Below are 139862 nucleotides of genomic sequence, written 5' to 3' on the forward strand. Positions count from 1 at the left end.
GAAAAAATCTTCTGGCAAAGAATGATCTGGAACCATCACTGGGATGAACACAAGTGATTCACACACCCACCAAGGAGCTGGGGATCTCCACATCAAACCCTCCATGGACACCCACTCCTGGCAGTGCCACAGCTCCCCAGGCCACTGCCTGGTGGGTGAGAGGAGAAGAAGCAGGAGAAGAAGAAGAGAGGAAGAAGAGGAGGAGAAGAAGCAGGAGGAGAAGAACAGGCGCTCCCTGTCCTCGCCACACAAAGGGAAAGGAGCAGGATGTGCCTTCCTCAGCCCCAGCTGTGCCCAGGACACAGCTCTGCCCTGGCAGGAGCTGAGCTGGTGGGGATGGGAGGGCAGCCAGGGGGTGAACCATGGAATCACAAATTCAGGATCATCGAGTCCAACCATGACCATCACTAACCCAGGTGCCACATCCATCTGGTTTTTGAGCACTTCCAGGGGTGGTGACTCCATCAGTGACTCTGTGGTGACTCCACCTCCAGGGGTGGTCACTGGAACGTTGGGTTCCAGGCTGTTCCATGCTTTACAACCCTTCCCATGAATAATTTTTGTGAATCTCCAACCCAATCCCACCCTGGTGCACCCCCAGAGGACGAGGCTGCCCCTCATGCCAGGGAGAAGGTGGGAGCAGGGAGGGGCCTGGCACAACAGGGAGTGACAGAGCAGGAGCTGGCCCTGGACAAAAGGCCCAATTAAAGCGTTCTCCTGCAAACAAACATCCCCTCAGCCCAACTTTTTCAAAGATGGCTCAGGAAAGAAAAGGGCCACGGGATCGGCGGGATCAGCCTAAGTCATGTACATCTATTTAACAAGAAAACTCATTGATAAGCAAACCACCTGATGCTTGCACAGCAGAAAAGAAAACACCTGGTTCTGCCTGTGGGTTGATAAGCCAATATCTTTAATCTTTTTTTTTTCTCTTGATGACTGAAGTACACACTCTGTGCGGCCCTATGCTCCAGCCACATTGGTAATAGTAACAAAGCTTTGATGTCCCCCTCATTCAACAGAATGTTGTTTAGTTCAAAGCAAAGAACAGAGGCAATTCTTTGCTTTTAAATTATTAGCTCCCTAAGTCTTCTGTAATGATATAGTTTGACTGAAGTGTGCAGTTTATTAACTACATAAAGACGATATTATTAGAGCGGAGAAAGGCAGCCGAAAGTTTTGCCTTTCAGCTCAGCAGCAGGGGTTTTTGATACTTTGATCTCAATCAATGCTAAATGTCTTTGTGAGATAGAGGGAGCAGCAGAAATTACCTTTGGCACCATGACTACATCAATTATTTAGTTCTTTTTCTTATAAATTAAAGTGTTCTTCAACTTTTACCCCAATTTTTTCTTCCTCTTCCTCCTCTTCTTTTTTTTTTTTTTTTCTTTTCCCTTCAGTTACTGGGGGGGGGGGCAAAAAAGCTGACTGGGAGAAGTCTGGCTGTGAGTATTAATAAAAATTCCAGTGACCTTTCCCAGTCCTGGTCTGGGAGGGTCTTCTCTGTGTGAGGAGCTGGATTAATGGGAACAACAACAGCAGAAGGGGGGCTCAGGGTGATGTCCTGTTTAATCAAATGACTGTGTAGGCTCTTATTCCAAATTTGTCTGTATTTAGCCTAATTGCCTTTTTTTCTGTTTTGTTTTTCCCTTGGTCTTTCCAGTATTGCCATGGAAAAATGGGATGCCTGACAAGGAAGGTGGAGGGAGATTATTTATAAGAGCAAGTGGTAACAGGACAAAGGGGAATGGTTTCCCACTGCCAGAGGGCAGGGTTAGATGGGATACTGGGAAAATGTCCTTCCCTGGGAGGGCGGGGAGGCCCTGGCACAGGTTTTCCAGGGAAGCTGTGGCTGCCCCATCCCTGGAAGTGCCCAAGGCCAGGTTGGAGCACCCTGGGTCAGTGGGAGGTGTCACTGCGGGACTGATTGGGCTTTAAGGTCCTTTCCAACCCAAAGCATTCCATGGTTCCATGACTCCTGAGGCTGAAAGCAGGGCTTGCAGAGAGCCAGAGCTCAGCCCTGGGGCTGCAGCACTGCCTGCACCTGATGCTGGATGCAGGAACTCTCATTAAAGCCCCTGGTGTCAGGTGATCCCACCCAGAGCTGTCACCAAACCCTACCCACACACAGAACTCTTGTCCAGCCTGGAGCCCATCCCCTACAGCCAGAAATAAACCATTCCCACAGCTGATTCATCCCATCCCAAAGGAGGTGACAGACTCCTTCCCTGGGACAGAGGGAACCCAGCATGATGGGACTGGAGGGGAGCGAGGATAACAGAGCTCAGTGCTTCCCCTGGATAACAACAACTGAGTGGGTGTTTCAGTGGGATTTGTGCTCTTTTGGTACTTCAGGGAGAGGCTGGAGCAGAGCCAAGGGAGAAGGGTATCCCTGCAATCTTGGGGACAGCAGCTGGTGGCTGGGCTCAGTGCTGTGGTGCACCAGACTGTGTTAGAAACCACTGGAACCAGAACCTTGGCTGGGAACACGAGCAGCAGGACCACAGAGGTGCTGAGGAGATGCCTTTAAACCAAGATTTAAAACACTGACCTCTGGCCAGAGAAATTCTTTGTGAGCAAGAAATAAAAGATGTCTTTGCAGAGGTGTTGAGGCATGAACTATGGGAACTTCAACATATTTATGTATAGAATGTGTTGGGGAACAACATAGTTCTGTTTTCATGGTGATCAAAGTTTTGCAAGAAGGAGGACTTGAGACAGTGTGCTGAGCTGCTATGGCAACATGAATTTTAAAAAATAAACTGACTTGCAAGAGCTTATCTTTTCCTCTTTAGTGTGGTGCAGAACAGATCTGGGAGCCCTCTGCCTGAAAGGGATCCTGTGAGGTGCTCACCTCTGCTTCTGGGCCAGGTGTATTGCAAAATGCATAAAACATATCCCTCGTGGCAAGGGGAAAATTATTCCATGACTGGCTTTGCACCCCAAAGAGCCAAGTCACGGTGCTTCTGTCACTGTGTGTTTATCACAGCTCAGATTCTCAGATGTTGGGGTGGATGCAGCACGAAGCACTTGGGCTGTGCTGGCATCCTATTCTGGGAGCAGGGTGGGCTGCCAGGCGCTGCTCAGGGGTGAATTCCACCCACGGCAGGCGTTTCCAAGAGCACCATGACGTGGGCTCGGCTTACAGCTCGGCTTTCAAGCCACCCGCACAAAATGTAGAGGCAGCGGTGTCAGGAACCCTCCCTGACAGCTCCTTTCAGGAGGGGATGCTGTGAGGAGCTGTCACGCTCTGAGTCAGCTGTTCTTCCAGGCCTGGCATTCCAGGCAGGAAGAGCCTGCTTGAAGAACCATCCCAACCACGCCGCCTGCCAAAACCACACTGGGAATCCCATGGGAACCAGCCCTCTCCCGGGCCAGCTGGTACTTCCTGCTCCCGAGGCCTGATCCTGCTGGATGCTGAGCATTCTTTGTTCCATTTTTAAATTAATGAGGCTCCAGCAATGCACGGTCCCAGAGCCCGGGGAAGAAACAGCCCCTCGGTGTTTTCAGCACTTTGGCCCAGCTGGAGAGGAGAGGGAAATGTCAGGCTTGAAGAGATGCCTGGAGAACAGATCCATAACCTGGAGATTTTAGCCAGGTTCTCCGAGCTGGCCATGCCCCCACACACAGCTCTCCTCCCCACAGGCTGTGACTCCCAAAGCTGGCAGCCCCATCTCTGCAGAGAAGGACGAGGATCACAGCGTGGGACTCGCTCCCATCCTGTCCCAACAGTGTCCCCTTGAGGCTGGTGCTGAGGCAGCCTGGGAAGAGCTCTCGTGGAGGTGCAGGGGAACCCCAGAAGCTGCTCCAAACAACAAATCCATCCCAGCAGCTGCGGATCAGCCTGAGTGAAGGATGCTGGAGGAGCCCACCCCACAGCAGGTGTGGGACCTCCACACTTGGGAGAACCACTCAGGTAAGAATCTCCTTCCAGCTTCATTCTGGGCATATCCAAAGCTGGACCACTGTAGCTCATCCAGCAGCACCGGGGGTGTGGGAGCTCCTCCAGCACCGAGACAGAGTGGGAGGGTCTGTGCAGCCATGGGAGGCTGGAGAGAGGAGCCTCTGCAGGGGACACGAGGCTCCCTCACTGCTGCTGCTGCTGCTGCTGGAATCTCCTTTCTTCTGGCAGCCAAGCAGCGGGGAGTTTTCTGAGAAACTGCCCACAGGGAGCGATCACTTTTTCCAGTCATTAACCTTCCACATCCCTCACATTACAGGAATACCTTGGATGTCTAAGTTGCTGCAGAGAGCTAATTCCTCCAGGTGACTCCAGGCAGCGATAAGTGGGCTCCTGCACAGCGAGGGGTTTGAAGTGCCAGAGCTGAAAGCGCTCCCAGCTCCGGCACGCCAGGCCTCCAGCAGGGGACACAGCCTCAGATGTCACAGCACGGGGGCAGCAGGGGCCTCTGGAGCTGTCATTTCCAACCTGCATTTCCAACTGGAGGGCCAGGCACGGGCTTGAGATGCCCTGTGCCCCCAGGGAAAAGGTTGAAGGATATTGGGGGAAAAGATATTTAGAAGATATTGGGGAATAAAAATCAGTGCCCTGAAGGGATAAATGTTGGGAAGTGCCAGTGCTGGCCTCTGGGATAGGTGTGTACCTGGCTGCACTGGGTGTCCCAGCCCTGGCAGAGCAGCAGATTTGCATCTGAACTCTTTCCTCTGGTGTGGAAGATGAGCATGAGGAGTATTCAAAGGCAAGGAGGTGCCCAAGAGAATCCCAAAACCAATGAGAGAAGTATTTACAGAAGAATGGCTCTTATCATATGTACATAATATTAAATATAATATTATTTTGTCTGACAAATCACGTCTTCCTGTTGTGTTTCCTGGATTACACATCACCAGCATCCTGCCAGGAGTGGCTGAGTAACAATACTCACCAAAAATTGCAGAAGACACCAGATTTGTCTCTCATCAATAAGAGATGTCCCTGTCAGTAGCAGCAGAGCAGGACCAGGTCCCTCTGACAGAGCAAAGCCATCGAGAGTCAATGTGTGTTTGTACAAGAGGGGCACCATGGCAGTGAGGGCCAGCAGCCTGGGAAAGACTCTTTGGAGACAGAAGCAGCCTTCTGATTTTCCCAAATTGCCCTGTGATGGGAAGTGTCAGCCCAGACCTGGGGGAAACAGGGAGCACTGAGTGTGTGTGAGGACAGATTTAAATCCCACAGCAGGACTGAGCATGTGGAACCACATCAGCCACACAGGAAAAACTCCATTTATAATCAGAAAGTACAAAACAGCAACATCAGAAGTCACAGGTCATGGCCAAGGTACAGAACAGGGACCCACAGCACACACACACTGAGGAAACTCATCCAGGGAATAAAACAACCACCTTCAAACACTGACACAAGGAAGGCAACAATCCAACACTCAATATCAGCACTGCCTGTGGCAGCACATCAATCCCAGCTTGGAGGGGCCCAAAACACCAGCAGGGATTTGGCTTGGATCTCCCCAGGGGCTCCCAGGTCCAGCCATGGTTTCAAACCCATGCACTGGGGAGCTGGAGCTGATGCAGGAGGGCTCTGCACTCCTTGGTGCCTCTGGGATAGTGTTTGGTTTGGATGAAGGAATGATGCTTTGCCACTCAGCATCTCATGAGGGGCACTCCATTTTCCCCAGCCTCTTAATCAGCACGCTTTCAAAATGAAAAAATTGTAATTAATAGGAGGTGGGCCCAGGCTGGGGACACAAACACGCCCCTGTTTTGGCACTGAAGCCTGAGTCCTGCCCTGCCAGCCCCCTCCAGCCCTGCTCCAGCTGTGCTGTGTTCAGTGTGCTGACACCTCATGGCCAAGGCAGAAACTCTGATAAGAGCCCGATTCCCAGGACATCACCCACACGTCCTCCATCTGCTCCAAGGCATGAAACCAGGCTCCTTTATCGACCAGTTTGTCATGAGCAGAACTGAACACACCAAAGACAGGAGAGAAAACCAGTCCAGAGAGGCTTGGAGCTCTTGGATCACAAACAGCTGGGCACACCAGGGGCTGTTATTCGGAGCTGTGGTGGTCTGGGTGTCCCTGCTGCTGGAGGATGGCTCCAACACACTTCTCCAACTTGCGCTGAGCCATGCAAGGCCATCACTGCAGTCTCAGGCCTGGCAGGAGCATCCATGTCAGGGTTACCCTGCTCTCCCCTGTCCTGTGGGGGTCTCCCAGGGGCAGATCAGCTCCTTTGCAGAGCCCTTCCGAGCCCAGGGCTGCCTCTCCTCTCCCTGCCCGGAGCCCCCGGGGCAGGCTGGGCTCTCCGGAGGCGCGGCCGTTCTGACTTGGAAGAAGCTGCATTGGAAAAACACAAACTCATCACACACACACACACACACGGCACTTTTTGATGTGCTCTGAGGCAGCAAGCAAGCTTGGCTTTGAGATTTTCACCATTCCAGCCCCAAATTCCCACAGCAAAACCCAGGCATGAGCCCACGGAGAGGGAGGATGAGGGGAATGCGCGCTGGCGCAGCTTTGAAGCTGCAAGGCCGCCCTGTGACAGAGCTCCGGAGCCAGGTAGAGCAGCAGCCCTCAGGTTTGTGCTTTGGAATTTATAATGTGGACTCATCCACTCAGCCAGCAGCAGATGTGGGTTAAAGGGATCAGGGACATGCTGCTCCTGGTGAGGGACATGGCCAGGGTTGGGTTCCTGTAGGGGCAGCCTTGCCAGGCAAAAATTCCCCATCTCTGCCCTGGAACGACAAACACTGAGCGACTCTCGCTCAAGATTTCCCCTCCCTTGTCACTTCTGGTTCTCCTCTGACTTGAAATCACTAAACCAAACCTGAGTCAGTGCACAAGAACACTGAGGTTCTCCAAATTCAGGGATTAAATGTAAAACCTGGGGTTTTGCACCCTGAACAGGAGCTGTGACAACAGCAGAGGCACTGCCAGCACGGGCTTCTGGCCCACTCCCATCGGAAAACTGCAGGAATGGAGACAGGGAAGGGCCTGGGTTTGGGGCAAGTGTGGCAAAGATGATTCTCTGGGACCTCTCCCTCTGGCTAATCCCAAACCGAGCCGGCCCTGGAGCCGAGCCCTGTCCGGGTCTGTGTCCGTGTGTCCGTGTGTCCGTGTGTCCGTGCGCTGCTCACCTGCTGACCGTCCTGCTGTCGGGCCGCAGCCGCCGCTCCCGCCCGCCCAGCGGCTGCACCTTGCCGTGGGGCACGGCCGGGCCCCGGGCCGGCAGCGAGCCCGGGATGCCCGAGCTCCGGCAGCCCCTCCGCAGGAACCGGGCCCAGGCCCGGGCTGCCAGGCGGGATCTCCGGCCGCCCGACGGGAAGGGGCCGGGGTTGGGGCCGGCTGCCCGCGGGTCCGGCTGGGTGCCCGCGGCGCTGCCCAGGGCCCGGCCCATGCGGGAGGGACAGGCGGAACCCCGGGGCAGGGGGGACACGGGAGGCACGGCCTGGGGCGATGCCGGGGTGCCGGGGCCGGCGTGGGCAGCCGGGCCGGGGGAGCAGGAGGCGAGGTGGGCTGGCTGTGGGGAGGAAAAGGAGAGAGGCTCAGTCAGGTCTGGGGGTGACACCCGGGGCTCCCCAGGCTTCTTCATGAGGAAAATCCCGCTCCTCCTTTGGTGCTGCCAGGAGAGAAGGGCTCAGCTGGGAGACAGCTCCAGCCACTCCAGCCATGTCTGTGCCTGTGACCCCCTGTCCTGCAGCTCTGTCCCCCCCAGCCATGCCTGTGCCCGTGTCCCTCTGTCCTGCAGCTCTGTCCCCTTCCCTGCCCTCCCCCTGCCAAAGCACTGGGCTGTCACACCTTGCCTGCTGTCACACCTTGCCTGCGGGGTCACTGCTGCCACCACAGCCCCAGCAGGTGCTGGCAGATCAGCCCCACACCCGCCGGGATGCTGGAGGGGACACCAGCCTGTGTCACTCCTCACCACCATTAGCTGCAGGCACGGAGGAGGCTGTCATGCCAGAAATGTGATCTTGGTTATGGACAGCACAACCATGTCACACCCACAGCACCACCAGGGCCCCAACCCTCATAGTGCCAATGCCATCGCCTGCTGGAACCCCAGTGTCCCTGGCTGGGGCTGGGCAGGCTCCAGCCCAGCTCAGCCAGCCCTCAGGACAAGCCCAAGCACAGACTGGACAGGACAAGGACAGCACATGCTGCATGCCACGTCCCCTCCCATTTCTCAAGGACTTGGTCCCAGCAAAATGAAATGCAGCTCAAGTGTCCAGGGAGAGGAGCTGGGAGCAGAGGCACACACAGGACATGCACACACACATGCAGAGATGGCACACAGAAGGATGAACACACTGAGACACCACAGAGAAGGATGAACTCGGCTCTTTTTCTGTTTTCTACATTTATTTTTATTAGACAGATGAACACATGGAAGCCATGGCCAAAAAAATTAAACAACACATGGAAACAAACACTTTCTCTGGGGCTGGCACAAAGTGGAGTTCAGCTTGTACCAGGCAACTTTCCTCTTCAGGGACTGAGCAGCAGAGGATGAGGAGCAGAAGGCTGGGCTGTGACAGCTCCATCAGCCTGTGGCAGGGCAAAGACAGCTCCTGCCTGGGTGTGAAGGATGGCTGCTTGTTCCACATGCAAAAACTGGTGTTCCACATGCAGCAACTGGTGTTCCACACAGTAACTGGTGTTCTACACAATAACTGGTGTTCTACAAGCAGTAACTGGTGTTCCACACAGTAACTGGTGTTCACAAGCACTGACTGGTGTTCCACACAGTTCCTGGTGTAACTGGAGTTCCACAAGCACAGTGACTCCCGAGCATGCAGCACAACCCATGGCAGGGGAGCAGCGATGCCAAGCAGAGATGATAAAAAATCAGAGAAAGGAATGGATCCAGAGAACATAACAAGCAAAGCAGCAGACAAAATAGAAGTAGAATCAGAGGGACTGACGGGAACACACAGATTTGTTATTTATTATTTATACCCTGACTTGATCTTCCACATGTTCCTACATACTGGCAATCCCAACATGCTCAGTGCTCCATGTTACACAAACTCTGCAGACTCCAGAGCTCAGCACAGCCCAGTGCCTTTGGGACAACCCTGCCAGGTTCTGGACAGTTTTCCAGTGCTCTGATGTCCAAACAGGCTGAGGGTGCTCAGCACCTGATGTAACAAAGCCTTGGGGTTTAAATTTGCAAAAAGGCAGCCTGAGCCTGCTCCCCTGCCCAGCAGTGCAGAATGTGCCTGTGCTTCCAGCAGGAGTGAGAACAACATCAGAGGGAAGGTCTGTGGTGACTCAGTTTGAATTCCTCTGGGGTTTATCAGTGATGGGGTAAGGAAGGGCAGGACAACCTCCCTGGCTCAGCCACAAGTGGAGGAGTGACACCAGATCAGAGTGTCCAGCCCTGACCCTGCCATGGGGAGGGCCAGAGTCACTGCTGGGGACACAGTGACATCATGACTGTCCCCTGTTCACAGGGAGTTGCCCTGCAAGGACCCCAGGGCCTGCATGCACCCCACTATCCAAGGGCTCCCATTCCCTGCCAGCTCTCTCCTGAAGCTGCCCCATCCCTGGCCAGGCTGGATGTGGCTCTGAGCACCCTGGGACAGTGGAAGGTGTCCCTGCCCATGGCAGGGGGTGGAATGAGATGAGCTTTAACATCCCTTCCAATCCAAACCACTCTGGGATTCTATGATCTCCCATTTTCTGTAAAATCCTACCAGTATTAAAAAGGGATGAACAATGTGAACTGGAAAGAGGCAGCTTCCCAGACCTCAATGCTTCCACCCACTTCCTTTCCTTCCCCAAAATTTTAACAAACAAGGAAAATTTCTGCCCCTTTAATTCCCTTTACTGGGAATCTTCACACCTCTGGTAACCATTGGCCTGGTCCAGGCAATGCTGGGCTTTTCCAGCAAGGCCTGCAATCTTTATCCCTGAGCTCTTTAGCACTAATGTGGTATTTCAGCTTGTCTTATTCTACAGAGCAAAAGAAAAAGAAAATACTACCTAAAGTTGAAATCTGCTCTCAACACCTCTACCTGTTCTCCCTTGCCTCTGGGCTACAAGCCAGTGACAACTGCAGCTACCTCCTGTTGGATTTTTAACAACAGAAAATAGAAGAGCAGGAAAAAGACAAGACAAGAGGTGGGAAGGACTGGATAAAATCTCTCTTGGCTCTGGCAAGGGGCAGCTCTCTGCACCTGCACACCCAGCTCACAGCACAGGAGTCACGGGGAGAGCAGAGCAGAGCAGAGCTGATCATCTCCAGCGTGCCAGGGGATGCGGGAGTGTCACTCAAATTCAGAAGGGCAGCTAAACCTTCAGAAATGCTCCTGCTGCTGCTCCCACAAGCAGCTCCTGTGCCTGTGGTGCAGGACTCTTGGAGTGGGGGTGTGCTCCTCTCAGGGGGTGCCCTGGGAGGGTGCAGAGCCCCCCATGGGATGGAGGCCAGCAGGGACACTGTGGGCTGGCTCACCTCGCCCTGCTCCCTGCAGGTTCATCCCCTTAGGGCCAAGGCAGGCTGGTCTGAACCCAGTGGGGCACAGCTCTGCCCTGCCCTGGAGCAGCAGGGACGGGCAGCCGGGCTCTGCAGCCTCCCGGGGCTGTGGGGGCATCTCCCCTCCTGGGTGTGCAGGGCGCTGCCCCCGAGCCTGGCACAGCAGCCTGGCACTGCCCGGGAAGGGACATCTGCTCTCCAGCAGCCATGGCAACGTGCGGGAGCTGGCAGAGCCCGAGCCGGCCTGGGAAAGCTAAAGCAGCACTGACACCTTCAGGAAGGGGAGACGAAGCTCAGCCCAGCCTCGCCTTGTCTTTTCCCTGCGGGGCTCAGAGCCTACTTGGGAGGAGCTTCCTTCTGCAGCTGGTTCCTGCGGTCCAGCTTGCTCATGACCTGCGTGATGTCCACGGTGTTGGCGGCTTCCCTGGCCTTGGCCTCCTCCTCCTGCTGCCTCAGGATGATGGGGCTGGGGCTGGAGCGCAGGTGGCGGCGTCCGAACAGACCCGTGCTGGGCAGAGACAGGGCAAGGACAGGGTTACTGAGGAGAAGGGCACCTAAACCTCCCCCTGGCAGCAAAGGGACCCGGCAGGACCAGCTGGGACACAGAGATGGCCAAAGGAGTGACCCAGCAAAGTGACCCAGCACAACAAGCTGGGACACAGAGATGGCCAGAGGAGTGACCCAGCAAAGTGACCCAGCACAACAAGCTGGGACACAGAGATGGCCAGAGGAGTGACCCAGCAAAGTGACCCAGCACAACAAGCTGGGACACAGAGATGGCCAAAGGAGTGACCCAGCAAAGTGACCCAGCAGGCCCACTGAGACACAGAGATGGCCAGAGGAGTGACCCAACAAAGTGACCCAGCACAACAAGCTGGGACACAGAGATGGCCAGAGGAGTGACCCAGCAAAGTGCTTTACACAGCACGGGGTGAGTCAGTGTCACACACAAGCTACAGGACTGCTAAAAGTGTCCAAGTCCTGCTGCTGAGGGCACACAGACACTCATCACTCAGAGCAGAGCCCATCACTCAGACCAGACCCACAGTGTCACACACATCTTCTATGAAAAATCCTTTCCTTAAGATTTTTCCTCCTAGGAAGCTGAGAGGCCTCAGGAACAAAGTGTAAACAATGGTTATCTGCTGCTGTGGAATGCAACAGGTGCATTTTTGATTGATCTATGTGAGTTGTTTTTACTTGATAACTAATGACAGCTACTTGTGTCAAAGCTGTAAGCAGTCACAAGATTTTATTATCATTCTATTCCTTTTTTTGCTAGCTTTCTGATGTTTCTTTTCTATTTCTTTAGTATAGTTTTAATATATAATTTTCTTTTATTATAATATATATAATAAAATAATAAATCAGTTTTCTGAAACATAAAGTCAAGATTCTCATCTCTTCCCTCATCCTGAAACCTCTACAAACAGAGATCCCATGGATTATCCCAGACCTTGGGTCTGTCTCTGCTCTGGCAGCCAAGGTTTGGTGGGCAGAAGTTTTCCCATGCTCAGGCCACCAGTGCTGTCTCCTTCCAGGAAAGGAGCCCTGAATTAATTCAACAATCCCAGCCCTTCTCAGCAGACCCAGCAGAGAAGGCAGCTGAGCAATCAGCAGCTCCACTCCTGTTCACAAGCCTTTTCCAAAGGGCTCATGAATAAACAGCACCATCAGTCTCAAAGCAAAGCATCTTCTCAGTGCAAAATTTTATTTAATTAAGAGAACATCTAAATCATAGTAATTTTGCTGCAACTTGGGCTTTTTCTACCCTTGCTACAACAAGAAAAACAAACCCCGCAATTACAGCCAGTTTCACTTGCCTTTTTTTGACACCCTCTTGTGGCACAACAGCCTTGGCCAGCATTTCCTTGTATATTGGAGACTTTAAATAGCGGCCATAGGAGTCCTACTAGGAGAAAAAAGAGACACTGGTAGTTATGGGCTGCAAACACCCTTATTAAAATCACCACCAAATGCAGCTGCTCAGGAGCCAGGGAGGCTGGGAACTGGATAATCTCCCCCAGCAGCTCAAGGGACTTTGCATCTTTCAGGCAAATGTAGCTATTTAAACCAATATCCTTTCATCTGGCTGGAAAATTCCCAGGATTTTCCATCTCACAATAAAGCTTCACAGGTAAGACCCAGATCAAAAGATCTGAATGAGGCTTAGCCTGGGCCAGCAGGGTCTCAGAGTCACTGCAAGGTGAGGAGCTTGTGTTCCAGGAGCCAAACTTTTCATCAGTGGGTGAAAATCAGTCCAGTTCTGCTGCTTCCATGGAAGCTGGAATTGAAAGCAGGACCTGCAGCAGCCCCCTGACCCCACCACCCTGGGGACAGGCTGAGAGGGAAGGAGCAGCAGCAAAATACCAATGCCTGAAGCAGCACTTGCTTCACTCAGCAAATCTGAGGGATTTTCACACAAAGGCCCCTTGAAAGGGACAGCTGATAGCACACAAAGGCTCTGGAAGGGCTGGAATCCCCCTCAGGCTCTGGCAGCAAATAACAAACCTTTTTCATCAGCATGTAGATGTGGGTCTGAGCAGCATCCAGAACATATCGATGAGGGTGCTCCAGGCCCTTGACTGTGATGCCCATTGTTTTGCCATCGATGTTAATCCAGCGCCTCGCTCCCGGAGCCAGGAACAGCCTGCCAGGAGGAGCAATCGACAGTGCCATTAGCAGCTGCAGAACCCACAGACTCCTGTCTGTGCACCAAAGGAAAAGTCCCTTCAGCTCCCTGCCGCTATTTGCTGTCCTGATTTGGGCAATCCATGTTCTCTTCATCAGAGACTCAGTGCACTCACTTCCTCTTGCACAGAACTTCAGCTCACTGGAAGCAAAAAGCCTCTCCTCACTTTGCTTGTGGCAGCCTCAAGAACTTTGCTGTTCCATACCAATATTTAAATTACATCCTAAGACTGAAATATAACAGAGAATAGAGAGGAAAAGTAAATATATACTAAAAAAACACTTCTACTTTCATCTTCAAAAGCTCCTTTCCTGTGTGGGGACAAAAGACAGCCACATCTGATAACAGCCTGCAGGTAAAAACCTTAGGAATAAATCATTTGGAGAATGAGAACCTGTGGAAGGTGATGGGACTCATGCACAAAGAGTTAAAGAGTGGAAAGTTTTCCCACTCACTTGTAGATTTCTTCTGCTTTTTCTTTGACCTTGGATTGGTCTCCATACTTGAGATCCTCACAGGCTTCCCAGAAACCCAGATTCTCTCCTGCATGACAAGGGCACAATCAGCAGAGAGTGAGATTGAGGAAAACACAATCCCATTTATTAACTCCTGGATTTGTTTGGCACAATTTGCTGGCCCCAAAGCAGCCTCTCCAATTGACTGAAAGAGGAGAACAGCTTTCCCCTGTTCTCTGCCCACTGACACCTCTAAGAACTTGTGAGCTCAGCCAGTTCCCTTCTCTGGGAGCAGTCAGAGAATCAGGGAATGCTCTGGGGTGGAAGGGACCTGAAGTTCCATCTCAGTCCCATGGGCAGGGACACCTTCCAAATATCCCAGGCTGCTCCAAGCCCTGTCTGACCTGGCCCTGGACACATCCAGGGACAGCCAGAGTGTCTCTATAGGACATGAAACAACGGGAGCACACACACTGCTGCTCTCAAGGTGAAGAAAAGGGAAGTTTATTTTCTGACCCCAACATTTATAGTTTTCCAAAAGTGACAGTGGATTGGAGGGCGACAGTGCCACCTCTCCAATGACACTGGACAAGCTAACAGTCTATCAAATTTCTCTTCTTCCATAGAAGAATGTAAAACAATGAGGTATTTACAGAAAGCGTGTGAGAAAGTTTGCTACAAGAATGGAAACATCAGAAGGCTTGGAAAAGCTTAAAAAATCTTAAAAAATCTTTAAAAAATCTTTAAAAAATCTTTAAAATTCTTTAAAAACCCTGTGCCAGGGCCAGCCCACCCTCACAGGGCAGAATTCCTTCCTAAAATGCAATGTAAACCCTCTGAGGCTGGGCTGTACCGTGTGTCCTGTGCCACTAGATGGAACCGCCTGCCCTGGCTGCAGAGCCTGCAGCAGCCGTGTCACCTCAGCCTGGGGACACGGGGACACTGCCACCCACCGCTGAACTCCTTCTTCAGGAAGAGCTGGAAGTTCTGGCGGCCCTTGGGGTCCCGGATCAGCTCGCTGAAGTTGAAGGCCCATCGCTCCACGCGCATCCTGGTGGGCACCTCCACCCTGCACGGGGAGAACACACACAGCACCGCTGCTTCCTCTAATTAGCAGATTAATTAAAACCAAAATGCCCTTTGCTGCAGTGCCAAGGGACTTCTCAGTATTCTCTTGTTTTCCAGAGTGGTGTAATGAGCTCCTGAAGTCAAGCCACTAAGTAAGTTGTAATTAAACAACTCAGGACGCAGCGGGATGAGGATTTAACTGGGATTTCTGCAGCTCTCAGGGACAGCCCAGCCTTGCCCTGAGGTTTGACTCAGTCCCACCCTGGAGGAGGCACTGGTGCTTTGCTTCTCATGAAGGCACTCAGTGCAGGCATCCCTGGGGATGTCTGATGGGATTCAGTGAGTCCAGGATTGCTGCTCTCAGGACCACTGAGATGTTGGATGCTCCAAGCCACTGTGTAATTAGCAAACCCTATCCAAAGGGAAAACCAAGGGGGGCCTCAGAGAAGGGATGGACACCAGTGTGTGCCTCCAACCCAAAGCCTGAGGGGTGAGCAAAGAGCCAATTACTGGATGTCCAGGGGAGCAGCTGAACCCTGAGCTGCTCCTATTCCACTCCAGCGCTGGTCAAGGTGGAACAGGATCCATCCTCCACTCATCCAGGGAGGATCAGACCCACCAGCAGGGCTGAGTGCACACTCCCATCATCAGCTCAGGAATTTCTGGGATGTTAAGGAAGGCTCCACTTGAAGGAGGCAGTGCTGAAAGTTCAGCATGGAGTACTCCCAATTTCAAAATAAATTTGAAAGGGAACACTTCTCTGTGATCAGATACCACAACAAAAATCAGTGCTTCCCTTTCTTGATTTCTATCAGTGTAAAGGTCACTGTAAACCACAGGTTGGCAAAACAACAGAAATACATACAGCTTTGCATTGAGATCCCAAAAATCAGGGTCATCTGATATCCAAGGGTTGCTGGGGAGACATCCAGACAGGATGGGATCATTGGAGAGGAACTGCTCAGAGTACTTCACAACCCTGCAACAAATCCAAAATCAAAACGTGAATTTGGAAGGCAGAATTACAGCCAGCCCCATTATAGCCAAATAACAGATTACAGATCTCCTCAGAGGTGCAGGACTCTCAGCACAGGGATCTGGAAGGTGGCCTTTGCCTTCCCACAAAAATCAATTCATTAGCTCAGGTAATCTTTTCCATTTCCCAGCAGAATCTCCTTTTGAAGCAGTGAATTTGTCAAATACAAGGAGCTACAAGACTCTTCCATCACCTCCTTCTGCCTTTTCATTTTAAGGAAGAGAGATTTAGGACTCCAAGGAGAGTTTCTGTCTCCTGTTCTCAGCTGGCCAGGGCCTGATCCTGCCCTGCTCTGGGGGGAAAGTGTCAGGGAAAGGAACCCAGGGTTTGTGCTCACCCAGGCGGGTTCTCTGCCTTCCCATGGGCCATGGGAGAGCTCAGGGAGCTCTGGGAAAGTCAGGGAATGCTGAGGGCTCATCCCAGCTTCTCCTTTCCTCCATCACCCACCACAGGGCTCATTCCTCTGCGAGTGGCTCTGAGGGCTTGGCACAAAGCAGAGCTGCCTCTCTCCCATCAGGAACCAGACAAACACTTCTCCTACCTTCTAACTTGGCCAGACTTCTAATTACAACTGATTTCACTAATGTCCTGGAATTTTAGCTCCAGCCTCCCTTTTTCATTCTTGAAAAAAAAATAAAAATCCTCTGGTTTCTGCATTTAAAATTCCTTGCAGGCCAAAGTGCTTTGATGTGCTCAGAGCTGGGAGTGCAGTGTCCATTGCTAACAGGCACCTTGGCACTCATCCTGCAGTGCTACAGAGCAAACCACAGGGCTGGCACAGAGCTGCCCCATCCTCCCTTCCCTCTGGGAATGCCCAGGCATCCAGCACCTGCACTGGCCACTCCTGCCCATGATCAAGCAAATCTAAACCTGTCAGCTCAGGTAACACTGCTGTGTGGTCCTGAAGTGCTTTGCAGCTTCTCCCAAATCACTGCAATGCTCTGAAGCATGCACACTGCCCAGTTGCTGCTCAAATCCTCATTAACAATAATTTGATTTGGACCCAACCTTGCAGCTGACACTCAGGAGTTCCAAAATTCCTGAGATTTTTGATGTAGGTGATAAGCATCATCCCACCAAACTAATGAGAAAAAACCTCCATTGCCAAACAGCGAAACACCACAAAATTGCTGGAAAGCAGCCAGGGGTCCCCAGCTCCAGCTCACAGCTTGGAGAATTGAGGCAGCAGAGTTTTAAGTGACCTGGGAGTCAGTGACAAAATGAACATTCCCTGAGCTGTGCAGGGAATTGGCCACTGAGCATGGGGCAGAGCCAGCCCAGCCTCCCTCCAGAGCTCTGGGCAGGAAGATCTGCCTCTGGGTAAGAAATATCTGCCTCTCCAACCCCAGTGCCCTGCAAGCTGTGGCTCTCTGAAGACTCTCTCTTCCACCCATCCCATTCACCCAAGATTATTCCCCAGGGAAATGGCCTGAGCACCTTGTTTCTGTCAGGTGTGACAGGAATCCCTGGTGGCAATGGCAGTGCACCAGGAGGTTGCACCCCAAGGAGCCTGGTCAGCACAGGAGGAATTCCTCTGGCACACACAGCAGTGCCTAAAGCCAGGGCTGGAGGCTTCATCAAGGATGTGAGCAGGAAACTCTCCCACTGGGAAGGGGAATTGCTGATTAATTGCTTGGGTGCTGATGGGGAGGCTGCTTCCCTCTGCAGGGTTACACAGCCAGAGGTGAGCACCACCATGGGGCAGGGACAGCCCAGGGTGGGGAGCAGGGGCAGGAGGGTCAGTCTGTCCTGCCGGCTGCTCCTCCTGAAGGACAGACACACTGCTGGATCCTCCCAGGCATCACAGCTGACCAGGGCAGTGTCAGCATCTCCTGATCCCAGTGGGATTCTCAGCCAGAGGTTGGTGCTGCTCTGCAGCAAAGCTCCCAGGGAGGCTCTTCATCCTGCTGGGACTCTGATCCCTCCTCCTCCTCCTCCTCCCAGACAGCCCAGACAGCACTGGGCCACCACATGGATGCCCTGGCTGAGTCACCAGCTGCCAGAGCAGACAGCTTCATCAGCTCATCGGGAGATAAGCACTGCAGACTAATTAATGTGTGGACAGAAGGAAATCAGGACTTACCCTCCAAGAGAGACAGAGGATTTCACTCTGGTCTTCAGGATGGCCTGCTGATAGTACATGATCTGAGGGATCAGACATGGCCACGGTTAGGAGCACAGAGGTTTGAAGATAAGGCCTATCTAAACCTCAGACTGCTTCTCTCCCAGGTAGTGGGGCCAATTACAGCAGGGACTGCTTCTTCCCTAATTACTGCATGTCCAAGGAACCCGAGGATCCCTGAATTGTCTCAGTAAAATGTCTGTTTTCACTGAGCTCACTGCAAACATCACAAACTCACTTTGCAATGTGCAAGTAATTAAAAAGCACTCCCCATGTTATATAGAAATTGAATAATAGCTCCCATCCTCAGCACCTACAAATGCTCTGGATGATTTAGCATGTAATTAGCACTGATTCTTGGCTGTCTCTGTGCTGGCGCCACCGTGATTTCCCCACCACTAATTTGGATCTATTGGATTTCAGCCCTGGTGTCTGTCCTTGCCTGAGCCTTCCCGTCACTGGGAGAGCTGCAGTGGGAGGGAATGGCCTGAAATTAATTTGATAAAAGCTCCATGAGGCCGGGATTCTGCTTTGCAAAGAGCCCATGCCCTGCACGGAGGGCTTTGAGCCACACAGGGTGAACACTGAGAAGTGAGGGAAGCACCACTCACCTCTCTCCTGTAGAATTCCATAGTATTTTTCTGTAAAATATATTAAAAAATAATCATTACATTGGGATGGGTGCTTACATTTGTTTTTTGGGTTTTCTGAGCCATGGAAACACCGTTGCAGCGCTGCCGTTGTGCAGCGCTCTCCAATTAATTCTGATTACAATTAAAATCAAACACAGCAGCTGAGCTAATCAGGGTATCATCAAAGCTAAGAGCATCCCCACACGGTAAATTGTCCCATTAGCTGTATTTACTGTTTAGCATTGCTTCTCCCATCACAGGCTGCCTGTATGCCTTCAATTAAGGGGTTATTCTAATGGAGCTAAAATAGATTCATTTACGAGACACAGATTAGATCATTCAATATTAGCTAAAGGAGACAGGAACCAACACATTGCAAAATATAAACACCACAATTAAAAGCCTCAGAAGCAGTATCTGCTGTGCAAAGGGTGTTTAGGTTGTGATTTGAATAACTCAGCCTATGTTACATGTCATCCACAAATGAGCAAGCAATCGAAGGCAAGGAATTAACTGCAGGGTGTTTATTCACACAGTTTCCTTTGAAGCGCAGTTATTTGTGTGGAATAAACTGCAGAAGGGAGAAGGAAAGACAGGCTAAGTCAGGGATGCTCCCAGCAAGCCTTTAAAGGCTCAGGAAGGGTTTCAGTTGCTCAGCTCCTGTTTCAGTCAAGGCCTGCACCCCAAAATTCTTCTATCAAATGAGTCCTGTGGCAGGTGGGGTCTGCAGAGTGCTTTGGAGAAGTGCAGTTTGTGAGGGATGAGGGATGAAGATTCTGGTCCTGAATGGCACAGGCAGCTCTGCTCTCCCCTCACCTGCACCCCAAACTGCTTTGGGAAGGGCAAGATGCTCCCCCAGGCTGCTTTGTGGGGACACTGATCTGCTTGTGCACTTTAACCACCATCCTGCTCAGGAGGGAGAAATTCTTCTCCACAAGGCAGAAAAACACCCCCAGCTTTGGTTCTGAGACCCCCACTCACCATTTCAGCAGCAGGAGCCAGAATCCCTACAGCCCCACCACAAATCCAGCCCTGACCCTGGCCCTGGCCACCAAAAAAGGTCCTGGCAGTGGAGTTGTGAGGGGAGGAAGCTTTTCCTGCTGGGAATGCCATGAGCAGCCCTGAAGGACAGCACAGGAAGCTTTTCCTGCTGGGAATGCCATGAGCAGCCCTGAAGGACAGCACAGCCCATCTCAGCAGGGACAAACAGGGCAGCACACCCAGCAGTGATGCTGGGACACATCAGGGGACACAAAAAGCTCCAGGACAGCAGGATCCTTGCTCACAGGGCTGTACAGCCTCCCCTGCTGATTCACAAGCTCCTGGCACACCCTGGTAAATGATGGAGGAGCTGAGGAACAGCCAGGAATCAGCTGCATCCCTGATTCCAGGCCACCTTCCATTCCTTCCCCTCATTTCTACAGTGTCATTGTTTCAGACAGACTGCAGAAATGGAAGGGAAAATCACCTGTTTGCACAGTGAAATTTATTCTATTTCCTGCCCTAAAGTGTCCTGTTTGGAGCCCTGTGTTTGTGCCCTCCTGCACAACAGGAGTTCTCTGTCTCCCTGGGGAATGTGAGACACAAACCAGGCCTCATCACATTTACAAGTGCCAGCTGAAGGGCTCCATTTGATGGAACTTGTGGCCAGAGCAGTGATTTCAACACATTAAAATAATTTAAAAATCCCTATTTTCTTCCACTTTTTTTGCCAACTGGGGCCTCAGACAGGCCTGGTGCAGTGGGGAAGGAGAAGTGGGTGCTGGCACAGTGGCTTGAAGGCAGCTCACGTGGCAGGAAAGTGCTGTTATCTTCTAGAGGGGCCTGGCAGCACAGCACACACACGAGACAAACAGCTGTGGGAAAGAGAAAGAGAACACAGTGAGTGAAATGTTCTACAGAGACACAAAGGGGTCAATTAAAATGCCATCACAACAGGAAAATTATATGTGGGTGAAGAAAAATCAGCAAACAAAGGAAGATTTTTTTTTTTATTTTTTTAAGTGCCCCGCACAGCAAGGATCCCCTCCTGGAAGTCAGTGTGGTGGGCAACTGCTCCTGGGAAAACAAGGGGGCTTTGCCAAGGCTCCAGGTGGGGAGGGGATTTGCCCCAGAAAGGGGCTGAGCACCTCTGAGCAGTGGCACAAACTGACTGCAGCAAATCCAAGGGGAGCCCAATGCTGAGCACCTGAGAGGCTGCAGGTGCTGGCTGTGCTCAGCCCCTTCCAGCTCTCAAATCAGCAGCAACTGGGAGGCATCTCAGCTATTCCACCCCAGAGCTGCTCATAATTTCATTTCCCTTTCTCCCAGTGCCCCAGTTCCCATTCAGAGCTGCTGCAAGTGGCCCTGGGCACTGTCCCTGTCCCACTGAGCACTGCCAGCTGTGCCCACCCTCCCTGACCCCAGCACTGACTGCAGCAGTGCCAAAGTGCCCTGCACCACCCACCCACTCTGCCTCATTTGGAAGGAAATCATCTTTAGAACAAAAGAGTGGCTTCTCATAATGAGATTTAATTTTGCAATGCCCTTATAATGAGTGACTTATCCCAATTACTGCAGCCTCCAAACCAACGTGGCAATTACTGCAAGGCCTCAGTCTGTCCCAAGTGAGTGCCACGAGCTGTGCCACATCCTGTGGCACCCCTGAGTGCCCTGGTCACACTCTGTGCCACCAGCTCTGAGCTCCCTGGGCACTGCAGGGCCAGGAGCTGCTCAGAGCCCTGCCTGTTTATCTCCCTGTGCTCTCCAAACTTGTGATGATGCAGCAGAACTTTATCAGGCAAACTGACAGGATTTATGAAATTAAAGGCCAGCAGTGACTCATTGATCTGTGGCTGATTTGCTGCACACAACAAACCAGGGCACTTCATTCAGCAGCCTCTGAGGGCAGCACAGGGATTTCTGGGGGAGTTAAAGCTCTTTTAGAAGGACTCTGGCTCCAGAGGCTGTGCAGGTTCCTGCAGGCACTCAGGGCTCATTCTCAAGCTCTGAGGCTTGGTGTGAGCCTGAGAGACAGCAAAAAAAGGCTAAAACATCCCTTAACCAGCTGTTCAATAGGTGGCTACTTCTGCCTGAACCCCTAACACACTGTAACCACGAGCTTTGCCCATGGATCAGTAATAAAAATGTTTCAAATGATTCTGAGCTCCAGAGGACTCTGTCTGTGAGGGGGGAGCAGCCCACCAAAGGGTCTGAGCAAGAGAAGGAGAGATGTTTGTGCTAATGTCAGCCTCAAAGAAATCAGGAATTCATTCTTTACTTTCCTTCTCAACGGCCAAGATAAAAAACTCCATAATTTGGTCAACAAAGGGAGGGTAGATTGAGCAGGAGCAGGGACACAAACCAGAGCTTGGCCCATTTATTCTTCCAAAGGCTGCTGAGACACAGGTGCTGGTGAGAGCAGAGGACAAAAATAAAGCTGCTGGTCCAAAAAGGGCTCCATGAGGGCTCTTGGCTGTCTCTTGGAGTCTCAATCACTCTTTCAAAAGCAAAGGAGGAGCAAGGAGAACCTTCCCTCCTCAGCTCAACTCCAGAGGGGAGAATGGCAGGGAAGTCACCCCAAAGCTGTGTCCTTTCATTTCTGCCCTCCTTGGAGCCTCCCCTGTCCCTCATGGCCAGGGGAAAGTGGGCAGAGACCCCTCAGCTCCCTCCCCTGTGCCACCAGGCACTGGCAGCTCCTCAGGCCGTTTGCAAACCTAAAATCCCTTCCATGTCAGCTGTAAAACTGTGCGTGAGAAGTTGGCCCACTCCTCTTTCTATCCCTCTCCCTTTCCACTACTTCTTTACTCTTAAAAAAAGAAAACAAAAAAAAAGAAAAAGAAAAAGAAAAAGGCTTTTCAGCAGCTGCTACTTACAGGAAAAAAAATAATAAAATACACCCCAAGCCTACACTTTGCTGCTTTTCAGTCTCTATAGCAACAGAACACAGCTGGCCAAAGCAATTTTCCTGCCTTGGCTGGAGGTGTTTAAAGGCTGCTACAGCAATGGGAAGTTGTGGGAGCACTGTGTGATGGCAGAAACATTTGCACTGAATTGCTGAGAGATGTTTTGACTTTGTTTCCAAATGAACATTGTTAAGGGCACAAAGACAGGATCACCTCAGAGGGCTGATGGGGAAAGGGAACAGCAGCTCCAGCTCCTCATCCGCTGAGTGGATCTGTGCGATTTCAGACCAGTTCACCCAGTCACAGCCCTCACACCCTCCATTCACTGATTCTGTTTCTTTATGGTTTACAATATGCATTTTTGGCAACATTTTGTGTCTCCAAAATACTTTGTTGTCTCCACCACACCAACTTCTTACCACACATTAATTACCCTCTGGGAGTTATTCTGTGATTTGATTTTAAACCTGGATCTGTGCACTGACCCTTTACACCCCACAAAGTTCATTCAGCACTCATACAAAGGAGCACCTGGGGACAGAGGATTCCTCAGTTCAGCTTCACCAGCAGAGAAAACATGTCCTGCAGCCAAGCCCTCACACCAACTGGTGTGGCAGGAAAGCTGACAAAGCCTTTTCAAGGCAGAAGGAGCTGCCAAAGCCATTCTGAGGGCCTCACCTCCTGGGTGAGAGAGCCTCAACTCTGCCCTGTTCAGCTGCTAGAGCTGAGCTGTCACACTCAGCCTGCAGTGCCCAAAAAATGACAACCCCAGGGACATTTTCTGGGCCCTCCCAGATAAATTCAGTAGGTGTGTAAATAAAACCCAGCCCTGTCTCACCTGGTTTACCTTACTTTCATTGGGATCTGTGACTCGGTCTATTCCATACTCGAGGGCGCTCAGCATGCCTGGCTGTGGTGAACAACAAACAGAGCTTTGGAACTCGTTTGGTTTAAAGGCACAAATGCAGGAGGAGACCCCCAGGCCTCCACTGGCAGCAGCTCCCAGCCAGCAGTGCCTTGGGAACCCCCAGATTTGGGATTGCCCCTCTCCAAGCTGCAGCTGGAACTCTGTCCCTTGCAGCTTTGGGAACAACCAGTTGTGGGAATCCACAAAATCGGAGGGTTTTGGGAAAGCTGCAAAAGGCAGGCCCCAGAGACAGCAGAACTGTGATTAGAGCTGAGCAGCAGCCATGAGATTGGTCAGCAGAAAAATTATTTAAACTGTAGAAAAGCAAGGACAAATAGAACAATGGTCTGTGTATTAATAGTTGTCTAGAACAACTCTCTAAGCTACAGAAAAGTTTATCTAGTGAGATATTAGGAAGTTTGAAGCTTAATAATGGAGCTCTGTGCATTGTGTTTGAAGGCTTACAAGCAGGTATTGTATTTGAAATAAGCAAGCATTGTTTTAACCAATGTGCTTATAGTGGTTGATAGAACTACTGTCAATGTGCTTTTGCTTTGTGTGATTGGGCAAAAAGCTTATAAAGTGAGTTGTAACATTAAATTCTTGGTCTGCTGCCTGGGATGTGAGCTGGTGGCATCTTCCCATTATCATAACCATGTACTGAGACTGGTGCTGGTGAATCAAACAGCTCAAGGCTGTTCCCAGCAGTCCCATCCCATTTGTGATTTGTACAGAGCCCCCAGCCAGCAGCACCAAGGGAAGGTGCTGGGGACTCAGGGCAGCTCTGGGCTGGCCCTGCCCTGGCACTCAGCCCCTTCCACAAGGGAGTTTGTCCCAGGTGGCTGCAGGGAGGGCACCACGAGTCACTGCAGTCACCCTGTGCCCCCTACTCACAGGAGTTCTGTTCACAAGCCAGTAGGCTCTCTCCTGGCAGTCCAGGGCGTACCTGTCCTCCTTCTTCCGCTCCTTCCCTGCCCTGCAAAGCAAGAACAGGGGAATTCAGCAATTCTGCCCTCCTGAATCAGTGGGATGAGAAGCAGGGCACACCTCCAGCCTGCAGTGCCCCGTGGGTCCCAGCCTGACTGAGCCATCGCTGCCCCAACGCCAGCCCTGCCCACATCCTGTCCTGGCTAATTCTGGGCTGCACATCATCTTCACATGGCCACACATGACTCTGCCTTTTGAGAAATCATCACCACCATCTTCCTGAGCTGAGCTGGGAGCAGGCACAACCCCTTCTGGCACAGACACATTTTATCAAAAGTCCTTTCCTTAGGATCTTTTCTACTGAGATGCTGAGAGGCCTCAGGAACAAAATGCAAACATTGATTATCTGCTGCTGTGGAATGCAACAGGTGCATCTGTGATTGGCCCATGTTGGTTATTTCTAATTAATGGCCAATCACAGTCAGCTGGTCAGTCACAAGATTTCCTTTTCCTTTTCCTTTTCCTTTTCCCTTTCCTTTTCCCTTCCCTTTCCTTTCCTTTCCTTTCCTTTCCTTTCCTTTCCTTTCCTTTCCTTTCCTTTCCTTTCCTTTCCTTTCCTTTCCTTTCCTTTCCCTTTCCCTTTCCCTTTCCCTTTCCCTTTCCCTTTCCCTTTCCCTTTCCCTTTCCTTTCCTGGAAATTTCCTGGAAATTTCCTTTCCTTTCCTGGAAATTTCCTTTCTTCTGATAAAATCCTTTCTTCTATTCTTTTAGTATAGTTTTAATATAACATATAAAATAATCTAATATATATAATAAAATAATAAAATTCAGCCTTCTGAAACATGGAGTCAAGATTCTCATCTCTTCCCTCATCCTGGGACCCCTGTGAACACCACCACACCTTTCTGCTTAGGCACAAAGCCTCTCTGCTGACTTGTCCCCAGTCCTGCTGCTTCACCTTTGTCCCTGTCCCATGTCCCAAAGGGACTTGTCTGATCCCTGTCTCTCAAAAGCAGAGGCATTTCTCAGAGAAACTGCTTGGAAATGGTTCTGAGCAGGGTTCCCAGGCACTAAAACCCAAATCACCTCCACAATTAAACAGAGGAGGCACCAGCATGGTTTGGGCTTGGACCAACGAATTCTTTCCCAGAAAAGTCCTGAGCACAATTTGGGATTTAGCACGGGGCAGGGAACATTCCCAGCAGGCAGTTTGCATGTGGCCTCCCTGCTGTGGCCACAGGCTGGGTGCTGTGCCCCAGTCTGCCCCAGCAAACAGCCTCAGACAGGTTTAATCTGCTGCTTCAGACACAGCCTGGGCATCTGGCTTTGAAACTGCATTTGGCATCTCTCAGCCCAAGTCTGCCCTCAATTTACAAGAACAACAGTCTGGTGTTTAATGAGAGTTATCTGATGAGCTGCACTCCCAGGACTTGGCTGCCAGCCCAGGGAACACAGAGGCACTGCCTGCCCTGCCAGGAGGGAAAGGAAGGTAACAGGGGTCCACAGAAGCAGGAAAGATCTCTAAAAGAATATTCCCATCTCATGTTCACCCAGTTTCCTGGGAATTTGAAGGTTTCAGTTGTAAAATCAAGTTATTTTAGCTGGGTACTGAGGTATGCACTTCAGTTTTCTCCAGAAGTCCCTGCTGGGACATTTACTGCTTCTTGATTCTCCACTCAGCTGAGAGATGTGCCAGAAACTCCTGACCCAGACCAGCAACAGCCCCAAAGTCCAGGGCCTGACCCCCAAATCCTCATGGAGAATTGAGCTAAATGAAGTTGTTTCTAATTAGGGCTTGCAGCATCAGGACCCAGCTTCTTCACAGAACCACATCAAGTGCTAAACCTAAACCTCCACTCCAAGCCATTTAAAGGCATTTTGGTGTTTTTAATGTGTGATTGAGCTGTGCACTGAGCCAGCCAAGCTCTGCTCCTCACACCCTGCCCAGTGATGCAAGCAAGGGAATGCAATTCAACTCACTTATACTGCTCCTTGGCCTGCATAATGACAAAATCCCACTTGTAGTTTATTTTTTGATTGAGCATGTTGTAATGTTCCTGGAATAAAAATAAAAAAGCAGTTTAGTGTGAAAATTCTGACCAGGGCACTCCCATGCTGGGGTTTTCTTGACTCTCCATAGTTCAACGAGGCCAGGCTGGCCACTGAGCCAAGAAATCTGGATTGTTCTGCACGTAATTACAAGAATTGCAACAGTTCAAAAATACCATTGCAAGGAGAGCAATTACCCCTGCTAAAATTATAATTGACTTCACAGGAGTTTGCTGTACTGGTTGTTTTTTTCACTTGCAAAATGTTGGTTTTTGATACAGCTGCAAGAACACCTCATGCAATTGAAGAGGTGATTTTTTTTTTTTTTGCTGTGCCCCACTCATTAGCAATAAAGGGCTTAAGCTGTAGCAAATGAGGGTCTTGTAATGGAACAAGTGCAGTGTCTCCTCACCTTTTCATATTCTTCCAAAATCCCTTTCCTTTTAATGTTCTTCTTTGCTAGATAAATTGCTGTGGAGGTAGAAGCAAATTAGCAGTCAGTTATACAAGTGCAAGAATAATTAAAAATTTACCCACATTACAATCACAGGAGCCTTTGTCTGCTAGAATATCTTGCCAGGCATGAGCTCCAAGCTCACAGGAAGAAAGGACTTTGGTGCTTTTGGGATGGCACCGATGCCCAGGCAGGACAGGCAGTGTGTCCTTCTGCCACCCTTCCCTGCCAACTCAGCCACAGTGTCAAGGGACACTGGACCAAACCTTCCAGGTGTGAGGCTCCTCAGAGCTTGATCTCCAAGTTTTCTAAGCACAGGCCAGTGGCTTTTGCTCAAGTTTTAATAAAAACATTTCAGGCTTTTTTATTTCCTTGGGAAATCTGCAGCATAATGCAGATAAAAGCAACAGAGGACAGCCCTGGCATGGACAAATCAGCCTGGGAAGTGCACAGCTCACAGGAGCAAACCCAGCTGATCAGCCCAAAATTCATGAGCAGCTCTACAACAAAAAGCATCATAAAGGCAACAAGAGATTTAGATGGGAAAACCCATCAGGAGATATTGGAAGTCACTGTGCTTTCTACAAAGGAAAATAAGAACCATCTCTGAATGCAGGGCTTGGTCCAAAGCTACAGGAAGACAGCCCTGGGCTCAGATCCAGGAACACACTTAACTGCTCAGGGAAATCTAATCTTGTGCTTAAAGCCTTCCCTCCCCAGCCAGGTAATTCAGATGTGCTCCTGTGTGATGGATCTTGGTGGAACAGAAGAGCTTCAGCACTTTCTCTCAGCAAGGCCACCTCAAGATGGTCACACCCTCCATTCACCATTACTGAGAATTATTCACAAAACAGCATTAAAAAAAATTGCCAGGGCAGAATTCAGGGCAGAACTCACTCCCTGTGAGTGGAGATGATGCACAAGAACAGGAAGAGCAGCTGTGGAGCAGGACTTTGGGACAAACCCACACCCCTGGACTTTGGGACAAACCCACACCCCTGGGCACCCTGGACTGTCACGGACATATTTTATGAAAAATTCTTTCATTAAAATCTTTTTTCTTTAGAAGCTGAGAGGCTTCAGAAACAAAATGTAAACAATGATTATCTGCTGCTGTGGAATGCAACAGGTGCATCTTTGATTGGTCTCATGTGGTCAAATCAGTCACAAGATTTTATTACTATTCTTTTCAAGCTTTCTGATGAAATCTTTTCTTTTATTCTTTTAGTATAGTTTTATTATATCATTTTATTTTAATATTATAGATATCATAAAATAATAAATCAGCCTTCTGAAACATAAAGTCAAGATTCTCATCTCTTCCCTTGTCCTGAAACCCCTGTGAACACCACCACACTGGAGTTTGGGACAACAACCCACACACCCCTGGACATCCCCTGGACAACCACCTGGAACTCAGTGTGACAAACCCACAGCCCTGGGCACCTGCAGTGCCACCACTCACCATAGTCAGTGTCATCAGCAGCCCAGCCCTGCACTGGCCAGAAATAAGGAGTCTGCAAGGAAAGGAGCCTCCTGTTAGTGCACACAGCCCCTGAACCCATGGATTCCTCATTCCCAGTACCAGGAATATCCTGATTTCCCACCGAGAGCAGTAGAAAGAGTCCGGCCATGAACCTCAATCCCATCCTGTTCTTACTGTGCTTTTTGAATATTCATTATTGAGTGCCCCCACATCATCTATGTCCAACCAGCAATTCCATTTGCTGCTTTAAGATCTGGAAGGGAACACTCTCTGGAGGAAAGCACAGCTATTTTTAGGCTGAACAAGTACACTAATTTCACTGAAGAAACTACCACAGTTTCCCTGTAAACTGCAATCTCAGACTTCTCTGAGTCTTTTCCTTCCTCCTGCACAGCTCCTGGGAAGTGCCCCAGCTGCCTGCTTTTAATAAAAACCAGTGCTGAACTCCCTCTCAAGGAGCTGCAACTCACTTGAAACCTGTAGAGGCTGCCATCTGCCCTCAGGGTGAGGTTCTTTGGCTCCTGGAGAGGGTAGATATATCCATATTTCACAAACAGGTCTCCCAGGTGGAGTGCCTCTGAAAATGGAGAATGCAGATGTTCTCATTGCACAGAAACACTTCACTGGAATTAAAAGTGAGCTCTCATGCAGGGGAGAATTCAGCTAAAAGGTTTTGCTGCTTGAGAGTTTGGTTTTATGAGTGGAAGCTGGGAAAGGCTCAATTTTCCCATTTTTACCCACCTTCTGCAGTGATTTTCAAGCGCTGAAGGATCCACTGCATGATATCATTACCTGCAAGGCAAAACAAAGCAAAGGTCAGGCACTGGAATCAGGAGTGTGCCCAAACCCACAGGGGGAAAGGAGACTCTCCAGTGCTCACCCCTCACTGTGCTCTGGATGCCATGAGGGCACAGTGTCACAGACTCGTATGAAAAATCCTTTCCTTAGGATTTTTCCTCCTGAGAAGCTGGGAGGCCTCAGGAACAAAATGCAAACAATGGTTATCTGCTGCTGTGGAATGCAACAGGTGCATCTGGGATTGGTCTCATGTGGTTGTGGCTAATTAATGGCCAATCACAGTCAGCTGGCTCAGAAAAAGAATCTGAGCCACAAGCCTTTGTTATCATTCCTTCTTTTTCTTTTCTTATTCTTAGCCAGCCTTCTGATGAAATCCTTTCTTCTATTCTTTTAGTATAGCTTTAATATAATATATATCATAAAATAATAAACCAGCCTTCTGACACATGGAGTCAGATCCTCATCTCTTTCCTCATCCTCAGACCCCTGTGAACACGGTCACACACAGCCCTGTCTCAGTTTTGTAAAGACCAGTGCCAGATCCTCTTAAGAGTCCCTTAATGGGCAGAAGGGATGTCCAGATCTCAGATCCAAGCTGCAGTGGTCACTGGATTTATCAAATTCACACACATTTTATCTCTCCCAGTTCTTTTGTTGCACTGTGAGCAGTTGCACCCACCATAAGCAGCATAAACTTCCAGCAGTTTTAGTTTTATGTTCTAGTATTTCATGTTTTAGTATTATTTAGTATTATTTAGTATTTAGTTTTATGTTTTAGTATTTAGTTTTATGTTCTGAGGGGCAAATTTCATGAACTTCTTTCCATTTAAAGAGGGAAAAAAGGGACTTGTTCCCTGACCAGTTACTGCCTTTGCTCCAAACCTCCCCCAGGACTGCAGACTGAGGTGTTGACCTTTCTTGACATTGCAGTGATGACTTAACTTTCTAATAGGGGCTCAGAGCTCTTATCCTCCTGCCTGCTTCCTGAAATAGATGAAATTAAAGGATTATCTCATCACTCATTTCTAGACAACTCCCTCTGTAAGCACTTTCCCCCAAAGGTGCACATTTAACATTGAGGTTTATTTGTGAGCCATTTTACTGACTTTCACTGAATTTAATAGTCACCATGATAATTTATGAAAAATCCCTATACTCACTGCCTCTTCCCATGGGCAAGTGACTTCAGTGCCTCTGCAGCCTCTTTTTTTTTTTAAATTGGGGCAAACAACACACTGAGCCAGCCAGGCTTTGCAAACACAGCGGGGGAATTCTCCCGACTTGCCTGGAGCAAACTCACTTCTGTTTCAGTGGGAGTTTTTGTTCTGAATTCCCAAGTGCTGGAGAAAGATGGAAGCAGGAGGAGGATATGTGTGAATATTTATAGCAGGGGATTCCTCACAAGAGCTCTGGTGGAGGTTGGGAGAGCAGGAGAGCAGAGTTCTGCTGGTGCTGGTGAAAGGAGCAGCAGGCACAAGGAGGCTGCTGGTGATAAGAGCTGCCTGGAACACTGCACATGGCACAGCTCAGCTCCTCTCTGCTGCTCCTGCAGCCTCCTTGAGGGAGCAAAGCTGTCATTTACAGCCACACAAGTGGGCTGAATATTTTGTTCTTTTCCTGCCTACTCAAGAAAAATTATTACCAGCAGTAAACATGAAAAGGAAGACTAATTGTTAATGGCTCGTTACTGAAGTACCATCATTCAGTCTGCCTCCAGGCTGCTTGTTTTAATTGGATTTTAATATTTATTTTTATTTGGGATCCAGCCTCATTGGGAGCAGGAGAGGTCTGGAGGCTGCAGCATGTCCTCACCTCTGTGCTAAGGTAAAGTCACTGCAGCTAACCCCAGGAGACAGCTGGGAGTGCCTGGGGATCAACTTTTGCCTGATTCAAAGGGTAGGAATGAAATGAGACAGGAGTGAGAACCAGATTAAGGGAGCAGGTACATCTCAAATGATATTTATATATATTTACTGGGAGCAGAGCTCCAGCACACAGCCAGGGAGCAGGTACATCTCAAATGATATTTATATATATTTATATATATTTATATATATTTATATATATTTATATATATTTATATATATTTATATATATTTATATATATTTACTGGGAGCAGAGCTCCAGCACACAGCCAGGGAGCAGGTATATCTCAAATGATATTTATATATATTTATATATATTTATATATATTTACTGGGAGCAGAGCTCCAGCACAGAGCCATGGAGCAGGTACATCTCAAATGATATTTATATATATTTATTGGGAGCAGAGCTCCAGCACAGAGCCATGGAGCAGGTACATCTCAAATGATATTTATATATATTTATATATATTTACTGGGGAAGAGCTCCAGCACACAGCCAGGAGCAGGTACATCTCAAATGATATTTATATATATTTATATATATTTACTGGGAGCAGAGCTCCAGCACAGAGCCAGGGAGCAGGTACATCTCAAATGATATTTATATATATTTATATATATTTATATATATTTATATATATTTATATATATTTATATATATTTATATATATTTATATATATTTATATATATTTATATATTTATATATATTTACTGGAGCAGATCCAGCACACAGCCATGGAGCAGGTACATCTCAAATGATATTTATATATATTTATATATATTTATATATATTTATATATATTTATATATATTTACTGGGGGCAGAGCTCCAGCACACAGCCAGGGAGCAGGTACATCTCAAATGATATTTATATATATTTATATATATTTATATATATTTATATATATTTATATATATTTACTGGGAGCAGAGCTCCAGCACACAGCCAGGGAGCAGGTACATCTCAAATGATATTTATATATATTTATTGGGAGCAGAGCTCCAGCACAGAGCCATGGAGCAGGTACATCTCAAATGATATTTATATATATTTACTGGGAGCAGAGCTCCAGCACACAGCCAGGGAGCAGGTATATCTCAAATGATATTTATATATATTTATTGGGGGCAGAGCTCCAGCACACAGCCAGGGGGATCACAGACAGATTTTCTGTGCTGAACTGGGCCCATCCCTTCCCCCAGGTTAGTTCTTACCTGTGACAGCGTGGGGGATGCTGGTGACCATCACTGGCTGGGTCTGTGTCTTGATTCCTGTGTCTGGGCTCTGCATCTCCATCATGAGAGCTTCAATCTGCAAAGCAGGAGATGGGACAGGATGGGATGGGATTTCTCCTCACAGAGAAAAGCAAGGCACAATTCTTCCCAAGGATATTTCTGAGATTCACATTCTCTGAACCCCAGAGGAAGAAAAAACAATTCTTATAATTTGCTGTACCTGTGTTTGTGCAAAAGTAGAATGCAATATGGGGATTATTTACCCAAATTCATGGTGTTTTGTTTCCCTGGCCTGTCAGGGCCAGGTGTGTGTGTGTGGGGACTGCTGGGTGACAGTCACGAGATTCTGGCAGATTCAGTTTAGATGTAATGCAACATAGTATAATTAGTATAGAATAATAATTATAATAATATAGAATTTATAATTCATAATTTTATTGTATTATATAATTTACATAATAAAGTAACTAATTAGCCTTCTGATAAGATGGAGTCAGATGCATCATTCCTTCCTTCCTCAAGGCATTCCCTGCAAATTCACCAGGGCTGGATGTCAGCAGTGGGCAGGAGGGCAGCCAGCACTCCACAGGGTGGGCACTGCTGTGTCACAGACACATTTTATAAAAAATCCTTTTGCCAGGATTTTTCCTCCTGAGAAGCTGGGAGGCCTCAGGAACAAAATGTAGACATTGATTATCTGCTGCTGTGGAAGGCAACAGGTGCATGTGGGATTGACCCATGTTGGTTGTTTCTAATTAATGGCCAATCACAAAGCTTTTCTTTCACCTGGGATCCGTGCTCAGATGGATGGAGCTGGGGCACCCTCCTCATCTCCTGGTTTTTGATTATCTGAGTGCCATGAGAGCTTTGGGGAAGATGTTCTCCTTTTTGTCTTCTGCTTCCAGGGCTATTAAATCAAAACTGGTCCAACAGGACCAATTTGGTCTCTCCACACATTTGTTTTGGGTGAGGCTGCAGCTTTTTAACAGAGAGCAGAGGATTTAACAGGCTGAGCTGATGACACACTCACATAATGGAGGGTATTGTCTTCACAGGCACCACAGTGACTTTGGTCCCAAGCCTTGCCAAGTTCTGTGAGGATTTAAGCTGTACTGACAGGATACACTCTGGGCTTGTCAGTAAAACTGGATTTTCAACTGCTTTTAAAGGCACTGACAAATTAATGCTAGAATGGAGAAGCCTGGTAAAATTTAACATAAATATTTGTATAAATACTTATGAAATATTTTAAAAGAGCAAAACCAGAGCAGAAGTGATGGAATTTGAAGACTTTTTTTTAGGTTTTTTAACAGAACTCACAATTTCAACCTCAGAAAGTTCAGCTGTGTGGGATGAGGTGAGGCAGGCAGGGCACTCTTGAGGAAACTGGGATTTTAAGCAAAGCCAGTACCTTGGGATGTGACCCTCTGTGAGTGCACAGTGCTTTAACAGAGAACAGAGATCCTGGGGCAAACACAGCCCTCTCATCCCCCTGTCCCTGTGCAGGGAGCACCTGGCACATCCTGGCAGGATCCTGGGGCAAACACAGCCCTGCACATCCTCCTGTCCCTGTGCAGGGAGCACCTGGCAGACCCAGGCAGGATCCTGGGGCAAACACAGCCCTGCACATCCTCCTGTCCCTGTGCAGGGAGCACCTGGCAGACCCAGGCAGGATCCTGGGGCAAACACAGCCCTGCACATCCTCCTGTCCCTGTGCAGGGAGCACCTGGCAGACCCAGGCAGGATCTGTATTCTGGGCAGGCAGCACAGCACATGCTGCTCTCCAGGTGGGCTCCAGACACATCTTCAACCAGCTGAGAGCAGGGAATTGGCTCAGAAACCCCCCAGCCCCACAGCACACAGCATGTTCCCTTCCTTTAACCAGCAGCTCTTCAGCTCTTGCGGTGCTCACACTCTGCCACGCTCACTCTTGTCACTGGAGAAATGACAAATACATTACAAATCAAGGAGCTGCCTGGCTCTGGCTGCAAAGCATCCACCTTGCTGATCAAACCTCAGCCTGTCTGTGTCTGTTCTCCCAAGGGAACAGTGGATTACAGGATCAGGAGCTGCCATCAGCACCAGGGAGGCCGGGAGGGCTGCTTCACACACAGCAGGAACATTTCCTTGCTTTGCTGAGGGCTCTGGTACATTTTGTCACACTTTCAGCCAGGAAAGAGCTGTCTGGTTTGAATTTTGCAGAGCCAGAAGCCACTTCCTGACTGGTTGATGGGTGGGGATGCACACAGAGGTAAATATGAGGACTGCTGAAGGAGCCAGGCCCCAGGGAGAGCTCATCTCACAAACACAGACACCACAAGGCAGGAGCCCCCTGGAGATTTCCCTCCAGATCAGTTGGGATCTCTGCCTGGAGGTGAACTCACCCTGAAAGCCACAGAGGAGACATCAGGAAAGCTGCCTGTCCCCTCTGGGACTGCACAGAGTCACAGGGCTCAGCTCACTGAGAGCAAAGCAGAACCCAAACTCCCATAAAGTGAGAAAAAACCAACACTGGATTCAGGAGCCTGTGGGAAGCCTGGGAGAGTGTCCTGGATTGCTAAACAAATTGTGTCTATTTACATCTGGATGGCAGCTGGCTTCTGTTCAGTGGGCAGCTTTCCTTATCTCTTCCACATCTGGGGAGACATCTGCTGATAAGAGGCCATTGAATGTCCCTGCATGGCTGATAAGAACTACAGCATCCCATTGGGAGATGTGAGCCCAGAGGGAGGAGCCAAGCATTCCTACCTGGATAGAATCTGGAGATTCTGGAACACCAGCCAAGCATTCCTACCTGGATATAATCTGGAGATTCTGGAACACCAGCCAAGCATTCCTGCCTGGATATAATCTGGAGATTCTGGAACACCAGCCAAGCATTCCTACCTGGATATAATCTGGAGATTCTGGAACACCAGCCAAGCATTCCTGCCTGGATATAATCTGGAAGTTCTGGAACACCAGCCAAGCATTCCTACCTGGATAGAATCTGGAGATTCTGGAACACCAGCCAAGCATTCCTACCTGGATATAATCTGGAGGTTCTGGAACACCAGCCAAGCATTCCTACCTGGATATAATCTGGAGGTTCTGGAACACCAGCCAAGCATTCCTACCTGGATAGAATCTGGAGATTCTGGAACACCAGCCAAGCATTCCTACCTGGATATAATCTGGAGGTTCTGGAACACCAGCCAAGCATTCCTACCTGGATATATGTCATGGTTTGACCAGGAAGGAGTGGGAATTCTGGGAAGCTGTGGTCAAACCAATGAAGGTTTTGGGTTTGAGACTGGCGTCCGGTGTGGCCAGTGGGGTTTGGACACACCTCCGAGAATACACAGGGGTTAAAAGCAAGGCACTGCCCTTGGCACTTCCTCTTTTGGACATCGCGGCGAAGAGTTCAGATCTCTCTCCCCGCCCAGCCTGTTGCTGCTGGGCGGGGGAGGGGCCGCCATGCGGTAGGCCTGGGGCCTGGACAGAGGTGGGGTTGAGGGGCTTCGAGGATGGAAGGGTGGAAGGTCCCAGAGAGTCAGCCCTCGGGCAGCCCCCCCCCCCCCCCAGGAGAGCAGCCAGCCAGAAGGAGAAGGGGGAGGAAGACTGCCCGGCCGGAGCGGCAGCGTGTGGGCAGCGTGCGTGGGAGTCGCTCCGGGACCGACAGCAGAGACTGAAAACTTTTAACCCTTTCTTGCATGATTGGGCCTTGCAAAAATGCTAATCCTCCTCGAAGCTGAATAAGAAGGGAGATGAGAGATGAGATGAGACAAGGACTTTGGCCCGAAGATTGTGGAGATGATTGGATGGGGAGAGATGATTTGGAGTGGCCTTTTGGCTGGACTTTTTCTTGTAGCCATGGACTCAGTTGTTCCTGTGACACAGACTGCATTTAGGGGGAGGCAGTGCCTCAAAACCAGGAGGGTTCATTCGTGAGGACCCCCCGGCCCCAGGGGGTTGGAAAAATATGGGGGGGACAGATGTCCCAAAAGCAGAGACTGTGCCTTTTTGGAGTGAGACAAGGCATCCTTGAAAGACAACCCTAAAAGCAGCTCTGATCCATGTCTCGGTGGTGAGAGCACTGGGCATGGAAGGAACATGTCACAAGCGGCAAAAGGACTTTTTTTTCCCCGGGCGGTGCCGAAGTGACAAGGAAGCATCCGAGGTTTCAGTGTGTTTCCAGGAGAAGCCTATGGAACAAGAAGGACTCCTTTCCTCTTCATGAACTGCAGTTTGAGTATACTAAAGTGTCGTGCCCGGCTGGGCAGTTGGTGTTTTTGAGAGAATGTATTGGATTGGGAAAGTCAGGGAGTGGGGAGGAGGAAAAGTGGTTTTTGTAAGGTTTTCAATTTTTTTTCCTTTTCCTTATAGTCTTTCCCTATTTTTCCTGTAGTTTTAGGTAATAAAGTGTTCTTTATGTTTAAGTTGGAGCCTGTTTTGCTTATTCCTGGTCACATCTCACAGCAGACACCAGGGTGAGGCATTTTCATGGGGGGCACTGGCTCTGTGCCAGGCTCAAACCATGACATGAATCTGGAGGTTCTGGAACACCAGCACGGCTTCTCCACTGGATTTCCCAGAGGAACAGCAGCTGCCTCTGCCCCTGGATCTTCAGAGGAAAACTGCACCTTTCTCCAGGATCCCTGCTCCAGCAGAACCACCCCTGACACTGCAGGAGGGCTGAGCCACAATTCCAATGGGACTGCTGCCAACAGCCTGACCCACAGGGTGTCAGGTTGGGTTCTGACTCTGGCAGTGTTGGTTTGTTTACTGCATTGTTCATTTTATCTTTTTATTTTCTTCCCTATTAAAGAACTGTTATTTCCTGCTCCCATATTTTTGCCTGAGAGCCCCCTAATTTAAAATTTACAGCAATTTGGAGGGAGGGGGTTTGCATTTTCCATTTCAGGGGAGGCTCCTGCCTTCCTTAGCAAACTTCTGTCTTTTAAAACCCAGACAGAGAGGCCAATGGCCACCAAGTGATGGGGTGCCCATGGTTCTGGAGGAGGAGGATGGAGCAGTGGGCAGTGATGGATTGCTTGGCTGAGTTACCCTGGGTGCAGGTCCCATCCCTGAGTTTTACCCTTTGGAACAGGGCATCCACAATGCAGGAAAAACAAACTCCAAAGCTGAGTTGAGACTCACAAATGCAGCAGCAGAACACTGCCAAGGGGAGGAGCTCAGCCCTTCTCAGCACCAACCCAGACAGAGGCAGCTTTGCTTCAGACAGAAGAAATATCCATTTTCCCAGCAGGAATTTGCAGTTCCCAGCTGAGTGCACAGTCCTGGTGCTGTAAGTGAACATCTGCTGCTTTCTCCATCCCATTTGCCTGGTTCCAGCCTCCCTCACTGCCTGCTGCTGTTTGCAAGGATCAGCCCTACCTACTCTGATTTCCAAGGTAACACCTCACTCCTTATCCCCACTCTGGACTCTGAGGGATCATTCAATTGTATTCTAGGTCTACAACTACCAGCCTTGCTTTGCACGTTGATGGATGATCAGAAAAAAGAAGAAATGAAAAAAAATCCATTGTTAACCAGCTAAAACTTCCTGCTTTTTCTTAATTAAAGCTGAGAGGAAGTGGCTTGTTCCCACTGAGTGATGCCTCAGCTAAAGGAAGTAAATCTGTGAGTGGGGAGGGCAGGGCTGTACTGGCTCTTCCCAGTCTGGAGGGGAGTTTTTTCCAAAAAAAGATGTGGCACTGACATCTCCCAGCCTGGAACAAGGAAAGGGAGGATGGGATGAGCTGAGCTTGGCTAAGGCTCAGTTTCAGCCATACTCAGGGCCTCAGAGAGCAGGAGTCTGCAGAAACAAAATTTAGCTGCTCGCACGCTCCTGGAGATGCCCAGGAGATGAGGCCCAGCAGCTGCTGAAAGTCTAAGCCTGGAGAAGCAAAGCCAGGCTGGAAAAGCCCCCAGAGCCTGCAACAGCCCCTCCTTGGCTGCTGCACAGCTTGGGAGAAGCCAGCAGGGACCAGAGTGAGGAGGAGGCAGGAAAGAAGGCATCCATCAGCCCTACCCACAAGGTGTGAGTCACTGTGCAGCTCAGCAAGGAAAAATACCCAGCCCAGCTCTGCCAGCTGATGCCCAGCAGAGCCAGGCCTGGCTGCTGGAGCAGGCACAGGCACCAAGAGCTTGGGTTCATTCAAGCTCTCACAGCATCCAGCCAAAATCCATTTCAGAGGCTTCCTTGCTATCCCAAGAGACTTTCGGGTCATTCTTCTTCCAGCCAAGATGGTTTAGAAGGGAAGGAAAAATAGAATAAAAACAACCTAAGTGCTAGCATGAAGAACAGGTGTTACAGGGCTCTGTGATCCCCTCATAGCTCAGCCACAAAGACCAAGCTGCACATCCAGCCTGAGTCATTCAGAGCAGCCTCACAGCAAGGGCAGGGCACTGCTCATCACCCCTACAGCAACCCCCTGTCCTTTCCCTGTGCCCCATGGCAGGATTGCTGCTGTGGGCACGTCTTCCTGATGGAGAGGCAGCACAGGGGGTGCTGGCAGCTGCGGATGCACAGAAGGATGTGCTGGCAGCATGGCAGGGATCCCTCCCTGCAGCTGTGGATGCACACAGGGATGGCAGCATGGCAGGGATCCCTCCCTGCAGCTGTGGATGCACACAGGGATGGGCTGGCAGCATGGCAGGGATCCCTCCCTGCAGCTGTGGATGCACACAGGGATGGGCTGGCAGCATGGCAGGGATCCCTCCCTGCAGCTGCAGCAGCCCAGGCACAGCCTGTGTCAGCTGGGGGCAGAGCATGAGCACAGGCTTAAGCAATTAACAAAGCTTCTTTCCAGGATTTTAGCTCCTCATGGGTCTAAGCCTGTAAGGTGCTCGCTGGGTGCAGGCTGAGCATCCTCAGGTCCCACCATGGGCACAAGTAAAGGTGCCTGGTGCTCCCAGCATGGCTTCTCCGAGGTCTGGAAAAAACAGAGCAGGAATGAAAGTGGAGCTGAGAGCCAAGGGCTCTCACTGACCATCAGGAGCTTCCCTCCCTGCTGCTAACAGGTCCTGGACTTGCAAAGCCCTGGAAGTGCTCAGCCCCCCTGGCTGCTCTCAGTGTGAGCGGTGCATTCGCTGTGTTTTGACTGATCTTCCCACCTGAGGAACTGGGAGTGCTGTGCAGAGCCTGCTGCACTCCCACGGAGCAGCTGAAGCACAGCTGCAGGCAGTTGTTTTCTCAAAGCACAGCTTCTCCTCCTCTGCACCCCCGCACACAACTCCACCGAGTATTACTCAGTGCAGAATCTGGCCTGGAGTGTTTCCCTTGGCAGGGCTCCCCAGCCAAATTTACCCTGCAAGACACAGCAGCACAGAAAATACCCTCTTTACTTCCTCTGGTGTAGTAAGTACTGCCAGGCTTATACCTCAGCATTGAACATCCCCAAATTCTCTCCCTTTACCCCTGGAATCCTCCTTAGTTTGTGGGCGTTGAGGAAAGCTAACTACAATTCTAACAGCAACTTGTCACTGGAAATTGAGTTAATTCCATCCAACAGGATAAGCCACACTCAGGAGAGGTGGGTGGGAGAAAAGCTAGCTTAACACTCTGCTTTTTAAAATCTGCAGTACCAGCTACACTACAACTGGCCATGCTTTGAATGAATGCTACAGAAAAAACCCACCAAATGCTGCACAGAATTACACATTACACCCAAAAACGTGGGCATGCATCATGCCACTCCTTCTGGACACAAATGCACTCATGTCTGGAACACTGGAAGGAGGGAGAGCAGGCTGTCATAGACCAGTGTAATTCACCAATGTGTGAATGTGGACATCAGCTGAAAGCATTGGAACACACACTGGGCCGACAGGAGCACAGCTACACTGAGTGGCCTGGTGCTGGTGATGGGTTTTTCCCGAGAACGGACGCAGATTTGAGAGACAAAAAAAAAATAATGGAAGGGGGAGAAAACGTGTCAGGGCAACCATTCAGCTGAGATAAGCTACAAAAGATAAATAACATTATAGTCCTATTTTCTCCATCACTTCAGCACACACTGCCCCCCGAGCCAGCTGGGATCCACGGCGCTTTCCACAGATCCAACAGATTGCAACAAGTCATGGCCCCAAACTCCCGGGCAGGGGCTGTCCCCCCTCGGTCCCACCCGCCCGGAGGTGCCCGGGGAGCGATGGCCGAGCAAGATGCTCCGAACGCGGCATCGCCCCGAGCACCGCCAGCGCTGCCCCAAGCACCGCACCGCATCGCCCGGCGCGCCCTGAATGGTGCGGCTGCCCCAGCGCGGCTGAGCCCTCACCTTTTTGAGGAAGGCCATGCGCGGGCGGTAGCGCTGTCCCTGGTCGAGCCGTGTGACGGTCATGGTGCCGGTGGTGCCGGTGGTGCCGGTGCCGGTGCTGGTGCGAGCGGAGCGGCCCCGGCCCGGCGCACCTGGCTGCCCACACCGACACACGCCGGGGGCGGCGCCACCGCCGCGCGCCGCAGCCAATCAGCGCCCGCCGCCCCGAGCTCATTTGCATGAAGGAGCGGGGGGCGGCCGCTTGGGGGCGCTCGTGGAAGAGCGCGGAGGGGATTGGAATGGAATGGAATGGAATGGAATGGAATGGAATGGAATGGAATGGAACGGAACGGAACGGAACGGAACGGGATGGAACGGGATGGAACGGAACGGGACGGGATGGGACGGGACGGGATGGGATGGAACGGGACGGAACGGAACGGAATGGCCACGTTCTTGGGCCTAGGTTTGGAGCAGGCACAGAAAGCGATGCAGACTGACTGTCCCTGAAGGGTGATGCGGTGCCCAGGGCAGCATTTCAGGAGATGATCCTTGGTCACAGCATCCTGCTGGGCCACGGCTCCCCAGGGTGTGCAGGGTCCAAGGAATGGCAGCCCCATCCCCCAGGGTTTTGGGTCATGACCTGTTGCAGAGCCCTGTAGACCCCAGGGGTCAGGCTTGGGGGGCAACTTGTGCTGAAGTGATGGAGAAAATAAATGCACAAGAACATTCTGGAATCTGTGAAGTCACATTAAACAAGCTAAGGCCAAGGTGCTGTGGCTGAGTGGCGGGTGTGTGAGGTTGATCTCTTCCACCGGGCAGCACTGACAAAACCAGAGGACACAGCCTCAAGCTATGTCAGGGAAGCTATAAGTTGGATATTAGGATTTTTTTTTCACTGAAAGAATAATAAAGTACTGAAATGCTCTTCCCAGGGAGCTGGTAGAATCACCATCTCTGGATGTGTTTAAAAAAAGCCTGGACATGGCACTTGGTGCTAGAGTCTAGGTGAGGTATTAGGGCACAGGTTGGACTCAATGATCTTAGAGGTCTCTTCTAACCTCATTATTCTGTAATTCTGTGATTTGTACCCTCAGCCATGTGTGTATGCACAGAACAGATTGCACAGGCACATTTGCACCCCCAGCCATGTGTGCCTCACACACTTCACACCCACATGCCCATGTCACACAAGGAGCACTCACACTCCCCACACGTGTGCAGCTGTTTTTCAGGGCAGTGCCTTCCCCACCATGGTGTGTGTGACTGCTCTGGATTCGGGATCTGTGGTTCTCACACTTGAGCTGGAGCAGAGCTTTTTCCATGAACAGTCATGCCCTGAAGGCACAGGCTGCTTTCCCAATTGCTTTGCTGTTCTGTGGAAATGTTTTATCTTTAGCTCTGCTCTTTCACGGCACCCAGACAAGCCAGTGCTTTGGAAGGCTTTCCCCTGTGTCTGCTCAGCCCTTCCCATGTGGAATTCCCCTGTAAGTCACAGCAGCTGCTGATCAGACACTCTGCTCCTCTCAGATGAGTAACCTGTCATCCCACACTGGTACCCAAGTTATCCTCATGCTTCAAGGCATCAGCTGATGGCCAAATGAGCAGGAGGGGAGCTCCTCAGGTTTGCAGTGTCTCATAATTCAGGGTCTGAAGCGCTGTTTTGTTCTGCCGAACCAAGCTCAGATCCTGGTGCCCCTCTGAAAGGCCAGGGGTGACAAACTCCAGTAGCACAGAGGGTCCTGGAGGCAAAAGGGAGGAGAAAAGGAGTTCAGAGGGGAGTTAGGAAGCAAGAGAAAGGACAGCAAAGGCAAGCAGGCATTTTGATGATGCCAGTGAACCGAAGTGCTTCCATCTCTTAGAGAGACAGACACTGGCAGGAGTATATGCAAGGAATTCTTTGGGAGATGATATCAGAGTAAGGAGCGCATAAAAAGATGCAGCTCATTTTCTTGGTTTGATAGGCAAAATAGGAAAACTTGTTATAGTCTACAATGATTCCTCTGAACCATTTCCAGTTTAAAACCAAACTTGGTCTGTTACACAAGTGGTGGTAAAAGGACTCAGAAATACTCCAGGTGTGGTGCTAACACTGGCCTAAGTAAAGGATCAACTGCCAACAACTTCCCATGTCCCACATACTTAAAGGAATAAAAATGGTAATTTCATCCCAAAATGCTGACTTTACCAGTTCCACTGAGGAATATGAGACACATTTGAAATCTGGGTCTTCAAGTGAGTTCAAAAATAAAATGGTCATGCAGGAGATCCAGGAAAAATAGCCCTGAGAAGCTCATGCTGAGGTGTGAGCTCTTCAGCCTCGCTGAGCTCCAAAGATTCCGATAATTTTAAATCCTTCCGATCCCCCAAACACCCCCTCACAGGTCAGGTGTGGGTTTTTTCTATTTCTAGTCTTCTCTGACAAGCTATGATAAAGCTTATGGATATTCCTGTATTATAAAGCTACTTTTTGTAATTTCCACAAGATGTCCAAGGTAAATTCAGCTTTATTAACACTTAATAAAGAGAGGTGGCTGTGAGTGACCCAGAGCACCAAACATATGAACTGAGATTTCACCTGTGCCCAGGTGAACCACCCCAGTTAATGCTCTTGGCAGATCTGCCACATGAAGCACGAGGCATTTAAATCAGATTATAGAGGCTTGTCTAGGGCAGACACTCCTGGGCCTCTAATCACAAAACCTACACTTGTGGCAAGCAAAGAATTCTCCAGTCCTTGGCACAGCCTGGCTGGCTGATGTGTGAATTTGTTGGTCAAGAAAACAAGGGACTTGAACAGCAGGGAAAGTGGTGGAGGGCACCAGCAGCAGCCATGCAGGCTCCTTCCAGATTTGTGACTTCCCACGTTCACCCTGGCCTTTCTGCTCCCCAGATAACGCAGAAAGACATTCCCTGGGGAGTCCCTTTAACCTCCTGTTTTGGATGGTAAATGCAGTGGTATTTACGTAGCTGCAAGTTTCCATGGGTGTTCTACCCCACACAGAGGGTGAATGATGCTGTAGTGGAAATACAAACATCACATCACATCACATCACATCATCACATTACCACATCACATCACATCATCACATCATCACATTACCACATCACATCACAGGGCAATGCTGAGTGTCCATGGGCTCTCCAGAGCCCACAGATCCCTGCCAGCTTCTCACACAGAGCGTGTCCAGGCTGGGGAAATTCTGCTGAAAGTTGGATTTTATCCCTCTGGTCTCTCTGTGCAGCCCCACAAGCTGTGATTGCTCTCAACAGATCCACCCTCAATTCTCCAGAGTTCCTCCTGTGGAAAGCGCTGCCGAGGGAATCCCCCCCTGTCTTTCAAAGGTCACATTTCCTACGTGGTTGCCCCTTTTTCACACATCAGAAAGTTGAATCATCCAACACAAAAGGCATGTGGTGAGTAAGCCACCTTTCTATGTAAGGAAGCTGGGGACGCCCTGAGGGGAAGGAAGGGGTAACGTAAGTGAAGCAAGTGACAAGTGGGGGCTCGGTTTTAGCACGCAGTTCCTTCCAGGAAGATTTCAAAGCAGTTTGCCAAAAATAAAAATAAAAATGTGTGAACTGTGGCATAGAGAGAGGCGTGACTTGAGCTCAGCTCTGCCAGCACGGCAATGGTTAAAGGAATATCTCCAGAGTCCATTGTCCTGCCTGGTGGGGCACAAGCACTGAAAATGAGAAGTTTCCTCAGCAGCCTCATGGGAAGAGCTGCGAGCACAAACGGGCAGCATTTGTTTCCCGTCATTCCCGGGCTTTCCAGGAAAGCCGAGGAAAGCAGTGGCAAAGAGGAAGGAAAAAAGCCAGGCAGAGAAAGACCTTGTGCACCCTGCCTCAGAGATGAAGCCTGGCTGTGCGCTGGGAGGATGCAGCTGGCCTCACAGCTGAGCTGGGTGATGCTGAGCCCTCTCCAGGGAACGCGGACATGCAGGGCAGGAACAGCCCCCGGGCAGGGCAGGAACAGCCCTTCCAACAGGGCAGGAACAGCCCCTGCACAGGTCAGCACACAGAGAGATCCAGGCTGCTGGGCCAGCACACAGAAATGGAGCTTTGGAGAGCTCCTCACTGAAGGGGAGAGCAAAAAAGCAAAAGGAAGGTCAAGAACTCCCCAGCACCGACTCGATTGTAGAAACTCAGGAGTCCTCTGCAGCTAGGGAGGTGAGATGAGGGTTGAGTCAAATATCTTAAAACTTCATTTTAAAACTGAGACCAGAGCTCAGGAATGACTGGCTTCCACATCTGTACCAAGAGCACCAGGATGTGCTCCTTGTATTAATTTTACACCACATCCTGTTCTCCTACAAGAAATGCTTTTTTTTTTTTTTTTCTTTCTGGTAAGGCCCTGTGAAATAATTCCCATGCAGTTTATCTCTGTATGGGACCAACCTAAGGTGAGAACACTGACACACATATCAGAACACTGATGCCCCTTTCAGAACACTGATGCCCATTTCAGAATACTGACACCCATTTCAGAACACTGATGCCCATTTCAGATCACTGACACCCATTTCAGAACACTACTGCCCATTTCAGATTTTGAAGGTCATTCCAGTTGGGGCCAAGTGGCATTTCCTTGTTCTAAACTCACCTCACAGTTTTCACGTTTGTTTCTTCCTTTTTCTATGTTATGATTAATGTTTGGGGAAAAAGCAGAAAGAGATTGAGAGGAAAACTCAGTAGATATCAAAGACTAGGAGATGTAAGGAGAGACAAATGTTTAATGCAATCTTTGAAACCAGAACCAGAGTTAGGATGAGGGGACAGTGTTGAGCTGCACCAGAGGAGCTTTATGCTGCACTATGATGGTGTAACTGATGGTAGTTAATTTATTAAACAAATGATTGAAAGAACAGCAGTGCTTAGGGCTGGGTGGAATGAAGTGTGGGATCTTCAGTCCTTGGGATTTTCAGTCCTTGCAGGTTCCTCAGCCCATGAGTTGTTCTACCCCTCACATGCAGGGTTACCATTGAAAATAAGTCTTTGCTCCCTTAACTCAGTATCAGAAAAGGAGTCCCGCTCTGCTTTGCTCACTGTGCCTCGGAGAGCTCGGCCCCAGGCTGTTTGCTGCCCTGCAGCACCGGGGAGCTCTTCTCAGCCAGGCAGAGAGGAAGGACGTGCCGATTTTTCCAAGTGTTTTAACAAAACGATTCTCTTTCTGCAGCGAGGACAAAACCTGCTTAGCTGGCAAGCACCATCCTGCCCCCCTGCCCCGGGGCTGACCTGCCCGAGCCGCAGCTTCCCCGCAGCCACAGGGCTCATTTCCATGGAATCTCAGAGTCCCAGATTGGTTAAAATTAGAAGGGACCTCCCAAAATCATCCAGGCTGACCCCCCTGCCTGAGCAGGGTCATCCAGGAACGGGTCCAGGTGTGTTTGGAAGTCTCCAGAGAGGGAGCAGACTCCACAGTCTCCCTGGGCAGCTGTTCCAAGGTTCTGCCCCCTCCATGGAAAGCTCTTCCTCATGTTGAAGTGGAACTTCTCGTGTTTTAGTTTGTGGTCATTGCTCCTCATCCTGTCACTAGGTACCACTGAAGAATCTGGGACCATCATCTTGGTCCCAGATTGAAGATATTTATATGCATTATATATATATCTCCCGTATATATCATTTTATATATATATATATATATATGTATGTATCCCATTGGAGACATTTATATGCATTAATGAGATCTCCTCTCATCTTCACTCCTAAACATACTCATGAGAAGCTAGGGACAGGGACAGGGGCAGGGGCAGGGCAGGGACAGGGACAGGGACAGGGACAGGGACAGGGACAGGGACAGGGCAGGGACAGGGACAGGAGTGGCTGTGTCAGTCCCTGTGTCCTGTTCTGGGCCCCTCAGTTCAGGAAGAAGATTCAAAGGCTGGAGCATGTCTGGAGAAGGGAATGGAGCTGGGAAGGGGCTGGAGCACCAGGAGCTGCTGAGGGAACAACATTGAGCTGCTCATGGGGAGGTTGGGATTGGACATTATGGTAAATTTCTTCATAGAAAGTGTAATTAGACATTGGAATGGACTGCCCAGAGATGTGGTGGAGACACCCTGGAGGTGCTCAAGAAAAGCCTGGATGTGGCAATTGGTGCCATGGTCCAGTTGGCAAAGAGGTGATTAGCCACAGATTGGGCTGGATGATCTGAGAGATCTTTTCCAACCTAATTGATTGTGTTTCTATGATTTAGTTTCTTCTGCCTGTCTACAGTGAGAGGACCGGTGGACATGGCCTCAAGATGAGACATGGAGGATTCAGATTAGATTAGGGAAAAAAAAAAATTACTGTTAGGGTGGTCTGGCATTGGAAGGGGCTGCCCAGGAGGGTGATGGAGTCACCATCCCTGATGGTATTTGAGAAACATCCGGACCTGGTGCTGGGTGATGTGGTTTTGTGGGTGCTGGGTTGATGGCTGGATTTGATCTTAAAGGTCTCTTCCAAACCTTTATGACTCCATGAAGTCATTCTCCACCTTAACTTTATTTCCCATTACAAAGCACGTTAAAATTATAATCATGTGCATCTATAAACCTTTAACTCCATTACACAGCAGCACTCTGTTCCTGAATGTTCTTTCACTGTGTTTCCTCGTGAGCAGCCAGGAAGAACAGAAAGGCTTCAGAAATACTCCAGAAAGGCACAGCCTGCATCTCCTCCGGGAACGGTGCTGAAAAATCCCAATTTCAAGCTCAAGTTCAAAGCGACTCGGAGCATTTCTTGAGGAAAAGGCAGAGTATTACAAGTAAATTGTCAGTCCGGTTAAAAAGCGCTCTGCTTGCTATAGATCAAGGAGCGTCCGGACAAGGCTGTGAGGCACCTCCTGAGGAACGGAGTGGGGTGTGCAGGGCCAGGGGTCGGGCCGGCGGCTCCCGGAGTCCCTGAGGGCGACCCGCTGCCCTACAGCTCCCGCCATTTCCCGTCAGGGGCCAGGGAGGGGGCGGAGCCGGCACTGTGGGCGGGGCGCGCTCTCGTCACGCGCCGGGCGTGGCGGGGCGCGCAGGCGCGGTGCGGGGCGCGCGCGGCGCTGGGCGGCGGGCGGGCGGGCGCTCCCCTCGCTGGCAGCGCTCGCTAAGATGGCGGATTTCCTGCCGTCCCGCTCCGCGCTGTCCGGCTGCTTCCCCGGCTGCCTCCTCACCAGCGGCGAGGCCGAGCAGCAGCGCAAGTCCAAGGAGATCGACAAGTGCCTCAACCGCGAGAAAACCTACGTGAAGCGCCTCGTCAAGATCCTGCTGCTGGGCGCGGGCGAGAGCGGCAAGTCCACCTTCCTCAAGCAGATGCGAATCATCCACGGGCAGGACTGGGACCGCGCGGCCCGCGAGGAGTTCCGCGCCACCATCTACAGCAACGTGATCAAGGGTGGGTGAGGGCGGCGGGCACGGGCCGCCCTGCGAGCGCCGGGCCCGGCCGGGCCGGGGCGGGGAGAGGCGGCTCGGGCGGGTCCCGCGGGCCGGGGGAGCCGCGGGGCCGCCGCCTCCTCCCGCGCTGTCCCGGCGCCGGAGCCTCCCCCGGGGCCAGTTCGCAGCCCCTCCGCGCCCGCGGCGCTGTCACCGCGCTGCCCGGGTGCGGCCCGCGGGGCGGCTCCGGCCCCGGGAGCAGCGGTTTGAGCCCCGGAGGTGCCGGGCTCTGCCTCTGGAGTGAGGCCAGAGAAGGGCAGCGGAGCTGGGGAAGGGGCTGGAGCGCAAGGGGCGGCTGAGGGAGCTGGGGGGGCTCAGCCTGAAGAACAGGACGCTCAGGGGTGATCTTATCGCTCTCTATTGAAAGGACGTTGTAGCCAGGTGGGGTCGGGCTGTGCTCCCAGGGAATCTGAGATAGGATGAGGGGACAGTGTTAAGCTGCACCAGAGGAGCTTTATGCTGGATATCAGGAAGAATTTCTTCACTTCAGACACGGGAATGGGCTGTCCAGGGAGGTGGTGGAGTCACTGTCGCTGGAGGTAGCACTTAATGGCAAGGCTGGTTGACAAGGTGGTGTTCGGTCATAGGTTGGACTGAATGATCTCAGAGGTCTTTTCCAATCTAATTGATTCCGTGATTCTGTGATTTCCTGGTAGTGCGAGTGCAGTAATGAGCGGTAATGGATGGGGGAAAGATGCACCTGGAAGTGCATGAGGAGGAGCCCAGCCCTGTGTGCTTTCAGTTTTTCTGCAGTGGAGGAATCGCTGCCGTTGTGTTGGAAACTGGGCTGACACATCAATTAACTGCAGCCCGCAGGCAGAGCCTCTCTCATAGATGCTTTGCCAAAACCTCCACACATGGTTTAGGGGAGTAGTGGACGCTTGATTTCACTGCTGTCATCCTGACTTCATTGGTCATCCTCACTCATTTTCTCTCTTATCTAAATTGCTCCTTGGATTTTCAGTTTGGACTGTGTAATAGTTGGACAAAATCTTAATGTGGTTTCTCAAAACAGCAAAGTGTTGCCAGACTCAGCCCCTGAAAATCCAGCAATTCTCAAAGAGAGTTGTTTTACAAACCTGCTGATGAATCAAGCCTGGAAAAACTGTTGATAGCAATAGAAGGCAGGAGAAATCACACACGTGTATCTCAACCCGGTTAAAGTTTGCACGTATCTCAACCAGGTTAAAGTTTATTGTTAAAGCTACTTGCTACTCTGTGAAGGTATACACGTAGGAACTGCACATCTGTCTGGGAGGCTGTTCTCCTGCTGTCACAGATAGATTTGACAGTTACCTGCCTTTGACAGAGAGAAAAACCATGGAAAGGGGATGAACCTTGACAAAACACCTTTGCACTGAATGAGTGTGTTACTGAACAGTCATTTGTTGCCACATCTTAATTTCCTTATATCTCTTCCTATGCCTTTACAGTTGCTTATTCCTTCTGGAATTTTATTTTTAGTTTTTCATCAGTTTAGTACTAGAAATCATTTCTCTGCATTTACCTTGTCATATGAGCACAGTGAGTTTTTATATTTTTCAGAAGGACTTTAAAAAGAAGTTTAAAATACTCTTTTTCTTCTAGAGAATATTTACCAGAACAACCACCAAAGTGCAGGAAGGCCTTTAGGTGATGTTATTCCTCTACACTTAAGTTATAGAAACATACTTTTAGCAAGTGCAATGATTTTAATACATGTCTTAATCTCTTTGAAAATATTCAAGACAATGATGGAAATACTGTCAGTGATAGAGATTCTTTGTATAATTTGATATAACTGGTTACCAAGTTGAGAAGAACAAAAAAATGTAGAGAACCTTAAGAAATGAGGTGCTTTAACATATTTTGAAATAAAGTTTTAAGTGTACTTTGTACTCAAGCCAAGTGGAAGAGTTTTGTAGCACAGGTTGGATAAAGTTAGTAATTAAAAACAACGTTTTTTCAGGAATTGAGTTTGGACTATGGGGATAATCCTGTTATGATGTTGTTGAGGTAGCAGATCTGGGCTTTGCTGTTAGCTGTAAGTGCAGTGGTTTGGGTCAGTTTTTGGGACACTGTGGGTGGATGTTCCCGTTGAGCTTTGTGCAGAGCGCGTGCATTGTTCCTCTGTGGCCTGATGAAACAGGAGATGCTGAGAAACTGCTCACAGCGCCTTTCCTTGTCACTGCAGGTGTGCGAGTCCTGGTGGACGCCAGGGAGAAGCTGCACATCCCCTGGGGGGACCCTGCCAACCAGAGCAACGGGGACAAGGTGATGGCCTTCGACACGCGCGCCGTCACCGTGGTGCAGGGCATGGTGGAGACCAGCGTCTTTCTGGACTACCTGCCTGCCATCCGCGCCCTGTGGGCAGACAGCGGCATCCAGCACGCCTATGACAGGCGCAGGGAGTTCCAGCTGGTAAGATTTGCCTCTCAGTGCCTCAAAGTGTGATTCTGTTCCTGCCTTGCTTCTCTGTCAAACGCCGGCCCAGCCGCTTCCGTGCGTGTTTTTGGGTGGTTGGTTGGCTGTTACTCTGTGGTGTTGCACACAGCTGCATTTAGCTACTTCCCCCCTCCTTTTTTAATAGTAATAAAAGAGATTCTGACGTAATTGGCCTCATTTCATATGTGGGAAAGCTGAGGTATTGAGGGCTTTTAAGTTTTGTAACAAAGCTGGTCCCTGCACAGTATTTTTACTATATGATTATTACCACCCTTTTATTAACTGCTGCATCAACTTTACCAAGCCAAGCAAAAAAAAATGGTTTGTCAAAAAAAGACAGGCTTTATAGTAATGTGATTTTTAAAGAAAAGATATGCATGGGTTAATGAGAAGAATTTAAAAACCACTCCCTTCTCTATTCCAGTTTGAGCAATCTAGCAAACATTCCCTCTGTATACTTCCTGTTTAATTTTGAATGTCTGTGTTAATACTCATGTAACGAGATTTTTGTTGCATTGAAGTGCTGTGCTTCAATGTAGCAAAATGGATTGGAAATATAATGAACTACACAATTTTATTTTAGTGGGGTAGAGATGGAGTACACAATTCTGTAGGGGGTTGGAAAGGAAAAAGAAACCTCTTGATTCTTGAGCAGCAGCTTGAACTTTGTGTGACAGCTGAACTCCCTTTGCTCCATTCCCATGCAAATGCTGCAAAAAGAAATGAAAAATTTTGAGTTAAATTTGATTGTTGTTTCAGAGACTTGTGTATGCCAGTGGCATAGGGTTTTGTGGGGGTGGGGGTTGAGAACCTTAAAATAGATTAAATCTTTTCTGGTAGGTCTCTCAAACATGAGTGGCTTTGTGTTTTTATGTCTTAAAAATAACCTTTGTGTTAGTGTGAATCCAAACAATAGCTCATGATGTCTCCTGTTGAGCTGTTATGAATGGTTGTGTAATCACAGGCTGACTTAAAGAGGTTGTGTAAATATTCTATAAATATGGATTGTCCTGATCACGGAATGCCTTCTGCAGATTGCAGACTGGGCAGGTGCTGCAGTGCCCTATCACCTGCCCAGCCCTGGGCTCAGCTCTGTAAATAAGTTCCTAAGCAGACCTGGTGCTCCTTGAGTTTCACCTTCAAGTGATCATAAAAGAGTAATTGCTCTTCTGTAGTCAAGATTCTGGTGCAGATGTGATTTCTAGTGCTGTAATTGCTGTGCTGGAGGGATCTGCTTAAAATCTGTTCAATAAAACAGTTTTGTCTTCGATGAAACATGTTGGGTGACTTGGGGCTGTGTAGCAAAGGGAAGGGAGCAATTACTGTTCTGTCATCTTGAGGCCCTGGGAAGTGGCTTCTTTCCATAACTGAAACATGTGCAGAGTTTCACTTTGAGTGGGTTGTGAAGAGGGTAGTGAAGAATTTGTTCTTCTGAACCTTATACAAAGAAAGCTTTTGCTTTCTTCTGTAAATCCCTAAATCTGTTCATTTATCTGCAAAAATATATATTTATCATGTTGTGCTTTAGGTAAAACTCAGGAATATTTTTAAGTGCTCTTAATAGTTCAGTACTATCCTAATAATTTTGGAAAGCATGATAACTGCTTTATTTATTCTTATATTACTTTATTTCCTAAATCCTTTCAAAATCTCAGCTGGACATATTTATGCCAAGTTATAAACATGAAAGAGAAAAAAAAAAAAGAGGCAGCTGAATGATGTCATTGTGTGGAGTGCAGGCACTGTGATCTGTGCTGGCCGAGCATGAAGTCTCAGTTTTACCCCAGAGCTCCGTGTGGGCACAGAGCAGAGGGAAGCTCCTGCAGCAGTGTGGGTTCTTGCTGTGGCTGAGGGAGAGCTCAGAGGGTTCCTGTGCTGTGACAGGAGGGACACAAATGGTTAAGGAGGGAGTGCCAGGCGTGTCCCGGAAGGTGGGAGGGACACAGACACTTCAGGCGTGTCAGTACTGACTCTTGAGTGAAGGCTCCAGACTGAAAACTTTTAACACTCTAGAATGGGGAAGAAGAGGAAAATACTGTTCTGCTTCCAGTTTAGCTGCTTGTGGCAAAAAAAAAATATGATGGGAGATAGCAGCAGTGATGAGATGAGTAGGAGAGAGGGAAAAGTGGCACTAAAAATGATATAAAATTCTGGGACTGACGTAGTAGAGGAGCATTATTGGGCTGGATCTGCTCTAACTGCTTTTCAGACTGAAAAACGTGGCTCATGCTAAGAGAGCACAGGCAGAAACAGTGGGAAGTGTTTGCCATGGGAATAGGACACTCTGGGACAGAGGTAGAGGTGAGCAAATGGGAAATGGAGCAGTGATGGGTAAGGAGTGAAAAATGTCCAAATTTACATAAATTCTGGAAAAAATGCAGCAAGAATGTGTAGTGTAGAAGCCATTTGTAGCCTGGGTAGAGAAAAAAAGGTTTAAAATTGAGATTTCTGCAAGAATATGGTTAAAACATCAACACACAGACACATTTGTGAGGGCTTGTAAAGCTTCTCTTGCTTTTTTGTTTTCCTCCAGGATCTTTTACTGATGATGTTGGGAGCCTAAGGAAACAATGAGATCTTTTTATAGCAGCAAAAAAAAAAAGAACTTGGTTGTATTTTAATGGAATTAGGAATCAGCATTTCCATGTCTAGTTCACTGGAGTGTCCTTCCTCATTTTGTTAACTCAAGTGGTCATGGGATGGCCAATATGATTTATTTCCCTTGGTATAAAAATAGGGGCCTTCTGGCCACTAGCAGCAGCATTTATGAAAATTCATTAGGTCATGCTTGTGTAGTGCTTTAAAGCTGGAAAAGCTAATTACAGCTTAGTGCAATATGTGGCACTTCAGTGCTTCCCAGGTGGTTGATGTTATAATCCCTCACATTTTATTACAAAGCAGCCTCATCCAGGTGCTTGTTCTGGAACTCACACTGGAGGTTCTGGTCATCCTCAGGCTCCTCTCCTGCATCCCCCAGGCTTGTTTCTCCTCTGGCCTCTCAGGAGGGTGGCAGGGCTGAGTTACAGATTGATCTGAATCAGCCCAACACCTGACACCTCATTAACATTTCACATTTCCCCTCAGTGCTTGGTTTCCGGTAAAAATCTGAAGTGACTTGGATAAACAGAGCCACTCTGTCCCTTCTGCAGCACGCAGGCTGACTTACCTGGGCATGTCCTGCCTCTTCTGTTTGTGCTGCTGAGCTTTCAGAGTGTGCTGGGAGGGTTTGCTGAGCAGCCTTTGGTGCTGGGAGCACTGAGCAGGGCCCTTGTGAGTGAGAGTACCCTTGAGCTTCCCTCTCATGTCAGGCATTTCTTGAGCTTGCAGTGAGAGCTGTTAACAGAGAAGCATTTGGGAGTATTCTCCAGGAGCCTCATTGTTCTCTGAGAATGGAAGAGTGTGATGAGAGCCTCAGATGTGTGATAAGCTTTGAATGTGTTCAGTGTTCCTTCTTGTTGAAGGTAACTTTTGGGTGGGTTTTGATCTTTGCTACCAGCAGTTGTTGATCTTCAGACAGATATTTATTGCCCTACTTGCAGTGGAAGTGGATGTTGGGTATTTTAAAGGCAGAAAGCTGCAGAGATGTGAGATTCATGTGAGATGCCACTTTATTTTTGTCCATATTTGCACAGAGCTGCAGGCACAGGTGATACAATAAGGATTCTAGGATATGCACTCACCTCTGGATCACAACTTTTTCTGTGACATTTCTGCAAGTGCTAGATCAGATTATAGAGGACAGGAAAAGGCGTGTTCTGCTTGAATTACACTGATAGCTCTGCAGCAGCCTCCATGTAGCATTTTTCTTTTGCAGACAAGTATTTTTGGCAAGTATTGATCAGTTTACTGGGAGATTGTATTGTATTTTGTCTTATTGTCCTTGGATTTTTCAAGGTTCTGTCTGAATATTAGTGGGGCTGTTGTACACACAAGAATATTAATTAAGCTCTACTGGAAGGATGAGGCCTGAAATGGATACTGGAGAATATTAGGAAAGTTTATTGTGATTTCAACACATCCTGAAATGTGCCTGATTATAGAGGCTGATCCTGCAGAGGTCAGTTGTGTGTGAAGTTTCCAGATGTTGAGGTTTTCCCCGTTTGGAGGGTGGATTCCCATCTTAGGGGACAGCAGTGAGGTCAGTGCACAAATCCCTCTGAAGTCACAAGTGTAGAGCTGCAAAAAGTGTCTTACCTGTCATTGATGGGAGTGTCCACACTCTGTTTGTGCCAGTGGCTTTCAGAAGCCTTTCAGCAGCTTGTGTTGGTTTTCCTCCAGTGTTCATCTCTTCACCCTCCCCACACTCCTGTATTGGGAAGTGGGCATGGATTGCCCTTGGATCTCCTCCTGCATCTGGGGCTGGGTGTTCAGTGCTCCCACTCTGCTTGGAGGGTGCAGGAGTTGCTTCCACTGGCACCTGACTGAGTGCATGAACTGTTCTGAGACTGACAGGAGACTCCTCATTTCAGACATGAGATCCTGTCACCCAGCATTTCTCTGAACATTGACTGTTTGGGCATTTAATAATCACATAATTTAGAGTTTATTGGAATACAGTGTTGCAATTACACTGACTGTTGCTTCAGTTTCTATGTGGAAACCCAGAAAGTTGCTGCTTTACATATGTTGAAGGATGAACAGTTTTTTCCTTTTCTCTAATGATTACTCTGCCAAACATCAGATTTAAGGGTGGCCTGTGTACAGTGAGCAATGACTCCTTAAAGCCCTTGGAAAAGTCTCCTTGCCATCCCATGGTCTTCAGGTGAAAACATTTATCAAACATTGTTGCTATAAATATGGCAAGAAAAGTGCTTTACAAATTTATACTTTAAAATGAGCCATTCAAATCCTCAAAAGAGACTTGGATTTTTTGAAGAAGTGCTGTTTTTCCAGCCCCAATGACAAGATAATGAGTTGGCATTAATTAGACTCCTTATAGGGATTAACTCTGGAGTCAGCAATAGAGGCTTGAGTGTCCTTACTCCAGATTTGTGACCAAAAACCCTCCAGTGTGTGCCAGTGCTTTGGTATTGGGGATTGACTGTAATATTTCAGTCAAGCTGAGTGATCTTCAGGTGAATTATACTAATTTAGCACAAAATGCCTTTTTTATCCTTTTCCAAATTGGGATTAGGATTTATTTCAGCCTCTGAGAGCTGAAATGCTGTTTCTGGGACTGCCTTCCCACCACTCTTCCTTTCCTGCCTGCTGACTTTTCTTGTTAGCAGCAAAATACTGAAGTGTTTGGAGAGTGGGCTGGTCTTTATTTCCAGTTGGTGCTGGTCTGCTTTTAATGGGGAACCTCTTTGCTGTATTTTTTTCAGGATGTTGCTATATTTATTTTTTTATATTTTTATTTTTTGTTGCTATTAAGCACAAATGTGGTTCTGGACTTGAGAGATCTTTCAGCAGGAGCTGTCTAGGTGTGGACATGTTGTGCCTGAATCAGGATGATCTTCCAGTCAGGAATGAATTCCTTTGGAGTCCTGTGTGCTGCACTTGCCTTGTGCAAGCCTTGTTTTAGTGCAGTCTCTCAGGATGGAATTCTTAATTCAAACCCAATCCAGGTACTGACTGACCTGCTCTAGTGGAAGGGTCCCTGCCCATGGCAGCAGGCTGGAACAAAGGGATTTTTAAGGTCCCTTCCACCCCGAACCATTCTGGGGTTCTGTGATCAGTTTATGGGGAGCCACTGCTTTCAAAATGCAGACTTGCCCAATGCAGTGTGGGAGCAGAGGGATGTGTGCTTATATATATTCCTTCTCCAGCAAGCTGTGTCCTGTTGATAGTCATGTGCCTTGGTTTCCTAAACATTCTATTGCAGAAGGCTGGAAGGTGACCTACTTCTTGCAAAAAAATGGGAATTCTATAACCAAGCAGTGGTTAAATATAAATATAATATAATATAAAATACAAATGCCCTTCTGAATATGAATATTCACATCTTGAGCGTGTGAACCTCTTCTCAGCAGGTTGGTTTGAATCTCTGCAAACGTGTTAGAGGAGCTTTTGCTGCTTTGCTGTGCAGCGTGAGCTGAGCCCTCGGTGCAGGCGTTTATTGCACGCTCATTTCCGTGCTCTGCTCACTGCAAGGTGCTGCATGTTGGTACCTGCAGAGCTGCCTCCTCACAACCTTTGGAATTTACCCAGCGCTGGCTGCACCCTCTGGGTCCATGCAGAGCCGACTTCCTGAGCACAAACCCTGCACAGTCCCTGTGTGGTGTCAGCAGAGCTGTGGGTAAGTGCAGTGTCATCTTCCCTGCCTGTGCTCTGCACCTGAGGCAGCACAGAGAGGGAGCTTTTCATGTGTAAATATGGAATCCTTCAGGAGAGGCACTGCTGGTTTGTGCTGCTGATCCCTGATTTGAGTTTGCCAGCCTTAGAGGCTGCTGAAGTCTGCTCTCACCAAGCACACACCACACCTCAGTTCTGCTTGCTGGCTGTTTTGTCTTGATTGTCCCAGATTTCAGTTCTTGAATGCTTTGATATCTTCTGAATTCAGGCTGCACCTTTTACACAGAGCCAGCAAAGGAGTAGCAAACTGCAGCTTGTGGCTGAGGAAGTTGCTTAAGAAAATGTGAGAAAACCAAATGCAGCTGACCTCAGTGACTGCGTCAGAAAAGCAAGAGAATAACTGCAGTTGTGGGAAAGCAAGATAATCTCTGTGCCAGCATTGTGTCTGCTGGCACTTTCCTTTGCTAAGGAGCTGAATTACCAAATTCACTTGAGAAGTTTGAGGGTGCAGAACCTGCCCTTGTACAGAATAACAAGGTGCATGCTCACAGTGCTGATGGAGGCTGCCTGATACCAAGTGGTATCTTGTATTACTCTGGAATATGAAGCCTTTATTTATATCTTAAAGGTGAATAAATGAGTCATAGAACATTATATTAGTGAACTTGGCAGCCTCAAACTGTAAATAAAATGTGTTTAATTCAAATAAAAATCTGAATAATCCCAGAGACTAGCACTTATATTTTATCCCAGAGCTGCCTGATGGGTTGATTTTAAGTAGTGATAAAGAAAATGTTTGAGTCCATCAGCAGCTAAAAAAGTCCTAAATTACTTCCTGTGTCTTAGCTTGCGTGTCTGCATCAACAAGAAACATCAGGTGATAGAGCTGGAAAAGTTGAGGGATTTTAAGTACAGAAAGCACCCTGAATTATCATCACAGCAACTGACAACAGCAACTTCAGAAAAGAATATTTCTGAGCAGTAATAGGGAGTGAGCTGCCTTTTACAGCCCTCAGTTCACTGTACAATGTTGCACACCTCTCCATCATAGTCATTAAATTTTTTTCTGCCCTAAATTTCTTTTCCTTCAGAGTCTCCTCAGTTAATAAGTGAAATATCACTCTCCTCTTCAGAGACTTAACCAAGGAACTGAAAAGCCCCCAAATTCTTTTTATGGCTCAAGGATACAGCAATGTGTAATACCACAAGGGTTTCTGTTTCTTTTTCCTTTGTTTAAAGATGCTGGGGAAATAATTTTAGACAAAATGCTGGGATCTCTGCAGCCAGCCTGGGAGCACTTCTCTCTTTGGGCACATGATGATAAAATATCACCCACTGGTGACCAAATCAAGAGGATGCAGAATTTCCAGGGGGGGAAACAGTGCACTGGTACCACTTGTATTTCAAAATAGCTACACAGAATTGTGGGAAAAAAAAGCAGGGTGATTACTAAAATTTTACAAGTGAGTGCTATTTGGACTCTTAAATATAGTTGTTCTAGTAATTAATTTCTATTTCTTTCTAGTTTTAGTTAATTCATAGTATGAAATTCTACAAGGGACATGAAATGTTTTCAGCCTCTTGCTGCTGTTTAGGGAGTCTTGTGTACTTCACTGTTACTTTAGACACAACTTTTAGTAGTTTTTAAAATCAATATTCAGCTGATGGTACAGGTAGATCTTTCCCTAGACCCAGTGAATTATCACAGGATCCTGTCAGCTTGGAAGGAGAGCTGGTTTGTGAGTGCATCACTGGCTGCAAACAGAAATACCAGAACTTAATTGAAATGGATTCTTCTAATTGAGACAGAGGAAGGAACTAAAAAGCATTTGGTCATCTGGATTTCTCATGAGGCTGAAATAGGAACCAAATGTACTTTAAAACTGAATCCTAGAGAAGTGCATTGGGATCCAGTTCAGGGCTCTGATTTTGAAATGTTGTGATTTAGTGCAGAGTTTATGCAATAATGGACTTTTCAAGCATCCTCAAGTTCAGTATGGCCAGTTTTAGTGCTGATCCGTTTCCACATGCCAAATATTTGTCATGTTTTTGGGAGCCTGTGCTGGTCTTGTACAGCTTGGAAGCCAGGAAAGCTCTGAATGATGGATGGCAGATTTGCAGACTCACCAGTGCTCCAGCATTGGATGAAATGCAGTTGGAGTTACAAACACATGAAGTCATGGAGCCAGTGGGTCAGTGCTCTGAAAGAAGAGCAAATGTTTACAGTCTGCTTCCAGCCTGGTTTGTGTGCAAAACATCTGAGGTTTAGAGAGATGCTGCCCACAGTGTAAATAGGGACTGGGAGGTGGCAGTTTCTCCTTGCTCAGTGTGTGTTTTCATAGGATTTCTAGGGCTGTGTGTTCTTGGAGGATTGATTTCATCAATGAAATTTGAAAATCTGCAAGGTATTGGTGTCTTCCCTAAAGTAAACTCTGTGGAAGAAGAGTTTGGGTTGTAAATTCTTAGGGAGGGAGTAAAAAGACCTTTGAAGAAACAAAGTTCACCTGATCCTTGCTTTCATGGATTAATTTCTGTTCAGAAATTTCTGTTTCATGGATTAATTTCTGGCAAGCCTTTTGGTTGGATGCTCTGGGTCTGTGGTTGCCCATGTGTTCCTCAACCTCTCTCTGATCTCCAGAAGGGGCTGAACAACCTGGAGTTTGCTTCCTGTTTGATGGTGATCCTGAGGAAAACCATGGAATCTCAGAAAGCTTTGGGATGGAGGAACCTGAAGGCTCATCTTGTTCCTCTGCCAACCTTCCACTGCCCCAGGGTGCCCCAGGCTCTGGCCATTCCTGGCATGGGCCAGCTGGGCCAGGACCTACCAGGGAACAATTTCTTCGCTCCAGGATCGATGCTGTGGACTCTGAGGGTTTTGAATTGTTGGAAGGAGTCTCAGCTGTCTCTAGAATATGTCACAGCCTGGTTTCCAAGCACTCTTTCAGAATTAGAAATACAATAGCAGAATTAATACAATAGCAGAATTCCCGGTGTGGAGAAATTGTAGTTTTGGAGGCTTTAGTGGAATGCTGTTGCCTACCTAAAAGCTGTAGTGACTTTGCATATTTTTGAGTAATTAAGAATTCAGCAATTAAATTCCACCAGGAGAGGGGAGGGATACCTACCTAAGAAAACTGAAATGGATTTCTTCCCTCTTAGGAAAGTAATTGAAAACTGGAACAGTTTGCTCTGCGGTATACTGGTATGCAGATTAACTGCTTTTTACAGTTCAATCATGTTTTAATTAATTTAATTGGAGTGGCATGGTATGTATGAAACTGTGTAAATGCTGTGCTGATGGGAGACAACCTGTGTGAGTTGTGAGTGTGGCACTTTGAAGGGAGAGCCCTGCTGGATGGGTGCTGATGCTGGAGCCTTGGTTGGAGTGTTGAATTGCAGGCTGGCTTGGTGACATCCTGGCAGATGTCCCCAGCCTGCAGGGGCTGCCAGGCTGTCAGTGCAGGCCTCAGGTTGGCGTGCTCTGTCTCCCTCCATTTGTTATCCACATTTTGAGAATTATGGATTAATTGGATTACACTAAATAGGGGATAATAGATTAAAGGGATATTATTGGGTTAAACCCCTTCTTAAACCCCTTCACCTTTCTTTGTTAATGCTGTTATGCAAGATAAAAATGTCACTCATGAAATAAACTTGGGCTGACTCCTCTCGTGGTGCTTTTGGAGTGGAGCACCCTCCAGCCAAAGTGATCCAGCTGCTGCAAACAGAATTCTGCTCTGCCACCAACAGGTTTCACAAAAGATGGCTTCCGTGAGTCAGGACTTGAACCTTTCCTGTTTTTAGGGCAGATACTGAGTTTGTGGGACCAAACACGAGGCAGGTTTCACTTCTACCCCGCGTGACGCAGTTCTGGTGGCTCTGAAAAGGCAAACCCAGCTCGAGCTGCACTCAGCCAGCGCTGAAAAGGGGAAATGGGGCTGAGCTCTGAGAGCTGGCCCGAGCTGTGACGCATTTGTGATGGGGATTGATGAGCAGCAGCATTATTTTGTACTCAGCAACTGGGTCTGAACTCTCTGTTCTTGCAGAGAAACAGGAATTAATCCCAATGTGCTGAGTTTTATCTCTGGAAATGGGCAGATCAGGTTTAAGTGACTATTCAAATTGTGGACTGGAGAGAAAGAAGCTGGGAGATGTGAGATGTGTGGTCTTGACACGCACTGTGTGTGCCTCAGCCTTGAGAGACTCTGCTGCTGTGCTTCCCTTCCCTTGGTTACTTCAGCCTGTCCCTTCCTTCCCAGACACTCCCAACTCACACATAGACAAAAATCAGTTTCCCTTTTTGCACTCTGAGATCAGCTAATGAAGCACCATGACCCAGCTTGTGCTGCAGATCCTGGCCCAGCCCTTGGGAGGCTGCTCCATTCATGCTGAGAGAGGAGCTGGGAGCTGTGTGGTTTGGCACACACTGCCTGTGCTTCAGCCTCTAGGAGCCACTGTGCTGTGTCCCTTTGGTGGGTGAACAGACTGAATCTCCTGGGAGGTTCTGCTTTGTCACTTCAGCTTGTCCCTTCCTTCCCAGACACTCCAAACTCCCAAAACTCACTTTCCCTTTTTGCACTCAGATCAGTTCATGAACCACCACGACCCCAGCTTGTAGCAGATCCTGGCCCAGCCCTTGTGAGGCTGCTCCATTGTGCTCCCACAGGCAGCAGTGCCATTTCCCACCAGTTTGCCCTTTGCTTTTGGGGAGTTTGGGATTCATTTCACATGGAACACTTGGCTGCTCTGCACATGGCCACAGTAATGCTCGTGTGGGCTTAAATGGGGACTGCTGTGCTTTGGCCATAATTAACACTGAGAAAGGAAACTCTCACAGGGAAGTGTGTTTTGTGTTAGTGCACACTCAGATATTTTGACCCCAATTTTCAAATATTTTGACCCCAATTTTCAATTTTGAAAGTAAATACACTACTGCTTACCTGGACTTTTTTCCCCAAATACCTTCAGCATCATTATTAAAAATTAGTTATTGTGTATACTTATTGTAAACTTCCAGAATGCTGCTGATACTGCTTGAATGTAAAATCAAGTGGCAATTCAGAAATAAATTGTTTCCCATCACTTTAGGAGAGACCAGTCAAGTTGCTGGATTGCTGCTGTAAAACAGGGAAAGTATATTTTTAAAGTTTAGTTCCTTGAGTAAACAGGTTATAGGTATGAATTGGGGAAGTTTTGTCCTGGTCTATTGATTGGGGCGTCTTTAAAAGAGGAATCCTCTTCAAAAAGCACTGGGAGAAGTGACTGCAAAGAGAAATTTCAGAAATCTGAAAGCTGTGAAGGAACCAAGATTGTTTCATTTACCTCTGAGTGTGAGACCAGCAAAAGAGACCAAAGCAGCTGAATGTCGTGACATGAGACTTGGCTGAAGCTGTTGCTCTAACAATTAAGGCAGTTGTGGATTTGAGCTCATTAATGTAATTAGGATATGCATTCATGGCATAAATGGATCATCTGGAGCATCTCCCTCCTTTGTGCAATGCCAGGATGTTCTGTTTGGGTGGAGGAGGTTGTGCCCTGTGATCTCCCTTCCTCTGGGAGTCTGCAGTGATGGATTGGATGGAAATGTTTCTCCATTCATTATCCCTCTGTTTATTACTGGCATTTCAGGAGACAGCTGCTGAACCTTCAGTGGCAGCACTATTGATTTCTACTCAGTCTTCTTTTAAATCAGCTTAGGGTGGGGTGCAAGGAAAAAAGGTTGCTACAGATTCTTTCCTTTGCCCAAATCCTCAGATATGGATTTTCCTGGATTAAGCCCCTAACAGAAAAACACCCTGTACATAATGAAGTGTGTGCTATAAACATTACTAGGATGCTGAAAAATGCAGAATTTTCAGACTCTGCTTATGTCTCCATCATCTTCCTTCAAGCTGATTCTCCAGAGTTATGGATGGTTTGGTTTTGCATATTTAGGCATGTACACACCAGCCTAAAAACACTGCAATTACCTTTCTTATTCTAAACTAGGCTTGTAAAAAAGCTTATTTCTGGTGGTGTTCTTGTTTCTAGTGTTTTTGTGGGTTTTTAATTAAATAAAATAGGAAATATTTGTTTCTCTATTTCAAGAAATTCAAGTAAGGTCAGGAAGAGAAAATGTTTGGTGGTTCTTAGAGTTCTAATATGGAGCTACTAAGTTATATCTCCTATTTTCCTAAAGTATCACATTTATTATTTCAGACACTTAATAAGCCCTGTCAGTTCAGTATGTTCCACTGAACTTGCAGCCAAACCTAGATGGTTTGATAAATTGTTTCTTTCTTTAAACCTTGTGATGACTAAATCTTTATTTGATGCTTTTTCTCTATCTCTTTTTTCTTTTTTAAGCAATTGCTAGTGGAAAAAATGCAATGCCGCTGATCCCCTTGAAGAGCTAAAAAGCCATTTGGCTATGCTGAGGTTTCAACAAATCATCTTTAGATTGCTGACATTGTTTTCATGGAAACCAAATAAATTGGTGCTTCCTGGGTTTAAAAGATGTGTTCATCTAGTGTGTATTTCATGTAGGTTTTTTTTTTTCTTCCTCCCCAGAAATATTTTTGTGGTTACTTTGCTTTAGGCAGTAACCAGAGAGTGATCTCTGTGCTGTGTTTTGCTTAGAAAAGATGCTTGTGCTGGTTTACAGCAGGTGTTGGCCTACAGCTAAATATCACCTCTGCTTTGGAAAAAGTATGAATTTGTAAAATGTCTTAGTAAAAAGAATGAATTCTAGAACTGGAGATATATATATATATATATATAATGCAGAGTTGTGGGGAAGCTGTTGTGTCAGTCACCTTGATAGGAGTAAGATTTCAGTTTTGTTGTACATTGATGGTGAAGGGGCTTGGCTCCCTCAGGGAGGATCACAGGAGACACAGGCTGGTTTGACTCAAACCTTGCTGAAAATGGAATAGTTGACAGTTATGAATAAAGTTACTTAACAGTCAACTTCCTGTGGTTTGCATGCATTTCTGAATCAGGAGGAGGCTGCAGGGCCACAGCTGAGATGTGTATATTCCATCTGAACAAAACAGGGCATCTTTCTCAAGCTTCAAAAGGGACTGCTTAAAAATCCAATACTCTGATACAATTTCATAAAGTTTAAAACTGTAACTCCAGAGGGCCTTTGGAGCTGATGTGTGGGTTCATTCTGCTCTATTGGGGTGTGATCAAGAAATTTGCTTATTGCAGTACCTCAGTATTCATTTGAGATGAATTTCAGATTCATTGAGATGCCCAACCTGTGCTGGATTTTGTCCTTGTGTTGGCATCTTTGGGCTGTGCTTGAGGTGCAGGGAATGAGTTGGGCTCCAGGGCATGGCTGGTTCCTGCAGGGTCACTGCAGCTTTCAGAGATTTGCATTTCCAAACTGCTCAACTGTACAAATGACTTCAGAGGGTTCATCTGCATTTGAAAAAGAAAATTCACATGGGGGTGATGTGAGGCTGTCACACAGAGCCATGGGATGCTGCCACTGTCCCAGCTTGCTCCAGTGTCCAGCCTGGCCCTGAGCATTCCCAGGGCTGCAGCATCCACAGCTCTGGGCAACTTGTGCCAGTGCCACAGAATCCTCAGAGGAAAGAATTTCTTCCTAATAACCAATCTAAACCTTCTTTCTGTCACTGTGAACCCATTCCTCCATGTCCTCTCACTGCAGACCTTTGTAAATAGTTTTTCCATCTTTCCTTTGGGTACTGAAGGCCACAGTCAGGTGACCCCAAAGTCTTCCCTTTTCCAGGCTGCACATTCCCAATTCTGTCAGCCTTTCCTCGTAGGAGAGGTTCTCCATCTCTGTAATCAACTTGGTGGCCTCCTCTGGCCTCCTTCCAACGGGTCAAGGTCCTTCCTGTCCTGAGGACATCTCTGTATTTTTAGCTAATCTTTAAATTTCCGTCCTATGTACTCACAGAACGTGGGTGTGAAGACATCAGGAGTGTAATGGAGAACTGTGGGGGTTTTCATGGGGGCAGATCCTTCAGTTTTCTCATTTCTGGCTCGATTTTGCCCTTGGTGTGGCTCCTTTGTGGTGTGACACCACAGCCTGATTGCTGAGCAGCCTCGTGGCAGGGCTGGACATGGTGAGCCACACAGGCATTAGTGGCACACAGTGGGGAAACCCAGTTTCTTTTTTCTAGTCATCTTGGGTAAACCAGAGAGTTTGCAGTTTGTCAGAAAGGAAATTTTAGGTGACAGCTGTTGAACACAGCTGTTTAAATCTGGTCACTGTCATGGATTTACTGAGTGGGATCTGGTTCTCTGTCTACCAGGAAAAAGCAGCCTGACACAGAAGCTGCCTTTGGGGCTGCTGTTGTGCAGGGATGTGAATGGGTCCTTTTCGAACTGATTTTTAAAAATAGGTGGCATTAAAGCTTTCCTCAGTTGTTGTGTGCTGAGTTTTTCAATGTGTTTCTCTTCATTATTGGATAAAATAAAAAACTTCACATTTTGGGAAGGGATTAAAGCTTGGCTGCTTTGTAATGCTGCCTCTTTGAAGCTTGTTTAAATGGGTCAGAACTCTCTGGTTCTCCAGTGGTGCGTTCTGATAAAGATCTGGTCAGTGAGGTAGTTGGCTCTTCAGGAGTGTCTGCAGTTAGCAGAGCTCAGCCTGCTGATAGCAACATGTCCAGGGCAGACAGAAAATTACCACTGGTCAGGGCCCTGGCTTGTGGCTGGAGTGGGATGGGAGAGGAGATGATGAGTTTGAAGCTGTTCTAGGTGTTTCATTGGTATGCAGGTAAAAAACAGTGAATGAGCAATTCTATCCCTGGTTGCAGGGCTGAGTCATGTGCACAGCCCTTGCTGTCTGAACAGATTTTTATGAGGGGAGAGCCCAAGCCCTGAGCCCACGGTGTGGAGGAGGGAAGCTGGAATGTCTCAGCTTAATGAGCTGATGGATTTAATAGTTCAGTCTCTTCAGCTTCAGCCTGGCCACCTCGATGTCTGTGTGCCACTGACTGTGACAGGTGACAGCCCAGAGGTGGAGCTGCCATCTCAGTGCTCCCTGAGGGACTCTGTGTTGGATGGGTGGCTCTGGAGCGTTGCTGTCGCTGCAGGCCTGTGCATTTTGCATTTGTGATTTCAGGAAATCCCCTCTTTTGGAAAGCTGCCTGTGGGGATGTTTTGTGACCTTTCCAGGCTGTGGTTTGCTTGTCTGCTCCAAGTGCTCTGTGCATTGCAGTAGCTGCAAGCCCTGGGACTTAAAGGAGAGGGAGAGGTTGGAACTTCCACATTAACTGCAGAGTTAATGCTCCTTTAGGGAGTAGGTATTGCTGTAAGTTGTATAAAAAGCTGTCTGAGATTAAAATGCATGTTTGTATGCACACACACACAAGTTCAGCCTCTGAGGCCCAGGTATTCCAGAGTAAATACCTGCACTTAGTGAGTCTGCAATCTGCCTGATTGGTCTGTAGCCAGCCCTGTGGGGAAGGGAAGCTTGCCAGCTCCTATTGGCACCTAAAAAAGAAATTAAACCTGACCTTAAATTTTATTTTGCCTTAGTATTCAGCTACAGGCAGTGGCTTTAGCACTTGGAAGGCCTGAATTTTGATCCTGTTTCTCCTTTTTGGGAAGCTTGATGGATTCATGCAGCAGGGTTGTTTATTTTCTGTGAAATAGGAATGCTCTTCCCTGTGTACCTTCCTTAGAGGATTGAGGCTAGAACAGATGATGGAAAAGACACAATACTGCTGTCATTGCAAGCAGCTGCTGCTGAAATGGTGTTTTTGTCACCCCAGAGAAAATCAGGACAGCTGAGGCAAACAGGAGGTAAAACAAGGCCCAGAGGTGTGTGGGGCTCTCTCCTGCAGGTGTGTCGAGCACGAGGCATGTTCCAACCAGAGCCCCAGTTCTGCCTCATTAAACATTGATGTTCAAACTGCACACTTAAAGGTGTGGCATCCACTTGGATTATGTAACTTATTTTAGTGCCTGGAAACCTTGCAGAGGTACCTTGCTGATGTGTCTGCCAGAACCATTTTTGGCCTTTATTTACCCTGCTCTGCCCAGGGTAGGTGCTGAGATGGCACAGCTGAATAGTGAGGTTTGTATTCTCCATAGATAGGCTTGCAGAGCTCAGGTTGAAGTGAGGGGAGGTCATTATCAGGGTGTAGCTCCTGTCCTGATTCACTTGTCTGCATTAGGTGTAGTCACCCCAGCCTCAGATGCTGTTTGATTTTCTCATGCAGAAAGCTCAGTCAGAATTCCTGCTCTTCCACCTGCACAGTGAAAACACAGGTGGCTTCTTTTCTGCACTTACTGTAAAATGAGTAAGTTACAGCTGGTAATGAAGAGTTTCCAAAAGGAAGCCGATTTGTGCTTCTGTGAGGAAGCTGAGAACCTTAAAAAGGTGTTTTCCTCTGCACTGAATTCCATCAGTACATTCCTATTGCAGGGAACTCAGGTGCAGCAGTACCCAGGGCAGAATTCCTCCTTAATCCCAGCACCCTGATGGAGCTCTGCAGGCTTGACTGTGGCTCAGGTTTACCATGAAAAAACCTTTAGTTCTGCATTACTGGAGGGATTAAAAACTGCAGTTACCTTTGCCAGGACAGGGATGAGTTGAACCCAGGAGATAAACCTGGATTATAAATGTGATATCATGCACAGCAGCTCTGCTCATCACTCAGAGTAAGATATTCTGGTCCAGCTTGGTGTCTGAGGGGAAACTGGAGTAAAATGCTTTGTGTGCTGTGGTTTCTCATGCTGTGTTCTGCTCATCCCTGTGGGCATGAGTCCTGTAAAGTAAAAATGAACTTTCTCTGGTGATTAATCCCTGCACCTGAATGCCTGTGTGTGCACTCTGCTAAGCCTCAGAGGAATTGAATGTTTCTTTTCATAGTGAAGGTGTGGCTGCTTCATTGATGCTCCCTGTGGATAACACTTGGATTTATTTCTCAAGCCTAAACTTGGAAAGAATGTGACTATTATAAATGTGCCTTTTATGCTTTTAAGCTTAAATATTAACTGGCCTAAGAATAAATCATCAGTTGTGTTCTTAGGATAGCTGCTTTTAAAAAGGGCAGTGGTTAAAGCTTACAATGCTTAAATGTAGGTTTCTGATAAATTATCTGGACTTCAGAATGTAAACTCTTGGGATCAAGGATGTCGCTTATTTAAATAACTGTTTGATTTGTTTTTAGGGGGAATCTGTAAAGTATTTCTTGGACAACTTGGATAAACTTGGAGAACAAGTAAGTCCTTTTTTATTTTTCTTTCCAGTCTTGAGTTTGAAGTAGTCTTTATGATCTCTGGGTTTTAAATAGATGAAATGTAATTAGTGCCTACTCCAGTGACTTTATCTGTAGTTCACTCGGGCTGTCGCATTATCTCAGCAGTTCATCACTGACATGTCAGAAACACAGGGCAATGCAAGGGCCAGGAGACTTTCTGGAAATAAACCATCTGTCAAAATCGAACAAAAAACAAGTTACAAGTTCTTGGCCAGGCAGGAGATTGTTAAAGTAGCTTTTCAAGACTAAATGACATCTAAAAACAACTGGGTTTGGGGTTATGTGCCCAGTTAGGAACTCTTGAGTTAAATCAGTCACAGGTCAGTGGTACCTTCCAGAAATACCTACTTTAACATAAACTCAGTAAAGAATAAAGTCTGTTTTCTCTGGAGAAAAACCTGAAATTTTTGTAGAATACTTTTTTATATAACTGTTAATTAGCACTTGGATAATGAAGGTATCTGCAATCTAGAACTGATGAGCATGTGGAAAAACTGCCTTTAAAGCAGGAGTTTTAATGTGGTGCTTGAACTCTCTGGGGAGGCAGTTTCTCCATGGTCATTCCCAGCTGATGGTAACAAATGAAGGAATCCAAACCACTTCAGTGAAACTCTGTTACATCATGCTTCATTTCATTTTTGTTTTTAACAGATTAAATTTTAAGCCAGACTATTTTTCTGCTTTGAACTGTCATTGTTCTAACTAAAGCTCTGGTGGTCATGGTGCTTCCCAGATCTCTGCCTTGAGAACTCCAGCACCTGGTCTCTGAATTTGGATTTGGTCTCAAGATAATGAAACTTGCACTTAGGAGGGAACTGCATTGCTGTAATGAGCTGCTGAGCTCTCTGCCATGGGGGATTTCTCATGGTCTTTGAATCCAGTGCCTTTCAGTTTCAAAGGACTTGGAATTTTCCCCAGCAATATTGGATAGAGTTCTGCAGCTCCATTTCCAAGTTCTTAATAGAGAAACTTTGGTCCATTCTTTGATTAATGTGTGAAACTTGGTCAGCAGTTGAGTTTTTAAATATTTTTATACATAAACACACAGCAGGTCTGATGTTTCTGTGGCAGTGCTGTGAATTACAGCTTTTCTGGCTTCAGGTTGGTGTTGAGAATCAGAGAGACTCATCAGGATCTGCTGTTGTAAAAAATGTTAAATCAATGAGGGAAAAAGGACTAGCTAAGTTTTGTTAGTGAAAGATTTGATAGGTTCTTCTGGTTTATTCTTATCTATATGCAAGATTATCTAATGATTGTTTCCCCAAATTGTAAATAAAAGTATTTGTTCTTATCTGATGCAACTGGGCTGACTTGCAACTAAATTGCTTCTAAACACATAGATCTGCAATTCACGTGCCCCTTGCCAAAAGGGAGCTGATAAGAGCACAGAGGGAAAAGAACTTAATGTTCAGATTTAATCAGATGAGCAGAGTAAGAGTATCTGACAGGCAGACATGCGTGGGATCTCCTGGATTCCTTGTGTGTTGCTGTTTCAGCTGCCAGTGCAGACTCTGTGCATCCAAAATACCTCACAGAGAGACTTGGCTTTCCATCCTGTGATTGGATCTTAGTCATGCCTTAAATTGTGATTTGAGCTAGGCAAACAGTGATGTGATAGCCAAAAGTGCTGCTGATAACCAAAGGAACTCCTTCAGGAGAAGCAGACTGCAGTGAGTTTGAGGAATAGAGATAGGAAAATCAGGGAGAAAGCACGTGTTCCAAATCAGTATCAGTGTGAGGATGCTTGAGGGGAAGAAAACACTTATTGGCAATGGCAAAACACTGAAAGAACTTGGAAAATAACACTCAGTGCCATTCAAGGAAAATGCTCACCTGGTACTGCATGCTCTCACACGTGGAGAATGGGATCAGCACCGAGACAGGGGCAAGCTGCTTGTGTTCCAAGGGCTGGGCATGAGGGAGAAAACATAATTGTCCTTCAGAAAGAGAATTCAAGTACTGGGAGAGTTGTGAGAGTTGTTGTGTTTGGTCTGCTGTAGCCAGAGGGTGCCTGGATACCAGCACTGAACTCACAGAGCCCTCGTGTGCTGCCTGCTGGATCAGAGTAACCAATATCCAGGATAAAACATGGAGTTCTAACATGGTTTGGGTTGGAGGGGACCCTAAAGATGCCCAGTTCCATGGCAGAATGTACAGGTAGAAAGCACTGGAAAGGATTCTCTCAAGTGTGGAAGGAATTTTCAATGAGTAATAGTACTGGAGAGGGAATTTGTCAGGAATTCTGGGGATAAGCTTGTTCTGGAAAGCTTTACTGAATAAACATTACAGGCCAACTCCCAGGAGAGTTTGCTTTGTGCCCTTGTTTCAATATTGAAGGTGCATGTGGTTTTGCCTATTATATTAGTTGGTTTTCTTTATTTACATAATTTAATAATTTCAGTCACTCCTGAGCTTTTCTAAGACTTGTTGCTTTTGTTCTGAGGAGCTGAGACAAACTTCCTGAAAAACAAAATAATAACCTGTGACACTCCTGTGACACGTTGACATCAGCTTTGCTTTAGGTCCCTTCACCTGTGCCCAGTGACATTTCATACACTCCCTGCACTGCTTTGCTGATTGTTCTCCTCTCTCTAATTTCAGTAGAAAAGACCCAAGATTTAACAAAGGGAAAAGTCTTATCACCTTTAAAGCTGTCCATGAATCACACAAGGGGGTGACAGCACCTCTTCTGGTCAGTTTGGGGGAGCTTGATGTTGCTTTAGGAGTTCTCCTCCCTCCAGGTTTCCGTGCTGTGGGTTTGGCTGTGTGCAGGGCTGCAGGGTGGGGAGCCTGTGTGTGCCTCAGAGCTGCTTTGTAATTTGTGCCACGATAAAAATCAGTGCCTGAGTCATGGGCAGCTCGGGAAGAGGAGCCCAGAGTTCACACAAAGCCTTCTCTCTCTGGTTTCACTTTGGGACTTACAGGGTAAAGCAAAGTGATCCTTGAACTTTTGAAATGTTGCGCTCACTTCATGATTTTTAAATTTTATTTTTGTGGTCTGAGCTTGCCCAGCTGCCTTAAACTTTGGATACAGCTACTGAAATAGCCATGGTGCTGTGTGCCTGTTCCCCCACCCAGCTGACTGCTTGAATCTGATTTTCTGAACCTTGCTCTTACATGTTTTATAAAAGCTCCAAGTGTGGGAACTGGCACTGTCAAAGGAAGATCATAGATCATTCACTTTTTAACAGGAGACTGAAATTCCAAAACCTAAATTGAGCTCTCTGAAAGGGTGAGAAATGCTGGAAAAATATGAGGAAGAGTTTCCATAACAAGTGAACAACAAGGTTTTAAAGTCCAGCACAGGCAGCTGTGGTAGAAATGCACTTTGCAGATAACAGAAAGACTTGGACCAGAGACCAAAGTGTAAATCTAGGAATGAAGAAATCCCCAGTCTGAGTGCTGAATTCATCAAAAACTGACTACTAAGAATTCCTCTTCATCTGCACCCATTGATGATGTTCATATAACAATAAAAAAAAAATCAGTCTCATTAATGCCTCTTAAATTCTGGGGAGAGGTGGGCTGGAGAATTTCAGGATGCAGCTGTCTGTGCCCCCCAGGCTGGAAAGGCACTGCTGTGCCCAGCTCTCCCTTTCTGCCCCCGTTCTGCTCACTGCACAGTAAATTTGGGCAAAGGCAGGCAGAGTGAGCTCACCAGTGTGCACTGATCCAGCAGGATGCAGAGATGCATGGCACAAACACAGGAAGTTGCTTAGGTTTTAGTTTTCAGACATAATTGATTGCTTCGGAGTTATTTAGTGGAGCAGCTGGTTTGTTTCTGGAAGCAGTCATGGGAGGAATGGAGAACCCACAGCTGGCATGGGATATCCCACAGTTACTGCTTTGAGAGAGCTGGTTTAGAACCCATTGTGGGAAGGGAATGAAGGAAGCACGAAGTGAAACAATGAGGGAAACTGGCAGGAGGAATTGCTGGTTCACCTTTGAGGTTGGTTATGGATCCTTGTCACGTGGCAAAGGGAAAGCTTCAGTTCTTTGGGGTACATATTCTAGTTTAATATTGGGTGTGTTTCCTAGCATGGAAATCCACATCCATGTCTTTATTGCAAACCTTGTCCTGTTCCATGCAGGCTGCTCTCTCCACTGCAGCTCAGCTGTGCCCATTCCCATTCTCATATCCTAATCACAAAATTATTGGCAGCCACCATTGTGGGAAGGGAATGAAGGAAGCATGAAGTGAAACAGAATGAGGGAAACTGGCAGGAGGAATTGCTGGTTCACCTTTGAGGTTGCTTATGGATCCTTGTCATGTGGGAAAGCTGAAGTTCTTTGGGGTACATGTTCTGGTTTAGTATTGGGAATGTTTAATGTTTTCTAGCATGGAAATCCACATCCATGTAACTTCATTGCAAACCTCATCCTGTTCCATGCAAGCTGCTCTCCCCACTGCAGCTCAGCCCATTTCCACATCCTCATCACAAAACTCTCCTTATTTTTCTAGGATTACCTTCCCTCGCAGCAAGACATCCTGCTGGCACGAAGGCCCACCAAGGGGATTCACGAGTACGACTTTGAAATCAAAAATGTCCCTTTCAAGATGGTCGACGTGGGCGGCCAGAGGTCGGAGCGGAAGCGATGGTTCGAGTGCTTTGACAGTGTCACATCCATTTTGTTCCTGGTGTCCTCCAGTGAGTTTGACCAAGTGCTGATGGAGGACAGACAGACGAATCGCCTGACGGAGTCCCTGAACATTTTTGAAACGATAGTCAACAACCGGGTGTTCAGCAACGTCTCCATCATCCTCTTCTTGAACAAAACGGACTTGCTTGAGGAAAAAGTACAGAAAGTCAGCATCAAAGACTATTTCCCAGAGTTCGAAGGGGATCCCCACTGCTTAACAGATGTGCAGAAATTCCTGGTGGATTGTTTTCGCACGAAACGCCGGGACCAGCAGCAGAAGCCGCTGTACCACCACTTCACCACTGCCATTAACACAGAGAACATCCGGCTAGTGTTCCGTGACGTTAAAGACACCATCCTGCACGACAACCTCAAGCAGCTGATGCTACAGTGATGTGCAAAAAGACTGCTTTGTTTCAGTAACTCTTGTGTGTTGTTTTTTTTAACTAGAAGTTTACAGCAGGAGTAGAGAAATCCAGATCCTGTCAGACTTCTTGGTATGTGGCTGAAAGCTGCTGCTGAACACATTATTGCCAATTTCTGCAGAAATTCAGGCTTAATCTCTTCCAGTGTAGCTTCAAGTTGACTCAAGTTGTAATTTTATAGCAGACCTATGTCTAAGTTACCTGTAAAGTGGTAAATTTGACCTTTTACCAACATGTGTATTATCCTAGAAAATCCAGAATTCCAAGTCGAAACGTCAATGAAATTGTTGCAATTATTAGACTGTGGCAGTAATTTAAGGTGGGGGGGAAGAGAGAGAGAAACTTCTCACATCTGATTTCATTGTGAAGACTGTGATACCATAGCTGACTTATGATTTCTCAGGTCTGTTTTTGGTTAGAAATCCCATCAGATCCCTTGCTGGAATCATCTCTTTGCAGCCCATTCCTGGGTGTAACCTACTTCCTGCTTGAGTATAAACCATGGCATTGGGATGGAATAGGAGATGCTTCAAAAATATGGAAAATCAGGAGTTTCAGACATATCAGGAAGTGCTGAGTGCAGTGAGGAGGGATTCCTGGTTGGCACAGTGCACGGATTCACTCCAGAGGTGTCCTGGGGCCATGGCAAAGCACAGAGCACTCTGATCAATCCTCTTGGCGTGCTGGTGTGGGAAGGGAGAGCAAACCCAGCTTTTGGTTTTTACCTTCCCTGAGCAGATGTTCCCTGTGGGCACCTGTTCTGGAAGCTCTTTACTTAGCACTGCTTTATTTGAACTCCCTGCCTCCTGTGAGTCAGGAGCATTTGCTGATGGGGAGAAGGACCTGCAGACCTAAGTGCCTCCTTGTGTTCTGTCCTCCTCTGGCATTTTCAGTGGCCTTACCAATTCCCAGCAGAGGCCTTGTGTAGCTGACACCGTGCAGATGAATGTTTAATTCTGAAAAAATTCAAAACCTTGTCCCAGCAGAATGTGCTTGAGCTCAGAGGTTCTTTCTGAGACTTTCCAGTTGGGTCTAAGCAATCCTAAGTGTACTTGAGCCAAATAATGTTGCACAGCATCTTCCAGAGTGCTGCTTGTGACTGTTTTACCCAAAGTCCTTTTGCAGTTTTGTTTCATTTCTCATGAGGAGTTGTTAGCATTGCCATGTGATTAAAAGAAGAAATTATAATAATAATAATAATGATGAAAAATAGTGAAAATGAAGCAATCCTGATGTACCCCACAGCACACTGCAAAAAGAGAGTGAGATTGTGATAGATAAATGTGTCCCTACCACGTTTCCCCCAGGCTGGAGTGGTGTGGGCCCCTGGAATTGGCCAATTCCTGTGGATCATGCTGGTGGCCAATCCTTCAATGTTTCTTTATTGTCATCCCACGAGCCAGGGGTGACTTGGTGGTGTCACTGCTGGGAGCAGTGGCCCTGCCAGCACATAGGAAAGCTGCCTGACTCCAGAGCTTAGCCTGTGCTTACTGTGAGTGTAAAGGTGTATTAACATCTCTGTACCTCGTTCTCCTGGCAGCAGAAGGGGAATTGTGTATTTTTGTTTAGTCAGGTGCTTTGAAAGACCTCTATTTTTTTATATCATCCAGTGAATAGTCATAGGTTAGTCTGTGATTCTGGCCATCAGGCACTGTTTGGGGAGGAAAGAATTTCTGAAAAGAGCTTGGGAGAAGTCACAGTGCAGAATCTAAACATAATCCTAAAGTCAGGATGCAGCACTGATGTCAGGAGGGTTAAAAGAATCTTGGATGGGGATATTTAGTGGAGATTTTGCCTCTACTGGACATGGATTATTTCTGATTTGGTTATATGTGAGCAATTCAGGAAGGAGGATGAAGCAGAGACCTCAGGAAAGGCTCTTTCAAGGACTGAGCAACACACCTGTGGTGGGAGCAGAAATTCTCCTTTGGGCTGTAAATGCTCCAAGAACAGACACAAACCTCTGGTGGCCTCCAGGTCCAGTCTTGGAAAGCAGAAAACAAATTCCTGCCCTTGGATGTCAGCAGGGGGAGGAGCTGGGTTGGTTTTTCCTTTGCTGACAGGTGTCTTTTCAAAACAGAGACCTCAATGTCACTAAAGCAGTTGGTTTGGAGAGGTCTGCAGTTGGGGCTCTGGAGGGTGTCAGACCAGATGATTGCAGAAAAGACTGAAGGCTGGTGGTGGATGACAGGGTGAGTACCAGGGATTGGTCTGAACTAATTTATGTGAAGTATTGATGAATTTTTTGTCAATGGAAGCTGTTAATTTACTGAGGATCCTCAAAGCTGATGTCAGTGTGAGGAGGCAGCCAGGGTCACCAAGGCTGACCTTGGCTGAAGTGGGGGAAATTCCCCAAAATCCCTGTTGTGAACCCCTGTTCCAGATCCCTGTCCCTGTGAGCCCCAGGGCTGTAGGAGAGCAGGGGCACCCAGTGCTGGGTCACTTGTAACCCTGGTGGAGAAAGCACTCTGTGAATAATCTCAGGCAGAAATGAATTGTTTAATGAAATTACTGAGTCCAGTCACTCGGGTTTCCCACTCCCAGTGCTGAGAGGGGTGAGGGAATGCACCTGCATGTTTGTTTACATGGTTCCTGTGTTACCCTACAGCCAAACCCCAGATCTGCACCCTTGTCCATCCTCAGGCTCGCTCTTCATGGCCTCCCTGAGTGGAGCACACCTTGGGCTGTTGTATTTCCTGTTGGATTTATTCCTGCATCTCATTTGTGTATTGCAGGACATAAATCTGGTACAAAAGCTGAAGGGTGGATGCTCTGAGCAGGCTGAGTTTTGTCCTGAAACAACCAGAATTGCAGTTTGCTGGTGGGAGTGAAGCTTCCTCATGGAAACCAGTCTGTGGTACAAGGTTGGGATGTGTGCCTAGTGAAGGTGGGAGAGCAGATAGAAAGTGAAATGTCCCAGAAAATCAAGATTCCCAAAATTCTTGAGTTCTCTTTGCTGGAGTGAGCTGTGTTGTAAAGATCACTGACCCTATGGAGATAAACCACTGTCCTGTACAAGCTGTACTTGAAGGTGAAATTGGTGTTTGAGCAACTGTTCCCTGCTGCAGAGTGTTCAGCTGAGATCATTGATACCTAAAAACTGTGGCTGTTCATCAGGGCTTTAAAAATGTTACTCTTTTTTTATATATATTGTATGTGGGAGCATAAGCCATCAGTTTGTGTGAAACTTCAGCTTTCTCTAGAATAACTGCTCTTAAAAAAAAAAAATCAAATTGATCTCAAAGGTGTTTATGGGGCTTGTTTGTGAGTAGCTTTAAATTCAGAAATCCAGCAGTGATGGGGTGGGTGGGGGTTGCTGGTGGATCTGAGCTGTCCCCCATGCCTGAGAACATCCCTGGCTGTTCTTGCAGAAGGTTCATTTTCATTTTCCACTCCTGTTCCATATCCTGGGGGTTCCTGGTGGATCTGAGCTGTCCCCCATGCCCCAGAGCATCCCTGGTTGTTCTTGCAGAATATTCATTTCCATTTTCCAGCCCCACTCCTGTTCCACATCCTGGTGGATCTGAGCAGTCTCTCATGCCCCAGAACATCCCTGGCTGTTCTTGCAGAAGGTTCATTTTCCACATCCTGGGGGTTCCTGGTGGATCTGAGCTGTCCCCCATGCCCCACAACACCCCTGGCTGTTCTTGCAGAATATTCATTTCCATTTTCCAGCCCCACTCCTGTTCCACGTCCTGGGGAAGTCTCCTGCAAATGGTTCACCAGTTCACTTTACAGGTCTTGTCTCTCTGATGGTACCATAATGTAGTTTTTAATTACACAGCATTGCAATACAGTGCCATTTTGCAATTTCTTTGCGTTGTACTTGAAGATAAGTTGAATTGCAGACTATTTAAAACTGCTTTCCTGCGCTTTCAGTAGCAGTGAGAGCTTACCTTATGTGAAGCCTTTATGTAAAAATATATTTTATAACAACCTCATAGATCTTTAACAAAACAAAATTTGTATTAGCTTTGTATAAATGTTTGTGGCTTACAATTTTATATGTTTAACTTTTTATAAACTTTCCAGGGACTACTTTTTATTGTAAATTTTTTTTTTCCTCTCCTCGCTTTAGTTTAAGATTGGCAATAAATTATTTCTAAGGGAGATCTTAGAAGAAGAAGCATCACTTCTTTTTTATAAAATGGTTAAATCAATTCATAGTTTCAAACCTCTTACACTTGCTTGTACATTGCTCTGTACATACTCTCCAAAAGTGTTGCCTTTCAGCTATTAATATTTGCCTTGTGTACAAAAGTACTGACGATGAATAAACATATACAGCCTCATGTTGGTGTGATGAAATCATTTTTTCTGTTTATTAACCAGCAAGCTGATTCTTTTTGTTGGTTGGCAGAGCTTGGCTGATTTGCTCCTGCAAACACATCTTGTGTTTCAAATCAAATATGGAACAGAGTCAAACAAAGTGTGCTCAGAAGGCTCCTCCAGGTTCTGCTCAGCCCTGTCCCCAGCAGGGAGGCACCAGGAATTGCTGACTTGCACTTGACAGCCAGTTCTGGGCTCAATATTTAAAATATTGATGGCACTTGGGTGTGTTCTGCGACAAAGCTCCATGAATTATGGATCTTGATGTAGCAGAGTTGATTTATTTATTTATTTTTAGCTCTTTTTGACTAAGCCAGCCTCTGCCTCCTGGAGAAGAGGCTCACTGGTGTCAGTATGAAGGAGGATTTGCAGCAAAACATTGATTTCTCATCAGTTTTTATAGGCCTGAAATGCTTCATTTTCCACAAGATTCCTTGAGTTTGGCTGGCTGGGGGCACTCAATCCCCAAAATGCTGAGCCCAGCTTTAAGGTCCCTTCTGACCCAAACTGTTCCATGTGATAATTCTATTAAATAATTAATAACCTATAAATAACTAATAATTTCTTAGGAATGGCTCAGTGGTGTTGGACCATCCTGGGCTCTGATCACCTCCCCACACTGATGTGCTCTGCCCTGAAACGCTGGGAAGAGCAGAAGTGGAAAGCAAAGCACATTCCAGGATTTATTTCCAGGAGGAAATGGAGTTTCTTCACATTTGCAACACTTTTGATTTACCAGAACACCTCGTTGCAGTGCTGAATGCAGGGCTGGGTGCTCGAGCCTCTTCCTTCCTGTTGGAGTAACTCAGTGATTGCACAGTAACTGCCAGGAGGGGTTCAAAATGCAGGAGCTGACCTTGGTCCCTTCCCTGGGGAGCAGAGGTGACCATGGAGGGCAAAGTGCTGAGGAGCTGCTGCCAGGAGAGAGATCCCGTGGGGAATCCAGCTGGAAATGGGGCAGGGATCTGCTCTGGCACAGCCCCTGCTGGCTTTGCCCTCCAAAACAGGACAGGTGATGGCAGGAGCTGCTTCTGGCCTGTCCACTTGTCTTGACACCAGCTGAACTGTTCTCAGTGTGTGTGAAATGGGAATTACTTGATTAAATTGATAAGAAGGATCTTATGACTCTCTACAGCTCCCAAAAAGTGCCTGTGCTCAGCTGGGGCTGGGCTCTGTCTGCAGCAGCACTGACACAGCCAGAGCACACAGCCTCGAGCTGCACCCAGGGAAATACAGGCTGGAGAGCAGGGAAAAGTGTTTGACAGAAAGGGGGATAAAGTTCTGGAATGTTCTGCCCGGGGAGGTGGTGGAGTCCCCATCCCTGGGTGTGTTTGACAAAGCCTGGATGTGGCACTGGGGGCCAGGGCTTGGGTGAGGGGCTGGGGCTGGGCTGGGCTCGATGGGCTTGGAGGGCTCTGACAGCCTGGGGATTCTGGGAATTCTCTGATTGTGTGAATTCTGTGGAAATCCCACAAAATCCCATTAAATCCCATCCTCACCCCAGGGAAGGGCAGACCCAGGGGCTGCTTTATCTGTCAGTCAATCCTCAGAGATGCTGTGTGAGATCTCAGCTGGCATCTGATAAAAAGGCAGAAGTTTTGGGGTGGGTTTGCTTGTGTTTTGTCCAGGACTGTTTTGTCCAGGTACCACTGGGAAAATGCCATAAAATCCCACAAAATCTCACAAAATAATCCCACCTTCACCCCAACAAAGGGCACATCCAGGGCTGCCTGCTGATCCTTAATCTGTCTGTCAATCTTTGGAGATGCTGTGTCAGATCTCAGCTGGGATCTGAGGGGAAGGCAGAAGTTTCCCAGTGGGTTTGCTGGTGTTTTGTCCAGGACTGTTCTGTCCAGGTAGCACTGGGAAAATGCTCAGAGCAGCTCCTGCCCATTCCCAAGCTGCTCCATGGCAGATCAGTGCTCAGCCTGGCTCAGCAAACAGATGAAGAGTCCAAACATCCCCAGTGAGAGGTGAGGGGAGAGCAGCCCCTGCCCTGAGCTGCTGCCTCTGCCCAGCTCTGGCTTTGATGAATTCTGAGCACTGGATCTGACAAACCTGGGCCTGGGGCTCTGCAGCTCCACACAGTGAATATTTGAGGCTGAGCACTCCCAGGCTGTGAGCAGCAGGTTGTGTTTGCTGCTCCTGGGGCAAGGAGGGCTCCCAGGAAATGCAGAGATGTTTGTCAGCAGATCCAGCACCTGGATAAATCCCATTTCCCTGCCTGGATGGCTGGAAATGTGGTGACCCACTAAGATGATGCTGATGAGTGCAGACTGGTTTTTATTAATTCAGGACTTGCCGAGCAGGAGGAAGCACGAGATCCTGTGCATCCAGCAGTTCCCAAAGTGAGTTTTTCCCACTCCCAGCATTCAGTAGTGGATATTACCTGTATAAAAGATGCTGATGCCCTTCCCAGCATCCTGCCCATTGCCAGGAGCATCTTAGAGCCCAAATCTGCTGATGCCCAAACCTCTGTCCTGCCCAGCACCAGCTTTGGTGGCTCTGGGCCAGGCTGCAGGTGCTGTCCTGTCCTCTCTGCTGTCACCTGCAGCCTGGAACACAACCAGCTTCTGTGACATAGCAAAAAGCCACCTCTGTCAGATCCAGAGCGGGGAAAAAAGGAGAAGGACATTTAATTTAACATCCCCATTGCCCCAGGCAGCCTGTGTGCTGAGTGGCTGCTTCCAAGCTCAGTGAAATTCATATTCCAGCTCATATCCCAGCCAGGGGAGTTTGGGGGTGACAGCAGCTGTAACTCACCTGCAGGAGTGACCCCTCAAACTGTCCCTGCAGTGCCACCACCACCCACAGGAGCTTCAGCTTTTCTGTGCACCTCCAGTCTGTCCCTGGTTGTTGTTTTCAGCTTTTCCTGGAAGAAAAGCCAGCATCTATCAGTGATACAGATCTTCCTCGGGTTGCCTAGGCAGAATATTTTGCATTTTTGCTGGATGAGCTGATTCTCTTTTATTGATCCGGAATCCAGGGGTGGGAGCAGCTGGGAATTGATGGTTGGTTCCTGCTGCAGCCTCCAATTTCCCTGAAGAAAAGGGAAGCAAACGAAAGAACTTCAGTGAAATCAGCATTTCCAGAGTGTCGCTAACACCAGGATTTGCGGGGTACAAGTTGAGCAAGGCTTCAGCAGCACCAGCCTTCTTACATCATGTCTGGCATTTGCTGAAAAATTGTCTAAAATTAAGGGCAAAACTTCCTCTTTTGTTCTTGCAGACGACCCACACAGACTCTCCTTGCCTCTCTTTCCCATGCCCACTTACAAAACTTGAGGAGAAAAGGGGATATTTCTTTTTATAAAATTTTATTTTTCTTGTTGTTAAAGTTGTTATTAAGTTGTTATTAAAGTTTATTTTTCTTGTTCTTCTTATTTAATACATCTTCTCCCCCAGCAGGAATCCCTTCTGCTGCTCCTCTCACTTCTGCAATACTCAAGGTGAAATATTATTAAATTTAAACCTTTGCATTTAAACCTAAATTTGAACCTTTGCATTTAAACCAAAACTTTAACCTTTCCATTTAAAACTAAACTTAAACCTTTGCATTTAAACCTAAACTTTAACCTTTCCATTTAAAACTAAACTTAAACCTTTGCATTTAAACCTAAATGCAAACATTTGCATTTAAACCAAAATTTAAACCTAAATTTAAACTTTTGCATTTAAACCTAAACTTTGCTGTTTGTTTGCACTTAAATAACTCCTCCTCCTCTGAACAGCTCCTGGCAGTGCTGTGGGACACAACCCCAGATATTTACAGTTCCTGTAGAGCAAAAGAACAACCAAAACATCTGAAACGAAACCAAAAACTGAACCTAATTTCCCATTTCCATGGCTCTTTGGATCTCACATTTCTTTAGCACAGGCTGATTTTTTCCTCCATCTTTTGCTCAGATGGGATTCCTGTTGGTGGGACGTAGATGTCACCCCATCCTTTTGTGCCAGGCAGTTTGGGAAGAGCTGCTCATGCAATGTTTGTGGGAAATAATTCAGAAATTGTGGGAGAAACAGATCTTGGCTTGGCTGGCATGGCAAAATCATTGTCTGCAGCCAGCTCAGGTTGTTCGGTGCCATGATCTGAGCACAGGATGGATCCCAGGAACATCAGAGCCCTGAATACAGCAGCTGTGTTTTCCCCTGGTTTATATCTCTGAAATGCTGGAGAAAATGAAATTATCAGGGGGAAAAATAGAACATTTATACTTGGCTATAGGAACCATGGGCTGAACTCCTCCTCTGCCTCCCAGCAAACCTCACCAGTGCTTGTAAAAGCTCCCAAACACAAAAAGCATCACACAAGTGTAAATATTGGAGTTTTACTTGCTTGGATTCAATAAAAACCCCAAAGAGCTGTGGGGTGTGTGGAGGAAATGCTGCTCCTGAGACACCTGCACAAACCAGCACAGCCAGAACGCCTCTGGTCAGAAGGAAAAGAGGGAAAATGTTTCTGGAAAATGTTTCTGGAAAAATGCATGTAGGCAGGAAAATCCCTGAGGGGTTTCAGCTCGGGGTTCAGAGTGTGGTCATGGTGCATTGTCACTCACAATGTTGGGGGTTTTTTTGCAAATTCTACCCAAAATCTCCTCCAGAAAGGGTGATGCTCTCATTACCAAGACCTCAAAGTTCTCCGTCCCTGTCTGCTGCTTCCTGCAGGTCTCTTAAAGCTTTTAACTGAGCTGGATTAATAAAATATGCTCCATCTCTCTCGTGCCCACATTGTAAATTAATCATGGCAATCCTGCTGTCAGTTCACGCTGGAATGAACCAGCGCAGCACAGCCAGTGCTCGTGTCCCCAGCCCGTGTGTCCCTGTCCTGTGTGTCCCCACCCCTTATGTCCCACATGTCCCCACCCTGTCTGTCCCCATGTGTCCCTGTCCCGTGTGTCCCTGTTCAGCCTGTCCCCATCCCGTGTGTCCTCATCCCTCCTGTTTTCATCCCGTGTGTCCCCATGCCCCGCCTGTCCCTGTCCCGTCTGTCCCCATGACCCGGCTGTCCCCGTCCCGTGTGTCCCTGTCCCGCCTGTCCTGTCCCTCCTGTCCTTGTACCGTGTGTCCCCATGTCCCTGTCCCTGTCCCGTGTGTCCTCATGCCCCGCCTGTCCCTGTCCGTGTGTCCGTGTCCCTGTGCCTTCGTCCCGCCTGTCCTGTCCCTCCTGTCCTCATGCCCTGCCTGTCCCTGTCCCGTCTGTTCCTGTCCCGTTTGTCCCCATGACCCGGCTGTCCCGTCCGTTGTCCCTGTCCGCCTGTCCTGTCCCTCCTGTCCTTGTACCGTGTGTCCCCATGTCCCTGTCCCCGTCCCTGTCCCTGTCCCGTGTGTCCCCATGCCCCGCCTGTCCCTGTCCCCCATGTCTCTCTCTCTGCTGTCCCCATCCCACCTGTCCATGTCTCTGTCCCTATCCCTGTCCGTGTGTCCCTGCCCGTGTGTCCCTGTCCCTGTCCTGGGTGTCTCCATGTCCCCCTGTTCCCGTCCCTGTGTCCCTGTCCGTGTGTCCGGTCCCGCAGCCCCCAGGGGGGCCGGCAGGGGGCGCGCGCGGGCCGCGCAGCCGGGGGGTGCTGCGGGAACGGGGGGGGACACAGGGACACAGGGACAGACGGACACACGGACAGGGACAGGGGGGCATGGGGATACACGGACAGGGGACAGGGGCAGGGAGGGGACAGGGGCAGGGACATGGACACACGGACAGGGGACACAGGGAGGGACACGCACAGGGACAGGGAGGGACACGGGCAGGGGTCACGGAGGGAACACGGAGGGGACATGGAAGGGACACGGGCAGGGACACACGGACAGGGGACACAGGCACTTTCCCCGGTCCCTCCGCCGCTGTCACCTCCGAACGCCCGAGAAGAGAAGAGAAGAGAAGAGAAGAGAAGAGAAGAGAAGAGAAGAGAAGAGAAGAGAAGAGAAGAGAAGAGAAGAGAAGAGAAGAGAAGAGAAGAGAAGAGAAGAGAAGAGAGCCACAAGGATCATTCAAGCCCAGCACAGAGCCAACAATCCCACCCTGGCAGCTCTGTCCAAACCCTCCTGGAGCTCTGGCAGCCTCAGGGCTGTTCCTGGTGGCCTGGGCAGTGCCAACACCCTCTGGGGGTAGAACCATTCCTGATACCCATCCTGAGGCTCTGCTGACACGGTGAGGAGACAGAAACGCCAGGGCAGGGAGCCTGGGCAGCGACAGGAGCTGCACCAACCTCTTCCTTCCTCCCTTGTGCAGTGCTGGGGCCGTGCTGGGGGCAGCCAGGGCAGAGCCCAGCCCCTGCAGGAACCAGTGCCATGGTGTGAGGAGACATCTCAGAGTGCTCTCCAACACCTTCACCATCCCTGAGGCCTCCTGAGGGTGTCCTGCAGCACACTGGGAGCAGCAGGATGCTCTGGGCAGGGTTTTGGGCACTCTGCATTCCTGCAGCCTCACACCTGGCTGGGTTGTGCTGTCCCCACACCTGCTGGGCCATGCTGGTGTCACCTGTGCCCCAAACCATCCCTCTCACCTGCATTTCAGCCCCCTGAGCCAGCCCTGGGCTCCGAGCTCCTGGCGCAGGATGAGTTTCACAACCCTGCCTGGTTTGTGTCTCCGTTGCTGTAGATACCAGCAGCTTCTGCCTCGGTGTGTTTGCTTGTTTTTCTCATCTCTGAGCGGCCCTGCAGGCACAAGAGCTGTAGCAGCACACAAGTTCAGGGTTTCCAAAGGAAGCTGTGGTCTGAGACATGCAAAGAAATGTCAGTGGTGGAGAGTTACACTTGTGGTTGGTGGCTGTTTATTTGTTTTGCTAAGTAGAAGCAGGTGTCACAGAGGGTATTTGGGGAAAGAGGAGAAGGGCTGTGCTGCTCAGAGCATTGAAAACCTCTCACCAGGGTTAGCTGTTGTTTTCAGACACAGGCAGCACAATGCAGGCAACAGAGAGGAGGATTTTCCTCCAGTCTTTTCAACATAAAGATTAAAAACCTTTCCATTTTCTCCTTTCATTTTCACTTTGGGTGTTACAACTTGACAACCTTATTATCAAGGACTGCACAGAGGTGGCAGTGAAGCAGTGGCAGAAACCCCAAATATGTTCACCAAAACCCCTAAAAGTGCTCAAGGAGAACCATGAGAGGTTATTAAAATGCTTTGGGGTGCTGCTGCAGGGTTGAATTACAATTTACGCAGGAAACTTTGTGCATTTCAAGGGTTACTCTCTGCCATTGACCGTGGACTATTTTAAAATTTACTGTCTGACAGGGAACTACCAGTGCACTAAAAATTCTTCTCTGGAAAGCTAATGTTTGTGTGCCTTGGCTGCCACTGGTTGCTAGCATGATGCTCAGTGTTTGGGGTGTGCTGAGGCTGCCTGGATCCAGGAATCTCTGTCTTCATCACCCTTGAACGCTCCCAAATCCAGGCTGGGGAGCGCTCTGGGACCTGCCCAGCGAGAGCAGACGAGTCTGGCTGCATCTCAGATATTTCATGATGTGCAGGAGAAAGTGCCTTGAATTTAATCCAGGTTATTTACATAGTTTCTCTCTCCTTTTTTTACTTTTTTTTTTTTTTTTTTTTTTTTTTTTTTTTTAAATCAGGTTCACATTTTTAATGAGTGCTTTGCGTGAGAGGTTTAATTTCCTGTGTCAGGATGTTGTTTGTAATTACTGCAACCAGGATTTGGGCAGGTTTCTGTTTTTTACCTTATTTGTAATTACTGCAACCAGGATTTGGGCAGGTTTCTGTTCTTTACCTTATTTGTAATTACTGCAACCAGGATTTGGGCAGGTTTCTGTTCTTTAACTTATTTGTAATTCCTGTCACCAGGATTTAGGCAGGTTTCTCTTTTTTAATTTATTGTATTTTATTTATGTAATTACTGCGACCAGTAATTTTATAGAAATATTATATAAAGATACAAAACAATATAAATATTATATTAATAATTTATATAATAATGTATTATGAATATAATATAGTATAAATATAATATAGTATAAATATAACATTGTGTATAAATTATTTTTATATCTAGATATATATAATTTATATAAACATTATAGAAATATAATTCTTTAAATTATTAAAATCAGGTTCACATTTTTAATGGGTGCTTTGCGTGAGAGGTTTAATTTCCTGTGTCAGGATGTTATTTGTAATTACTGTAACCAGGATTTGGGCAGGTTTCTGTTCTTTACCTTGTTTGTAATTCCTGTATTCAGGATTTGGGCAGGCTGTTGTTCTTTACCTTACCTGTAATTCCTGTCACCAGGATTTGGGCAGGTTTCTGTTCTTTACATTATTTTTAACCAGGATTTGGGCAGGTTTTTGTTCTTTAACTCATTTGTAATTCCTGTATTCAGGATTTGGGCAGTTTCTGCCCTTTACCCTATCTGTAATTCCTGCAACCAGGATTTGGGCAGGTTTCTGTTCTTTACCTTATTTGTAATTCCTGTATCCAGGATTTGGGCAGGTTTTTGTTCTTTAACTCATTTGTAATTCCTGTCACCAGGATTTGGGCAAGTTTCTGTTCTTTACATTATTTTTAACCAGGATTTGGGCAGGTTTTTGTTCTTTACATTATTTGTAATTCCGGTCACCAGGATTTGGGCAGGTTTTTGTTCTTTACCTTATTTGTAATTCCTGTATTCAGGATTTGGGCAGGCTGTTGTTCTTTACCCTATTTGTAATTCCTGTATTCAGGATTTGGGCAGTTTCTGCCCTTTACCCTATCTGTAATTCCTGTTTTCAGGATTTGGGCAGTTTCTGCCCTTTACCTCTCGCAGGTAGGACATTTCCTGCCCTGTGCTGGCAGATTGTCCCCCTGTCCCTGGCCCCAGCTCAGGCTGCCAGGGCACATTTCCCACTGTGCACAATTTCCAGGGTAATTTTTGCTCTCAGCTTCCCAGATCTGCTTTTGTCCTCCCTTCCTGCCCTCGCACACTGTGAGCAATTAACTCCTCTAACACACCTGAGTTCTGCTATTAAAACTCCACCCCAGAGCACGTCTAGATGCGTTTTAAAAATCGCTCCTTTGAAAATGAACTTCTTATGCATTTTAATATTTACTGCTGTTGTTTCTTTGGTCCGCAGAGTAGAATTTGGCAAGGTTTGTGGGCAGTTCCCCCTTGCAAACTGAGCAGTTTTGGCCTCTCTGCTCTGCTCCAGGGCCTTTGAACCAAGGAGAGCTCACAGGTGGGTCAGAGTCTCAGCCTTGAAGACACAGCTTGGGATTCTTGACTCAGAGCCGTGCAAAGAAATGAAATAAATAAAAAAATATGAATAAAACCCTTTGAGCTGTGACACTGCCTGTGTAGCTCTGGGGGTGTCTCCATGAAAACACTTTGTGAGCTAAAGCTTGAGGGGGGTTTGTGTTTAATTATTTGGCTGATCTGGGTTTGGTTATTTGGGTTTGCTGTAAGTGCTGATGGGGGGGGTGGATTCAGCTGCTGGGCTCTTTGTGATATTCACAGAATCACAGAATAAGGAGGTTGGAAGAGACCTCTAAGATCATCGAGTCCAACTTTATATTTATATTATATATATATTATAATACAAACAAATTATACATTATATATTATATAATGTAAACATATAATATAATATAAACATTATATATTATAAATATAAAAATAATATAATATAATAGTGTTATAAATATATATTTTATATATTTATAATGTGTAATATATATCATGTAATGTAATATAATATAATATATAATACATAATATATTTTAAAATATATATTATATAATATATATAATATATTATATATATATTATATATAATATATTATATAATATAATAATAATATATATTATATATTATAAATTAATATTTTATTATTTATATATTATTATGATATATATATTATATATATATATAATTATATAATTAATAATATATAAATATATATATATAATATATAGAATATATATATATAGATTATATTATATTATAATCATATTATAGTATATTATTATATATATTATATTATATTATATTATATTATATTATATTATATTATATTATATTATATTATAGCATATTATTGCATATTATATTATAGCATATTATTGCATATTATTATATATATTATTATATATTATTATATATATTTGCCAAAGCTGGGAAAGGCTCTGAGCTCTGTCACTGGAGGCAGCAAAAGGTAGAAGAAACAGAGAAATTCCCTTTGTAAGGTGCAGTTTATTTAACATATTTTCAATCTGGGTGGGGAATTGCCGAGAAGGGGGAGCTGTGCAGGGCCAGTGAGTCTCTGCGAGCCCTGGCTGGGCTGTGAGCAGCTGGCATTGGGCAGAAAAGGGCCAATAAAGAGAGTTTGTCCCCAGTGTCACCCGTGTCACCCTGGTGGGGCCAGCCCTGCAGGGTTTGTGGCCCCGATAGCCCCGGGACAGGGCAGGGCTGTGCCTGCCCGGGGCTGATAAGGCTGATAAGGCTGATAAGGCTGAGGCAGAGCGCTGGGGTGAGGATGACGCTGCCCAGGGAGGCTCTGGGGCTGTGCTGGTGCAGGGAGGGTGAGCTGGGGCTGGCAGCGCCCCAGGGGAAGGGAGAGATTTCAGGGCAGGCAGGGAGACACAGCCTGTGCGAGGGGATGGCTCTGCTGGGGCTCCTCTCCAAGCTGCTGCTCCCTGCTCCCAATTTCCCAGCGTTGCAGTGCTTGGGAAAGGCTGGCTTGACACCCTGCACTGCTTTTGTAGGAGCAGCAGAGGCACATCCCATCCTGCACCCACAGGGCTTCATCCCATCCTGTATCCACAGGGCTTCATCCCATCCTGCACCCACAGGGATTCATCCCATCCTGCATCCACAGGGATTCATCCCATCCTGTATCCACAGGGATTCATCCCATCCTGCACCCACAGGGCTGGGGATGTGCTGAGGATCAGGGCTTCATCCCATCCTACATCCCTAGGGATTCATCCCATCCTGCACCCACAGGGATTCATCCCATCCTGCATCCCCAGGAATTCATCCTTTCCTGTATCCACAGGGATTCATCCTTTCCTGCACCCACAGGGCTGGGGATGTGCTGAGGATCAGGGATTCATCCCATCCTGCACCCACAGGGATTCATCCCATCCTGTATCCACAGGGCTTCATCCCATCCTGCACCCACAGGGATTCATCCTTTCCTGTATCCACAGAGATTCATCCTTTCCTGTATCCACAGGGATTCATCCCATCCTGTATCCACAGAGATTCATCCTTTCCTGCACCCCCAGGGCTGGGGATGTGTTGAGGGTCAGGGCTTCATCCCATCCTACATCCCTAGGGATTCATCCTTTCCTGCATCCACAGAGCTCCATCTCATCCTGTAACCCAAGGGATTCGTTCCATCCTGCATTTCCAGGGATTCATCCCATCCTGCACCCACAGAGATTCGTCCTATCCTGTATCCACAGGGCTTCATCCCTTCCTGCACATGGAAATGGAATGGAAATGGTGGGAATGGAAAACCCTTCAGCAGTGCCTGCCCCCTGCCATCCTCTGGTATAATTTCACAAAAGCCCTTTGCTCTTCACTGCAGAATTTGGGTCTTTGTCTCATTTTGCAGCACGTGGAAAATAAAAACGCAGCAAAAGGCAAGAGCCCAGAAGTGTTTTAAACCCCAAATTGTGATAATTTCCCACACCCAATGCCAAACTGATGGGGATTAAAGTGAACCAGAGGGGCAGAGGGGAGGCACTGCCATCCCCCTGCCCTGTGCATGTGGAAGGGAAATGAAAATGGAATGGAAATGGAAGTGGTGGGAATGGAAAACATTTCAGCAGTGCCTGTCCCCTGCCATCCTCAGTGTAATTTCACAAAAGCCCTTTGCTCTTCACTGCAGAATTTGGGTCTCATTTTGCAACATGTGGAAAATAAAACCACCTGTCCTATCACAGCAAAAGGCAAGAGCCCAGAAGTGTTTAAAACCCCAAATTATGATAATTTCCCACACCCAGGGCCAAACTGGTGGGGATTAAAGTGAACCAGAGGAGCCCAGGGGCACTGGGGAGCACCAGCCCTGCTGGAGGAGCACAGGGTGATGCTCTCACCCCACTTTGCTGCTCCCAGGCTCTTTGGGGTGCCTGGGGCTGCTCCTGTGCCAGCCCCCAGCAGTGGCTGCAGCAGAAAAAGCCTTCACAACATGAATGAAAGCTCTGACAAAGGGAATGAGGGGAGCCATTGTCTCCTTGGCCTTCTCCTCGCGGCGTCTGCGTGTAATGAGACTTTTGGTTATGCTTGTGGCTTCTGTGACAAAGCTGTGATTTAAGGGCTGTCTGCTGCGAGGCAGAGCTGCTCACACAGCCCAAAGTGCTGCTGAGTAATATTTTACCACAAATTGTTGTAACTGGAGCTCGACGACTGCACTGGGAAGGAGGGGAGGGTTGCATTTGATTTATTGGATGACTTAGTGCCATGTGCAGAGGGAGCTTTGTGCTGGTGTGGATGTGCAAATCCAGCAAGTAAAACTCCATGGGATGGGGCTGGGGAGGGGAAAACTCTGTGGTTTGCTGCCACCATGTCCAGAGGAGGAGGCCTGGACCTGCTGGGGGCTGCCAGCCAGCTCTGGGGGCCAGCAGAGTGTGTGTGTGTCCATGGAATCACAGAATGGAGCCATTAAGGTTGGAAAAAACTCCAAAATTGAACATAGCCTTTGCTCAAACACCACCTTATCAGCTAAATGAGTGCCACGTCCTGGTGTTCCTTGGACACCTCCAAGGACTCCAAACCTCCCCTTCCCATGCCTGACCACCCTTTCCATGGAGGAATCCATCCTGAATTTCTTCCTGCCTTTCAGCATCAGATGTAAACCAGCCCCTCTGCGCTCCCTCAGCCTTCAAACCCAGCCACAATGCAAGGGATGCTTTCCTAAATGCGAAACTTCCTAAACCTGAGACTTTTCCTAAACCCAAAACATTTCCTAAATGTGAGACTTTTCCTACACCTGAGACTTTTCCTAAACCCAAGAATTTTCCTAAACCCAATACTTTTCCTAAACCCAAGAATTTTCCTAAACCCAAGACTTTTCCTAAACACAAGACTTTTCCTAAACCTGAAACTTTTCCTAAACCTGAGACTTTTCCTAAACCCAAAACTTTTCCTAAACCCAAGACTTTTCCTAAACCTGAGACTTTTCCTAAACCCAAGGCTTTTCCTAAACCAGAGACTTCCTAAACCCAATACTTTTACTAAACTCAAGGCTTTTCCCAACCCAAGACTTTTCCTAAATCCAAGACTTTTCCTAAACCCAAAACATTTCCTAAACCCGAGGCATTTCCTAAACCCGAGGCATTTCCTAAACCCAAGACTTCCCAAACCCAAGACTTTTCCTAAACCCAGTACTTTTCCTAAACACAATACTTTTCCTAAACCCAAGGTTTTTCCTAAACCCAAAACTTTTCCTAAACCCGAGGCTTTTCCTAAACCCAAGACTTCCCAAACCCAAGACTTTTCCTAAACCCAGTACTTTTCCTAAACACAATACTTTTCCTAAACCCAAGGTTTTTCCTAAACCCAAAACTTTTCCTAAGCCAAAGACTTTTCCTAAACCCAAGGCTTTTCGCAAACTGAGACTTTTCCTAAACCCAAGCCTTTTTTCCTACACCCAATACTTTTCCTAAACCCAATACTCTTCCTAAACCCAATCCTTTTCCCAAATCCCAGCCTGTGCAGCATCCTTAGCTGGTTTTTGAGCAGGAAGGAGGTGAGGAGCGCCGGCTGCCCCGGGCTTGCATCACTGTGAGAATTCAGGTCATGTTTACTACAGGCAGCTGGAACACGATGATCTCAGGCGGTAACAAGTAACATCTGAGGGGACGAGTTAAAACATCCGAGCTGTTTTGTAAGCACCTACTTTGCCTTCTTTCCAAGCCCAGTTTGGCCATTTGCAAAGGATTCATTTGTCCCCCTTAAGAACCTGGTGTCATCTTGCTGAAATAAGTGAAAAAGGGCAAGAGCTTTCCCCTCCCTTTTAATTTCAAATGGAAAAAATGGTTTTGTCTTTTTTTTTGTTTGGCTGGGTTTGTGTTTTTTATTTTGTTTGTTTGTTTGGGTTTGTTAGAGTTTTGGGGGAGGTTGTTTGGTTTGGGTTACTTTGTTGTTTTTTGGGGGTTTTTGTGGTTTTGGGGTTTTTTTGTGTGTGGGTTTTTTGTGGTTTTTGTTTGTTTGTTTTGTTTTGATGGTTTTGTTTGTTTGTTTGTTTTGGTGGTTTATTTTTTAGGGGTTTTTTTGTTGTTGTTTTGGGGTTTTTTTGTTTGTTTAAAGGCCCCAAAACAGCACACTGTATATAAATATGTATACATAAAATGTATATAAATGTATATAAACAACTGGTTTAATAGCCCAGTGTCCTTTCTGCTCCAAGGACAGATACCTATGTCCTGAGGGCTCCTGCCCTTGTGTAATTTCCTCTATTTACATTTGGCCAGCACTGGCCTCATTGACTACAAGAGTTTATACAAGGCCTTTGGAGAGGAATACCAGGGATTGCTGAGGCACGTCCTGCCCACATTCCCCTCTTTACTGTGCTGCTAGAGATGTACAGTGCTGCCGAATAAATATCTCCTTATCCTGTTTTCTTCTTGCTTTAATGCCTTTGTGCCAGCACAAAAGACAAGGTCACAGGCAATTAATTTAAACCAGGTGGGAAAAAATAACTATTAAAAATCTTTCTGTGCAGGGAAACATCTGATAGTGCTCCGGTTAAATTTGCTTTTATTTTAAATTTACGTGAGCTGTGTGCAGGCTTTGCAATGCGTCTTTTTGGGGGGTTGTTTTTGAGGAAAGTGTTGCAAATAATGTTTGTTCAGTGCTGTAAGCGAGCCAGAGTCGAATTTGGAGGCAGATTATCTTCCCTGGACTTTGGTGCTGGTGTTCCAGCCTGTCTGCATGCAGAATGGAAACAGCCTGTACCTAATGCACATCAGTGTGGTGATGATTCCCTCAGCATTTGCAAACCTAATGCAGGCAGCGGGATTTGGGACGTGGCAGCTCTGCTCCTGCTGGGGTTTGGGATGCTGGACAGGGTGAGCAGGGAAAGGCAAATCAATAAATTACCTTTGAGGGACTGAAAATTGCTCCTTAGCACGACTAATCTGCTATTTAGTGGCTTTTTTGCGGGGGGGGTGTTAAGCAAATTTTAAGTAAATGGAGAAAGTATTCAGCAATTCAGCCAAATTCAATTTTATCATTGAATAAATGATAAAATGATAAATTTATTCAGTGATGAAATAATTCCATGACTGTGTGCCCTGCGGGGAATGCTCCCAAGTGCCACAATTCAGGCACCAGGAGAGGAAAAATCTCCCTGTAAATGAGGGGTGAGGGCTCACAGGAGCACCCCTGAGCTCAGCACCAACCCACAGCCTGCAGGGTTGTGTTGGTGCTTTCTCCTCCTGAGAGCTGGGATTGCCCAACCCCAGGGAAAGGCACTCCAGGCTGCAGGAATGGCATGTGGCAGCTCCCACTGCCCCCAGCAAGAGGAGGAAAAGTTCCTTCACCGCGTTTATGATTTAAAAATAAAAGGAAAAAATAAAAAAACCCAAAAAAAAGGAAAAAGTTTATTGCAAATCTCAGTGTTTTTTAAGAGTATTTCCAGAGTCCGCTTAGTTACAAACAAATCAGTAAATCCTGCTTGTGCTGTGCCCTCACACACACACACTCACCACTCGCTCCCCTGCTCGTGACAGGAACAGACACGGACTGTGAGGTCAGTGACAAACGGAGCGTTTGATCTGGATTGGAAACTTGGTAATTCAAATTAAAAAAAAAGAGAGAGAGAAAAAAAAAAAAAAACCAAACTAAATACAGTAGAACCTCGCAAATCTGCAGAACAGGGAGCTTCCACACACACGCAAAACCTGCAGGCCTTAATTCCACTTCCAAGCAGTTGTAATAGCAAAGTGCTGTAGTGAGGTCTCATTTCACAAAGACTTCAACAACCTGACGAGGATAGGCTACAGAACATTTACCAAAACGCTTGAAGTATCATAAATTAACAATAAATTAAAGGTACATCGTAATGCAACGTGGCTATTTGTTCACTGATCGGCGATTCACACAACTCTGGTTCTCTGTAGGGATCTTCCAGTCCTGGGTGCAACACAGCGAGGTTCTGCTGGCCGTGATAAAGTGCTGAGGCAGAGGAAGGACACGAGACCGCAGGTCCCGGGCAGTGAGGATGAATTGCTCCAGCCACTTGGTTGCAAGAGTGCCTGTTGCTTTTTTTTTTTTTTTTAATTATTATTTTTCCTTCTTTTTTCTTCTTTTTTTTTTTAGTTTTTAAAATTTTTCTTCTTTTTTTTTTTTTTTTTTTGGACATCTAAGACAGAAAAAAACAAACCAAGCACCTTCCCAAAAAAGAGGTTGTTCTTTTTTTTGTTCTTTTTTTTTTCTTTTACAGATTGTCCCACATTTCTATGGCTGGTAAAACACAGACAGGTCAGTGTAGCAGTTAATGGATGATGCCACTTCCACTTAAGTACACAGAAATGGTGGTTTGGGGTTGATTTTCCCCCCAAACCAGAACAGACTTGTTTGATTTGTCCCCCTGAGTTGCCTAGAGGCGAGAAGATGCATATAGGTGGGGTAAGCAAGCTCGTGTCACCGTGAGCAGGAATCTCTCCCGTTAATGAACGAACAGCTCCAGCGCTGCCTTCCATCCTTCCCTTCACGCACAGGCTCCGCTTCCCTTCTCACTGAAGTCAGCAGCAAAAATAGAAAAGCCCCTTTAGCTGACGTGAGGGCAGAGCTGGGGAGGGGGCGCAGCTCAGCCCGGCCCCCCAGCAGCCCGAGGGGGCAGAACTGGGGGGCACAGGCTGGGGAAGGGTCTGGGGCTGCAGCAGAGATCCCCTCGTGCACTGTGAGCCAAGGTTGGGGTACATTAAGACATCCTGGGCCAAATCCTCCCTGTGGGGTGGGCAGGTTCCAGCTGAGCCTTTGCCATGGAAAGAGATGCTGGATCTGTAATTTTTTTTTTTGTTTGTTTGTTTTGTTTTTTTCCTTTTTAAATAACTGGGTTACTTAAGACTTACCTATTAAAAACAGCTACACTTTATGCTGTAAGAGTAATTTTCCCAACAATTTCACAAGCAATACAAGATAGGCATTGGAGAGGTTGATGTAAAGACAGCTTTCCGTTATGCAGAAGATCATTTTTCCTCTCCAGTTATTTGAGCTAACCTCCTTTTAACAATCTCAGAATAAATTAATAAATACTAGTTAAATTAGAAACAGTACATCAGGTCTGACTATCAACAGAAAACAGTTCTAAGGATCCCAGTTGGGAGAAGAAAAATGATCTTATGAAATATGTGCAGTAATAACTGGCCATAAAGACACACGGAGCCTTGGATTTCCCAGCATTATGTGACATTCAAGTTAAGATCATTAGCAATGGTTTCTAATTGTCAGCTATCTAGCCTGGCCTCCTCCTCCTCCTCCAAGCTAAAAGGTGAGTCTGTGTCCCTCCAGAAGAAGATTCAGTTGGCTACTGGTGGTGTATGAGATGCTCCAGTTCGTATCATCGGGTCTGTGTGGAATTTGTGGTAAGGGATGGGTGACAGTCAGAGGCTGAGCTGCTTCTGCTGTTGCTGTTGTCAGTATTTATGGATCAGTTGGACCTTTACCTATGCTTGTTATCAGGAAAGCAAGTGTGCATCACATCTTCATGCTAGACAGAAGTTATTCTTATGTGGCTATCCGTATTTTCTATGGAGCTTTCCATTGTTGGTTAAAAAAATTCTGTCTAATATTTAAAAAAAAAAATAAATTGTTGGTAGCAACTGTTCACATTTAAAATTTCACATTCCCTTTAGAATGGAGTTTTAAAACGTGGAGCAGAGCTGACATTTCCCCCAGCCTTACACTGAGTGCGTTAGATGGAGAAGGAGCAGGGTTTTTTATACCACGCTGTCAGAGCCTTTTCCTGAATTTTCTGCTTTTCCAATATCCATGTCTATAAAGTCATCTGGCAGTTCTGGTGGTGGCCCTGCCGTGCTCTCCTCCACCTGCTGCTGCTGCTGCTGCTGCTGCTGGTGGTGGTGGCAGAGCCCAGTCTTGCACGGCCTCACCAGGGCCAGGAACACAGCCCCCAGGACCATGCCAGCAGCACAGGAGTAGAAGGCTGAGCTGTAGTTCTTTGTCGTATCCACTAAGACACCTGGAAAATAAACATTTACAGCAGTTAGCCACAGCCCACTCCCCCCCTGCCCTGCCCTCCTGTAGGGCTTTAATCTGCATTTTATCTGCAGCAAAACTCGGTGACAATTGGCTGCTGTGTTAAAAAGCAAACCCCATTGTGTTCTGGGGTACACAGTGTCACCTCCAGCGCTCCCCTGGGCACTGCAGGGATGCTGAGCCCGAGATGCAGCAGGCATCTGTTTGTTCTGCCAGCCTTCACCTTCCTGCAGCGCGTGGCACAGGCGCAGCGAGCGGGATTCGCCTCTGCTGGTGCCTGAAGTGGTGCCAGCTCTGGGTTTCTGACAGGATCAGGGGAGCACTGCAGTATTTCCCTTCCCTCTGAGGTTCCTCAGCGCCTCATCCGTGGGACTCTGCAGAGCTGCATTGCAGTCTCTGGCTCTGGGAGACTCCCAGTAGTGGTTGCAGGGCTGTGATTAGCGCTGCCAGAGCACCTTCTAGGCAGAGATCGGCACCCACAGCTGTCAAACACCTCCAAAACAAAACCAAGACCAGAGTTTGTGTTACCTGCAAGGGGTGGTCCAGCCAACCCAGCTAAGCTTTGAATGAAGACATAGACTCCAGCTGCAGAGGACATCCTCTCAATGCCAACCACGTCGTCTTCAGCCAGGAGGGGAATATGTGTGCCCGCCACCGTGCCGAGCATGAACCCAAAATAAACGCTACATATCATCAAGCCCCAGAATCCAGAGGCAAAAGGGAAGGCAACCAAGGCTACAGACAGCAGGATGACACAGATGAGCTCGATGTAGATCTTGCGGATGGGCTTCTTGTTGAGGATCCAGCCTGCAAAAATCCTGCCGAAGACCTCGGCGATGGCCATGGCCGACAGGATGTAGGCAGAGTGGTCCTTGCCGATGCCCAGGCTGCGGCTCAGGGGGATGATGTAGAGGGAGGGAGCGAAGAAGCCCAGGGTTGCAAACAGGCCAAAGAATGCATAACAGATAAAGCTATAGTCTCTCATCACAGAGAAGTCCAGTAGTTTGGTTTTTGGTGCTGGAGGGGTGCTGCTATTGTCAACGGGGTTCTGTCCGTGTTGCTTTGGTTCTTCACTTTTCGGCTCTGCTTTGGTTTTTCCAGGCACATTGCTGGGTGAGGTAGTTATATCGACTCCTGAGTCTATGGACTCGATTGAGGTGCATGTTTGTTCGTTTTCAAGCATGTACTTTGTCTCTGTGGACTCCTCTGGAGGCTGTGCTTTCACTTCTTCCTGCTCTCTGATGACGATGGGGCGCAGCAGCGAGCCGCAGACGGTGATGCCCAGCTGCAGCACCCCGACAGAAAGCATGCTGTACCTCCAGCCAATCTGCTCCTTCAGGGCCGTGATTGCTGGGGGAAGAGGAGAAGTGTAACTGGGAAACCTGTAGTCACACCAAGGAATTGAATTTACAGCCAGGGAAGGGAGTGGAGATTCTGCACTGGAGGGCTCCGGGCGCCTCTCAGAAAGGCTGAGTAGGGGTCCCTCCACCCTGGGGTCTGACACCCACCTTCCTCCCCTCTGCTGCAGCAGCCAGAAGCTAAAAGCTGTGGCTTTTACTACCTGCTAGCAGATACCACTCTCTAGATAACCTTTTTTGAGGTCTCAGCAGCTCTGGGAGCAAAGAAGGTGTTGTTCTCAGTGAAGGAGGGCAAACTCAGTGCTTGAGTGTCCTTCCTCAGCTGCCCCCACCCTGAAACCAGCCAGCAGAGGAAGTCTCTCAGCTCTGCTCAAAGGTGCACGTCACTGCCTAATTGCCAGCCTTCCTTTGCACCCAAAGCAGCTTTGCAGTGAGGATTAGCCCAGAGCACACGAGCACAGCACACCACATAAACCTCCACGGGCAGAGGTGACGGGGCTGTGACGCCTGGGCACAGCTCCCCAAAAGGCTGCAGCACTTTGGCAGCCCGTGCTGAGCACAAGCCCAGTAACCTTTAGGAGCAGTTCTGGGCACTGTGTGTTTTAAATAGCTGAAGTTTCTCGGGCTTATTTTTAGCCCTGCCAGATCTATATAGGGAGCCTGGCGGGCTGCATATCAGCCAGGCATGTCCTGCACTGGCACATGGCACTGGGGGTGCTCAGGCAGTGTCACACCCGTCCCTGGCACTGCTGCCACTCTGCCTGCTGGGTGCCACTTGCGGGCACTGAGTTGGCCTCTGGCAGTTTGCTTGGGGAAAGGATCTGGGCTTTTGGCCCTCCCAGCACGTGGGCACCGTACCTGGTGCGAAGGAGAAGACGGCGAAACATTCCCCTGTGGATGCCACCGCTGTGACCAGCGAGCGCCTTTTGTCAAAATACTGTGATAAAATGGTGACAGTCGGGAGGAAGGAGAGGCAGTATCCCAGGCCTGTGAATAAATGCCAAAAATTGCCATAACAACAAGTAAAGGAGGGGGAAACACCGATGCAAGAACACGTTAAGTCGGCTTTCCCGGCGGTCATTACAGAATCATTTCGGCCAACTCAGCAAGTCACCCTGGAAGAAAATCATTGGGGAAACCAGAATGTTATTTTTTTGTAATTTGGAAGGGGGAAAAGAAAAGAAGAAGAAAATAAAAAAGGAGAGCAAAAACCCAAACCAAGAGACCCAGCCTCCCAAACCTGCTAGATAATGCAAAATGGACCTCCAGTGGGGTCCACTTTGAGGACCTCATTATGCTTAAAGTATTTGAGCCTGTAGCAACTGTTCCCCTAAGCAAGGCAAGCTCCTGGCCATGGACATGAACAGAACACCCAGGGCAGGCTGGAGAGGGGGAGAAGCATCAGGAGAAGAAACAGAGACAGAGGGAGCGTTGGAGGATTTGATCCCGGGTGCAGCTTTGCTCTTCTCTGAGCTTTGCTCAGCTCACCAGAAGCCACCGGTGCTGCTGCACGAGCTCAGGGCCGAGCCCAGGGCGGCGCCCGGGGTGGCACAGGCACAAAGCCGAGCCTGGGGCCCATCCTCGCTGCGGGATCGGCTCAGGAGGGGCAGCAGCACGGGGGACAGGAGGGTGGCTCACCGGAGACGATGCCGATGGTGACGTACATGTGCACCACGCTGCGGGCGAAGGACGCGATGACCATGCCAGCGCTGACCAGCAGCCCCCCGGCCATCACCACCAGCCGGTGGCCGAAGCGGTTGCTCAGGACCGTCGACAGAGGAGCTGCAGAGGGAGAGAGCCGTGGTCAGCGCCCACCTCAGCAACTTCACAGCCACCACCTCCTGCAGAGCTCTCCTCATGCTCCTGCCCGGGTTCCCTGAGGTGCCACCTCCCTGCATGGCACAGCATCACCCTGCAGCCACCCTCGGGGCACAGCTCACAGCATTTAGGACATGCTAAAAGTCACCAGAACCCATGTGGCAGCCTGGGACAAATCTCCAGCCACATGCCCGGATACCACCAGATTTTAGCAAGGCTCAAGTTATTTTCAGCGCAGAGTTTGGTTTGAAAACTCTGGGTTTTACCCCTTGCTGGCAGCCTGGGACAAATCTCCAGCCACATGCCCACTGGATTTCAGCAAGGCTCAATTATTTCTAATCCTTTTCACTGCAGAGTTTGGTTTGAACACTCTGGGTGTTGCCCCTTGCTGGTGGGACCTGAACAACTGGGTCAGGCTCAGTGACATGGACCCTGTCCCTGCACCACCCACAGACTCAAAGGGCTCAAAGGGACTGCCAGGCTGAGACAGACATTTCTTGGCATTTGAGGAGCAGCCTCTGAGCTTTATGGCTGTGATTTAATTTATAATGGAGCCATTAGAGGCACAAAAGTCACAGGCGCCAGGTCCTTGCGTGCTGAGTCAGCAGCAGGACTGCCCCTTGCACCTGGGCCGAGCGCCCGCTCCTCTTACCTGTGAAGGTCTGTACAAACACACATATGGATATTATCCAGGATATCCTGCTGTTGGTTTCGTCAAAGCTGTCCATCAGGTCGTTGAAGAAGACTCCAAAGGATTTTATGATGCCGTATGTCAGGGCTTCCACAACAAAGAACGCAAAGGCGACCGTCCAGCCCCATCCTCCGTCAGGCACTTTAGTATAAACGTTTGCAGAGGTGCACGGCATCTTTACAGCTTTGACCGTCATTTTGGATCTGAAAAAAGAGGGGACAGGCAGCCAGGCATCAGTTGAAGCTGAATTTTGCTGGAAGAGGCACAGCCTGAGAGCTGTAGCACCTCTAAGGCACCGCAAGCTGCCAAGTGCGGGAGCTGGGCTGGTGTTTCTGCCTCTGTCCCTCCTTCCTGCTGCTGCCCTGTGAGCCCAGCACCAGAAACTCCCAGCTCAGCACCCGGGCTGGCTGTTCCCAGCAGCCAAGCCCAGGAGCTGGGAGCTGTCATCTGCCTGTGGTGCACGGGGGCGGATGGATGCAGTTCGTGAAAGATCCACCGCGGGCTGGTGGAGCCGCAGGAGCCCCAGGCACCCATCGTCCCCAGCCTGGCTGTCCCCAAAACGGCAGCACAGGGCTGCCCACACCTCAAAATGGGGAGTGGGGACACCCCCAATACCACCAGGTCCCCTGCAGCCCTTGGCACCATTGCCACCCCACTAGACGGGGTGTCCTCAGCCCTGCCCCGTGTCACCCAGGGGTGTGGGTCCCACATGGAGCTGCCCATGGAACCCCAGCACTGCACAGGGGGGACAGCACCAGTGTCACAGTCAGGGGGGAGGACACTGTGCAGGGGTCACCGCCACAGCCACACAGCGGGGACAATGTCAGGGTTACAGTCCTGGGCTCACTGTCACACCTGCAGAGGGTCCCACTGTGCCGGGGCCAGCACCACACCTGGGCAGGGGGACAAGGGCCAGGTCACTGCCACACCTGCCTGGGGGGAGCATGGAGCCGGCGTCACTGCAGCACCACACCTGGGCAGGGGGACGAGTGCCCCGGCACAGGGGGACAGTGACAGAATCACCTGCAGTGGGGGGGTCGGTCCTGGCTCACTGCCACACCTGCAGGGGGGTCTGCTGTGCCACGGTCACCACCACACCTGTACAGGGGACAGTCCTGGGGTCACTGCCACACCTGTGCAGGGGGGACAGTGCCGGGGTCACCGCCACACCTGTCTAGGGGACAGTGCTGGGGGTCACTGTCAAACCTGTGCGGGGGGATCACTGCCACACTTGTAAAGGGGCCAGTGCTGGGGTCACCGCCACACCTGTCTAGGGGACAGTGCCGGGGGTCACCACCACACCTGTACAGGGGACAGTGCCGGGGGTCACTGCCAGACCTGTGCGGGGGATCGCTGCCACACTTGTAAAGGGGACAGTGATGGGGTCACCGCCGCACCTGTACAGGGGACAATGCCGGGGTCACGGCCTCACGTGCGCTGCGGGGGGACAGTGCCGGGGTCACGGCCCCACCCGCGTGGGGGTGCCAGTGCCGGAGCCAGCCCCGTGGGACACAGCGCGGGCCAGCCCCGCTCGCTCCCGGCCGTGCACGGAGCGGTGCCCGCGGTGGCCGCCCCGTCCCGCCCGGACCTGCGGCTCCCCCCGCGCCGCCGCCGTGCCCGGCAGCCACCGGCATTTCCCTCCTCCATTTTAGACTCGGCTCCTCGGCCCCGCGCTCCGAGCCCACCGCGGAACTTGGCCCGGCGCAGCAGGCGAGTGAGTGCACTGGAGCCCGGCCGGGCTGCGAGCCCACGCCGGGGGTCCCCGAGCGGGGCAGGGGGGGGTCCCCAAAGCCCGCAGCCCCCCGTGCGGTGCCGCATGGCTCCCGGGGGATCCGCTCCGCTCCGCCGGGGATGGATGGAGCGAGGCGGGGGCTCCGCATCCCTCCCTGCGCTGCCGCCCGCGCCCGGCTCTGCCGCAGCCGCGCAGGGCGAGGGGCGCGGGCGGGACCCCCGAACTTTGCGGGAAGTGCCGGGAGACCCCCCGAGAGATTTCCACCAATTCCTGTGTCACTGCAAGGGGGGGAAAAAGCAGATCGGGAGGAAGCACGCTTAGGGAGCAGAAAAAAAAAATGATAAGGGAAGGAAAAACAACCCAGCGAAACCGCAAACCTGGGCGTGTGTTTTGTACATTTAAAGATTAAAAGAAATAATGGTGGTTGGGGGAAAAAATGAAAATGAAGAAGCCGGAGCGCAGGGGCCCGGCGTGGCCCCCCCTTCCCTGCATCACTTTCCCAACATTTCAGCCCTGATTCCTGCATCGCCGGGGCCGCGGGCTAAAAATACAGGGATGCGGGCGAGGGGAGGTGGGGAAGGAAAACGCTGGAAAAAACGAAAAAATAACGTTAAAAAGCGCCCCAAAAGAAGGGGAAAAAATTAAAAAAAAAAAAAAAGGGAAACAAAGCCCTCCCCCACCCAGCTCCCCCGGAATGGCCGGGCGGGAGCCCCACTCACCCGGTGCTGCGGCGGGGTCAGGGGCTGCCCATGGCCCGGGAGGGCGAGCGGGCGACCCTCGGCGAGGAGGCGGCCCCGCTGCCCGCCGGCCTCCGGCCGCTGCTGCTCCCGCTGCCCGCGGCGGCGGCTGCTGCTGCTCGGTGCTCGCTCGCAGCCCTTTTATACCGGCTGGAGCCGGTCTCCGCCGGCGGCTCCGCAGCGCCCATGTGCGCGGCGCCGGGCCCGGCTCGCCCAGCGGCGGCACCGCGTGTGCGGGAGGGGCGGTGCAGGGGCGGCCCCGCGGGGTCCCGAGCATCCCCGGCAGCTCCTGCAGCACCCTCAGCCCCCACAGCCCCCGGCCTGCACCTGCCCCGCACCGCCAGCTCCGGCAGGTGCGGGGTCCGGGGTATTCCCGGGGTGCGGGGGCTGGAACATCCCCAGGGTACGGGGGCTGGAACATCCCCAGGTGCGGGTCCGGGGTATTCCCGGGGTGCGGGGTCGGAGCATCCCCGCAATTCGGGGTCCGCATCATCCCCACGATTCGGGGTCCAGAGCATCCCCGGGTGCGGGGTCCTCATCATCCCTGCAATTCGGGGTCCGGAGCATCCCCGGGGTCCGCAGCATCCCCAGGTGCGGGTGGGATGCAGGGAGCACATACCGGAGCCCCCCTGCTCCCCGGTATTTTTATCCCCTCCGAGGTTTGAGTGCTGCCCATCTTTTCCCTAATGGGGAAATACGCCCCTTGTTTGTATTTTTCAGGACAAAACATCTCCTTTGGTTGTGCTTTTAGGGAAAGCCACTTCCTTTAGTTGCATCTTTAGGGAAAACCTCCTTTCCTTTAGGGAAAATCTTGTTTTGTTGCAATTTTAGGGGGAAACATCTCCCTTGGTTGCATATTTAGGGCAAACATTTTCCTTGCTTGGATTTTTAGGGGGAACCACCTCTCGTGGTTGTATTTTTAGGGGAAAACATCTCCTTCAGTTGCCTTTTTTTTTTTTTTTTTTAGGGAAAAACCCATCCCTTAGTTGTATTTTTATGGAATACATTTCCTTTACTTGCATTCCCAGGGAAAAACATCTCAGTTTCCCTCAGTTAAATTTTTAAGGGGAGATATCTCTGTCAGTTGCATTTTTGGGGAAACATCTCCCTTGCTTGTATATTTTTTGGGGAAATCATCTCCTTTAGCTGGTGGACTTTTAGGGAAAAAACATGCTCTTTTGTTGCATTTTTATGGAAAAACATCTCATTTAGTTGCATTTTTTAAGGGAAAAACATGTCCCTTGGTTGAATTATAAGAGGAAAACATGTCCCTTGGTTGAGTTATAAGGGGAAAACATTTCCATTGGTTGCATTTCCTAGGGAAAACCAACTCCTTAGTAGGATTTTTAAGGGAAAACATGTCCTTTATGCAGGAAGCTTAAAAAGCAGGGATTTGTGAGTCAAGCAGAGCAGAAGGGACCTACTCCCACTTACAGGCATGGGGAGGGAGGAAACAGGGGTTCTGTCATCCTAAAATCCCAGAACATCCTGAGCTGGAAGGGATCATTGAGTCCAACCCCTGGCTGTGCACAGACACCCCAAAAATCCCTCATTGTCCTTGAGAGCGTTGTCCAAGCTCTCTTGGAGCTCTGGCAGCCTCAGAGCTGCTGCTGTTCCTGCTCTCTGTGTGCTGGGCACTGATGGATGCTGCCAGGAGGATTTGGAGTCTTGCACCATTCCTTGTGACTTGTGGGCCACTGGGTTCTGCCCCCTGTGCTGGCCCAGGAGCCCACCAGAGTGTGCTGGGTTAATGTGGAACCTCCTGATCCTGGTTCATACCCTGCAAAAAGCAGCCAGGTTCCAATGTCCCTGCACTGCAAGGGCTGCTGTGTTTGGCTTGGCCACAGTCCCTTCTGCTGCTTGTCCCTTCCTTTTTCCCAATGAGATTGCTGGTGGGACGGCACAGCCAAGGGCAGCAGGTAGCTGGGGCAAAATTCTCCAGATTGCCCAAAATGAGGAAAATTGTTGCTTTTTTTTTTGGAGGGGGGGGGAATTTGGGAAAGCTGCTGCTGGTTTCTCTTAGCAGTGCTGGCCCAACAGCAAGTGCTGCTGCTCTCAGGGAGGTTTCAGCACTCCCCTCCTCATAGTCCCCTCCTGAACAAGCTGAAATCCATCAGAAATCCACCAGAAATCTACCAGAAATCCACCAGAAATCCATCCGAAATCTGGGTCTTCAGCCATGAGAGGACCCTGTGTGTCCTTGAGAGCCACAGGAAACCCCTTCCTCTGAGGGAGCCTTTGAGGTGATGTCCTTTCCCCATGCCCTGCCTTTTAGGGTTGCAGATAAAGGGTGACCACCTTTTATCAGGCCCTGCAGAGCCAAAATCCCGTTATCCAAGCTTTTCCCTGGGAATGGGGCACCTTCCCCCGTGCTGAAATTCTTCCTGGTAACACAGTGCAAGTGCTTGTGGGACAACAAAAGAGGTTTGTGCCTCCAGGGGAGAAATGAGAACGCAAATATCTCTGGCATGAAAAACCCCAGAGCGATTTGCTCCTCGGTATTTCTTGTCAGTGCTCTGCATCTGTCTCTGCCTCACCTTCCCATTCCTTCCCTTTGGGCTCTCCAAGAGCAATAAGGCTCTGGGGAGCCAAGGGGGCTGCAGGGGCCCTGTGGGGGGACAGGGATGGTGGCTGCAGCCTCTCCAGACCCACTGTAAAACCCTTTTTCCCCCATATTTTTGGGGCAATATCCCAATTTTCCCAATTTGCTGCTTGGCTTGGCTGGCATCCTTTTCCATCCTGGGTCAGTCCCGTGCCTGGCAGCGCTCACTGCAGGACGTGTCTCTCCATCATCCCAGCAGCTCCAGCAGCAGGACTGGGGTAAAACCCCTTTCCCCCCCATATTTTTGGGGTAATTTCCCAAATTTCCCAATTTGCTGCTTGGCTTGGCTGGGTTCCTTTTCCCTGGCACATCCACCATGGGTCAGTCCCATGCCTGGCAGTGCTCACTGTGGAACGTGTCTCTCCATCATCCCAGCGACTCCAGCAGCAGGGCTGGGGGCTCTATAATCCACAGGGATGGTGGCTACAGCCTCTCCAGCCCCACTATAAAACCCTTTTTCCCCATATTTTTGGGGGAATTTCCCAATTTGCTGCTTGGCTTGGTTGGAATCCTTTTCCATCCTGGGTCAGTCCCGTGCCTGGCAGTGCTCACTGCAGGACGTGTCTCTCCATCATCCCAGCAACTCCAGCAGCAGGGCTGGGGGCTCTGTAACCCACAGGGAAGCAGAGCAGAGTGCTGGCTGAGGGCATAAATGAGATAAATGAGCCGGGAGCTGGGAAGGAGGGCCGGCTGGGCAGAGAGGGGAGCGCGGGCCCCTGGCCGGGTGGCTCCGGCACTTCCAGCTCATTTATTCTGCCGGGGTTTGCCCAGCCCTGCTCGGCATGTGAAATGTTTTCTCTGAAAGACCCAGCAGTGAGATGGGTGAAAAACATTCTCCTGTCCCAGGAGCTGGCAGAAATCCTGGTAAATCTGCAGAAGTATGTTTTTGTCGGTGCTGCTTGTTCTGTGAGGAGAACTAGTATAAACTATGCCAGCAGAAAACCTTTTTTCCTGGAATGAAGTCCTGACTGTGTTCAGAGCATTGTCAGCACGCTTGTGCTGGGAATGGAGCTCTGCTGGTAAACATGCCAGCACCAGGGAGGCCCAAGGGGGCAGACACAGAGCTCCTGCCCCATGGTCAGACCCCTCACCAGGTACTCCTGCCCTTCTCTGCTCAAATCAAAATCTCTGGAATCTTAAATTGAAAAAAAAAAAAAAAAAATCATAGATTTGTTTTTCTGCCCTGCCATCCGTTCCCCCCAAGCTGTGGCTGGACATCCCCCAGTGGGGTCAGCACCATGGGGACGTGTCCCCATCCCACATCACTCAGCACAGCTGAGCCATCACTCCTGCTTGCCTGCCTCAGTTTCCCTGACCCCAGCTGGCACAAGGGGTGACACTGGGAGCTCCTGGGTAACAGCAGAAATTCAGTTTGAATTTCTCATCCTTTGCTGTGTCCGTTTCTCCCTGCTCCTCATGGCCAGGATGGGGGATCCTGCTGGGAATTTCAGCAGGGTCTCTGGGTGGGTTCGGGCTGGAGATCAGAGCTGGGACCCCCAGGGTGGGTTGTGAGCCCCAGGCGGTGGCTCAGCACAGCTGGGTGTGCTTCAAAGGGCCGCAGGTTTTTCTGGGCTCCAGCCGCTGCTTTGCTCTCCAGGCAGGCGTGAAAATGTGAAAGAATGTGAAAAATGCGAAAACGATCATGCTGGCCCCAAGATTTGTAAACTTTCTGGTTAATGTGTAATAAGTACACGACAGATAATGCCAGCACAGCGAGGGTGACCCCTCTGTGGTGGCACTGCCAGGGGTGACATCCCAGAGAGGCATCTACACAGGGACCAGTCCAGCTTGGAGAGGCTTTGGGGCTTTTCTAAACTGGTTTATCTGGTTTGGACTCCTGCAGGCTGCTGTGAGCTGCGTGCCTGGCTTGCAGAAGGCAGGTTATTTGTTTGTTCAGGGCTGCCCTGGTCCAAGGTGCGTGCTGTGCCACACACCAGGTGTGCCACGTCCAGCTGCCAACCCCGCTCATCCCCAAGGCAGCGATCCCTCCCAGCCACTCCTGCAGCTGCAGCCACCTGGGCAGCGTTTCCTGCTTGGCACAGGTGCCACGGCGCTGCTGCCAGCCTGGGGAATCTCTCCTGAGTCATTCTGGTTTTTGCAGAAAGAGCTGAAAGTCAATGGGGATAGCTCTGCGTGGGTCTGGCTGCAGAGGGGGTGCAGGTCCTGGTGCAGGGGGGATCCCAGGGGGCTCCCACCCTGCACAGCCTGGACTCACCGGGAATCTGAGCTGGAAAGGGTCAGGGAGGGCTCAGGGTGCAGGGCTGATGCCAGGGATGGCCTCACACTCATGGATGTGGTCTGGATGTGGGCATCCCACAGGCTGTGTTCCACCTCGCCTTCAAACAGCTCTGGGCATCAGGGATCAGCAAGTTTTGTTTGATGCTAATGCATGAATTTGAGCCCTGAAAGACTTTCCCTGTAATTTAGGGAGGAGAGAGTGTCCTTTGAAAATGGTTTGGGTTGTTTTTGTTAGCTGTGTCATCCTGGCATCCCTGCCCAGCGTCAATGGAAGGGACTGGGGTTTGTGGGTTCGGCTGCTTTGCTGTGGGCTGGGGTTTCTGTGGGGCTGCAGGTGCAGCTGGGGGGAGCCCGGGGCACTCTGGGGGTGCAGGGCAGCCCCTCAGGAGCTGGGTATGGGTTTGGGAAGGGTGTTTGGAGAGGCTGGGACTTGGCACAGAGAGCAGCTCAGCCTGGGAGGGGTTGGGAGCTGCTGGGTGCCAGTGGAGGGGCAGGATTAGCTGGTGTGTCTTCCCAGAAAGCCTGAACACCACCTGCCTGAGGGCAGGATTAGCTGGTGTGTCTTCCCAGAAAGCCTGAACACCACCTGCCTGAGGAGATCAGCTCAATTCTGGGGCTTTGTTTTTTCCCAAACCTCAGATCTGGCACAGGGTGATTGATATCCTGCTCTGTTGTGGAGAAAACCAGGCAGCGAAGTGGGATGGGGCTGGGAAGGGGCTGGGAAGGGATTGGGATACAGCTGGGAAGGGGTTGGGATGGGACTGGGATGGGTTGGGATGGGATGGGGTTGGGAAGGGACGGGACGGGATGGAGATTGGAAGGAGCTGAGATGGGGCTGGCAAGGGATTGGGATTGGGATGGGGAATGGAAGGGGCTGGGGTGGGCTGAGGGCTCCCTGCCCACTGTGAGGTTGGTGGCTCAGCCCTGTGCTGTCCCTGGCCCAGCTGGGCTCAGCCCTGGGCAGGGGGTGCTGGACACAAGCAGAGCTGCTGCTCCTTTCAAGTCCCCATCCATGAGGAAATCCAAGGAAATTGCAAAGGAGTTTTTGTTTTGAAAATGAAGGCAATTTAGCTGCCATCAAACATGTCCAGAGACCTCCTCTGGGTTGTTGGAGCTGTGGGGATGCAGAGGGTGCAGAACAGGACCTGAGCTCCATGGGGCAGGGCTGAGCAGGGTTTCCCAGAGCTGAGCCCCCTCCCACAGCTCAGCCCCACATCCCACCCCCATTAGCTGATGCACTGAGAGCCTCCAGCCTCCATAAATTATCACTCTGGGCTATGAATTATGAATGGAGCCACATCTCTGATCACTGCACTGCTCTGCTGACAGCCCAGGAGCTGCTGATCCAAGTGACAGCCCAAAGCTTTTAAGGATGTGAACAGCAAAACCTGGGAATAATTCCCTTTGCAAGCTACAAACAGCTTGGCCTACAGATGGGGCTCATCCTATTCCCTCTCCTGCCTCCTCCTGTCCTGTTCTTCTCTTTTGTTTCCCAGTTTTGGCTTCTCTACTTTCCCTCTCTGTTAATGGGTGTAGTCCTGCTTGGCCACCCATGGGAGCTGCATCCCTCGTGCCACATCCATCCCTGGTACCTCTGGGGACAGCAGGTCCTGGCCATCCCAGCCCAGCACAGACCCCACAGCCACTGCAGAGCTCCTGGTGCAGGACCCAGCAGGATTTTGGCAGATCTCTGCAGCTCCATCCCCCTTTGGCCATTACTTGGTGTTCAAGACATCGTATTCCGCATCTCCATCTGCTCCATGGAGCTCTGCCATTGCTCCTTGGAGGCTTTGTCCTTGAACCTTTCCATCTCTGGAGGCCAAATCCTGCCCTAAGCATCTGGATGTGCTTAATTCACCCAAAAAAAAAGGGTGGGTTTTGCCCTCTGGGTCTGTATGGATTCCTGCCTCCTCACCTCTGGGGCAGCTCCATCCAGCAGCTGGGCTGTGCTCCTGCTCTGGCAGCTGTGGGGCAGAGGGAGCAGAACTAAATTCAGATAGTGAGCTTCAGACACGTGCCAGCTGTCACAAACGAGGGCAGGGCCCTGTATGAACCCTTTGTGGGGCTGCAGCACTTGGGGGAAAGCTCTTGGCAAGCAGGAGGGAGCAGGGGATGGGAGGAACATGAGATGGCAGGAGCACGGGAAACCATCCCAGCCTGGGCAGTGGGTTTAGGGAAGGGGCACTCTGCATTCCCATCCTTTCCAGCTGAGCCATTGAGATCCAGGCAGCAGAACAACTTCAAAGGCAAAGCCTTGGTGTCTGGAGGTGTTTTGTCCTGATCTCTGCAGAAGCTGCTCTGCCCCAGGCTGGGCTGCAGGAGCACTCACTCCCCTGTCCTGACTATTTCCTTTCCCTTGCACAGGGGATGCTGTAAGCAGGTGAAGGATGGACTGACAGAGCCCCAGCAGGCCCACCCAAGGCTGAGGGGCTCAGCCTGCAGGGAAGGAGCCAGTTTTGGACACAAACATCGCTCAGGCTGCGGCGAGGGGAGAGGAGCTGAGAGGAGCTGCCGCGGATCGAACCCGCTCCTGGAGGGGAAAATGCCGCTTCGGTTTGGTGTCTAATTAGATATTTACCAGGAAGGAAGGAAAGATATAAATAGGGTGACAGTGACTTCAAAGGGTGTTTTTTGACTTCTAAGAATAACACCTTTGCTGGCGCCGCTTTCGGGAATATCGGCTGTGCCGGGGTGTGAAAGGCGGAGGAGGTGTCGCAGCTCGGTCGGCAGCCAAGGGAGCAAACCCAGACCCCAGCCCCGCTCCCAACCCAGACCCCAGCCCTGCTCCAGCCCCACAGAGCAGTTGAGGAGGGACAGAGCCCCTGGAAAGCTCAGCTGCATCCACAGGGACACAGCAGGGGCAGTTTGGGGAAGACCAGCGGTGCTGCAGCGCGGGCAGGAGGGGACGTGTGGCACCATGGGGACCCCACCCCTGTCCCCGTGGGCAGTGCTGGTGCCCACCCTGGTGCTGGTGGGACTCTGGGCTCCCTGTGTGGTGAGCAGACAGCCCAACTTCATCGTCATCCTGGCTGATGATGTGGGCTGGGGGGATCTGGGCGCCAACTGGGCAGAGACGAAGGAGACGCCGCATTTGGATCAGTTGGCTGCTGAAGGAACAAGGTAATGTCCGTCCCCCTTCCCTGCCCTCACCCTGCACCCCTGGTTCCTCTGCCCCCAGCACAGGGGAATTCAGCCCTGTGGAACTGGCAGGTGAGGGGGTTTTGTTGGTGTGGGTTTGGCTGCATGGGGAGGGCAGCCAGAACCTGGCAATTGGGGTGCAGATCCATCCATCCCTGCTGGAGCCTTCATCTGCCACTCCTCACCCTCATCCCCAGAGCAAAAGGGGGAGCGTCCAGGGGAGCAGGGAGGGGCAGGGCACACAGAATCTCGTGAGTTGAAGGGCTTTTCGTTCTGCAGGTTTGTGGATTTCCACTCAGCTGCCTCCACGTGCTCCCCGTCCCGCGCCTCGCTGCTCACGGGGCGCCTGGGGCTGCGCAACGGGGTCACCCACAACTTCGCCATCTCCTCTCTCGGGGGCCTCCCCCGCAACGAGACCACCCTGGCCGAGGTCCTGAGGGAGGCTGGCTACAGCACAGGGGCCATAGGTAATGCCCAGAGTGCCAGGGGCACTGGGGAGGTGCCAGGGTGAAATGGTGGCACCCAGAGTGCCAGGGGGTGCCAGGGTGAAATGCTGGCGGTGAAAGGGAAACCTAAAGGATCACGTGAGGGAGATTTCACACATCCCCCTTGCATTTTGCAATGCCAGGCTTAAAATCTTCCTTTTCAAGGGTGCTGCCGGAAATCCAGACTTCTCCGTTTAATCTCTCACTGCTTTATCTCCCGAGGAATGTGCTGGGTGTTCCTTAGCAAACAGGATTGGCTCTGCCATCCTGCATCCCACATCATGGGCAGTGCTGCTGGCCTGGTGGCTTTGGGCACCCTCCTGTCACTGTGGGTCCCCCTCAGCCTGCACAAACCCTTTGCATCTGCAGCTCCTGTTGTTGTGCTGGCAGAAATTCCCTCTGTTTCTCCATTCCCCCCCAGTTTTTGCAGTTTTCCCTCTTGGATCAGCATGTTTGGTGGGAGCAAGCACGTGCTGGAGGTCAGGGGATGAAGCTGGGTTTAGGGAGGGGTTAGGAGCTGTCTGCTCAGAACACAAACACATGAAAGAGCCTTTTAAGGCTGGAAACACTCGCTTTGCACAGCCATGAGATACCTTATGCATTTTTTCTGGGTTTTCTGCAAAAATAGACAGCATTCTGGAACGGCAGCCAGCACAAACAAGGAACCTTCCTTGTAGCTTGATTAAAGCCCTCAGCGCTGTGGGCACCTTGTGGGTGAGGGCTGCTGGTGGCCAGGGCTGTGTCACCTCTGAAATGATGTTCTGTGGCTTTCCTGCAGGCAAGTGGCACCTGGGACACCACGGCCACCATCACCCCACCTCCCGTGGTAAGGGCTGTGCCAGGGGCACGGGCTGAGGGGCCTGCGGCCACCTGGACCCTGCTGACCCCCTCACTGTCCTCTCAGGCTTCGACTACTACTATGGGATCCCCTACAGCCACGACATGGGCTGCACAGACACCCCTGGCTACAACCTGCCCCCCTGCCCGCCCTGCCCAGGGCACAGCGCCGCTGCCAGGTACGGGCACAGGGCTCCAGGGCTGGCACGGGGAGCTGGGTGTGTGCAGCAGTGTCCCCAGCCCTGAGGGCTGCCCTTGTGGTCACCTCCCCTCACGCCCAGTGCACCCAGTTTCCCCCTGCAGTCTGGGAGCCCCCCGTTCCATTGGGACATTGGCATCACTCCCCTTGTTCTCCCTCCCTTGAAGCCAGAGGATCAGCCAGGCTCTGTGACAAGCCTGGGGTGGTTTTGCCCAGCAGGGTGATGAGGAAGGACTGTTACACAGAGGTTGCCCTGCCTCTCATGGAGAACATCACCATCGTCCAGCAGCCCGTGGAGCTCGGCAGCCTGGCCAGGCGCTACGCAGAGGAGGCAGAGAGGTTCATCCAGAGGGCCAGGTGAGGACACCCACTGTCCCCTGTGTGTCCCCTTAGCTGGGACAGCTCCTGGGGCACTGCAGGACTCCTCTGCATCACCCTGGTGCAGTGCCAGGGGAGATGGGTGCTGCCCCATGGTTCAGATTTGGGGTGCCCATGGCTTGGCTTCCTGCTGGAGGAGGCACTGAGGCTCTTCTGGTGCCCTCTAAAGGGTTGTATGCTTTTAAAACATCGTTTTTGGGGAAAGTCAAAGCTTTGAGTGGGGCTGTGCCTCCTTCCTGGGGGTGAATCAAGGTCTGTCCATGCCTGCATCCCTGGGGATGAGGCAACAATGGGGTGGTGGAAGTGCCTCCATGAGTGTGGAGCTGTGCCTCCTTCCTGGGGGAAATGTGAAGAATGTCAAGGTCTGTCTATCCCTGCATCCCTGTGGATGGGGTGGCAATGGGGTGCTGGAGGTGCCTCCATGGGTGTGAAGTGCTGGCAGGCACTGAGTGGTGTCAGGGTGGGACCAGAACAGCACCAGAGGTGTTTGAACACTCCCCGTATGAGAGATTGGATCAATTTTGGGATAAAACACCCTGGGCTTCAGGATCTGCCTCCCCCAGGCTCAGAGCACGGGAGGTGCCCGCCTCTGATTGTCCCCGAGGAGCAAAGTGGCTCCTCCAACGAGGCCCCCGAGCCCTGCTGACGGGTTGTGTAATTTTAATCCCCATTATTGGCGGATTACGAGCTGTGACTTTGCAAAACGCCTCCCTGCAGAGCGAGGAGAGGAAGCGCTGCCGGGCAGCCCTGCCCGAGCCCATCCCTGCCCGCATCCCGGGATAACAGGCACGGGAGGGCTTGTGTAACACCGGTGAAAGGAGGGCTGGGCAGGGAGCAGCACATGGGCAAATGGCTCTCTATAAAACTGGGCACTGTTTTATTGCATAAAACCTGTATTTGGCCCTTTAGATACTAGGGATTGGCCGTGGGGTGGCTTGGGATGCTGAGGATACCCAGGCTCTGAGCTGTGGGGAAGCACCAGCCCCTTCTCCTGCCAAACCCCCACCCTCTCTGTGGCTGTGAAACAGAGTGTGTAAGCTCTGGGTTAATAGGAAAAACCTTTAAACTCCCAGAAGTGTGTTGGGGTTACAGGAGAACAGGATTAAGCAGGTGCCTGCCTTTTCTTCCCTCCCCTGATGGCTTATTTCAGTTTTCCCCTGCCCCTGCTTATTCCCGTTTTCCCCTGCCTGCTTGGCCACGTTTGGGATGCTGAGGGTACCCAGGCTCTGGGCTGTGGGGCAGCACCAACCTCTTCTCCTGCCAAACCCCCACCCCTCTGGTCTGCCCTGGCTCTCTGTGGCTGTGAAACCATGTGTGTAAACTCCAGGTTAATAGGAAAAACCTTTAAACTCCCAGAATGTTTAGGGGTTATCTGTGTTCATGGAGAACAGGATTAGGCAGGTGCCTGCCTTTTCTTCCCTTCCCTTTGATGGCTGATTCCAGTTTTCCCCTGCCTGACTCATTCATTACAGGGCAACAAAAGAGCACCGGATTTGCCATCTCGGTGTTTTTTTAACCAGCAGAGGTTGAGCAATTTGTGACAGTGAGACGTGGCACAGGCAAGCGTGGGAGCAAAAGTCAGGGACTGCTGTCTTCAGTTATTGATTAAACGTTTGCCTGATCTTCAGGACAATTCCGAGGTGTCTGAGTGGCAAACGAGGGGGATGAGCACCACAGCCACGAGTCCATCTGGGTGCTGGAGCCAGGGGAAGCAGCTTTCCCTGCTCCGGGGGCTCTGGCATCCCTTGGGAAGAGCTCTCACAGTGGCTGTTTGCAAGGGGCACATGAGCTCTCCTGACCCGATGTCCTGCAGGGATGGGCAAGGTGCCAGGGGAGATGCCAGGGAAGATGCCAGGGGAGATGGGTGCTGCCCCATAGCTCAGATTTGGGGTGTCCATGGTTTGGCTTCCTGCTGGAGGAGGAGGCACTGAGGCTCTTCTGGTGTCCTCTAAAGGGTTGTGTGTTTTTAAAATATCAATTTTGGGGAAAATTTGATAGTTAGAGTGGGGGTTTTGAGAAAACCTTTCATGGGGCTCCAGCCCTCAGCAACTCTGGGCAGGATGGGGGCTTGGCTTGGTGTCCATGGCTTGGCTTCCTGCTGGAGAAGGCACTGAGGGTCTTCTGGTGTCCTCTAAAGGGGTTGTATATTTTTAAAAACATAATTTTTGCGGGAAGTCGGAGCGGGGATTTTGAGAAAACCCTTCCTGGGGCTCCAGCCCCCTCAGCTCCAGGCAGGATGGGGTTTTTTACTCATTTTGCAGGCCAGGTGGGTGCCGGGCAGAGGAAGGAAGCGCAGCCACGCACTGGGCAGGGCTGGCAGGAGGCAGAGATGGGGCCGGGCCCGTGCACAGCCCTGGATCCGGCCCCTCCTCGCTGCTGCCATCCCACCCTTCCCCTCCGAGCTCCCTGAGGAAGAGCAGGCTCGTTGGAGCAGATAAATATAGCTGTAAACAAGCAAACAGGACGTGTCCTGTGCTGCTGCGGGGCTGTGCATGGCGGTGAACGTGCTGCAGGATGGTGGCACTGCCCAGGCCGTGTTGGGCTGTGTGGGGGCCCTGCTGTGCCACATCCTGTGCCCACAGTGCCTCCAGGCCGGGCACCAGCTGGGGAGGGGGAAAAAGGACAAAATGGGCCCTCAGAGAGGGGAGGGAGGTGTGTGGGTGCCCTGCTGTGCCACATCCTGTGCCCACAGTGCCACCAGGCCGGGCACCAGCTGGGGAGGGGGAAAAAGGACAAAATGGGCCCTCAGAGAGGGGAGGGAGGTGTGTGGGTGCAGCAGCGAGGAGTGTTTGGAGATGGAGGAAAATCCACCCCAAATGGGGTCACAGCTGACAACAGGGGGACAGTGGGGAGAGGTTTAAGCAGCAGCAGGGGAGAAATGGCTCAGCTCAGCTTCCTGCCTGTAAGGAGAGGGGTGCCTGGAGCTGGGTGATCCATCTGGGGTATTTTCCCCCAGGGATCCGTGTCTGAGGCAGGAGTGGAAGGGTTTGTGTCCCCAGGCTCAGCAGTGCCACCACCCCAGTGACCCCAAAGGCTGAACGCTCTCTGTGTGTCCCCTGTGCAGTGCCAAAGGACAGCCCTTCTTCCTGTACCTGGCCCTGGCCCATATGCACGTCCCGCTGGTGCCCCCGCTGCCCCCCGGCCCGGGCAGGGGCATCTACGGAGCGTCCCTGGGGGAGATGGATGCGCTGGTGGCACGGGTGAAGGAGGCAGCAGACAGCCTGGGCAGGGGCAGCACGCTGCTCTGGTTCACAGGTACTGCAGGGCACTGCAGGGATGGGGCTGTGGCTTCTCTGAGCCTGAGAGGAGCAGGGAAAAAAATGATGGAAACAATTCTGATCTCACTCGCTGCTCCTGTGTTGTGCCAAAGGGGGGTGACACTGCGGGCTGCACCTGGGGGTGGGGGCAGGATATGTGTTTGTCCCCTACCCTGCATGTCCTCTGCCCTCAATGTCCCCTGCCCTCAATGTCCCCTGCCCTTGGTGTCCCCTGCCCTCAGTGTCTTCTGCCCTCCATGTCCCCTCTCCTCGATGTCCCCTGCCTGCAATGTCCCCTCCCTTCAATGTCCCCTGCCCTCGGTGTCCCCTGCCCTCAATGTCCCCCTGCCCTCGATGTTCCCTGCCCTCCATGTCTCCTGCTCTCAGTGTCCCCTGCCCTGGATGCTCCCACTGCTCTGTGGGTGGGGAGTGGTCCCACCGTGGAGCTGGGTGGGGGTCCCAGGCTGCCGTGCCCACCCTGCCACGGTGCCCACCCCGCCATGGTGCCCTTCCTGCCACCCCCCCTCCGGCTGCGGGGCTGCAGTGGCAGGGCCGTGACTAATTAAGGCACAAATCCTCGTTCGTTAAGAAGCCCAAATCCGCTCTGAGTCCCGAGCAGCCTCCCTAATGAGGATGTCTCGCTGCTGATGACAGGAACCGCTCGGCCGCTCATTAACACCCGGAGCTGGTGGCACCGAGCCCCCCCTGCCCTCCAGCCCCTGCAAACAAACTGCAAAACACCAAAACCCATCAACCCTGCAGACGAACTGCAAAACACCAAAACCCATCAACCCTGCAGACAAACTGCAATAACCAAAACCCATCAACCCTGCAGACTAACTGCAATAACCAAAACTCATCAACTCCCCGTGGGGAGGCATCGCAGGGGTGGCAGAGAGGGATGCAAGGGTCACTTGTCCTTGCCTACCCTGCACTGTGGGTGTCCCCTGTGGTCCTGGTGTCGCTCATGGGGACATTTCTTTCTCTTGCAGGTGACAATGGCCCCTGGGCACAGAAGTGTGAGCTGGCAGGACGCCTGGGGCCATTCGTGGGTGCCTGGCAGAGGCAGAGAGGTAACCTGGCAGCGTGGGGGGGTCCCAGTGCCAGGGGGCACAGGGGGGGTCCCAAATGCAGGGGCACAGGGGGAGCTGCTCCACAAAGCCCTCAGTGCCCACCAAGGGGACATGGGCATCATTCCATCCATGCCACCTCTCCGTGGCTGCTCCACAAAGCCCTCAGTGCCCACCAAGGGGACATGGGCATCATTCCATCCATGCCAGCCTCTCCCTGGCTGCTCCACAATCCCCTCACTGCCCACCGAGGGGACATGGGCATCATTCCATCCATGCCACCCCTCCCTGGCTGCTCCACAATCCCCTCAGTGCCCACCAAGGGGACATGGGCATCATTCCATCCATGCCAACCTCTCCCTGGCTGCTGCCCTTGGCTTGAACACACCCCAGCGCTATTTTATTTCTTTCAAACAGCCAAATTTCCCCCCAAACTGCTGCGGAAGGTGGGTTTGGGTCCCCATAACCCCAGAGCTTGGGGTGAGTGTGCTGGTTTGCAGATGGGATGTTGGGATCTGCCCCATCAGGGTCTCACAGCCCCCAGAGCAGAGCACCCACCACCCTCCCCACACGCCGGGATTTTGCTTTTCTTTCACTCCACCGTTTTGTTTGGTTTAAATTTTGTTTTGTTTTGGTTTTTTTCACTCTTTCCTCCTTTTCCGGCCAAGCCATCTGCTCGGTGGGTTTATTTCAGCCGGGGCAGCCAGAAACATCCATGAGTCAGGCGTTTCCCACTTCTGCTTGTATTACGCGGTGTTACCGTGCCAGTCCCGGGGTCAGCACCGAGGCTCATCCTCCTCCTCCTCCTCCTCTTCCTGACACCCTGGCCGCGCCACCGTGGCCATTCCCCGGGCAAACAGCGCTGGCTCTGTGCCATTCCCAGAGCCTTTCCTTCTCCTGGCCCCGGGGATGGAACCGTAACCTCAGTTTTGTAGTAAACAAACCCAACAAACCCCGCTGCCGGCCCCGGGCTGCTGCTCTTGAGCAACCCCCGGTCACAAGCCCGAGCAGATGGTGCAGAACAGGACGAGCAGAACTCAAACCACGGCCCCTTGCAGCCCCTGTGCCCTGCAGAGCCCTCAGCAGGGAGGGAGGAACTAGGATTTAAATTCCATTTTACAAGTTCATTTCTTTTATCTTGACTTTTCTTTTTTTTGGGTCAAATAATTAAGCCATATATCCCTACATTATCCAAATCGCTTATCACCAATACTTTCAATTAACCTTCCTCTGTCTATTTCCTATTATCAAAAACAATAACCAACTGTTGTCATCTGTCAGGATGGTGTTTTTAATGAGGCAGGTTTCCACAACCACCCCCAAATAAACACAGAATTAACCCCAGAACTTACCCCCCCCCAAAAAAAACCCAAACAAAAATACAAACCATGATACAAACCATAAAATCATCACCCACCAAATTTTATAAAAAGCATGAAGATGCCAAGATGGCTGCCACACACCCCCAAGGACAAAAGGCTTAGTCCTGACCTTACTGTTAGTTTTTGCTGGGTATATACATGCAGGTATCCCCATGGGGCTGGCATGGGGATAGAAACACCCCAGGGCCAGGGTGGGATGGAAATCCCTGCTCTGGTGCCTGCAGGACGTTTGCAGAGCCAGCCTGGGGATGCCAGGCTGGGCTGGCACTGCCAGGGATGCCAGGCTGGGATGCTCAGCCCTCCCAGCCCTGGGGATTGTTCCTGGGTAGGAAAAAGCCCCCAAGGAGTGGGAGGGCAGGGGAAGACAGGCTGCTCCCTCTCTAAAAAAATATATATTTAAAAAATCTATTTATTTCTATATGTTTTCATGTGTTTCCATATGTTTCTATATGTCTCTATTTGTTTCTATGTTCCTGTATGTTCCTATACATTCCTCCATGTTCCTATATATTTCCAACATGTTTTTATTAATTTCCAACATGTTTCTGTGTGTTTCTACATGGTTTTCATGTTTCTACATGTTTCTATATGTTTCTAACATGTTTCTATGTTTCTACATGTTTTTATATGTTTCTAACATGTTTCTATGCTTCCAACGTGTTTTTATACATTTCCAGCATGTTTCCGCATGTTTCTATCATGTTTCTACATGTTTTTATATGTTTCTCCATGTTTCTGTATATTTCTACAGGTTTCTATATGTTCCTATATGTTTCTACATGTTTATATGTTTCTAACATGTCTATATGTTTTCAACATGTTTCTATATATTTCCAGCATGGTTCTGCATGTTTCTACATGTTCCTACATGTTTCTATATGTTAATATGTTTCTGCGTGTTTCTATATCTTTCCTGTAGTTCCATCTTTTGTTTCAGGGTCCAGCCCTAAATTCCAGGGGTGTTTTCCACCGATTTCAGGTGGTCCCTGGAGCTGGGAGAGAGCAGCAAATCCGTGTGTGCTGCCCCTCTCTCTGTGCTTCCCACAAACCCCAAAACTCCTCTCCCACCTTGGGGTCAAAAATCCAGCAAGGGAGGGATACTGGGAGAGAGAAAAACACTGAGGGGATGTGATGTTTGGGGCAGGTCGGTGTCCCTGTGCTGAGGACCTGCTGTGCGTTGTGGTGGCACCAAGGTTTCCATCCCGCCACGGGAATGCACAGTTCAGCTTTCCTGGAGAGCCTGGAAAGTCCCCACAGCGGCAGCAGGGCTGCATCATCCCCGCTCTGCAGGAAAATTCCCTGCTTGGCTTTGGCTGTTTCAGCCCTGTTTGCTTCCCCGAGCGTTGGTGTGACCTCACCCCAGGCTGTGTGACCTGGCCAGAGGTGCTGCGGTGGCTTGGTCAGGAAACATCCGTCTGATGTCCTTCCAGAGCCCCCTGACCATGCCTGGAAAAACCCTGCGGATGCACCCAGCAGCACCAGCCCTTCCATTTATGTGCACACATGGGGCTGCTTATTAATTGCTGTGGTTTCCTGGGGTGTCTGGGGAAACACCAAAATTTGGGTGAGGAATTTGGGAGTGTGCTCAGTCCTGGGCTGGTCCGATTGGCTGCTCAGCATCGCAATTTTGGTGCTCAAAACTCTGATTTTGGTGCTCAGAACCCCAATTTTGATGCTCAGCACTCCAATTTTGGTGCTTAAACCCCTGATTTTTGTGCTTAGCACCCCAATTTTGGTGCTCAAAACTCCGATTTGGTGCTCAGAACCCCAATTTTGTGCTCAAAACTACGCTTTGGTGCTCAGCATCCCGGTTTTTGTGCTTAGCACCCCGATTTTTGTGCTTAGCACCCCAATTTTGGTGCTCAAAACTCCAATTTGGTGCTCAGCATCCCGATTTTCGTGCTCAAAACTCCGATTTGGTGCTCAGCATCCCAACTTTGGTGCTCAGCACCCCAATTTTGGTGCTCAGCATCCCGATTCTTGTGCTTAGCACCCCGATTTTTGTTCTTAGCACCCCAATTTTGGGGCTTAGCACCCCAATTTTGGTGGTCAACACCCCCATTGTGGTGCTCAGCACCCCGATTTTGATGCTCAGCACCCCAACTTTGGTGCTCAAAACTCCGATTTTGGTGCTCAGCACCCCGATTTTTGTGCTTAGCGCCCCAATTTTGGGGCTCAGCACCCCGATTTTGGGGCACCTGTGCCATTGGTGTGCAAGGCAGCGTTGCCTGGGGGCGTGGATCAGCATCGGGCAGGGATGGGGAGGCCAGCAGGGCTGGGGACAGGCAGGGGACAGCTCTGGGGACAGCCCAGGGGCTCTCTTGGCCGTGCCCCCAGGAAATGGCTCGGGCCAGGCGCCGTTGCCATGTGCACGCTGAAAGGCAGCGCACAAAGGCTGCTCCTGGGACGTTTGTGAATCGCCTTGGGATTTTCTCTTTGCCCCATTCCCAACCCCTTCCCCCTCCAGCTGCCTGGGGCCCTTTGGGCTGCAGCCAGGCCAGAGGCTCTACAACCTCATTCCAGCCCTTTTGATGCTTGGTGCTCCCATTTCTGGGCTCAGCACCCTCAATTTTAGTGCTCATCACTCCAATTTTGGTGCTCAGCACCCCGATTTTGGTGCTCAGCACCCCAATTTTGGTGCTCAGCACCCCAATTTTGGTGCTCACCACCCCGATTTTGGTGCTCAGCGCCCCGATTTTGGTGCTCAGCACCCCAATTTTAGTGCTCATCACTCCAATTTTGATGCTCACCACCCCGATTTTGGTGCTCAGCACCCCAATTTTAGTGCTCATCACTCCAATTTTGGTGCTCAGCACCCCGATTTTGATGCTCAGCACCCCAATTTTAGTGCTCACCACCCCAATTTTGATGCTCAGCACCCCGATTTTGGTGCTCATCGCCCCGATTTTGGTGCTCAGCACGCTGATTTTGGTGCTCACCACCCCGATTTTGGTGCTCAGCGCCCCGATTTTGGTGCTCAGCACCCCAATTTTAGTGCTCATCACTCCAATTTTGGTGCTCATCACCCCGATTTTGATGCTCAGCACCCCGATTTTGGTGCTCATCGCCCCGATTTTGGTGCTCAGCACGCCAATTTTGGTGCTCATCGCCCCGATTTTGGTGCTCAGCACCCCCATTTTGGTGCCCAGCGCTGCAGGTGGAGGGAAGCACTGGGCAGCATCTCAAACCCAAGGGCAGAGTGCTTTGGGTGCTGTCAGGGAGAGGATGGATCAGGTTCATTAACTGAGGGTTATTAGCAGGATGGCGTTTTTAATGAGGTTTCCAGCAGCCAGGGGAGGGGGAGCTGTTGGTGCTGAGCCCTGTAAGGAACAGGAGCCCCTGGAATAAATCCCTGCATTTCCTGCCTGCTCCATCCTCTCACCTGGCACCAAAGGGGATGGAAGTGCAGTGGCTCTGGCTGCTGCTGCATTTCTCATCGCTCACTGGAGCCAACACAACCCAGTGCCCAGCTGGGACCCCTTTGAGCAGCTCCTGCAGTCCTTGTCCCTTCCCTGGCCCAGTGAACCCACCCTCCTTTGGGATGATTTACACCATCCCTGCCTCTGACAGCTCCTCTCCATGGGCAGCTCCGTGCCCAGGAGGTTTTCCAGCACCTGCAGGATGCTGAGCACTGCCCTGTTCTCCTGCAGGTGGGAGCTCAGCCAAGCAAACCACCTGGGAAGGAGGGCACAGGGTGCCAGCCCTGGTGTACTGGCCTGGCCGTGTCCCTGCTGGGAGGACCAGCCAGGCTCTCCTCAGGTAAGAGCCCCTCTGGGAACAGGGGTGGCCCCATTTGGAGGTGTGGGAACTCAGCACATCCCTCTGGGTGTCCAGAGCTGGGGGGCTCAGAGACCCTGGCACACTGCCCAGAACACCTGGGGATTTGATTTTGACTCATGGATCAAATTACCAGCTTGTATGAGGGCCTGAAAGTCACACAGGTTTGAATAGTGTAATAATAAGATATTCACAGGGTGAAAATTTAGATTTTAGGATTTTTGGTGTGGGGGTTATGGGGACAAGATGGAGGAATCAGGGCGTGTCTAGTCCTTCTTTCTTCTTATTATTCTCCATTTTCTGCAGTGATGTTGGCACTTTGGGACTGGTTTAGAACAGAAGTGCACTGTCTAACATAGGGGATAGGTATTGGGAAGTAATTGTAAATATATTTAGAATAGAAGCTCACTAACATAGGTGATGGGTATTGGGAATTAAGTGTAAATATGATATACATAGTTTGTAGTATAAAAAGACAGCACCACCTCAGAAGCAGTCAAAGTGCTCATGGCTGCCTTGCTGAGCAGATCTCAGCTGGGCAGAAAGAAAAATTTACAGATAAGAATTTATAAACAACCTCAAGACCGAAAAGTGAAAAGTCCAAACTCGTTCTTCAGTTGCACAGACTGAAGCAGAGACATCCTGCCCATCTCAGAGCAGCAAATATCAGCAGCAACCCCAAAGGAGGGACCCCCCATCCCCACGCTGCCCCCCAGGCCATCACCTGGATTTTGGCAGCTCTGGTTCTCCCCTGCCTTGTGCCAGGCTGTACTTTTGTCCTCTCCAAGCCTGAATGCCTCAGCTGAGAGGAGCTGAAAGGGCTTTTTGTGAGGCTGGAGGGCTGGGGCTCGCAGCCACCAGGGCTCCGTGTGCTCCTGGATAATTAACAAATGATGATGATGATGTTCTCGCTGCCCAGCACGGAGCAGGGGTGGCTCTGCGGTCTGTGAATGGCTTTGTGCGAGGAGGGAGTGGTTGTGAGGAGAGGAATCCCTGCAGGAGGGCAGGGGAGGGGCTGTGCTGCCCCTCTCCCTGCGGTATCTGCACCCCTTCATGTGCCAGCTGCACCCCTCCATGTGCCAGCTGCACCCCTCCATGTGCCCAGCATCTGCACCCCTTCAGTGCCAGCTGCACCCCTTCATGTGCCCAGCATCTGCACCCCTCCATGTGCCCAGCATCTGCTCCCCTTCATGTGCCAGCTGTACCCCTCCATGTGCCCAGCATCAGCACCCCTTCATGTGCCAGCTGCACCCCTCCATGTGCCCAGCATCAGCACCCGTTTCGTGCAGCTGCACCCCTTCATGTGCCAGTGCACCCTCATGTGCAGCTTGCAACCCTCCATGTGCAGCACTTCACCCTTCAGGCCAGCATCTGCGACCCGTCCTGTGCCAGCTGCCCTCCTGTGCCCGCATCAGCACCCCTCAGTGCAGCTCACCCTTCATGTGCCCAGCATCTGCACCCCTTCATGTGCCCAGCATCTGCTCCCCTTCATGTGCCAGCTGCACCCCTCCATGTGCCAGCTGCACCCCTTCATGTGCCCGGCATCTGCACCCCTCCATGTGCCAGCTGCACCCCTCCATGTGCCCAGCATCTGCACCCCTTCATGTGCCCAGCATCTGCACCCCCTCATGTGCCAGCTGCACCCCTCCATGTGCCCAGCATCTGCACCCCTTCATGTGCCAGCTGCACCCCTCCATGTGCCCAGCATCTGCACCCCTCCATGTGCCAGCTGTACCCACCCTTACAGCCCTCCTGGGCAGCAGGTGTGGGGCACAGCCTGGGGCAGGGTAGGGGCAATGTCCCCATGGGGCCGGGGTCAGGCTGAGTTTGGGGTCACTGGGCATTGGAATGTCCTGTCCCTGTTCATCCCTGATGGATCCCCACAGTGCTGGGGTCAGGCTGGGTGGGTTTAGGGTTAGTGGGAATTGGGATGATCTGTCCCCTTTCATCCACGGTGCTGGAGGTCAGGTTGATGGGTTGTTGGATGTTGGGATGTCCTGTCCCCTTTCATCCTTGAATCACAGAGTGGTGGGGCTGAGGGATTGCTGGATATTGGGATACCATGTCCCCTTTCATCCCTGATGGGTCCCCACAGTGCTGGGAGTCAGGCTGGAGGGGTTTGGAGTCATTGGGGATTGGGATGTCCTGTCCCCTTTCATCCTTGAGGCACACAGGGTGGTGGGCTTTGGGGTTACTGGGAATTGGGATGTCCTGCCCCCGTTCATCCCTGATGGGTCCCCATGGGGCTGGGGTCACACTGGGAGGGTTTGGGAATTAGGGTGTCCTGTCCCCTTTCATCCCTGAATCACACAGAGTGGTGGGGCTGAGGGGTTGTGGGATGTTGAGAAAGAACGTCCCAGCTGCTGGGAGCAGGTCCTGGCTGGTGGGCCCTGGGGCAGTGCTGGGTGTTCCCAGCTCCCTGGGATGAGCTGCAGACACTCACTCGTTCCACAGCCCCAGGGCAGCTCTGGAGCTGCGTTTTTGCAGGCAGGGGAAGCTCTGAGCCAGAACTGAGTCACTGGAGCCTGGTGAGGGGATGGGGAGCACGTAGCACCCATGGCTTCATCTCCAACCAAACCCCTGGGCTGTGGGGAGAGCTGTGGCCTCACCTCCAAACCCCGGGGCTGTGGGGCAGTGTGTGCAGGATCAGTGCCTGGATCCCATCCCCCTGGCCCTGCCTCCAAGCCCAGGAATTGTGGTTATCTCCTCCAAGATCTGATCTGCTGCATTTCCCAGCTCCAGTCTGGCAGGTTGGACAGCTGGGAATCTGGAAATGCAGCAGAGGCAGGTGCAGCACGCCGGGTGCTTGGGGAGTAGTTCTGGGGAGTCACAGGAGTCACATTCAGGAGGCTGGCACTGCCATGGGGCCATGCTAGCTGTGCAGGGGGGTGCTCTGGCACTGCCACCATGCCCAGCTGTGCAGGGTGGTGCTGTGGCATTGCCATAGAGCCATGCCAGCTGTGCAGGGTGCTCTGGCACTGCACGGGCCATGCGCTGTGCAGGCCTGCAGCCACGGCAGCCTGTGCAGTGCTGGCAGTGGCCATGCTGCTGCAGGGGTGCTCTGGCACTGCCATGGGGCCATGCCAGCTGTGCAGGGGGGTGCTCTGGCACTGTGTGGCCATGCCCAGCTGAGCAGGGGTGTGCTCTGGCATCAGGAAGGGGCACCCCCTCTTTGGGAGCAGCACAGAACCAGATTAGGGCATGTGAGAGTGATGGGTCATGCTCAGCAAAGTGTCACCATGAGGTGGGACAGGGAGTGTGGAGGGACACCGAGGTGCTCACAGGACTGGTGGCTTTTCCCTGGGACAGCCCCACAGGGACACTGAACCCCCCCAGCTGATGGGCAGGGAGTGGAGCAGGAGGGGCTGGGAGCCCTGAGCACTCAGAGGGATCCCCAGGAACAGCCAGGGCTGGGCAGGGCAGGGCCTCTCGCATCTGCAGGGATCTCCTCCTCCCCTGGGGTTATGGAAACACCTGGCTGGGGCACAGACAATGCCGTGAGCACAGGGGTGAGCGAGGGTGAGTGTGCCCCGGGGCCAGGGAGCTGCAGCCAGCACAGCAACGCTGAAGCCTCACCCCAGACCAGCACCTGCACGCTGGGCTCTGCACAAAACTGCCCCAAAACTGCCTCGTCTGCTCTTCTTAATGATGGTTAATTATGGTCAGAGCCACCCAGCGTGCTCCTGCCCTGCCCCAGCCCGAAGTAGGGCAGGGAAGAAGTAGGTCAGGAGGGTGCTGAGGAGGAGATTGCACCATCCTGGCTGTGCTGGCAGCTGGGCTGGGGTGTGGGCAGAGCTGCTGCAGCCCAGGCAGGGCAGGGTTCTGCTGGAGCTCAGCACATCCCTCCGGGTGTCCAGAGACCCTGGCATGCTGCCCAGAACACCTGGGGATTTGATTTTGACTCCTGGAGCAAGTTGCCAGCTTTGTATGAGGATGTGAAAGTCACACAGGCTTGAACGGTGTAATAACAAAATGAGCACAGGGTGAAAATGTAGATTTTAGGATTTTTGGTGTGGGGGTTATGGGGACAAGATGGAGGAATCAGGGCGTGTCCAGCCTTTCTTTCTTCTTCTTCTTCTTGTTCTCCATTTTCTGCAGTCATGTTGGCACTTTGGGATTGGTTTAGAGTAGAAGTGCACTGTCTAACACAGGTGATGGGTATTGGGAATTAAGTGTAAATATGTTATACATAGTTTGTAGTATAAAAGGACAACACACAGAGTGCCTGTGGCTGCCCTGCTGAGCAGATCTCGGCTGGGCAGAAAGAAAATTTTATAGATAAGAATTAATAAACAACCTCAAGACCTAAAAGTGAAGAGTCCAGACTCGTTCTTCAGCCACGTGGGCTGAAGCAGAGACATCCTGCACATCTCAGGGCAGCAATTACAACCAAAACCCGAGACCTGGGCACCAGGGGCTGCTGGCACTGGCCTGGAGACCCCAGGGTGGCACTTTCTGCAGAGGGTGACCGACCTGCTGCTGCCTTCCTACTGCCCAGGGCTTCAGTGCCCTGCTCCCCCTGCCCCTGCCCACATCCTGGCTCAATCCGGGGCTGGCAGGGCTGTGGAGCCAGAGCCAGGGCTGGGTTTTGCCTTTCCAGCTGCTGGGAGCTCTCCTGGGAGGGATGAGGTTGGGGGGACCCTCCAGGGATGCTCACTCCTCGCTCTGATGGCTGTCCCCTCTCTCCCCAGCATCCTGGACATCTTCCCCACGCTGGTGGCCCTGGCTGGGGCAGCACTGCCCCCAAACAGGCGCTTTGATGGCTTGGATGTGTCCCCAGTTCTCTTTGGCTGGTCGGATGTGGGGCACAAGGTAAGGCAGAGCCACCCCTGGTGTCACCCCCTCCTGGCAGCAGGTGAAACAGGTGAGTGGTGCCTGGGTTTGAACAGCCAGGTGTGTGCTGAGGAGGGCAGAAATGGAAATTTCCACTTCTTTGAAATGGAAAATGCAAAACCCATCCCTCCAAATTATGATAATTTTGAAGCTAAGGGGCTCTCAGGCAAAGATGTGGGAGCAGGAATAGCAGTTCTTTATTAGGGAAATTAAAAATACAAATGTAATAGTACAAAAAAGAGAAAACAAACCATTGACAGAGTCAGAACAGGCTCGGACACACTGTGTGCCAGGGGGTGTCCCAGCCCCATCCATGGGGGCTCAGCCCTCCTGCAGTGCCAGCTGTGGCTCTGCTGCAGCACGGATCCTGCACAAGGGGGGAGTTTTCCTCTGCAGCTCCAGGGCTGCTGCAGATGGGCCTGGGCTCCCTCTGGCCATGCAGGGAGCAGAAAGCTGCTCCTCTGGCAATGCAGGGGGCAAAGGCTGCTGGGGTGTCCCAAAGCTCAGATTGGATCCAGGTAGGAATGCTTGGCTCCTCCCCTGGGCGGAGCATCTCCCCATGGGATGCTGGGATTGGATCAGCCCTGCAGGGACACTCAGTGGCCCAAAAGGGCTTTGGGTTAATGAAAATTGTTTTGTGCTTCGTTCACAAACCTGGGATCAGAGGTGGCAATGCCTCTGCCTGCAGCTTGGCACCTTCCTGTGCCTCAGAGCTGTGTCTGTGACCTGACAGTTCACACACAATTCTGTCATTCTCATCAATAAATCCCCCCTCTAGCAAACCACCCATTGCCCCAAGCACTGCCCCCTGAACCTGACCATGAACTTAAACTTCTTTGACCAATTTTGAAGCCCATCCCTCCTAGGAATCTCACTGATCCTCATCTCAATAACATTCCCAGCTCTCCTACTGCCATCCCTAGACAACTGATGAATTACTGACTGACTCTCAACCCTCCAGCTATGGTTTATTAACCTAGTTACAAAACAACTAATAATGCCCCTAGACAAAAAAGGACCCAGGGACTCCAGCTGGGGTGCTCAGGCTTGTGGCAGCCTGCAGTGCCCAGCACAGCACCTGCCTGGCCCCAAAAGGAACATCAGGGTGGGCAAGGGCAGCTCCAGGGCTTCAGACCTCGTTATGCCCATTTATTTATTTATTGCACCACATCAAGACACAACAAACTTGTGTCTTGATCAAACAGATCAAACACAAACAAACACAAAATTCGTTCCATCAGGACAGCCCACCCCATATCCCACAGCTCCTTTCACCCCAAAAACACAGTTTACAGGACAAGCAGGGTGACCACACATTTGTCTCGGAGCTCACGGGATTTTTGCAGAACCAACCAAAAAGAAAAAAGAAAAGTGGCTTCAATAGCAGTCCCGTGGATAAACCCTGATTTTGCTTTTAAAGTACACCCTCTGCAAGTACTGTGAGCCAGCTCCCAGCGGGATCCTGGATTTGTTTCCGTGTCCATCAGGGGTTTGGTATTTGCTTTGTATTTATGGAACCCTCTGCTGAACTGGGAGATGGAGCAGGGAAGGGGATGGGATGGGGCCAGCACGCTCTGCTCTGCTCTGCTCCTCAGATTAACCCTGCTGGGAGCAGGGCACTGGGGCTGCTGGGAGCAATGGTTTGCTGGGAATGAGCCTTTCCTGGGAATGAGATTTTCCTGGGAGCAATGGCTTCCTGGGAGCAATGGTTTGCTGAGAATGAGGTTTTCCTGGGAGCAATGGTTTGCTGGGAATGATGGTTTGCTGGTAGTGGTGGTTTTTGGGAATGATGGTTTGCTGGGAGCAATGGTTTGCTGATAGTGTTTTTTTAGGAGTGATGGTTTTCTGAGAGCAATGGTTTACTGGGAATGATGGTTTGCTGGGAATGAGGCTTTCCTGGGAATAATGGTTTGTTGGGAGCAATGGGAGCAATGGTTTGCTGATAGTGGTGGCTTGTTGGGAATGATGGTTTGCTGATAGTGGTGTTGTTTTGGGTATGATGGTTTGCTGGGAGCAATGGTTTGCTGGGAACGAGGCTTTCCTGGGAGCAATGGTTTGTTGGGAACAATGGTTTGCTGGTGGTGGTGATTTTTTGGGAATGATGGTTTGCTGGGAGCAATGCTTTGGTGGGAATGAGGTTTTCCTGGGAGCAATGGTTTGCTGGGAGCAATGGTTTGCTGATAGTGGTGGCTTATAGGGAATGATGGTTTGCTGATAGTGATGGTTTTTTGGGAATGGTGGTTTACTGAGAGCAATGGTTTGCTGGGAGCGATGGTTTGCTAGGAATGGTGGTTTTTTGGGAATGATGGTTTACTGGGAATGATGCTTTTCTGATAGTGATGGTTTTTTGGGAATGATGGTTTGCTGGGAGCAATGGTTTGCTGGGTGTCAGTGTGCAGCCATTCATTCCTGTGTGGGTCTCCCCCCAAGGGCTGGGATCACCCTGCCATGGGGTGGGCTGTCCTCAGAGGGTCCCACAGCCCCGTGGGGTGGGGGAGCAGCCGTGTCCCCCTCCTGTCCCCCTCGTGTCCCACCCCCTGCCCGTGAGCGGCCAGCAGTGACCCCGTGCAGGGTTTGCCCTGACACAAATCCTCCTGAAAGCAGCTCCGTGCTCACTCCAATGCCCAATTTCCACACTTTGCTAATTGGGGTGGCTGGAGCTCCCCGTGTGGGCTGTCCCAGTGTCCCAGCCTGTGCTTGCTGCTGGCACGGGCGGCAATGGGGCTGGGGTGACACCGAGGTCCTGCTGAGAGCAAGGGCTGTTGGCAGGAGAAATAAACCACATCCTCCAAGGAGCACCGAGGGTACCAGGGCTGTAAATCCCCCTGTCCATCAGCTCAGTGTGAATAGCCCAGAGCACCAAGTTCAAGCAATGAATTTACAGCAGAGAAAAGGCTTCCCACCCCACCCCTGCTTCTCTATTTTTTATTTATTAAAATAATAGCCATGGATTATTGGAAGAGTTCCAGATCTGGGAATGTTTCTTGAATCAAAACAAGCTCCTTAATTATGCAGTAAATTATAACAGATTTTCTAAGTGTGGGGTTTTAAGAGGTTTAGGAACGTGGTTGTTTGTAGGAAGGGAGATTTGAGTGCCCTTGGCAGCGTCCCAGCTGTGCTGTTAAAGGTGCAGGCAAAGCTTTGAGGCTGGAGACAGATTAATTGGTTCAGCTCCTGGTCCCTTGGCTTCACAGGGCCTTGAATATTTGCTGATTCCTGCTTTGGAGCTCTTTTATGCTGCCCAAGGAGTGTCAGCAGAAGGGCACTCTGCAGCAGAGCTTCCTCCTTGCACCAGGCTCACACTGCACCACCTCCTCCACTTCACACCCTTCTTACTTTTCCCCAAAAACACAAAAAAATCCAACCAAATTACAAAAGGTGATTTTATAACAAATAATTTACCTTACAACTGAGGGCAATAAAAGAAAGTGAGAGCATTTGCAGATCACCCTCTACCCTGAATCCTGGCATTTTTTGGATGAGGTTCCAACCAGCCCCATGTGAGACAGTGGCTACATCCAGACCAGGCAGCGTGGGATGGACACCTCGGGATGCCTGGGATGGACATTTTGGGGTGCCTGGGATGCCTGGGATGGACATTTTGGGGTGCCCAGGGTGCCTGGCATGCTCTGTGCCAGGCAGGGTGGGATGGACACCTCGGGGTGCCCATTGGTGCTCTGATCAGGACAACATGGGATGGACATTTTGGGGTGCCCAGGGTGCCAGGAATTCCCTGTGCCAGGCAGGGTGGGATGGACATCTTGGGATACCTGGAATGCTCTGCCAGGCAGTGTGGGATGGATATCTAGGGATGCCCATTGGTGCTCCATTCTGGACAACATGGGATGGACATTCTCTGGGTGCCAGGAATTCCCTGTGCCAGGCAGACTGGGATGCACACCTCGGGGTGCCCAGGGTGCCTGGAATTCCCTGTGCCACACCTCGGGGTGCCCAGGGTGCTCCCTGAGGGGCAGGGCTCCGTGCCGGGCACCTGTTCAGGCACTGCTGCACTCATCAGCTGTGAGTGCTGTTACTAAACTTGGCACTGCAGCTGCCTACAACTCCAGCAGATGTTTCTAATTTTTCAGCACAGTGGAAATTTCTTGAATCACTTTTTAAACTCAAATCCCAGGGAGGAAACCTCAAGTGACTCATCCCTCAGCGAAGCTCTGGCTCCGCGGCAGATGTTATCGGAGAGAGGAGCTGCTGGAGCGTCCAGCTCACTTGTCTCCTCACTCCCCAGTGCCAGAGCAGCCCTCCTGTGTGGATCAAGTGTCCTAAATACCAAAGGGGAGAGATCTGAGCCTCCCCTCCCTCCTTCCCTCGCTGCTCACCCCGTTCCTGGCTGTTGCCAGGCAAGGGAGCCCCTGCACAGCGGGGTGAGTCAGACGGACGGGAGGGATGTGGGAGGGATGTTCCAGCACCTCACCTTCCCCTCTGCTCCATGAGCTCACCCTCAGCTCGTGGCTGCCTGCTGGCTCCAGCCTGGGGCTCAGCTCCCTTGGATGTCCCCACTGCTGGCTGAGCTCTGAGCACCCAGCGAGGCGCTGGGTGCACCTGAGACCACCTTGGTTCCCAAATAATTTAGTGATGGGACAAGGGGGAATGGTTTTAGAGTAAAGGATGGCGAGTTAGATTGGATGTTAGGAAGAAATTCTTAATTTTAAGGGTGGAAAGGCCCTGGCACTGGTTATACCAAAAAGCTGTGGCTGCCCCATCCCTGGAAGTGTCCAAGGCCAGGCTGGATGGAGCTTGGAGCAGCCCAGGACTGTGGAAGGTGTCCCTGCCCGTGGGCTTTGGGGTCCAACCCAAACCATTCTGTGATTTTATGATAATCTACCCTGCTCTGCTGAAAGCCCCAGAGCCTTTGTGATCCCTTTCCTGCCACAAAACTGGGAGGTAAATTCAGAGGGTCCTGCAGGGCCAGGAAAGTCCCAGGGAGATGCTGGTGTTTCCTGAGGCCTTTGTGCCATCATCCCACTGTGGTGGTTTCAGATTGAAACCAGGCAGAAACACCAGTTTTGTGTAGTGGTTTCTGTTCACCAGTTTGACATTTCCCAGCCAATGCACCAATTAACGTGTTGGCTAAATTCAGAATTATTTACTCATTTCCTTGCTGTGACACAGAATCAGGAGAAGGCAAAGCAGCTTCAGCACTCACAGCTCTGCTGTTGCTCAGAGCCCAGGGCCTCAATGATGGCTGTGAATGTGTCCAGGGATGGGATGTGGCTCATGTGGGGAGGGAGTGGATTTCATGGGGCAGGTTTTCCCTGCCATGGGCTGACAGGAACTGTCCTTGTCCTGTCCCTCCTGCAGGTTCTGCTGCACCCCAACAGCGGCGCGGCGGGGAAGGTGGGCGAGGTCGAGGCGCTGCGGCTGCATCAGTACAAGGCCTTCTACACCACAGGTACTGCATCCCTGCCAGAGGGTCTGAAGTCTAGGAAAAGGCTTCTGGAATTCTCAGATCCCTGCAGATGCAGGTGAAAACCAGCTCAGGTTAATTCAGACCCAAGGATGTGCTGAGCTGTGTCTGCAGGGTGGTGCTGCAGCCTGGGGCTGTGTGACCGTGTTCACAGGGGTCTGAGGATGAGGGAAGAGATGAGGATCTGACTCCATGTTTCAGAAGGCTGATTTATTATTTTATGATCTATATTACATTAAAACTACACTAAAAGAATAGAAGAAAAGGTTTCATCAGAAGGCTAGAAAGGAAAGAATGATAACAAAGGTTTGTGGCTCAGGGCTCTCTGTCCAAGCCAGCTGACTGTGATTGGCCGTTAATTACACACAACCACATGAGACCAATCACAGATGCACCTGTTGCATTCCACAGCAGCAGATAACCATTGTTCACATTTTGTTCCTGAGGCCTCTCAGCTTCTCAGGAGGAAAACAATCCTAAGGAAAGGATTTTTCATGAAAAGATATCTGTGACAGGGTTGGTCTCAAGGAACAGGAGCTGGGATGGGGTGGGAATGAATGGGCCATGCTGGGTGGGGGGGTTGGTGAGGAATACAGAGGTGATCCCTGGATCTCTGTGACTCCAGGGTTTTTCTCCCATTTCTTCCCCAGGAGGGGCCTTGGCCTGTGATGGCAGCACTGGGCCGGCACAGCAGCACCACCCACCCCTCATTTTCAACCTGGCCCGTGACATCCAGGAGCAGGAGCCTCTGGATGTGGCCTCCAGGGAGTACCAGGCAGTGCTGCCTGCCATCAGCAGGGCTTATGCCCAAGCCCTGCAGGACATTGCAGCAGACAATGTCTCGGTTGCAGATTATTCCCAGGATCCAGCTGCAATTCCCTGCTGCAACGTGCAGCACGTGGGCTGCCGGTGCCACGGGGCCACGAGGGATCCCCATGTGGAAAGCACAACACCCTGGCTTTGTGTTTAAGCAAATAATTGCTCAGGCTGCTCCTTTCCCAAGGGTGGTGTCTGTGAAATCCAGGCTGGAGGTGGGATGGAGGCTGTGGTTCCCTTTGCTCCGTGCTGGGAGGAGGGAGGTGAGCTGGGTGTGGGGCTGGGGGAGCACACAGAGGGTCCCCTTTGAAGGCTTTTTGTAGGGCTCTGTATCTGGGAAAGAGAGAACTCTTGGATTAAAATTACCTTCTGTGAGAGTTGGCTTTGGGAGAGGATTCCTCTGGGAAATTTGCTTGGTTTTCCTCTAAACAGGAACCTTACAGGAGCAGCTGTGGAGCACAAGGCAGGGGAGGATGGACAATCAGCCCTTCTGCTGCACAGACCCTGCAAGCTTGGTGGCTGCAGAGGGAAAACTCCTGGCTGGCACAGGGGGAGTGCTCTGGGAAGGGAGCAGCTGCCCCTCAGCTGCCTGCTGGGGTTCTTCAGAGGGGTCATGGCAGGACCCAGCTGGCTGTGGAGGGAAGGAAGGGGGTCCTGGGCTGTCCCTGGGGGCTGCCATCCATGTGGGAACGATGCTCAGCTTGTCCTGCCAGGGGGGAGCTCAGGGTTGTGCTGGGACATCCAAGGGTTTGGGAGAGAAGCGGGGCTGTCCCCAGCAGCTCTCAGCAAAGAGAGGGGTGCAAATGGGGGGGTTTGGGAGGTTCCTGCTCTGGGGTCTCCCAGCAGATCAGGGCTCCAGGCAGAGGAGCTGCTGCTGATCCCAGTGCAGGCACAGATGGAGTGGAACAGCTCCTGTGGGGCCATTCCTGGGCAGGTGCAAAGGCAGAGATGAAGGTGCAACTGAAACCTGAGAAACCACTGGGATTTCTCAGCAGCTGAGTGAGGGTGTTCTGAAACCATTCTGATTTACACACCCAGATCTTTCTTTGGCACTAAGAGGACTTGTGTGGACTCACCCAGGTGTGCTGCCCTCACCCCAGCCCCAAAACCCCTCCCACTCCCCAAACTTAATCCAGACTGACACCTTTAGGGCCCCAAAAAGAACAGCAGGAGCTGCCAGGGACAGACTGTGACTTTATTCTGTCTTTCAATATAGCAAATGGCATCTTCTCTAATATCACTGCAAAAATACTTTGCCTGGGTTAAAATAGTCTGTTTATACTGTACAAAGACATAAGTTTAATATCTCTTCCTATAAGTACATTTATACACATAAAACAGCATAAATTAGAAAAGGGGACAAATGGGTATATAAAATTCTGGTTACATACAAATCTGATTAAATTAGCATTTACACTGTGGTTCTAACATAGAGTTTGTTAAATAGAGCCATGTGCATACAGTACATTGACACCCCACCCAGACACAAATTAAAACAGGGGCTAACAGGGCCAGGTGTTCACTTACACAGAGCAAAAAGCCCGGCCCAACCTTAATTTCTGTATTTTTTTTCTCATCTTGGGGACTCACAGATCTGTTCTTGGAAACTCCTGGCTTTTCCAGCAGCTGTCCCAAGCGTGGCTGTTTTGCTTCTCCTCACGACCTCTTGGCCTTGCCCGGCTGACCTCCACGGCACAGGATTATCTACCAAAATCAAAACACAAGGGCCTTACTTTTCCCAGCACCAGGGAGCTTTTCCAGTTGCTTTTACGCACATGGGAGGAGCAGGGGGAGGGATGTCCCGCAGTGTTTTACTTTCCATTCAAAGGCACATCGGGGAGAGGTTTATTTATTTGCTCTCCCCCTCCCCAAATTGACAGTCCTGGGAACAGGAACCATCTGGATCAGTGATAAGGGGGTCTGGCCTCTGGCTGGCACTGGGCTCAGCACAGCCAGGCTTTGGGGAGTGCATTTGCCTCACTAAGTGATCCCAAAAAGCTCAGCTCTGGTGTGGCTGGAGGGAAAGGTTCGTGCTGGGCATCCCTGCATTGCTCTGGGGTCTCTGGATGGATCCCTGAGTGCAACTCCAACATGTCAGACAGGATTAGGGGAGGGAAAGCTCAGCCTAAATACCAGCAAAGCCTCTGAGTGGAAGAGTAAAGCAGGAGCAGAGAAGAGGAAGAAGCAGCAGAGCCTGATTCACCTCCATCAGCTACTCCTGCCACAGAGATCCTGGTGAAATGTGCCCCTGCTCCTGCATGGGCAGCCCTGGCACAGATCTGTCCCAGCTCCAGCCCTGCCAGACATGGCCTGGAAGGGATGAGAACCCCACAACCTCACAGACATGGAAGGGCTGTGAACCCCAGAATCCTGCTGCAGGTCTCTGGAAGGGCTGTGAACCCCACAGCTCCTGCTGCACGGGCTCTCTGCCAGCTCCTCCTCCCAGGTCTGCCTCTCCACGAGCTGCAGGACCATCACTGGCCAGGTTTCCAGGCACAGGCATTGACACTGGATGGCACAACTCCCAGGGGACCTCAGATAATGTACTGATAAGCTGGGCTTAATCCTGCAAGGCCCAGCTGCCCAAAATGCCACTCTGAGCTACAAGGGCAGGAGCCAGGCTCTGCCAAGCTCCCTCATGCCCTATGACACATAATTACAAGCAGAGCCTCAGTGGAAAGTCTGTGGCCTTTCCTCTGCTACCAGCCAGCTGTTAAAAAATAACCACTTAAAATAATTAAGTGTCTATATCCATGCAACAGAATGAGGGAAACACCATCCAGCAAAGAGCCAGGAGGAATCTGGGCCAATACTGCTTCCACAGAGCCAGAGATGTATCTGCAGCCTGGCTGTATCAAGATCTGTGGTCTGGAGCAGCAGAGGGGCGTGGGGACCCCATGACAGGGCACTGATTTCTGCCCTGTTGTAGATTTTTGCCCTCCAACAGGCAGCAGCACCCTTTGGCAGCACAGGAAAGTGCCCAAACTGTTTTGGAGCAGCTAAAAACTGATGGGAAAGAGATGGCTTTTAAGAGTGATGGAGTATCAGTGAGGGGGAGCTGCCTTTGAAGAGCTGATTGCTGTCTCACTTGACATAATGAAATGGCTCTCCTGATAAAAGCTTCACCTCTGGGCCCTGCAGCCAAGTGCAGGATGGATCACCTATGTCTAGAAAGCACTGACCAATCTGCAGGAAGAAATCATCCTTCCTAGAGAATCCAGGAGTTTTGGGCAGATCCCCTGGCTGCACTCCCCAGCTGCTTGCAGAATCCTGTAGGATTTCTTTTGCCAAATCTCACTGCAGTGCCCTGCCTGGCCCAAAACACACCCCAGCATCTCCCTGCTCCACTGGAAACCTCACTCCCTGCTGCACCCACAGAACAGGGGTGGCTGCTCAGGCAGGTGAGCAGAAAACAGCTCAAACTGCCAAAGTTTTGCAGCCAGAGCTGGTTCTGCTTTTCCTACCCTGTAAAATCTCTGCAGCCTCCTCCCTGCACATCCAGCACAGCACCCATGGCTCCAGCCCCCCTCAGTAACACCTGAGTCCTTCCTGCCCAGGACCAGCAGTGACTTGGGAGTGCTTAATCCACCCCAAGCATGCAGGGATTGTCACTGAACTGGTTTAACCTCCTTCTGCAATCCTGGCACCAGCAACATCCACGTCCCCTCTAGTGAGGCCACTTTTTACGAGTCCTCCTTGGGCTCCTCATCTCTGCTCTGATCTGTCCCTCCTTCCACTTAATGAACAGGCAGTGTTTGACAGATTTTATGTCAGGCTGAAGCTGGTTTTCCTCAGTCTTTAACAGCAGAGCCTCTGAAGTCTTGCTTGAGGTCAAGGGAAGACAAGAGGTTTCAAAATGGGGAGAAACTGTGGGGTTTGGGCACTGCTGTTTCTCCAGAACCATGTCTGAGTTCAAAGCCATACCGTGGGCTGCGGGTGAATATTCCATTTTGTCACAAGTTTTGAGGTTTTGAAAAGTCTTTTTGTTGCACACTGGAAAACAAACAAAACCCTTCCCATGTTTCCGCAAAGCCGAACGCTGTCAAAACATTTTTGTTGGATAAGGTCAGGTTTTTCTCCCCCTCCTCCTCTGCACAGGAGTGACCGAGGCCTGAAACCCCCTTGACTGAGACTGGAGATCTCAAGTGCTGAGAAAACAGCCAAGTTCAGTGAAATCCAGAGCATCCAAACATCCTGAGTGCTCCCACTGCGAGGGCAAACCCCAAAGCAGGAGCGGGGGCTTTATCTGGAAGCTCCGTTTGCTCAGGCACCGTTATCAGGGAGTATTTTTGGAAAGCACCTTCCCTTCCCACACCTCCTCCTCCCTAACAATACACATGTCACTGCTCTGTCAGGTTAATGACAGGATTTGGAGGGATCAAAGTTCATTTCACAAAGCACCTGCTGTGCTGCAGCAGGGGTTTGGGGCTGCTTTCATCCAGCACAGCCCCAGCAGGAAGCCTCATTCAGGAGCAGCGTGATCCCTGCCTGCTGGCATTTGCTTGTCCCCAAACCATGAGTTCAAGAGCAGGTTTAGCAGAAGGAAACAAAGGATTTCTCTCTGTCCCTGCTGCTCCTTCCAGGGGCCTGGGCCATCACCTTCTCTGTGGGCACAGCGAGGGAGACATTTGAAATATCCTTCTTGAGTAATGGACTTGGACAAGTGGGAAATTCCTGCTCCCAGTTTGCAGCAGGGAATGGTGCAGGTAAGGAAAGAAATAATCTGAGGGCTGTGTGAGCTGAGCTGGGTTTAGGTGGTGCTGGCTCAAAGGGAGTCATGAGCCAGGCTCCTTTTATCTGAGTAACACTTTGCCTCAGCTCAGAGGAAGGTGCCTCACAGAGGTCAGCTCAGCACATGGAATGAATCCTGGAATAAGGTTTGTACTTCCTCCTTTTCAGGCAAAACTCCAGCAGCAGGATATGTAAAAATGAAGTAAGGAATTCCAGAAGCCTGCCAAGGCTGCAACCTGAAATCCATTACAGTATTCTGCTGCATTACTGCTACGAAGACACCGCTGATTACAACCAGATCATAGTACAGACCAACATTCGTCCAATTAGGGGTTAGATACTTAATTAATGAGTGTGGAATAGGAAAAGGAGCCAGAAAGACACTGCCAGGCTGAAGTCAGATTGAAAAATCCACTAGCTCCTTCCAATGGTAACTGAGAAAGTGCCACATAAAAATCATAAAATGGTTTAAAACTCTGTTATTCCTTTCATCTTTGTACTTGGAAAAGGAGTTTCCTTCTCAGTTACCTTGGAAATGAAGAGACTGGTGAGGTTCAGGTATGTTCCAGTTGCATTCCATGAACTAACACAACTGACTGAAAATGCAACGGGGTATTAAGTTTTTATTTCTAAATTGTTCCAATTAAAACTATCCCTGGTAATATTAGAAATCTGCTCAAGGCACAAAGGTTAGGTGTGGATCTGAACCCCATTCAGCATGTTTGTTCAGATCTATCTCTGCTTAGGTTTGATCATTTCTGCCCCATCCCCAGCTGCTGTTTAGTGAGGGTGTCACTTTCCTGGCACTGTCCCTAGAACCCATCCAGTTATTTTAGTTTTCCCAGTGAGCTGGGACAAGGAGGGGGCCATGGAATCTCTTCTGGGAGAGGTTACTACTTCCTTCTCAGCATGAGGGCTGCACTGCGGGTTTAGGGGTCCCGAATGCTCACAGGAGGAAACTCATTCTCATCATCCAGACAGACTGGTCCAGTTGCAAACTCGTGCTCTGGGATCACCTCGCCCCGCAGGGCTCCGCCGTCCTCCGAGTAACCTGGCCAGGGGAAAACACCAAGGGTTACTGCAGGAAGGGAGGGGGAGGCTGCACACAGCAGCACACACTGTCACCACCTCTGCAGCACTGAGCTGCTTCCTCTGCCTTCAGGGACTGAGGAAGAGGAAGGTGTCTCCATGGATAGTATGGGTTATGGATGAACTATATGGCCAAAGCTGTGGCAGCAGCTTTCCTCCTCCTGCCATGAACCCAAGCACCAATTTCAGAGTAAGATGTGCATTTGGATGTGGATCTTATACTTGGGGATATAATGAGATAGTCACCAGTCACCCAGTCTTTTCCTGCAGCAGTTTAGTGCAAGGTGTGGCAATCTCACCACAGTGACTGACTGTGTCAGTGGCTGACCCAAAACCAGTGAGCCCTGACTCCTACACCCATGGTCACAACCCCTGGAAACCACCTGGCAAGAGTGGTTCCTGCTCAGCCCTGGGAGCAGAGCTGGCACAGGAAGCAGAGCAGAAAACTCGTGCCCTGTTTTTGTGGCAGGGGATGAACCCAGTGAGCTCCAAAGTCCTGCTGCCCCAGAGTGCAGTGTACCTGTGGTGATCCTGGATGAGCCCTTGGAAGGTGGGACACTTCCCACTTTGCCCCAGGTGGTTTTGTGGCTCCTGAGCAAGGGCACATGTGGTGCTCACCTGGCATGGTCGAAGTTGAAGGCACTGTACTTTGTCTGGCTACAGTTGCTGCATAAGATTGAGGTACTGGAGGCTGAAGGTCGTTTTCTTTGTTCTCCTCCATCTTTCCTGAGCCAAGCAGACTAATTGTACAGATCAAGAGAGAGGAGAAGAGTTAGTTCTGATCCTGGCTGTCCCTCCCCAGCTCCAGCTAAGACAAGCCCATGCATCCACATCTCCTTGAAGCACATCACCCATCCCCATCACTGCATGCAGCAGCCCCAGCAGTGCTGTGGACAGGGGAGCATTGTGCTCCACAAGGAAAGCAGGGGGTGAAGAAGGAGATAGGGGAAGCACCACTTCAGCTGGAGGACAATGCTGGCATGGGAACAGAAGGGAACAGACTGACCACAAAAGCTTTAGGTTACAAAGGCAAACAGTGTTTCTAATCACAGAGGGGGCTCCGAAGGGCTTCCAACAGGAGCAGACTAGATGGGAAAAGCAGCCCTGGCTAGTTTAGGACGGAGTTTGAGCAGAGATATCGTATGATGTAATGTAACTCATGACCCAAGGGCCCTTTTCAGCCCTCTGCTGCTCAGAGGAGCCCACATGACAAGGCTGGGGCTGCGGGCGGCGCGCGCTGGACAGCGCAGCTTTGAAGTGCTTTTGTTTTGTGGCTTTTCCAAAAGCTGCTGGCACTTTCCTGGCTGGCAGCCACCTCCCGGCCTGGAGCACATGTTACATCTCACCCCACCCCAAAGGCTTCACATCTGGAGCCAAGCAGCCCAGATGTGTGCGGGGGGGGTTCCGTGCTTAATGGGATTTGCATATGGCCTGGAGAGCGGCGGGGGAGGCTCTGTTTGCACAGGATCCCAGAGTGATTTCGGTTGGAAAAGACCTCTGAGATCATTGAGCCCAACCTTTGACTGATCACCACCAGCCTGTCACCACACCAGGGCACTGAGGGCCACATCCAGTCACTCTTTGAACAATTCCAGGAATGGTGAGCTGTTCAATGAATGACTGGATGTGGCCCTCAGTGCTCTGGGGCTCCCCACCACCTGCCTGGGCAGCCCCTTCCAGTGCTTGACAACCCCTTCCATTAAGAAATTCCTCTGCTTTGGCACTGGGCTTTGTTCACAGAAGCTCAGTGTCACTCCACACCATGCCACCCCCAGTCAGCTCTCCAGCACCCACTCCAAGCTGGAGAAGGTGCTCTGCTCTCCTGCCACCACAATGGTCAGAGCTCTGCTGCTGGGGCACCTCCTAAAGCACAGCCCTGCTGGGATGTCCCACAGCTGCCAGGGCATCTGAGATGTCTCAGGTTTCTCCTGCCAGAAGCCCTGTCTGCTGTGCTTCTCAGGCACGCCTGTCAGATCAGGGAGCTCCAATCACAAACTCATTATAACTTTCTTGCTCCTACAACTCCATTTTGTGCTGCCAGGTGAGATTTCCCTTCATTTTTTAAAAGACCAGCCTCTGTATGAGGTGTGAGTGGAAGCAGAGTTACCTGTGATTTTTAATGAGGACACACTCCCCTCCATCCTGGGGG

At 50.0% G+C, this 139862-nt stretch overlaps 5 protein-coding genes across 15 annotated transcripts in view; 2 read left to right on the forward strand and 3 right to left on the reverse strand.

Annotated features, from left to right (window-relative positions):
- Nucleotides 1–5182: 5182 nt before the first annotated feature.
- RGS9 (regulator of G protein signaling 9) lies at nucleotides 5183–40458 on the reverse strand. Of its 6 annotated transcripts, none has more exons than XM_064728915.1 (19): nucleotides 40309–40458; nucleotides 32030–32126; nucleotides 28887–28937; nucleotides 28616–28722; nucleotides 28125–28176; nucleotides 26618–26676; nucleotides 26137–26213; nucleotides 24124–24205; nucleotides 23170–23232; nucleotides 18418–18447; nucleotides 17768–17829; nucleotides 15514–15627; nucleotides 14534–14649; nucleotides 13581–13668; nucleotides 12945–13083; nucleotides 12257–12342; nucleotides 10827–10941; nucleotides 7096–7478; nucleotides 5183–6292 (listed from the first exon to the last, which is right to left on the reverse strand). In XM_064728915.1, the coding sequence occupies exons 1-19, from the start codon at nucleotides 40369–40371 to the stop codon at nucleotides 6136–6138; spliced, it is 1941 nt and encodes a 646-aa protein (XP_064584985.1). In that variant the 5' UTR covers nucleotides 40372–40458; the 3' UTR covers nucleotides 5183–6135. The 6 variants fall into 6 exon arrangements, 4 of the variants coding, with proteins under 4 accessions (XP_064584985.1, XP_064584984.1, XP_064584987.1 ...); XM_064728914.1 differs by having other exon boundaries at nucleotides 10774–10941; XR_010442341.1 differs by lacking the exon at nucleotides 5183–6292 and having other exon boundaries at nucleotides 7358–7478; nucleotides 10705–10941.
- A 6861-nt stretch (nucleotides 40459–47319) lies between these two features.
- GNA13 (G protein subunit alpha 13) lies at nucleotides 47320–76934 on the forward strand. The gene is made up of 4 exons (XM_064728433.1): nucleotides 47320–47652; nucleotides 49864–50090; nucleotides 67487–67537; nucleotides 72039–76934. The coding sequence occupies exons 1-4, from the start codon at nucleotides 47370–47372 to the stop codon at nucleotides 72609–72611; spliced, it is 1134 nt and encodes a 377-aa protein (XP_064584503.1). The 5' UTR covers nucleotides 47320–47369; the 3' UTR covers nucleotides 72612–76934.
- A 15571-nt stretch (nucleotides 76935–92505) lies between these two features.
- SLC16A6 (solute carrier family 16 member 6) lies at nucleotides 92506–101587 on the reverse strand. The gene is made up of 6 exons (XM_064728459.1): nucleotides 101442–101587; nucleotides 98952–99193; nucleotides 98120–98263; nucleotides 97340–97468; nucleotides 95652–96473; nucleotides 92506–95106 (listed from the first exon to the last, which is right to left on the reverse strand). The coding sequence occupies exons 2-6, from the start codon at nucleotides 99184–99186 to the stop codon at nucleotides 94847–94849; spliced, it is 1590 nt and encodes a 529-aa protein (XP_064584529.1). The 5' UTR covers nucleotides 99187–99193; nucleotides 101442–101587; the 3' UTR covers nucleotides 92506–94846.
- On the forward strand, nucleotides 100527–132267 carry ARSG (arylsulfatase G). Of its 6 annotated transcripts, none has more exons than XM_064728456.1 (12): nucleotides 100527–100700; nucleotides 108664–109419; nucleotides 109717–109904; nucleotides 110701–110748; nucleotides 110827–110938; nucleotides 111175–111315; nucleotides 114401–114591; nucleotides 115586–115666; nucleotides 120696–120804; nucleotides 125514–125634; nucleotides 130972–131062; nucleotides 131728–132267. In XM_064728456.1, exons 2-12 carry the CDS (start codon nucleotides 109217–109219, stop codon nucleotides 132045–132047), a joined length of 1605 nt encoding a protein of 534 aa, XP_064584526.1. In that variant the 5' UTR covers nucleotides 100527–100700; nucleotides 108664–109216; the 3' UTR covers nucleotides 132048–132267. The 6 variants fall into 6 exon arrangements, with proteins under 6 accessions (XP_064584526.1, XP_064584525.1, XP_064584528.1 ...); XM_064728455.1 differs by having other exon boundaries at nucleotides 100527–100704; nucleotides 131728–132181; XM_064728458.1 differs by having other exon boundaries at nucleotides 100527–100704; nucleotides 111178–111315; nucleotides 131728–132181.
- An 800-nt stretch (nucleotides 132268–133067) lies between these two features.
- Nucleotides 133068–139862, reverse strand: part of WIPI1 (WD repeat domain, phosphoinositide interacting 1) — a 19893-nt gene continuing 13098 nt past the window's right edge. Inside the window, exons 10-13 of the mRNA XM_064728414.1 lie at nucleotides 139821–139862; nucleotides 138332–138453; nucleotides 137575–137675; nucleotides 133068–133597 (exon numbers count right to left, since the gene is read on the reverse strand). The exon at nucleotides 139821–139862 is cut by the window's right edge and continues 66 nt beyond it. Coding sequence (XP_064584484.1) covers nucleotides 133550–133597; nucleotides 137575–137675; nucleotides 138332–138453; nucleotides 139821–139862 — 313 coding nt within the window. The 3' untranslated portion in view covers nucleotides 133068–133549. The remainder of the gene's footprint in view (nucleotides 133598–137574; nucleotides 137676–138331; nucleotides 138454–139820) is intronic.

The sequence above is a fragment of the Zonotrichia leucophrys genome, chromosome 18, assembly GCF_028769735.1.
Source record: "Zonotrichia leucophrys gambelii isolate GWCS_2022_RI chromosome 18, RI_Zleu_2.0, whole genome shotgun sequence".
NCBI lineage: Eukaryota > Metazoa > Chordata > Aves > Passeriformes > Passerellidae > Zonotrichia > Zonotrichia leucophrys.

Coding starts and splice junctions, on each gene's coding strand:
- RGS9 (XM_064728914.1), bottom strand. CDS start 40,371: ATGACCGTCACACGGCTCGACCAGGGACAGCGCTACCGCCCGCGCATG. Junction 23,233..24,123: donor GGCTTGTGAACAGAACTCCT/GTGAGTAGGGGG, acceptor TGTTCACCACAG/CCAGGCATGCTGAGCGCCCT. Junction 15,628..17,767: donor TCCTCTGTCTCTCTTGGAGG/GTAAGTCCTGAT, acceptor GATTTGTTGCAG/GGTTGTGAAGTACTCTGAGC.
- GNA13 (XM_064728433.1), top strand. CDS start 47,370: ATGGCGGATTTCCTGCCGTCCCGCTCCGCGCTGTCCGGCTGCTTCCCC. Junction 50,091..67,486: donor GGCGCAGGGAGTTCCAGCTG/GTAAGATTTGCC, acceptor ATTTGTTTTTAG/GGGGAATCTGTAAAGTATTT. Junction 67,538..72,038: donor TGGATAAACTTGGAGAACAA/GTAAGTCCTTTT, acceptor TTATTTTTCTAG/GATTACCTTCCCTCGCAGCA.
- SLC16A6 (XM_064728459.1), bottom strand. CDS start 99,186: ATGACGGTCAAAGCTGTAAAGATGCCGTGCACCTCTGCAAACGTTTAT. Junction 97,469..98,119: donor CACCATCGGCATCGTCTCCG/GTGAGCCACCCT, acceptor ATTTATTCACAG/GCCTGGGATACTGCCTCTCC. Junction 96,474..97,339: donor CGTCTTCTCCTTCGCACCAG/GTACGGTGCCCA, acceptor CTCTTCCCCCAG/CAATCACGGCCCTGAAGGAG.
- ARSG (XM_064728452.1), top strand. CDS start 109,217: ATGGGGACCCCACCCCTGTCCCCGTGGGCAGTGCTGGTGCCCACCCTG. Junction 115,667..125,513: donor TGCCTGGCAGAGGCAGAGAG/GTAACCTGGCAG, acceptor CTCTCTCCCCAG/CATCCTGGACATCTTCCCCA. Junction 125,635..130,971: donor GGTCGGATGTGGGGCACAAG/GTAAGGCAGAGC, acceptor TCCCTCCTGCAG/GTTCTGCTGCACCCCAACAG.